Source organism: Archocentrus centrarchus, chromosome 10 (assembly GCF_007364275.1).
Source record: "Archocentrus centrarchus isolate MPI-CPG fArcCen1 chromosome 10, fArcCen1, whole genome shotgun sequence".
Classification (NCBI taxonomy): domain Eukaryota; kingdom Metazoa; phylum Chordata; class Actinopteri; order Cichliformes; family Cichlidae; genus Archocentrus; species Archocentrus centrarchus.
In genome coordinates this window covers 31,987,178-32,131,356 of record NC_044355.1, presented here as the reverse complement: position 1 = coordinate 32,131,356, position 144,179 = coordinate 31,987,178, and the positions used below count along the sequence as shown (strand labels likewise).

General features: G+C 41.3%; 1 protein-coding gene across 2 annotated transcripts; it reads left to right on the top strand.

The window, feature by feature from the left end:
• The first annotated feature begins 35,752 nt into the window (after positions 1-35,752).
• On the top strand, positions 35,753-136,090 carry LOC115786999 (GDNF family receptor alpha-4-like). Of its 2 annotated transcripts, XM_030739545.1 has the most exons (10): positions 35,753-36,183; positions 80,211-80,507; positions 88,960-89,031; positions 94,973-95,327; positions 97,679-97,788; positions 99,163-99,297; positions 102,523-102,659; positions 116,259-116,379; positions 135,186-135,271; positions 135,421-136,090. In XM_030739545.1, exons 1-9 carry the CDS (start codon positions 36,144-36,146, stop codon positions 135,260-135,262), a joined length of 1,344 nt encoding a protein of 447 aa, XP_030595405.1. In that variant the 5' UTR covers positions 35,753-36,143; the 3' UTR covers positions 135,263-135,271; positions 135,421-136,090. The 2 variants fall into 2 exon arrangements, with proteins under 2 accessions (XP_030595405.1, XP_030595403.1); XM_030739543.1 differs by lacking the exons at positions 135,186-135,271; positions 135,421-136,090 and having other exon boundaries at positions 116,259-117,124.
• The last annotated feature ends 8,089 nt before the right edge of the window (positions 136,091-144,179 follow it).

Below are 144,179 nucleotides of genomic sequence, written 5' to 3'. Positions count from 1 at the left end.
TGTGTGTAGTTGTGCATGAATGAGCTGATGCATGAAAGTGGGTGGACGGGAGCTGAGGAGGGCTTTAGCGCTAAACTCATCCGACTTATGTAATCACATTGGAAATGTATTACAAAGGGATCAGACTTTTCGTCCGAGGTAGGCGAAAATCCGACTTAGGAGATGATTTTTTTTTTCTGGAATTAATGTTAGGAAAAATCGGGACCTGCAGTAGCCATCAGACTAGCGCAAAAATATGATTTGTGTAACTTTGGCGATCATTACTGTATAAAGCACATGAAAAATCAGTCCTGTGTTTCCTGAAGTCGATGATGTTTTCTTTGGTTTTCATGGTGTTCGGTGTCAGGTTGTTTTCTAACACCAGGCTGTCAACTTCAGGACCTCCTGTCTGTAGGCTGCATCATCTCCTCTTGAGATGAGTCCGACCACTGTGGTGTCGTCAGCAAATTTGACGATGAGGTTGTTATTGTGGGCCGGACTGCAGTCATGGGTGTAGAGGCAGTACGGGAGGGGGCTCAGCACACAGCCCTGTGGGGAGCCAGTGCTCAGCGTGCGGGTGGAGGTGGGGGCCAAGTCTCACAGTCTGGGGCCAGTTGGTCAAGAAGTTGTTTATCCAGGAACATGTGAGAGGGGGGAGGCCCAGGGTGTGCAGTTTGGTGGTGAGAATATCCGGGATGATTGTGTTGAACGCTGAGCTGTAATCCACAAAGAGCATGCGAGCGTAGCTCTGCTGCTGCTCCAAGTGGCTCAACACAGAGTGGAGAGCTACAGCGATGGCGTCCTCTGTGGATCTGTTTGCACGATATGCAAACTGATGGGTGTTGAAAGGGGGGGGGGGGGCAGATGGTCTTTGATGTGCTGGAGAACCAGCCTCTCAAAGCACTTCATGATTACCGGTGTGAGGGCCACAGGGCGGTAATCATTTAGGCTGGTGATGGATGACCTTTTGGGCACAGGGATGATTGTGGCTGTGTTTAGGTGTGTGTGTGTGTGTGTGTGTGGTGGTGGTGGGGGGGGCAGGTGGGTGGTCCTGAGGTGTCACAAAGCGAGCAAAGAAACAGTTAAGTTCCTCTGCTAGTGACACACTCAGGTCTCCTGCAGTCACATCACAGCCTCCGAAGTTTGTGATGTTCTGAATGCCCTGCCACACCTCCCGTGTGTTATTGCTGGACAGATGGGACTCTATTCTCCTCCTGTAGTCCGCCTTGGCTTTTTTAATTCCTCTTTTCAGGTCAGCTCGAGCAGCACTGTACAGAGCTCTGTCGCCTGACCTGAACGGACCTGGCTGTTCATCCAGGGTTTTCTGGTTAGGGAAAACCCGAATGTTTTTGCTAACAGTCACTTTTCCAGTACAGAACTTAATGTAGTCCAGTACCGTCCCTGTGAAGGTTTCCAGGTCCTCGTATTCAAATAAGTCCCAGTCTGTGTTTGTGAAGCAGTCCTGTAGGTCGAGGAGTGCGTTTTCAGGCCAGGTTGTAATGTTTTTTACAGTAGGCCTGGCTCTCCGTCTGGGGTGAGCAGCAGGGAAAGGTGGTCGTTCTGGTCGAGGTGGGGGAGGGGTTTGGCTCTGTAAGCGTGCTTAATGTTGGAGTAAACATGGCCAAGGGTGTTCTCCCCTCTGACAGAACATTTGGCATATTGGTGGAATTTTGGAAGTACAGTCTTCAAACTGGCCTTGTTAAAGACTCCCACAATAATATGAACACCGCTGGTGTGGGCCTGTTCGTTAATGGTGTTCAGCAGGAGAGAGCACGCCATGTTAACATTAGGGGTGGAATATACGCGGCTTTGACGATCACTACTGCTAGCTCTGTATGAATGCCAGTCTAAAGTTCATTCTCTGTTTTAGCTCAGTTTTGGTCCTCCCCAAAATAACATCTGGCTGATTAACCTTTTCGTTTGATGATTGGCAGATAGTTCACAATGTTTTTCTTCTGAAAACCGCTGCTTAATAAGGCCGAAAACAAGGCAAAGAAATGCTAACTGCAAAAACTATTTAAAAAAAATGCCTTGATACATACATGATTTCCAGGTATGGAAATACCCAAAAGTTAAGTTCCACATTTTTCCAGGGCACAACTGTTTTTTCACTCCTCCAAGTGACTTCAGTTTCTTGGATGAGTGATGAAATATTTCTCCCACTGAAAACCATCGTGTCCAGATCAATTAAATCAACTTTTTGAGACTAACAAAAGAGTTATGGTAAATGGACTAGTTCTTATATAACACTTTTCTACTCCAAATAAGCACTTATTCAACACATTTACCCAAGCACTTTCATATGAAGGTAAGCACTTCACAGTCATACTCCAACGCTTGCATCGAAGAGCAACTTGGGGTTCAGTGTCTTGCCCAAGGATACTTTGGCACGCAGCAGCCAGGAATTGAACCGTCAACCGTCCGATTAGTAGGTGACCTGCTCTACCTCCTGAGCTAGAGCCAGCCAATGACAGCCACTGCTAGATACTGAAATGCTCACTAAAGTGATTTTAAAATGGTGTGCTCATATGAGAACCAGGGCTTCATTTTACAGTGTAACACAAAGTTTACACACTGAAGTTGCAGTAAAATCAAATGTAATATCTCCATATGATCACACATCGTCTCAGACAGGTCAAACATACATTCAATATTTTTTTATTTTTAGTAATACTGTATCACCCAAATAGAGCACTTCGCTCTCAGACTGCTGGCTTCCTTGTGGTTCCTAGGATACTTAAGAGTAGAATGGGAGGCAGAGCCTTCAGCTTTCAGGCGCCTCTTCTGTGGAACCAGCTTCCAGCTTGGATTCAGGAGACAGACACCCTCTCTATTTTTAAGATTAGGCTTAAAACTTTCCTTTATGATCAAGCTTATAATTAGGGCTGGATCAGGTGACCCTGATCCATCCCTTAGTTATGCTGCTATAGGCCTAGGCTGCTGAGGAGTTCCCATGATGCACTGTTTCTTTTCATTCACCTTATTTACTCTGTTTCTACTTCACTCTGTATTTAATCATTAATTATTATTAATCTCTGGCTCTCTTCCACAGCATGTCTTTTGTCCTGTGTCTCTCCCCTCACCCCCCACTGGTCACAGCAGATGACTGCCCCTCCCTGAGCCTGGTTCTGCTGGAGGTTTCTTCCTGTGAAAAGGGAGTTTTTCCTTCCCACTGTCATCAAGTGTTTGCTCATAGGGGGTCGTTTTGACTGTTGGGTTTTCTCTGTATTATTGTAGGGTCTTTACCCACAATACAAAGCGCCTTGAGGCGACTATTGTGATTTGGCGCTATATAAATAAAATTGAATTGAATTGAATTGAAATACAAACTATAAGTTGGTATTGTTTCTGGAAATTGTACAGCTGTATTTATCAGTTCTGCAGGACAGCATAGGGATGTGAACTCTGCCACAGGTCTCTATAATCTACCTGAAACTGAGGTGTTTATTAATTTGTCTGTTTCCTGTTAGCTTGCTTTGCTCAGCCACAGCTGTAGAAAGGAACAGATTCCTGGCTGATCTCACTGAGTAGTCATGACTCGCCCTCTCTGGAGTTGTTGCACAGAGGATGAAGCATCTATGTAAAGCACTGATGTTTGTCTTCTTGTCAGGATTAAGTCATCGCTCAGCTTCCAGGTAAGGGAACATGGTATAGAAGATATTCAACTACAACCTTCTCTGGCTGCTGCTGAATTCTTCAAAAACAAACAGGTTGTTAATAAAAGGACTTACAGGTGAATTTCCGCAGTCATTTATCAGTGACATTTACTGATAAATAAATAAGTTATTTTATTAATGTCTAAATAAATAAAAGAAATTTAAAAATAATTTTCTAAATGAATTTACTAGTGCATATTTTATATTTTATTTATTTTATTTAGTGCATATATTAATTATTACATTTACAAAATGCTTTATTTTGATATGCACGACTCTTCCGGTCCTTCATGCAGGCGACCGTCAGCATACAGAAAAGCATAAAACACAAGCAGTATGAAACCATGAAACAGGATGTTTTCTGGTCCAGTTTGTCTTGTTGCTGCGTTAAACGGTGAAAGAAGGTTTGCCTTTCCGCAGAAGTGAACAGCTGTGCAACATTTTGAGGACCATCCTCATAGGTACACACAAAGGTCCTTAAATGCAGCACTGCTGTTTGAAATATATACCTGAAAAAATAATCTGTCAGTACCAACTGCTGTTATCTCCATATGAATTGGTGAAACAGAAGAACACCAAAAAATAGAAATGAACAATCTTTAAAGGCAACACAAGCCAGATCCAAATATACATCACTCTGCCAGCTGCAGTATGCATATGTGAAGCTCGTATTCATCCCCGTCTCCCCCTCCCTCTCATGGCGCGCTGTGGGGTGATCAGACTGACAGACAGTGGCTAATTCACCCAGGTGATAAGGCGTGTCATTGACTCTTTGTGTTCCATGACCGTTGCTACCACCCATAATTTGACCTGCTGCATGTTGCCAAGAGTGCTGCTGGTCAATATTAGCTCTGCAGCCGCTGACTCACGAGGACTTGTTTGTTCACCTGGCACCTCCTGCCACCACAGAAAACAAATACATACACAGCACACACACACACACACACAAGATGGTGATAGCTCTGATAGAAGCATGCAACAGTTGCTCACCAACACCCATGGCCAGCGGTAAACCGCAGTAGCAGTGGATGTTTGATAAAAGAGAAGTACTGAGAGTGTTAGTGGCTCATATTTTACATACAATAAAAATCATTGTGTACATCACTTTATACAGTTATATATTTACTGAGGCTACAATCTGCATAAGCACACTAAAATCAAACCATAGATCACTGAAAACATGTTAGCTTGTCTTGATTTCTGCGGCAACATTCGGATGGTAGGGTCAGAATTTGGTCTAAATTTGGTCTAAATCAGATGAAAGTGTGGATTCAACCTGCCTTCTATCAAAGACATGAAGACATGACTTTTTAAAATTTTGCCCTCTATGGGGTCTAGGGTATAGCTGGCCTTAAAAACCGTTTACATTTCCTTGTTTGGTGTCAGGTTTTTTCAGCACAACCTCCCATGTGCGGCTGTACAGTTATTTTTTTTTCATTTTGACATACTGTATTAACACATTGGACCTAAAATCCCACAAAAAACATAAAATCCAAGTTGGAAAATGTTGATTTTTTCCTGTGAAAACCACAGACATGTTTAACAAAGTATTTTTTTTTTACAACTTATATAACAAATATGAGTTTTAATTTTCAAAATATATGTACCTATTTAGCAAATAACAAAATTATATACAAATATTTACATTAAAATACAGTCAGTTTGGACTGTGGGAGGAAACTGGAGTACCTGGAGAAAACCCATGCAGCCACAGCGAGAACATGTGAACTCCACACAGAAAGGTCCCAGACAAGGTGGATTCAATCCCAGGACGTTCTTGCTGTGAGACAACAGGGCTAACCACTACACCACCATGCCACCCGAATGCCAGAGCTTGCCATTTAATTTTTTGATTGGTCGATGTGGTGCATTTTTTCCAGCAATTGGAAAGGGGAAGTCACGATTTCTTTTCTTTTGTTGTTTTTACTAGTAAGCACTTCCTGCTAGCAAATATCCCATTTTATGCATTTCTTCCTGCACCAAACTCGCATCACACCTGACGACAATGTACAGGAAAAAGCATAATGTATATTATTGATCATAACTCTGGTAACTCTTGGTGTATAAACACCATTTAAAAACTGGTACACAGTTTGAAGTCTGCACTTTCGACTCATGTTGAAATGGAGACTCAGCGAGGCAGCATCCTGCTGCTACGTCATCTTAAATCGACAATGTCATTTGGATGTGCTAGTGCATCCGTCGACCCCAGAGGGTAAAAGTACCATATCACCCCAATCCGGTTGTTAAGTGATGACGTAGAATTCCAAAATGTCATGTGACCAATATGCTGCAATGCTGTGTCCCTGGTTGTTTTAACCGCTCCACCTCAAAAAAAAAGAAAAAAAAAAACACACTCAGCTGTGATTTCACTGATGAGACAGAGGAGAGGAATGGCTGCAGTTGATAAGGTATGTTACAATCTTCTGCAATAGTGAACAGTCATTGGTTCTGGCTTTGCTGTTTATTTAGGAGCATTTGGACCCAGAAATGACGTCGGACTTACAGACCGGATAGAGCATCTTCACTGCTGAACTTCAGACTTACATGTGGTTCCCAGGGTATTTAAAAGTAGAACTGGAGGCAGAGCTTTCAGTTTTCAGGCCCCACTTCTGTGGAACCAGCTCCCAATTTGGATTCAGGAGCCAGACACCCTTTCTATTTTTAGGATTAGGCTTAAAATGTTTCTTTTTTATAAAGCTATAGGTCACATGAACTTGAACCATGCCTTAGTTACACTGCTATAAGCCTAGGCTTGTGGGACTTTTAATGATGCACTGCACTTCTGGACTTCTACACTCACCTGTTTTCACTCACTTTGCATTATTAATCTCTGGCTCTCTTCCACAGCCCCCAACTGGCTGCAGCAGATGGCTCCCCCTCATTGAGCCTCGGTCTGCCTGATGTTTCTTCCTGTTAAAATGGAGTTTTTTCTTCCCACTGTCACCAAGCGCTTGCTCATAAGGGGTCATCTTATTGTTGTCTATCATTGTAGGGACTTTACCTTACAATATAAAGCTCCTTGAGGCAACTGTTGTTGTGATTTGGTGCTATATAAATAGAATTGAACTGAATTAAGTAATTGCCCCCTTCTTGTTAAATCATGATTCTTTTTGAAAGCTGAATTCAATTTCACTAGCCGTACCCAGGCCTGATTATTGCCCTACCTGTTGAATAGAGAAGAAAGCACATTTTGTGCAAATTTCCCTTGAAGGCATACAAACGTAGGCATTTTCTGTTCATAAGTTCAATAAGCAATATACACATAAGCATAATTATTTCAACTAAAATGATTAACATAGTAGCACAGAACTTATTTTTATAACAGGTAGCACAACCAGTTATTAGCTTTAGAGGAAATTACTATTTCACATAGGGCCGGCCTTTTTCCCTTAATAAATGAAGTCATTTAAAAACTGCATCTTGTATTTACTGAGTTTTTTTTCTAATGTCAAAATGTGATGTTGTGAAATGTGTAAATGGGAGAAATATGCAAGAAGAAATCAAGAAGGGGGAAATCACAGTACTGTATATAAAATCTCCTTCTCAGCCCCCTGGTGGGTGGTATCTGTGAGGCCTGGGAGTTTGTGCAGTATCTTAATTGTTCGTAGGACTGCACTCGTCAGGACAGAGAACTCTGATGTTGGAATCTGCTGGAGGCACTCTTCCAGTTTTGAGGATACAGCTCCTCCACAGAGCTTCACTCTGGACTTTACCTTCTACATCTGCTCCAGCTGTTCCTTCAGCTGCTGGTATTTATAGTGTATGTAACTGGAAGCTTTTTAATCAAGTAGTACATAAAGAGGGTGGTTTGTTTTAGCTACACAAAAGGTGAAACCGGTATACAACTTTGTCCAAGCAATTTGGACGTGGTGTCACTGTCAACTCATTTATCTGGGTAGAGGTAAAATGTTATGAAAGAGCATATTTAAACCCAGACTATGACATCGTTTTTTTTTCTCATGTTGTGGTTAAATCGGTTACAGCTCAAATACATTGTCCACTGAAACACTATTCTTTATTTTATCTGCATTTGGCCATATGAAGCACTGCATTGAAATGAATATGAACTACCTATTCATGAATCAAAAATGAAAACAAACAAATATTATTTATGTAATATTATCAGTAGTAATGCAATCCTGTGAAATATTAAGCTTTTTTGGTAGTTTGCTGGGGGAGTCTACACTGAATTTTCTGAGATATAAAATTTTTGATAGCAAACATTACAGAAATTGTGTTCTTGTCCAAATATATATCAGGAGTAAAGAATCAAACTTAAGCACAGAAGACAGATGCACTGCAGCAAAAGTAGCCGCTTACTGTCTCTTTAAACACTGAATTTGAAGGTAAAACATTTGCATTTGTTGTTACACAGCTTATGTGTGTATTTAAGAATACCAAGTTTATATGAGAACTTAAGGTGGGCAGGAAGGGGTGGACTGTGTGAGCATTTCAGCTCATATCCTGTTTGTGCAGTTCTACAAGGACAGCAAGGTAGCGGCTCACTGGGTTTAGATTGTTTGTCATTTGGCATTTCAAGTGGAACTAACAAGCCCATAAAATGGTAACGAGAGGAAGATGGAAGGAGGCGGGAGGTAACCTGGAAAGCAGAGAGAGACATTGGGAGAGAGGAAGGAGGGAAGAGGTGAAGACAGTAAACAATAGATGGATGGGTAGAGACAAAGGATATGAGAGAAAATGAAATGTGTAGGTGTAACATAAAAGTGGCTGAGTGGGAGAAATCACGTGAAATTTTATCATAGATATAGTAACAATATCTGCTTATTTCATGCTCACATGTATCTGTATCCCTTTCTCTTATTCCTTTCTGATCACTTTGTCTGTTTCTTTTACCAGAGCAGCAGCAATAAGGTGCATCTGGAGTGTTGAGGTCAACACTGACCACTTAGTGTTGGCTTCAGCACATCAGCTATATCCTATCACTGTAGTTTTACTGCACAGCTTCCAAAAAGCAGCCATTATATACACAGCTTTACCAGCTCCTACCAGAGTACACGGATAGAGAGACTACTAATGTACTTTTAAAACTCTGTTAAGCAGTAGATTGATATTAAGAACATTAAATCAGAGCTGTGTGGTATAAATGGTCACTAAAAGATACCAAATGCCATTTTTCCAGCTCTGTAGGCTTGTGCAGGGTTAAGCCTCTTAGCACATTTTTTGGACTACATTGCATGACTGCATACAGAGCTGCCACCTACACTTTGTGTCACGCTATATACAGGTTTTCCATTTGGAGGCAACTGAGGAAGGGGTGGGGGAATTCCACAATGTCACAATGGCTCCTATATGTACATTTTCACTATTAGACCTACAACGTCTTACTGAAAACCTGTAAAATTACTGATTACAGGAGTATTTGTGTAACACTCATCCTTTCTTTGCATATGCAGACATGGCTCATTTGATCTGTCAGCTCTGGTTAGTGAATCCAGTGTCTACATAAAAGGTGTTTTCAGCATGGGTGTGCATGATGTCATCAAAAAGTTCTGGGAACAGGTCCATAAAAATCAAACCTGTAACTTTGGCCAATCTTCCATTCGAGGTCATCTTTTCAGGAATGTTCAAATTGTTCTCTTCCTGGGAGTCCTGCTGGCCACAACGCCACCTGAGAGTGAGAGAGGCCCCCAGAGGACCCCTGCTTCAACAGATGCCACCAGGTGGTCTACCAGAGTTAAATGCAGATATCAATGATCAAGGAGGGATCAAGGATGGGATGGGATGGGGGAGTGGATCCATTACCTCTTTCCAAATCACACCAGTCCACTACATACTAGAGCTCCTATTTCCACCGTCAAACATGCAGAATCCTATAAAGTGTGTAGACAGGTTCATCATGGACCACCTGGACGAGTGGAGGGGGGTCGGAAGCAGGGCACAGAGGGCTAGCATTGACCAGTCTAATCTGAGAAATGTAGAATGTGGGAACCAACGCCCAAGCTGGAACCTCTCAAGCCGCTTTTCCATCGACGGGGTTCCAGTGCCAGTGCCAGTATTTGAACCCTTGAGTGTTTTTTTCCACCACGAACGCACTCTGTGCTCGGCCAAAAAACGGGTTCAACTCGGGCAGAAGGGAGTGACTTTCCCATCTCAACATTAAGTTTTCTACCATATTACATGTGTATTACATGAGAAAAGCGAATCGATTTTCACTGCTGTGAATGAGGTTGGGCTCTAAGGCTGAACTTGCTGCTTTGTATCAGTTCATATCACAGATAAAAGGACGCAAAGTGCGTACTTGTCGTCTTGCTCTAATCACTGTCTGTGTTTACCTCTGTGCTGCACACAGATACTGCAGTAGTTTGTTTGGACCGTAAAATGTGTTCGCAGCACAAGAAAGGGGAGTATGTTCTCCCACGTTTGTGCTCTTCGGTTTCCGTGTCCAGACAAGGACCCGCCCACACTCATACGTAAAGGAGCGGTTCGCAAGCGCAGTGGAAACGCGGGCCCATTCCTAAGCTTTTCATCGGTTCTTTTGGGAACAGCATGGGCACCGGCACTGGAACCTTGGCAGTGGAAAAGGGGCTATAGAGGGCTGATGAGAAGAGTGACGGGACAGCTTGGGCCTTAGATCCACCGACTAAGGATTTCGGGGCTCAGGCTCAGACTGTGTAGAAACCACTGAAGATGCTGGTGGTTGAGGCTGCTCACTCTGGAAGTTGGGTGCTGGGCTGCGACTGCAGCGACAAGCTGGCTGGTGGTGGGACTGGTGAGTGGCCAGTGAGAAGTTTAGCCAGCTCACCCTCGTCACCGAAGCTTCAGATGGCAGAGGGGCAGCTGTCGAGCAAGGCAGCTGCAGTGGCGAAAAAGACATTGCTGTTGTTGAGGTGAGGAGTAAACTGGATGTTGCAGTGGGAATTGTTTTGGACATAATAACATCTGTCATAAAATTACATAAGATGTCCACTAAAGTGAAAACACCATACCATTGTCCACAAAGCCCAATGACCTGGAGTAAAAACTACTCCTAAACTATGCACATTGCATCTGCTGGGTCTGTGGTCTGGTCACATTGTTCTGCCATATTTATGAATGAAAAACAGGTGAGAACCCAAATGCAGGACACTGAGAAGCACAGTTCAGGAACAAAAGGTGTTTATTATTGGCTGATACAAAGTCCATAAAAGTGAATCTGAAAGGGAAGAAAGCAAAATCCAAAAGCATGGTGGACAATACTGGGAAGAACTGAGTTGATGGCACCTAGCCACTGGCATATGTGGATGACACCTGGGTCAAAATCAAAACCCAAGAAGTAGAAGCCTTCACTCACCACATCAACTCAGTGGATAAATACATAGGTTTTACCAGGGAGGACACCAGGGATAACAAGTTACCATTCCTGGACTGTGCGGTGCTTATTGAGGAAGACGGAAGCCTCAACATTGAAGTTTACCAGAAGTCCACACACAGATCAGTATCTCCTCTTTGACTCCCACCACCCTCTGGAACACAAACTTGAGGTGATCAGGACCCTACAACATCAGGTAGAAAACATTCCCTCTGAGGCAGAAGGGAAACAAAAGGAACACACAGATATTAAGAAAGCCCTCAAAACGGGGTTATCCCCACTAGGCTTTCATCAAATCAGCCAAGATGCACAGGAAAGAAGGTCAAACACAAACTAGGGAGAATAAGAAGGACAAGAGGAACAACATTTTCATCCCTTATGTGGCAGGTTTGTCAGAGAACCTCAGAAGAATTTTCTCCAAGCATGACATCCCAGTATACTTCAAACCAAGTCACACCCTAAGGCAAAAACTGGTCCATACGAAGCACAAATCCCCCAAACACAAGATCAGTAACGTAGTGTGTCCAGTGCAGTGAGGAGTGCTTGGACCTCTACATTGGAGAAACCAAACAGCCTCTTCACAAATGAATGGCACAATACAGAAGAGCCACCTCGACAGGACAAGACTCAGCTGTAAATCTGCATCTGAAGGAGAAAGGGCACTCTTTGAGGATGCCAGTGTTTACAATTTGGACAGTGAAGACAGATGGTTTGAAAGAGGAGTAAAAGAAGCATCTTTGTCCACTGTGAACAACCATCATTGAACAGAGGAGGTGGATTATGTCACCAACTTTCCTCCACTTACACTGCTGTCCTGAGCTTCCTCCCCAGACATCTCAACCCCCATTCACACCTTTGTTCCAGTAACCTGAAAAGGTCACATGAACCAATGGAGCAAAGTCCTAAATTGTTTCATCTGAAACCACTGATTGTACTGACCCAGGCCTCCTTTCACACCTTGGCACATGTGTTTACGCACATGAACAATAGAGGGTCATAACCACCTCCAGGGGACTTTGCCCACTGGGGTTTAAACACCTGGGTCTCTCCACCATTTGGCTGAGAACTGAAGAAGCCTTTCGGATGATAATTGATACATCTTCAATAATAAAAAGAAGTCCAGTCGCCTTTTTTCAAGCTCCATCGACCCAGGCTGCCTACAGCTTAGCCATTTAGGATTTTGGAGATAGGACAGGTTCTTATGTTCAGTCTGGCCCCGTTTACACGATAGCGTTTCAGAAACGATCTGTGTTTACACGATGACACGTGAAACGATGAAAACGATGTAGTTCCCATGCCAGGCCACAAGTTGGCGTTGGTTTTCTCTTTGCAAAGTTTGCTTACGCAAGACGCGCATGTGTGGAGTGACACAGTAGGTAGCGCGGCAAATTGTTCATTACTTACAAAACGGTTGGATCGCTGGTGCACACAACGCTGAACTACAAAATGGTAAAAACACAAGAAAAGCATAAGAAGCACTGAATCCGCAAGTACTGTTTATCAATTTGCACATGCGTGAAAAACTGTGGCTGTCGCAACCATAGTGCGCATGTGCGAGTCACCCGTTTTCAAATCACCCCGGTTTCAAGTGTTTACATGAGAACACAAGCCGGTGCGTTTCTCTGGACCCCGTTTCCGAAACACTCCGTTGTCGTGTAAACGCAAGGCTGAAACGCATCAAAACGACGCCGTTTCAAAATGAAAACAGTGTTGTGTAAACGGCACCTCCAAACGATCAAAGGCTGCTTGCCTTTCTCATGTGCGAATGCCTCCACTCTTCTAATGCTAACTTAACAGCTGGCAACTCATTTTTCCAGTGTTATAATTTCTCTCAGTTGGAGTCAGACATGAAGAATAAAAGCACAGGGGTGCAGCTTATAAACTCACCAACTCCACCTGAGAGTGAGAGACAGAGAAAGAGAGAACCTACAAAAACAAAAGCGAGAGAGAGGAAAAAAAACCCCAAGCCTGCAAGGACCATAACCAAAGTAAAGTGAATGACAAGACTATTAGTCATGGATGAGCCTCCTCAGGGCCTGGACCACAACATTTTTGAAGCAGTGTGGGATCATCTTCAGAGAGCATGGAACAAAAGGCAGCCAGCAAGTTTACTGGATAATATCGCCTCATTTCCAGTGTTAGCTCTCCTTTCCTAACTAAATGAGAGTCTATCATATTTATTACTCTGAGCATATCTTAATTAATCAAAGCATCTAATGTTTCATATACAGAAATGGATTGATGTATTCAAGAAAAATATATTAAGAGAAACATCTTAGATGTTAACTGTGTGACTCAAATGCACTGGTCTACCCTACCCCGTCCTCTTCTTCATCAGGCACAACCCCTCCATGAGCATTCTCTTTGCTGCCTGTGTGAGCACGCCATCATTTAGAGCAGCGTTTCTCAACTGGAGGGAGGTTATAATAATAAACTGTTATGACATTTAACTTTAAACTGTCCAATTGAGTTTGATATCAGTGCTGATTACATGCTCCAGATTATATATTGTATATAGTGTTGCATAAAGTGCTTTGACTGCTCAGCTAGAGTAGAAAAGCACTTTGTAAGAACTAGTCTATTTACCATTTATCCTCTTAGCATCCACCAGACCATTAGCATCCAATCTAGGGTTAAGGTTAGAGTGTGGTTTTGTTTTTAGCAAATCTACATAGTCAACATTTCAGAAGCTAGAAGATGCTATATTTCAAATAGTATTCTATATTTTGGCATTGCATTTTTTTTTCTGTTAAAAGATTTTTCCATTTGAGTTTCCCATATGTGAAAATTCTGTAAAAAAAAAAAAAAGAAAAAAAAAAAGAGGTGGATTATAGTCTAATCCTAACCTTACATGGATCAACTATGACCTGGTGGATGTTGAGAGGTTCATATCACAATGATATCAAAACAAAGCTCACAAAACAAAATTTCCAGAGATTCATAATTCAGAAATGTATTTGCCACTGAACCCTTTAACCCCAAAGGCGTCGGTCATGGCACAACGTACTTCAAAAGCGCTTCAGCGGCGATCGCCCAGAGTTAAAGGGTTAAGGTGCAGTTTAACAGATATAGTTCTCTCTTTATCACTTGCTGTTTATGCTTTCCTGCCAACTTTGTAGCAAAATGTCCTGACCTGAGATATCTAAACTGCAGTATTATGCACTACAATAACAACCTGACTGAAGAATTCCTAAAAAGTTGGAATGCTGTGTAGAATGTAAATAAAACAGAATGGAAACCATATTTAATTCACAACAGAATATATATATATATATATATAAAAACAAACAAACAAATGTTTTAAAAGAGACATTTTACTATTCCATGAAATTTTTTTTAGCTCATTAGCTTTGAATTTGATGGCAGCAGCTTGTTTAAAAATGTTGTTACACGGGCAACAAAAGGTTTGAAAAGAAAAACAGCTCGAGGAACATTTTGTAACAAATTAGGTTGGTAACGCATCAGTAACATGATTAATATGAATGCTGTCAAGCTTCTCCACGATTTTTGGACTTTAACTCCTTTCCGCACCGTTTGTGCTACAGAAATCAAACTGTATCAACTGTATCAAAACACTCAGCTTTTTCTGGAGAAATGTGCTATTACTTTTTTTTGTAACTCTTGTACTTTTTAAAATATTTGTCTTTTTATCAACTTTATTTTTGCCATTTGAAATAAATGGAGAAAGCTTCAAATCCTCTTCAAACCCACCCTCTTTTGACTCCAGCATACTTTGAGCTAGATAAACTTTTTACAATTATTTTGTAATAGAAACACAGGAGACACACACACTCATCCAGTGGCACTCCCCTGTGTGTGTGTGGTCTATTTCACCTGCATTGCATTTGTTTCAGTTCTTCGTTTTGATGTGCTTTAGCTCCAAGTTTTGCTGTTTCCCTATTTTTTAAACAGCAATTTGAGCAAATCAAGATCAATTAAGGTACTTTTTGAGAATTTGAGCAGTTTTACTTTTCACTTTTTTTTTCAGTGCTGTTTACTCAGCACATTAAGTTTTAGGTATTTTAAGCATTTCTAGGTATTGCAGCTCAAATCTTCCTTCCACATAGCTTTTTCTGGAGAATTATACTATTACTTAAATTTTTTGTTGCTGTTCTAATTTTTAAAATATTTAATTTTTGTGTTTTTTTGGCCCATTGAAATAAATGGAGAAAGTCTGAAATCCTCTTCAAACCCACCCTACTTTGAGAGTTAACTACTTCAGCATAAATAGCAAGGTCCCAAGACTATTCAGCTGTTTGCTGATGTCTTTTATGGTTTTTCAGGTCTTCTTCATGTTGATGCCCCAAGTTTTTCTGTTTCCCTTTTGAGAATTTCAGCTGCTTACCTTTCAAATTTTTCTCTTTCAGCAAATTAAGTTTATATTTTAAGCATTTCAGTGTTCAGCATTCACATTGCATTTCCTGCAGGAAATGCTTTTTTAAGCTGGCTATAGAAAGAGCATCTTTGAGAGGCAGTTTCTTAGAAGTGAAGATGAGCAGAAGTTCACAATCTGCAAAAAACCTAATCTACAAACTGTGGAAAAATTTCACCAACATAAAATTGCAAACAGTTTGAGTAGCTCATCATCCTGAGAATTTGGAGAAATCACTATGGGCAAAAAATAAATAAAAAAATTAAAAAATAAAAACACAATGCCTGTAAGGGAGAGGGACCATCTGGCCTGTTATCAACACTCAGCTCAAATCTGCATCTCTGATCATATTTTTGGCACAGTTCCACCTATGGAATTGGCAGCTTGCACATGTGGAATAGCACCATCAGTGGTGAAGAGTACATACATCTTTTAGAACAACATATATTCCCATCCAGACATCTTTATATATCCATCTATTTAAGAAAGGCCTTGTACATTTCAGTAAGACAATGCCAAGTTTGGTGGGACAGTACTTAAGTAGAATAAATACTTAACGGTATGTCCATGACTAAAATAGACTAGTTGTCACAGTTAGCTAATGCTTAATTTACCCAATTCCCAAAAGTAAATAAAGAAAACAAAATGAAACAAAGTGGATGTTATTGAAACCTCCAGTTTATTATCTTATTCTTAGCCCAACTCCCAGGTCAGTTCATTCCTATTTCCTTAATCCAAACCAAATCCAGATCTCTGTCCAATCTGTCTCCCAGGTAAAAGTCTTTCATCTAGCTTGGTTTCAAAAATTCACTGGTCTCTGGTGAAATTGTGGGTGGATGTAAGGCAGACTTCTTCCTGAGTCATCCAGTCAGGTTCCAGGAGTTGATCTCAGATGAGGAAACACATGCAAGTAAAGAAGGCTGGAAATGCTACAGGTAAGAACAAGAAACACTAGTTTAAGGTGTGTTGATGAGCTGATGAGGTACAGGTGTGCTGGCCAGCAATGGACATGCTATTTTCAGGGGCGTTAAACAAAGTTAATTGCAAGCATCCACACAGACAAGTTTGATAACGAGAGGAAAAGATAAAACAGCACGGGAGAGACAGAGAAAGGGCGAGTCTGCATCTGGGCCCTGTAGTACAAGGAAGTTCAGCATACCTGGGGTATCTTTTGGTTATCTGGATTCACATAGCCTAACATTGGCTATCAGGATAAAGGGTCACATGAAGCTGGTTATCAACTCTCTGATTTAACACAGAGGTCACCTGCATGATCACATGAAAGGGGTGGGGTTGCCTGCATCTAACCAGTATAAAAGTGATGTTTCACAGGTCATATGACTTTTCTTCCACAGAAACGTCCAAAGCAGAGATGTTTCACTGAGTTACTGTTAAAGGTCAAAGGTCAGTCATAGTTTCATATTTAACTGGAAACATTCAGGGCACCTTTCCAAGTCTGTAAAGAATGTAAAGTTTCTCCAATAAAGGCAAACATGTTATAATGAATGTCTCAGCTTTATAGGTTTGAAATATTTCAGTACAGTTTTGGGAGGATGAGACATTTTAATTCAAGAATGCAGATCGTGTGGAGAAAATGAAGTAGGGCTGCAACGATTCCTCCAGTAACTCCAATAATTTGATTATTAAAAACCCTCAAAGCCAATCTGTTGCTTCGATGCTTCGTTTAAACTTTAAACTCTGCAGCGCTCAGGTGTCTCTGTGTAAGTGGAGCTTTAACTCACACTGTTCGTCGGCAAACCAGCTTAGAGCTGCATTACCACCACCTACTGGACTGGAGTGTAGATCAGGCATTAGAAAAACCCCTCAGAGCCTAAAAAGTTCTCTGTCGCTGCGACAGATTCCCTTTAACATTGAGTGGATCATCGCTGACACGTTTTTCCACGCTTGCCCTGCTCTCTGCCATGTTTGTGTGTTGCGCTCGCTGTGCTTTGCAGCCACTTCATGAATGAGGAAATGAATCAGTGTCACACAGGTGGCTCAGGTGCAGCAGGAGGGGAGGAGTCAGAGACACTCAGAGGTTGTTGGTTAAAACCTGCCAGCAGGTTAGGGTCACAGAGTCTGTTACCATTGTAACTGAGTCAGAGTTGGAGCTAACTCTCTGTCTGGAACAGTTTCCTCATTTTAGGGTTAACAAACCCTTTGTTATTTTGTTAGAGTCCATCTAAAACATTACACCTTTATTATACCATATACATTTGTACCCTTGCATTGAAATTCATTTTGCATCTCTTAGGCACTTCTGATTAAGAATGAATATTTAACATTGATTGAAGCTTTTAATCATTTTATTTCATTTCAGATTAATTAATGTCTGTCTAAAACCTGTAAATAAAGGGCGTCTTTGGGCAATTTATTTATTTTTTTAATTTTTGCATTTATTTTCTGCATTTACATTTTTTAGTACAGTTCAACTCAGTTCAATTCAGTTTTATCTACATAGCACCACATTACAGTAAAGAGTTCCCTCAAGGCGCTTTAGATTTTAGGATAAAGACCTCACAATACCTACAATAAATCACCTTGGAGGCAGCACAGTGTCGCGGTGGTTAGCACTGCTCGGTCCTGAGTTCAAACCCACCATCTGGGTGGGGCCTTTCTGTGTTGAGGGTTGCATTTTCTCCCTGTGTCTCCCACAGTCCACAGACACGCAGTTAGTGGGGTTAGGTTAATTAGTGGTTCTAAATTGGCCACAGGTGTGAATGTTAGTATGAATGGTTGTCTGTCTCTCTGTGTTAGCCCTGTGACAGGCTGGTGACCTGTACAGGGTGCACCCTACCTCTCACCCTATGGCAGCTGGGATAGGTGCAAGCCTATTTAAAGTACAAATAGAGATCACATTTTGAGTCTTTGAGAGTAATTCTTTGCAAAGTAGAGTCCAAAATACTTTCCAGATACTCGTTAAATATGCACACTCTTCTTGTTTCAATGGCATCATTCTGTAGCAAATAAAACAAATATGTACTAATTAACTAGAGATCAACCAAATGCACAACCAAACTGTTCAGGCTCCCAATTTTTGGCATGCAACTTCATTTTTGCTTGTTCATGTTTTTTTCTTGGAATGCTGGAATACACATTGTTTGGAGCACATATTCTAACACCATAAGAAGAACCTGTAAAGTGTTTCTAATTACCAGTGCTCTTTTGTTATATAGTAATTTTATATTATAAGCCAAGATGCATCAAGATACATTAATCAGTGTTTGTTGAAACCACACATAATAACAAGCTAAATAGTGTAACGTTGTAAACACACTTCCACAGTCGGCGATATTCACAACAAAGGTCGTCTTTATTAGCAGAAAAACGGCTGCTGTAGGCCACAGCCACGCCAACCACAACTACAACAGCGGAACAGCAACACACACACACACAGGCAAGCTCTCGGTCTTTTCTCTCTCTCCATGCTGCCTTCACGAACCTCCCGAACAGTCCGAAATCCCACAACATCAACACGCTCTCTAACTAAGAGAATCGCTACATTGCCCCCCCTCACTAAATCCCTCGCCCCGAGGGATCCCGTACAAAGTCTCTGAGGTGACCTGGGGGTCTTCTCTGCCTCTGCAGCCCCCTTGTAGATGACACTTGGGGCTGTGTCTGCTGTCCTGCAGCACCCTGCTTTTGATCTGGGATGGGGTGCAAAAGTGGAGGAAGCTGTGGGGCAGTAGAAGGGGGCACAGTCAGTGAGTCTGGGGCTGTGGCTGTTTCATTTCTCAGGGGGGTTGACTGGACTGGGCGCACATCACCCTTATATGGAGCCAGCCTGTCTCTATGAAGGGCCACTCGTCTCCCCCTAGTCGGCAGCTGAACCCTGTACACCACTTCCCCCAGCTTCTCTACCACTACACAAGGCCCCACCCAGTGGCAGTCCAGCTTAGGGCACCAGCCTTTCTTCCTCCTCGGGCTGTACACCCACACAAGGTCACCGGCCCTGAAGTCTTTCCCTTTTACCCTCAAGTCATAATTCCTTTTCTGTCTCATTCCCGCTTTCTCCAGCTGATCACGGGCAAAAGCATGGGCCGACTCCAGCCGGTCCTGCAGTCTCCTGGCGTATTCCGGACCCGGTACGACTACCGGAGCGTCCGGAGGCCTCCCCAGTGCCATCTCCGCTGGCGTCCGTAGCTCTCGCCCCAGCATGAGCAGGGCAGGTGTACACAAGGTGGAATCCTGCACAGCGGACCTATACGCCAACAAAACAAGGGGGAGATGCATGTCCCAATCACGCTGGTGCTCTGCAGTGAGGATGGCCAGCTGTTTCGCCAGGGTCCTGTTGAAGCGCTCGACGAGCCCATCACTCTGCGGGTGTAACGGTGTCGTCCGGGTCTTTCGCATCCCTAAGCGCTCACACATGACAGAGAAAACAGCCGACTCAAAGTTCCTTCCCTGGTCACTGTGAATGGTTTCTGCCATCCCGAACCTGGCAAACATGCCCTCCACCAGCCTGTCGACCACCGTCTCCGCCTCCTGGTCGGGTATGGCATATGCCTCCGGCCATTTTGTGAAGTAGTCCATGGCAACTAAGACATAACGGTTTCCTCTGTCTGTGCGTGGAAAAGGCCCCATCACGTCCACTGCTACTCTCTCCATCGGGGCTCCCACTGCTAACTGCTGTAGCTGGGCCCGGGACTGGTCTGAGGGACCCTTGTGCGCTGCACAGAGGTCACACCGGCGGCAAAAGTCCTCAACATCCCTCCTGAGCTGCCCCCAGTAGAAACTCTGCCGGAGCCGCCGAAGGGTTTTGGAAACTCCAAAATGCCCCACCCCGGCGGTTCCGTGGGAGGCCTTCAAAACTGCCTCCCTCAGGGCCCTGGGGACCACCACCTGCCACCTCTCCTCCCCCGTAGCTGGCTCCTTCCAGGCTCTCTGCAGCACTCCGTCCTTTACTCGGAGAGCTGAAAATTTCACAAACAGTCCTTTAGTTGCAGGTGAGTATCCAGCCACTCCGCTCCACTGCGGTCTTTGACCAGACTCCACCCATTGTAGCACTGGCCGGAGGTCAACATCCTGCTCCTGTTGCGCTCTCCACTCGAGCGGGTCAATCACCTGTGCCACTCTGCAGGCCAGCTCACCTCCGCTACACCCGGAATCATGCTCTCCCCCAGCCCGGAGCTCCTCCTCCCGGGCTTCCCGCTTTTCGCAGTACCGGCAACCAGCTGGAGCACAGGGGCGGCGGGACATGGCATCTGCGTTGGCGTGGTGAGCCCCCGCTCGGTACTTCACTTCGAAGACGTATGGCGCTAATTCCTCCAGCCAGCGTGCAATCTGCCCCTCTGGCTCCTTAAACGCCATTAGCCACTGCAAGGCTGAATGGTCTGACCGGACAGTGAAGGGCAGGCCACAAAGGTAGTACCTGAAGTGACTTATTGCCCGTACTATGGCCAGGAGCTCCCTTCGCGTCACACAGTAGCGTCGTTCAGCCTTATTAAAGGTTCTGCTGAAGTACGCCACCACTCTCTCCCCCGCTGGCCCCACCTGGCTCAACACTGCCCCCATTCCGACATCGCTGGCATCTGTGTCTAGAATAAACGGCAGACTGGGGTCCGGGGTGGCGAGGGTGGGAGATTCTGTTAGGGCGTTTTTCAGCCACTCAAAAGCCTGTTCACATCCTGCTGACCAGTCAAAGTCACTATCCTTTTTCTGCAGGCGGAACAGGGGCGCAGCAATACAGGAGAACCCCCTTACAAACCGCCTGTAGTAGGACGCCAGACCAAGGAAGCTCTTTAAGTCCTTCAAGTTTGTGGGGGTTGGCCAGTCCTTCACCGCCTGCACTTTCTCCTCCAGCGTACTGATACCCTCACCCCCGATTTTGTGTCCCAGGAACTCCAGCTCTTTCCTCATAAAGCAGCACTTATCAGGGTGGAGTTTCAGGCCCGCTGCCGCTATCCGCTGTAGAATCTGCCGCAGGGATGCCAGAGCTGCCTCGAAGGAACTTCCGTGGACCAGGATGTCGTCCAAGTAGACCAAACATTCCTGTCGGGGAATATCGGCCAGCACCTTTTCCATCAACCTTTCAAACGTGGCCGGCGCATTGCATAGGCCGAAGCAGAGAACACGGAATTGCCACAGCCCCCTGCCTGTGCTGAAAGCAGTCTTTGGTCTGGCTGCGGGGCTGAGGGGCACTTGCCAATACCCGCTACGCAGGTCCAGCGAGGAGAACCAGGAAGAGCCGGAAACCAAATCCAGGCACTCATCGATGCGGGGCAGCGGGTATGAGTCTTTCTTAGTCACACTGTTCAACGGCCTAAAATCGACACAGAATCTCATTTTGGGGCTCTTCTTCTTTTTAACCATCACAACCCCCGAGGCCCAGGGGCTGTCGGAGGGTTCAATGACGCCAGCCCTGAGCATCTCCCCGATCGCACTATCAGCCGCAGCCTGATGCGCCAGGGGGAGGCGGCGAGGGCGTGACTTCACAGGCCGTGCATCTCCCGTGTCAATGTCGTGCTGCAGGAGGTGAGTTAAGCCTACCTCGTCTTCTGACAGAGCAAAAATGTCCTTGAACTCCAGCAGCACCTGCCACAGCTCCTCCCGCTGTGGATGATCTAAATCTTGGCAGCTACGTGTCCATATGTCCCTCACTACTGCCAGTCTATCCCCCTCCCCCATTACAGTGTGCTGGTCTGAGGCAGGAGAACCCACCACGGTGGCTAAATCAGGGTCAGGGGACAGGGGTGCAGGGGGGTAGATCGGGGGCGGAAGGTGTGCCTCATGGTGCACCCCCGCTGCTCTCGACTTTGGCGGGTGTAGGTTCGGGGCCTGTGCGGGGCGCACCAGGTCAACCATGGGGCCCCCTGGAAAGGTCAGCGTGTTATTCCCCAGGTCTAAGACACTCTGTGAGGCCCGCAGAAAGTCCAGGCCTAATATGCAAACGTCCTGCACCGCCGCCACCCACACCTCCAAGTTCACTCCCAGGCCCCCCACCTGAATAGGGACCAGTCCTTTTCCCAACATCGGGGCTAACTCACCAGTCACTGTACGCAGTTTTACTGTAGTTGGTTCCAACTGGGTTCCTACCGGCACCACGTCAGGCCTCATCAAGGTCGCAGTGGAGCCAGTGTCAACCAGAGCTGTGCACGGAGCCCCTGCCAGGGTGATGGGGATGTGAAAAAAATCCCCTGCACGCGTCCAGCCCACCACCCTCGCGGACTCTGTGCTGTCGTCTGCTTCTGGGGGGAGCTGAGCCCCGCACCCCCAGCTGTACCATTGGGCTCTGTCCACCGGCGCCCCGGCGGATTGGGACACAGAAGAGGGGGCCTGCGCCGTCCCGCCTACGCAGGCCCTGAGGCGTTTCCCTGAACACCGGCACGGTCTGGGCATCGCACGCTGATGTGGCCCAGCTGTCCGCACGTCAGGAGGGTCTCGGCGAGGACGAGCACCGCGGCGTGAAGATTGTAGAGACACGCCTCGAACCAGTTCGGTCAATTCGGCCGCCCACGCTGGCACCCCCTGGCCCGGGGCCTCCGGCACCGCAGCCCTCACCACCGGGTCATACTCGCTATGGTCGCACCCCGCAGAAGCCACCACGGCCTCCCTCTCCAAGGCCATCTCCAGGGCCTCGTGCAGATTGCGGGGGTGGGAAAGTTGAGTCTGGATGCGCAGCTCACCAGGGATAATGGCGCGGATGAACTGGTCTCTGGCCAGCTCGTTCTGCACGTCGATGGGCATGTGGGCATATGCTTTCTTCGCTAGCATCTCAATGTCATTAGCCAAAGCGCGAAGCGGCTCACCCGGTTGTCTCCGTCTACTCGTCAGTTCGGACCGCAGGACAGCAGGCTGGCCACACTGCCCAAACCGCCGCTGCAGAGCACCAACCAGAGCCCTGTAGTCACCCCTCTCCGCTGGGCTAAGCAGCAGCAGGCATGCCAAAGCGTCGTCAGTGAGGCACAAGGCTAGCTGGAGTGCTTTAGTGTCTTCGGACCAGGCCGCAGCATGCGCTAACAGTTCAAATTGAGCATGGAAGGCCTCCCAGTCAGCCTTACCGGAGTACTTGGGGGTTTTCACATTTGCCTGGCAGGGCCGGGCGCCACTATCGCCAAGCACGGGCCCCGCGCTGTTCGGGGCGGGCGTCTCCGCGCCCGCGTATATTCCTGCAGTCGATGGGCCAAAGCCAGCGGCGGCCGCCAGGCCTCTGGCAGTCCGTCTGAGGCGGGCCAAACGCTCTCCGGCACTGTCCGCTCCCTCAGGACCCAGCGTGCCCCCAAAGTCACTGTCCATAGCCTCTCTCTTGATCTTCGGGCGGGCCCCGGCCACATCTCGCTGCGCTGCCATAGTTAGCGCAGGCTGTCAACTGAGGTAGCCGAAGCAGGGCTAGCCGACGGTTAGCAGTTTGACTTCTGACACCAATGTAACATTGTAAACACACTTCCACAGTCGGCGATATTCACAACAAAGGTCGTCTTTATTAGCAGAAAAACGGCTGCTGTAGGCCACAGCCACGCCAACCACAACTACAACAGCGGAACAGCAACACACACACACAGGCAAGCTCTCGGTCTTTTCTCTCTCTCCATGCTGCCTTCACGAACCTCCCGAACAGTCCGAAATCCCACAACATCAACACGCACTCTAACTAAGAGAATCGCTACAATAGTTTATTTACAGTGTTTTCATTACAGCCACATTGTGGCACAGAGCTGGTTCTCAAACTCCTTTCCTTGATTGTGATGTAACCGGGCCAGAAATCCAATTTTGAGCACAAAGTCTCCAACGATCTTTTCAGCTGCCATTCTTCCTGACTTGTTGGTGCATGCATATGTCTGTGCAAACCAGGTGAAATGATCCATCACAACTAAAATGTACTCATATCCTCCTTTACAACTCTTCAGGTGCAGGAAGTCTGCTGAGACCATCTTGAAAGGGTACGTGGTTATTATATTGACTAAAGGTGCTCTGGTTCAGTGTTAATTCTGACAGCAAATTTTGATTTAATTTTAGTCATAGTCTTTTGACGAAAATGTAATTTAGTTAGAGTCATAATTTAGTCATCTGAATAGTTTTAGTTTTAGTCTAGTTTTAGATTTGTCGTGTTTTTACCCGAGATAGTCGCCCCACATGGTTTACACATCATTCTGTTTGTCACAAAGTCAAAGGACAAATGTGTCCATACGTCGGCTCCTCTCTTTCTCCCTGCTGACATTATTTACATAACTCAGTTCTATCGGAAGTAAAGACAAATCACAGGCTAGTTTGGTCTTCCTGGGTTTAGAACAAATTTGTGCATCTGTGCATTTGATTGTATGTTTTCGTAACTTGTCCCGCCCTTTCACAAAATTAAACAAGTTCTGATATGATTTCGTCCCCGCCAAGCATTTTCGTCTCGTTTTCCTGACAAAAGTGTCAATTTTGTTATCGTTTTTATCATTTTAGGTAGTTTTTATTTAGTTATCCGCTCTTTATCATCATGAAAAAAGGGTCGTTGACGAAAACTATGACGAAAATATTTCGTCAGTGAAATTAACACTGCTCTGGTTGGTTTGCAACTAACTGCGCACCTTGGTCACATAATGTTTCATATCTCTTTGCATATGTGGCCAGTAGAATTGATCACGGATCAAGCTGAGCATCCGTTCCACTCCAAGATGTCCCATTTCCTCATGGAGCTCCTTGTGGATCAGTGGATGAAATGTTGTGGGGAGCACTAGCTGAGCTCGAGTAGCTGACTTCCTGTACAGGATACCATCTCGATCAATGTGCAACTTGTTCCTTTCCCTTCTCAGCACCAGACTGTCATCATATTTATCTCTTCTTTTCTCGCACCCTGCCAATGACAGGATCATCCTTCTGTGCTTTCTTTAGTCTCTCTGTGGAGATCTGTGTCACTGGGGCTGTTACCTGTTCCTTCTCTACGTCAGCACATGCTGTGGTTATGGTAGCACGACACACTCATGGCTCATGTTCATGGGATTCCAGTTAGAGTGCCTGTGTGACAGATGTTATTACCTCTGTTGTACATGTACTGTTCCATGTCCAGTGGCATCCGTGACAGACCACTGGAGCCTCCATTGAATTTTCCCAGCCAATACTTGATTGAGAAGTTAAAGTCCATTAACTCAGCGATCCACTGGTGTGCTGTGGCGTTTTTTTGCCCTGCTGTCTCTGGTACAGTACTGCACCAAGCCCTTCCTGAGAGGCACCACAGTGCAACACAAATGGTTTTTCAAAGTCAGCGTAGGCCAAGAGTGGTGGGCTCAGCAGATATCCTAGCATAGCATCACCTGGTGTTGTTCTGTCCATGTGATTAGCTGGCTTGAGGAGAGCTAGTCTGATTTCTTTGGTCCTCCAAATACGCTTTTACCTCCTTGTGGAGCAGCTTGGGCACTGAGATGTATGTGCGTCTTGCTGGGGTTGTGTCACTCAGTCTGATTTTCAACTTCAGAGAGGGGATACATCCCACATCATTTGTAAATGCAGCACACTCTTCCTGTAGCATCATTTTTTCACCTGTTCCTGCTGATCTGGGGTCAGATGATTAGCTGACACAGGTGGGTCCCATAAATCATGGCTGCACTTGCCGGTCTTACATCCACCGGGTAAATCGCCTTAACTTGCTGTAGCCGCCCCAGCACTGTGTTAGGGACCAGAGTATCCATCCAGCCACTGTGCTGCTCTGCTCAAAGCATATACATCACAAATGCTGCAACATAAACTGTAATAGTTTTATGGCATAGAGCTGTTAAGCTGCTAGGAGGAAGAAAGGTGACTTAAGTCACTTTGGACAAACTATGGTTAATGGTGCTAGATGAGCTGGACTCAGTAGTTCAGAAATTTCTGGGATTTTCCCAAACAACCATCTCGATGGTTTACAGAGAATGGTCTGAAAAAGAGAAACTATCCAGTGAGCCACAGTTCTCTGGGCAAAAATGCCTTGTTGATGCCACAGATCTGAGGAGAATCGCTAGACTGCTTTGAGCTGATGGGAAGGCAACAGTAACTCAAACATCAACTTGTTACCACCGAGGTATGCAGAAGAGTATCTCTGAATGCATAACACTGAGGACCACTCCTGTCAGCTACGAAAAAAAAACTGAGGCTACAATTCACACAGACTCACCTGGACTGGACAATAGAAGACTGGAAGGACCTTGCCTTGTCTGATGAGTTCAGTTTTTGCAACATTAGGATGACAGGGTCAGAATTTGGTATAAACATGAAAGCATAGATCCATCCTGCCTTGTATCGAAATTTCACACTGGTGGAGGTGGTGTAAAGGTGTGGGGATATCTTCTTGGCACACTTTGGGCTCCTTAGTTTAAACTGAGCATTGTTTAAATGCCCTAGCTTACTGAAGCATTGTTGCTGACCATCCTTGAATGTGACAATGAGTTTACTGTGCTCAGATTGCTTTCACAGCCACAAGATCTCAGTCCATCAGAACACCTTTAGGATATGGCTGAACTGGACATTTACACAATGGATATGAAGCTTATGTGTTCAATAAGTTCAATAAGGAAGATCTGTAATCACTCATCTGCTTTCCTGGGTGTTTGGCTGCAAGTTTGTTCTTCATATCACTTCCATTTTCACATGCAGTCAAACTCAAAGCTGTCATCATTGCTCTAGTCCAATCATCTTTCTGCCTGCATTTTTTTCAAGCCAATCAGACTCCACTCTGCATACTTAAATATCCATTCACTCCTTCCTGTTCATTAGGAATACTTTCTTGAGCTTTTCAGCCAATTTCTGTACAGTGAAGAAATGAAATGCCTCTCCTAGATAGGCTCTGGCAGAGCTTGGTTATATCTCAGACGTGCATACACTGGTGGGAGTATCAGCCACTGACTTTGAAACATACAGACAACAACAACAACAGCAACAAACAAAAACTATGAGCAGGGTTAGAATATTTCACAATTCTAAACAAAAATAGGTGCATGTTTGTTTCACCAAACCTACTAGAGCATTACTTAAAATGACCACAGCTTTCAAACTCACACATTCTTACATACTGCTAGTTGCATGTATAGCCAGTGTGGGAGTGGACCTCTATGGTGGAGACAGATGTGTTCACAAAGAGATTTATGATGCTTCTGTGAGGCTTCTATTATAATGTCACATTGGTTGTTATTTGTTGTGATGTCACAGTGCTGTTCACATTATGCTTGTCCCTCGAGAGAGGCTCTCTGCTGATTAGGTGAACAGCTTGTTTCCCAACAGGCCACGTGGTTGAATAACCTCTGGGGGTGAACAGAAAGGCATGTAATTTGCTTGATGGGGCAAGGTTGTAACACTTCTGTTTGTCACTGTGTGTGTGTGTGTGTGTGTGTGTGTGTGTGTGTACATATCCTTAAAATGGTCTCCCTGATTGCAGCCTGTAATTTGTAAGTGAAGCTGAAAAATCTGTTGATAACAAAAGCAGCGTGCTGTCATTGTCTTCTTGGCCTCACTGCTGTCTGTAGAGCTGATCTCAGGCTTATGAATGAGCGCAAAACAAAATCAAATTCACTTTATTGCCAAAAACTGTAGCGTGGTGAACAGCCACTACTCAGAGACAATTGAACACGTGACTGTTAAATGTAGCGGCGGTGTTTCTCATGGCTCTTTACGGGTACTAAGGCTATTGAGGCATTAAAGGAGCCAGGAACATCATCATGAACATCATCAGTTTGCTTCAGAACAAGCACCCGGAGGCATTTTATATGGTGGCGGGGGATTTTAACCCCATAAACCTGGCAGACATTCTGCCAACGTTATACCAGCATGTCACCATACCAATACGGGACCGTGTTTACACCAACAACTGCTGGCATAAAGAGCGCCAAGCCACGTCTGTTCATAAGATCCAGGAACAGGTTCTACACCCTCTTGAGGACCCCATCCCCCCCTCCACCAACAGACATCAGGGGTTCTTCTCCAGAAACCTGGAGCAGAATCCCAGCAGATTCCAGGAAAGGTGAGAAGGATCCTAATCCTCACAAAGCTGCTGGTCCAGACAACATCCCTGTGTAGGTGTTAAGGGACTGTGCAGACCAGCTCCTGCGGGTGTTGACTGACATTTTCAGCTCCTCCCTCAAACAGGTAGCTGTCCCCACCTGCCTGAAGACTGCCGGCTCCCAAGAGCTCCACAGTGACAGGTCTGAATGACTATTGGCCGGTAGCTCTCATCCTGATAATCATGAAGTTGTTTGAGAGACTGGTTATGGCCCACATTAAGGATACCATCGATTCCACTGTGGACCCACATCAATGCAGTGCAGCTACACAGCCCCATCAGATTTTAACAGTCTTATAGCTTCAGGGAGGAAGCTGTTCCTCAGCCTGGTGGTCCACAGCCTCCTGCCTGACAGGAGGGGAACAAAAAGTGTGCATGCTGGGTGTGTGGGTTCCTTCATGATGTAGGTGACCCTTTCATGCATCTGGAGGTGTAAATGTCAGTCAGCCTTAGTCAGACAAGAAAGCTCTGCAGAGGGTGGCCAAAGGCTGCACAGAGGACTGTCAGCTTCTCCACCACCACTGACATTTACACCTCCAGATGCTGGAAAAGGGCTACCTGCATCATGAAGGACTCCACACACCCAGCATGCACACTTTTTGTGCAGCGAGGTCAGTGGATGCTGAGGTGCATAGTGCACAGATCTCACTAGGTTTGTGCAGAGTCACTACAGACCCCCAAACTTCAAGTGTCCTTCAGATTACATCAAGAACAGTGTGTAGAGAGCTTCATGGAGTGGGTTTCCACGGCTGAGCAGCTGCATCAAAGCCTTAGATCACCAAGCGCGATGCAAAGTGTTGGAGGCAGTGGTGTGAAGCAAGCTGCCACTGAACGTGTTCTCTGGAGTGACAGTTCATGATTTCCATCTGCCCAGCTGATGGACAAGCCTGGATTTGGCAGTTGCCAGGAGACTGGTACTTGTCTGACTGCATTGTGCCAAATGTAAAGTCTGGTGGAGGGGGGGGATTATGGTGTGGGGGGTGTTTTTCAGGAGTTGGGCTCGGCCCCTTAGTTCCAGTGAAAAGAACACTTAATGTTTCAGCATAGAGTTTGGGGATGGCCCCTTCCTGTTCCAACATGACTGCACACCAGTGCACAAAGCAGGTCCATAAAGACATGGATGAGCGAGTTTGGTGTGGAAGAACTCGACTGGTCTGCACAGAGTCCTGATATCAACCTGATAGAGCACCTTTGGGATGAATCAGAGCAGAGACTGAGAGCCAGACCTTCTCATCCAACATCAGTATCTGACATCACAGATGTGCTTCTGGAAGAATGGACAAAAAGACCCATAAACACACCTTGTGGAAAGCCTTCCCAGAAGAGTTGAAGCTGTTGGCTAAGGGTCGGAAAGCATAATATCAAACCCTATGGAATAAGAATAGGATGCCACTTAAGTATATATGTATGTCAAGGCAGACAAGCAAATACTTTTGGCAGTATAGTGTATTTTGGTTTAAACTCTATTATCTTGCCTCTCATGTTGCCAGTGAGATTAATCTGTGACACTCACATTAACATTTTGCACTTGCCCATAAAATCTGGGTGCCACATCAGCTTCTTCCATCCTCAATTATGGTAATTGCATGTGAAGAAATTTAAGCACACATGATGGTAGACCATCTGCAAGCATGTGTTGGGGTACATGAGCATGTGTGGCTGTGTCACTGCTATTTAAGGTTGGCCAGGCATGAAAGTGTCTCCTTCAGCTTCTCTCTCCTCCATTTACACAATCATCAAGTTCAGCAGTGCACCTGACTGCCCACACCACAGCACCGTGGATGAGGAGCAGCACAGTCACAGCACTCTGCTCTGCACCAAGTCATAATCTACACCTCCAGTGCTGACACTACAACTACAATGCGTGGTTTTCTATTTTTACATGAACGAAACCACAGTTGGGAGCAATAAAATCTGTCATAATGTCTGAAAATTTGTTCAAACTCAAAAACTAAATTATTTTTTTAATTACAAAAATGTTCCCCCCAAATTAACTTTCCTTCTTTACATCTAAAATTTCTATTTTTAAAAAATTTTTGCACAGCAGCTACTGTGCTATGAAAAAGTATTTGCCCCTTCTTGATTTCTTAGGTTTTGTTTTTGCATATTTATCAAACTTACATATTTCAGATCATTAAACAAATGTTAATATTTGTCAAAGATAATGTGAGTAAATACAAAATGTAGTTTGTAAATGATGATTTCATTTATTAAGGGAAAAAAAGCTGTCCAAACCTAACTGGCCCTATGTGAGAAGGGGATTGCCCCCTAAACCTGAAAACTAGTTGTGCCACCCTCAGCAGCAAGAACCGCAATCAAGCGTTTACGATAACTAGCAATGACTGTTTCACATCGCTGCGGAGGAATTTTGGCCCACTCTTATTTCTTAATTCACCCACATTGGAGTGTTTTCAAGCATAAACTCTGTTTAAGGTCATGCCAAGGCATTTCAGTTGGATTTAAATCCAGACTTTGCTTAGCCACTTCCTGCCACTCGCTTTGAGCCATTCTGAGGTGGACTTGCTGGTGTGTTTTGGAACAATGCCCTCCTGCATAACTCAAGTGTGCTTGAGCTTCAAGGTATGACCTGATGGTCAAACATTCTCCTTCAGGATTTTCTGGCAGTGAGCAGAATTCAAATTTCCATAATTTACGGCAAGTCATCCAGTCCTGAAGCAGCAAAGCAGCCCCATCACAGCACCACCACCATATTTGACTGTTGGTATGATGCTCTTTTTAAAAAAATACTGTGTTGGTTTCACACCAGATGCAATGGGACACAAACCTTCCAAAAAGTTAGACTTTCTGTCTTGTCAGTCCACAGAATATGTTCCCCAAAGTCTTGGAGATCATCAAGATGATTTCTGGTACTGTAAATGTGAACCAAACCTTTGTTCTGTTTTTTGTCAGCAGTTGTTTTCATCTGGGAACTCTGCCATGGATGCAGTTTTTGCCCAGTCTCTTTCTTATTGGTGAATCATGAACTCTGGCCTTAGTTGATGCAAGTGAGGCCTGCAATTCTTTAGATATTGTTCTGAGTTTTTTTTGTGACATCCTGGATGAGTCGTCACACTTGGAGTAATTTTGGTAGGCCAGCCATTCCTGGGAAGTGGTGACACTGTGGTGTCCTGGGGTCCCAAAGCTTTCTCAAATGACTATTTCCAGACTGATAGATGTGACTTTGTTTTTTTAAAGAAATGTGGTTAATCACAGTTAATTCATGATTTAACAAAGGAGGCACTTACTTTCACACAGGGCCAGGTAGGTTTGGATAGCTTTTTTCCCCTAATAAATGATATCATCATTTAACAACTGCATTTTGTATGCACTTGGTTATTGTGTCTAATATCAAAATTTATTTGATGATCTTAAATATGTCACAGTGTGACGAATATGTAAAAAAAGAAATCAGCAAGGGGGCAAACACGTTCCCGGCACCCTGCTTAGCTGGTAAACACATGATGAAATTGTTTAAATTGAAATTGGTTATTTTGCAAATTATAAAAAGCCTTTTAATAAAAACAAGTGTGTCATCAGTAGTGCCCAAAGATATGTTTTTGATTATTAATATTGTGATAGAAGCGCACTATTGTAATCTCTACTTTGACCTGATGATGGAAGTATTTTCTCACTGTCAGAGTTCCTAAACTCAGATACATAATACAGAAGTGTGTCTGTTTTCTTACTGAGACAGTAACGCGATGATGCTGTATTTGGCTACAGTTTTATTTCAGAACATAATTTTCTTATATATTGGAGGAGGATGATGATAACAGCTCTGCAGATGAAAATGTAGCATATAGTAAGCACATATTTGGTTTTGAGCTATTCACAGATCACTGATAATTTAAAACAGAACACAGAATGTGCGAAGATCACAGAGCTGTGCAGACAGCATGGGGTCCGGACAACATAAACACATCCAAATGGTGTCGTACGCCACCACTTCTGTTCAGTGATGGTGGCTCAAAGTGGACATAGATGCTTCTTTTACTCCTCTTTCAAATCATCTGTCTCCTCGGTCCAAAATGTGAACACTGGCTTCCTTGAAAGAGTGAGCTTTATCCTTCAGGTGCAGGAGTAGAGTGTGGCTGGGTCTGAAACACACTGGGATGCTGGGATTCTCTTGAGTTTCTTTGACAAACCTGCCGCAGAAGGGATGACAGTGTTGTTCTGTTTGTCGTGCTATTTCTCCCTAGTTGGTGTCTGTCCTTCTATCTTGTGCGTCTTTGCTGATCCAGTTGGGATAACCAAAGGTTTTAAGAGCTGTCTCTACATTTCTGTGTTCTTTTTTTATCCCTTCTGCCTGAAAGTTACAGGGTCCTGATCACCCCAAATTTGTGCTCCAGTGGGTGGTGAGAAGCAAAGGGCAGGTACTGATCTGTGGATGTGGGCTTCCAGTAAACTTCAGCATTGAGGCTTCCATCTTCCTCGGTGAGCACTCGAAGTTCAGGAACAGTAAAAATTTAAAGAAGTCCAGTCGCCTTTTTTTTCAAGCTCCTGAGACTATCATGACCTGGATGAAGTCTTTTTTTCAAATGGCGAAGTGACCTGAGCTCAGTGCCCCCTCTCAAAGTTGGTTGCCCATCTAGTTCATGTGAACTGCTGCCGACGCTGTGGGTTAGCGTGAGAATGAAGACAATATTTATTTAATTATACTTTGGATGTTGGTGTTTAGGTGAATGATAGAATATGTAGGTCTTCACAGTCCACAGCGAACCTCATAATGCAAAATGGGAATTCTGGCACCTCGTCTGCCTAGAAATGGTCATGTGACCTCGGTGTTATGAACCAGACTTTGATTTGAAACGTCTGTGTTTTTTAAGTTCGAGAGAGTGTTGAAACCTCTGTATCAATATGCATAAAATATATTTGAATTATAATTTCAAAGAATAAATGGTATTATGTTTATCTTAATAATTTATCTTTCTTTTTAGGAATCAGAGAAATTTCAGCCTTTTAAAAATTGATCAGATTAAGAGACACACAGGTAGTGTTCTTACAATGATTAATCTAGCAACAGTGTCACAGTGCAGGCAGTGAGAGTCAGTCTTTTCTGATTCTGCTGTGGTATCATGTGCAAATGAAATGACAGTGATGCCAGAGTGGTTTAACCGGTAGAGCCCCTGCAGTTCTCTAAATGACCTCACATTGTAATCCACCGCTTTACTCAAAAAAAAAAAACAACTCTGAAAGCTCCATTTGGGGGAAAGTAGCCTATTATTGTAATATACATAATCCCCTCATATTTGTTTCCTTTTATAGTTTTCACCTCAATCTAGCCACCTGATTCACTTGAAATCACTAAAAGGTTCCACATATTGCTGTGAGCTTATGCAGAGTATATTGTTATAATAGTCTTTCATAGGTTTATAGTATGAAAAAATGAGTAAAAGCATCTGATAAATAGACTCAAGCAAATGATTTAAAGCAGGTTTACACTGCACTCAGAAAGCCAGAAGCTTAACAAAGGGAGACAAAAGCTCTTTGTGAGTTTGTGTCAGTTCAATCATATTTGTGTTCACAACATAATTTCATATTTGTGTTCACAACATAAGTCGTCTCAGGGCACTGATTTAGTGAAAAACTTACAGCAGAGAGAAACCCAACAGTTGTGCTTCTGTGATCAAAGAGTTTCCCTGAACACACCTCATATATCCTGTTATTTCAATCAGCAGTGGACTCATGAATAAAAGCTAATGCACCAGTTCCACTGCCAGCCGTATACTGTATATGCAAACCATAGCATAATGCTTCCAATGTAAGATGAGGCAATATAAGATCATACTGATAATTTGTCCCTTCTTTTTTCCATTTTTTCATTTCCATCTTTCCCTCTTGAATGGTCGCCCATTTAGGATTCTGTCATCATCTTCCAGTCTTCCTGTGCTGGCTCACTCATTCTCCCTCTCTTTCTGTCGGTGTGTGTGCTAACCTTGGCGGGCCTGCAGTCGGCACACCTGTGAGTAATGAACACACCTGTTGGTCGTCGCCTGTTGTCTGAAGTGCTATTTAAGAAGAAGGAAGACCTTCAGTGAACACTGAATTGTTGAGTTGGAACGGTTCGTTTTTGCTCCTTCATGCTGACAAAACTCCGACCTGAACTTTGTCTCCCCATCGCAGCAGTCTGTGCTCCTTCTGCACAGTTTCCTGAGAGGACTGTGGAGAGAGAGTTAATAACAAGCTTGCCTTTTCTGGTGCCACAAACCCACAAACTGGAACTCCTTCAGCTGTCACAATTCTGCTTTCTGCACTCTGCAAATAAAGAAAATTAACTTTTAGATCAAGTCTGTGTTTGGGTCCATCTGCACCCTTCACCTTGGCAGCTTCATAATGACAGACAGCTCCACCCTAATCTGTCAACTCTCAATCAGCTCGAGCGACTTTCCAGGATTCTCTAAACAGAGCGACACAGGAGGTCACAGCAGAGTTAAATCAGAAGTTCCTACCTTGCATCAGTGTTAACATTAAGCACCTTTCATTGCCTAAAACTAATCTAGACAAATGTCTCATCGTGGTTATGTTCACAACGGTTATTTTAGATGGTTCTGGTATTATAGGAAAAGTTCAGTGACAGAAAACAGAGCACCTATCAGCATGGAACCAAAAACAACACATTAACATGAAGCGCTGGGCTTTCATGGCCTAAAACTAATCACAGATTGGAATCTGGACAACATCCTGGCTCTGGTGCAAGAGTTCACTGCTTTGTATGCCCACCATCCAGCCCACCCAGTGCATTTGCCAGTGCATTTCTAAGAGCAGCTTTGTGTATATTTTCAGTGGCATTTGTTTGTCTGTGAAGCAAGACGACACAAAAAAATAACTGCGAAGCTGAATTGTTTCTACAATTTACATAGACATGGACAAAGGAAAAGGCTGGTGGATCAGGGAAGTTTCTTTCTAATTTTCATTCTTTCTTCTTTAAATTTTCTTAAAAAAAAAACAAAAACAGCATTGGCTTTGGTGAGTGATGCCCTCTCTGGATTGTTCCTAACAGGCACTGAAGCTTTAAGTGTTCATGTCCTTGTAGTCAGAACATTACAGGATGCAAAACTGCCAATTCTGATGACTGTGAGCTGCACGGTTTATCTCCTGTTGTGTCCAAATGATTAAACATTTGACATTTTCAATAATATATAGTTACCGTTACTGCATTTGTGATTTTATTAATAGAACTGAGAATAAATGCTGCTGGGCCAAATCCACTAGTGATTAGACTGTGGGCAGTGTTTGGTGGTTAGAGAAATTGGAAAAGCAGCTTACACTTTGACTGCTCCTTTACAATGACATCAATAAAGAACCGGCTGTCCCTAAAGGTGATGGTGATGATGATGATGCTGATGATCTCAGGGGGAGTAGGAGGAAGAGGAGGAGGGATATTACCAGTTAATAACCCCAGCCTCCCCTGCCTGTCAGCATTATGATCGCAGAATGCACCGGGACCCTTTCACCAACGGAGCCGCGTTGTGATGACTGTCTGCGGGCACAGCTGCAGCCCGGTCACATTTTCTCCATCCAGTAGTTGAATTCTCAGAGCAGCGCGGCGTGAAAACTGGACCTTTGGCACAGACACGCACTCGCACACGCTCTCCCTCTAAGGCTGCCTTTCCGGCGCGTACTTTGCACCGACACGCTCCTCCGAGGCTTCTTCTTCCATCTGGAATTGAAACTTCAGGGACCCTCGCAGGGCAGAGAACAGAGGGCGGACGCACGGATAGTGTCAGTGCAGTAAATGTAGCGGCGGGCTGGGTGTCTTTCTGAGGCGCGCACAGCGGTGTTGCTGGACCAGCCGAGAAAGCACCACGTCCCGTCCCGCATCCTCATTTTTAACCCCCCTACCCCCCTCCAAAGGGTTTCCCGAACACGGCCAGCATGATTCTGCACGGATTTGCGCTTGTTCTGTCCCTCTCAGGTAGGTCCAGCGGCTTTATTATTGTCACAAAAGAGAGAAGTGTTCAGGGAAACACCTGAACAGAAACACCACAGTCTTTGTCTAGATGCTCTGACTCGAAAGTGAAATGGAGAAGAGGATGGGAAGTGATAAGTCACATTTCATTATTAGCCTCACATTTTGGCTCGGAGAGAAAAGAGATATTACTGCCTCTGTTTAATCTGCACTTCTGTAACTCCGACATGCAGCGTTTGGATCTTTTGGTCAGTTTCACGGTTTGGAGCCTCAGAAAGGGAAAGTTTTCCTCTTAATTTTTCAGTAGAGTAAATTTAATGTCTCATATGGATGCTGCGCACTAGAATATTTTATTTTTATTTTTATTAATTTAATTTAATTTAATTTAATTTAATTTAATTTCTTTGGACTCCGTTTGTAGCTGTTTCTGTGCTCCCAGCCCAAACAAGACAGTGACTCTATTTTTGGGTCCAAAACGCCGCCAGGCTACGCCCTTCTAACTTGAACCCCTGAAACGAAACTTCACAGTAATGACCCACAAACACACAGACCGATGCATTAGACCCCCACGGGACTTTAAATGTGTGTGTTTTATTGTTCTGGTCTCTAGTAACACATATTACACTCTTATTATAGGAGATATTATAATCAAATACTCTTCTGATATAAAAAAATAAAAATAAAATGTTTGAAAGTTTGTCTTATAATCAGTTGTTAGCATTGGGATATTATATGTTTCTTTTTGCTTAATTTCAAGATGAAGAAAGACATAGAACGTGCAAAATGAAATAATTTAAGATGCACAATCATTTAAATAAATTTATAGCATATACGCCCGTATGAACCATAGACTGCCTTAACACTGTATGCAGTTAAAGAGTAATTTTTATGGGGGGGGAATTATAAGCCTCCTTAGACTAAAGGTCTGAATGCAACTCTTCAGTCTTGCTTTAAGGTGCATTTAAGCAGCTTTATTGACAAACTGATATAAAGATTTAAGAACAGAATATGAGGGAGTTCTGAAATACAGGAATTTACCATTTTAATTTCACTGTGTTCACTCTCTGTGCCAACTTCTCTTAACAGGGAGAAGCTCCTTCTTTACATCACTTATGCAACACACACACACACACACACACACACACACACACCCACACACACACACACACACACACACACACACACACACACACACACACACACACACACACACACACACACACACAACCTCAACTATTTTAGATGTTTGTTCCTTCAAGCAAATAGCACTGATAATTTGGGCTTGTTTTAATCCAGATTACCTTTGAACCCACAAATAGTTGTAAATAGTAAATTTGGACTCAAACAGAAACACTTCTTCAATCTATTTTTAGGCTTGGATTTTTGCTACTGCCTGATCACTTTGTAATTCATGAATTTGCAGCTGTGTGTGAGTGTGACACAGTCCCGAATGTGTTAAATTGATCCCCACATGTTACGTTTAACAGGCTTCATGTCCTGCCTGGACTTTAACACCTCGTAAATAAAAACAACGAAAACAATAGAAACAAAATGTCTAAAGGTTTCTTAACAGCACCATAATGGATAGCAGAGGAGCTTAAAACATCCATCCATCCATCCATCCATCCATCCATCGTTTCTGTGTGGCTAAAGTCTATCCTTGCTGTCATAGTATGAGACACAAAATACACCTGGGAGAGGTCGCCAGTCTGCCTGAAACACCCTTTTAATGTTAGTATTCAGTGTATTTTACGTGTTGAGAGTCAAGTAGAAATCATGTTTTGCACAAAGACTAAAAGAGGTGGCAAAAGGCAAACTCAGAATGTGCATAGTAATTATTATTATTGGTAAATGGAGTGGTTCTTTTATAGCACTTTTAGACTCTTTCTGAGCACTTGAAGTGTTTCATGCAAACAGTTTTTTTCTGTATCAAAGTGTTTACTATCTAATGTTCACACACATTCACACTCTGCATCAGAGAGGGACTTTGGGTTTAGTAAGTTGCCCAAAGATACTTTTTATTATAGGAAAATTCATATCAGACTGAATGCTTAGGTAAGAGCAGTATCTGTCTGTTCACTCAATGAGCATTTATGGAAGAGCATTAGTGACAAAAAATTATTTTAGAATTCAGGTTAAGAATTAGAATTAGGCACAAAATCTAAATTTTGTATTTTTATTTTTCGTAGAGTGATCGGCTTTTTAATTACTGGCAGTTTTGTCAGAGTGTGAATTTCTAAGAGAACGGGACACACCCATATCTGTCTGTTAGTGGGACATAAGACCAAAGCTGATGGAGTATCCTGGGAAATCACCTGACATCATCTAATTTAGAAGGTAACTGGATGACGAATCAGTTTTAGTTACACTTCAGACTTCAGCTGAACTTCACCTCACAGAGTAAAATGTCCTGAGAGAACTGCTGTTGGCTTGATTGGCTGTATAAATAAAAACAGCTCGAACTGAACTTTATTTCAAGGCTGCTTCCATGGATGAAGGTAAATATGTAGTTTGCTTCTCTTTTTAGTCAGTTGTAACTCTGGTTATACTGTATGAGTGGTTTCCAGTTATTTTTGTCTGATGAACCTCCGCAGCTCTATTACTTAAATAGTTGTTGACTTGTCTGCGTATGATTCCAGCTCGATTTGCTTTCCTTTTTTTTTTTTTTAATCAGTTCTGGTTAAGTTGGAAAGTTTCCTTTGACATCTTGGCGTGTCAGAAAATGAAAGTTCTGCCCATTTCAGCCAGATAACTCACATTTGAAACGATTTATTCCAGCAGCAGAACACAGAGTTTGCCATCCAGGCTCGGATCTAATTACGCCCTGCAAATATGATAGGCATTGGAAATTGATTAGAAATATAAATTGGAAGGTGATGAGTAGAGCCTAAAGGTGGATAATGGGGTGGTCAGAATAGCATGCAGTGATGCAGAGCAGCAGCGACATTAACAACAGGCGTTATTTTTGATATATGCAAAGCGAGTAAATCATGACCCGTGTATGAATCTGTGCAGCTCGAGTTGAACCGGCTCACCTGCTTTGCTCTGTTTTTTCATTACTACAGCCTTTTTTTTTTTAAGACTGTGTGTTTATGCATTCTCAGCGGCAGCGACTGTGACTGGCTCAGGGTTGTGGAAGTTTGAGGCTTGTGTTATGGAGTGAGACAGTGATAATAAATATGCTAAAGGTCAGCACTGCACTAATTTAATCTCCTAAACACACACAGAGCATGTGGGTATAGATTAAAGTAATAAATAAGTGAAAGTAACAGAAGGAGGAATTTCTCCCATATGTGCGGATACATTTTCATGTATGTGCTATAATGTGTTAGAGCAGATTAAACTTAACTTTACAGCTGACATACTTTTAGAGGACACTGTATTTGATCCAGTCATCATTTACCTGAGCTACTCCACAGTCTTTCCAGGTACAAGCAGGCTGACAACCAGTGAATTATATCAGTGCTGTAGTATGCCAAATGAAATTCCCCAACAGTGGCTTTGCGCATGTGAGGAAGGTCTGTTCTGCAGCAGGGCCCCGCTGTGTTCATTAGTCGTGTTAATGATTGTCCAGCTTGTAATGTTGACTGACAGCCTCATATATCTCCCTGTCTCTCCATCTCACGCTCACCCACTCACCCATCCTACCCCTCTTTCTTTCCCTCCCTCAAAGCTTTCAGGTGGCATCTAATTTTTCTTTTCCTTTCTTTTTTTTTTTTTTTTTTAAATCTCAATCTAAATTCCCCCTTGGATTCAGCTGCACGTCAGAATAAATTGTTCAAGTTGTTCAATGAGGAAGTGCAGTCAAGCAGCGCCGGGGTGCAAACACATTTGGAGCGGCGGTGGTTGATGTCTTCTCGGTGCACAGGCAGGTGTGCATGTTTGTGTGTATTTTTTTGTGGTGGGAGTGTGCATGACAGGTCCACACGCCTTCCCGCACACACCAGTGGTGGCTTTTGCAATGTTCGAATTTGTTGCTCCTTTTTAAGGTGCACAGAATTGATCAGAATACCTTTGTGGAAAAAGTAAAAATGCATTTGAGGAGATGTTTCCTTGAGATATGACAAATATCAGAAAATAAGGGGAAAATGTCCATTGGAGACCAAACAATCAGTTAATTGAAGGAATATTCTTACAATGACAGCAATAATGTCCACTGAAAAGAGTTATTTTATCAATTTAGTGCTGCACTTCCATCAAGTTGAGAGACTAACTGGCGATGCAGAGAACAAAATCTCAATAGTTTTAGGCTTAAATACACTATATATATATATATATATCTATATATATATATCTATATATATATATATATATCTCAGTATTTTTAATGTAAGAAACAGATGAAATGATGAAAACCATGTAGCCCCTGATTTTATTTTAAAAAGCAGTTTTCAGGAAGCTTTGCAAAACCATATTTCTCTTTCCTGATGTTTGAAATAATAATGCTTATCTGAGTAAACTGTTTCCAGTCGCTTGTGGTCGAGTGAGGTTCTGATCCACAGTCATTTTGTTATCTGCAGTAGATGGCAGCAGGCACATTCCCAAGCAGAGAGGAAGTGGCGACTGGCACTAAAACCATGTACTGCTGTGGTTATGATCAGAAACAACCGAAAAGAGTCATTATGGTTTGAGTGTGTGCTGTATTTAGGACACTTTCACTGCTTTACCTACTGCCAGACAGCTCTTTTTAACAAGGAAGCACCACTGGAGGCAGGCAGGCAGGCAGGCACAGAGCCTGAATAGTAGTTGATGTTCACAACACTGAACAACAATTTATGAGAAGCTTTGAGACTTCAGTAAAGCTCCCATTTCAACAACACTGAAGTATTAAGCAGTTAACCTAAATGTTAACCTGGCTGCTGAATTACAATTAACTGAACAGTTACGATTAATAACAATTTCCTGAGACTCACATCAGCAATCTGTTAAGTCATCATTAAGGTAGCAGTTAGTGGCTGTGGCCAATAAAAGGAATAGAATAATGTTAATGTGGGAAGTAGGCAGAAATTGTTCAGTCCTGCCTGCCTGTAATGTTAATAGTGTTCATTTCACAGGATAACGCAATTATTTGTCTGAAAGATGTTGTGTATTTTTTAAAGTTCCAGACTGAAGTCTGCTGGAACGAGACGGAAACAGTTGCGGCCAATCTTACCGACTCTATTTGATAAGCAACAAAAATACGGTGCCAAGTCACGAGAAGCACAGCACTATCTCAGACAACCTAAAAATATTCTTCTCTGGTTTTTTGCACTACTGAAATATTTGTCCTATGTACACCTTATACTGTCTCTATTTTTTTTTGCATCAGACATCTTAAAAATAGTGTTACAACTGCTGCTGTTGTTTGTATTGTTCTAATCTTGATTTTTTTTGTTATCCCTTGTGGTATCAGAAATAGTATTAAGTAGTTTTGTTGGAATCCGTATTGAGTTTTAGTATGAAAACCCTGTTGTGTTAATAAGCAAATTCACTTTTTTGAATAGTTGAGTGACCAGCAGCTCATGTTTTCTGTAAGGTAACAATCTGCTTTTGTCCGTGTTTGGAGTCTGGTGGCTTTGAAGAGAGCACTTTCTTTGTTAGCATGTTGTTTACACAAATCAGTGAACTTTGTTGTCTCCTGCTGTGCATGTAATTTTAACACAAAGTTAATGTTTGCCTTCAATTATTATTTATTGCTGAAGCAGTGCTGTGCTTCGCTCATGCTGCAGGAGAGCTTTGAGAACAGTCGCAGCTGCAGAGGGACTTTCAGGTTGGGGGCTGCACGAGTCAGATATTGCAAACGCTGGTGTTGCTGTGCTGGAAATTTCTATAATTCTGTATTTCCGTAGAACTGCTGGTTTGTGCATTACCCACAATACAGAAAAACGCACATATATATGTATTGATTGATTTAGCAACTCCAAGTGCTAACAACATCAAGAAGAAAGAACACGAGAAGCTCTAGAAATACCAAGGGCTGAGGAAAGACCTAGAAAAGATGTGGAAGGTGACGGCAACACTCGGGGCAGTGACCCCCCAGAATGGGAGAATGGCTCCAGCAGATTCCTGGAACAACATCCAAAGTCTAGAAGAGCGCAGATATGTGCAGGACCCTCAAGCTCCCAGGCCTGTGGTAGGGCACCCGAGGTTGAAGGACAAATAAAGAGCGCCCGCAGGGCGAGCTGGAAATTTAGATGTTTTTTTAATATGTAGCCATATTTGATGTTGAAACAGTGAACACTGGCAAACTGTAAAACATGACAAGTGATATACATCACATGACATTACATATATATAAGCTACTCTGTTACAATGTGACAAACCTAACCAACATCTCTATTTTCACTCATCACACACACACACACACACACACACACACAGACACACACACGCGCACACGCACACACACACACACACACACACACACACAGACACACACAGTGCCAGGTGTTTTTCACCTATCACTGATGATTCCACAGCACTGCAGGAGTCTGTTTTTTGAACAACAGGAGTCCTTCCGGTAGGCACAGCGCTAGAGAGTGACATGGAGAGAATTTCTTATCGGTATTGATCTCTAGTGACAGACGATGACGTCTATGAAGAGCAATGAGGCCAGTGAAATGAGCACCATAAACCTGCTTTGATGATAAGTGTGGAAAAAAAAAGCTGCTCGGAATAGGAAGGAGAGGAGATCATCCCAGGTCAGAAGAGGGAGAGAGGGGGAGAAAGATGAAGAGGATTAAAAGTGTGTGAGGTGAATGAACTTTGTGAAAGAAGTGAGGAAATCCATCTCCCTTCTTCTGTCGCATTTAATGAAAAATGAGCAACTTACTTGGCCTCCATCCACCTGGTTCCATCTGATCTGGGTGCAGAGGTGTGTGCGTGGTGTGTGCATATTTGAGTGTGTGTGTGAGTTCTTCTCAAAGGGAATGGTGTATCCAAGGGTAGTTTGGAGGTCTTCTGTGTGTTTTGTTGATAACTGGGATTTGGAACTCAAACACAGGGGCGGCAGATGGTGTGTGTTGGCTTCTGCTTCCTTGGTTGTGTGTGTGTGTGTGTGTGTGTGTGTCCTTATCCAAACTCAGTGTCGGACATGAGTCAGTGGTCCCTGAAGGTATCGCTGCTCTCTGTGGTTGGAGAGCTGGGCTGATCCCAGGTCAGCCATTGTCTGACCTCCAGCCCATCTGCTATCATGATGACAGATGTGTCAGAGACTGGCTTAAGATATGTGGATGGACCCAGTCTTAGTCTTATATACGGACATTTAGTTGGGCGGAAACATATTGCTTCAAATACCTTTTTATCATCTCTGCTGTTTGTCTATCTGTATGAAGCACAAAACCCCAAGACACAGACCTCTAAGGCAGCTCACAGAATAAACAAAGTGGACTGTAACTTACTGCTTATTGGCAGAATAAGGCCTTCCAAAGCCAGCCTACACTGTTCATGTTTTATATATGTGAACAGTTAAGGGGCATATGTGGAACTGACATTAAGTTTTATGTCAACTAAAATGTATTTATTTAAAATGTTATATATTAATATATTTAGATGTATTATTTAGATTAATAATTTATTTTAAAAATGTAAAAAAAAAGGCAATATAAAGACCCTACAACATTAGACAAAGAACATGAACATTAAGATGATCCTGTGGGAGAAGCACTTTATGACTGTGAGAAAGAAGACCCCCCCCTTTTAATAGGAGGAGACCTCCAGCTGAACCAGGCTCAGGAAGGACCAACCATCTGCTTTGACTTGTGTAGGGTGACAGGAGCACAGAAAGGCCACGAATAACAAACAGGACAAAACAGTAGATAAAATTTAATGATATGCAGTTGTTACTTAGAAACACATGAAGAGTTAAAAGAGGGAAGTGGAAACAAAAGGCTGACTGCATCATGGGAAATTACCTTCCAGCCTGAGCCTTTTAGCAGCATAACTAAGAGATGGTTCAGGCTCACCTGATCTGGTCCTAAGTATAAGCTTTTTCAAAAAGGAAAGCCTAATCGTAAAAGTAGAGGGGGTTTATGTCTGCTGAATCCAAACTGGGAGCTGCTTCCACAGGAGAGGAACCTGACAGTGGAAGGATATGACACCCATTCTACCTGGAGACTTTATAAACTACAAGTAAGCCTACACTTGAGAGTGACAATGGATTTTAGTTCAATTCTGTATTTAACAGGGAGCCAAGAAAAAACAGATAACATTAGTGAAATATTATCTCTCTCTGTAGTCCCTGTTAGTACTCTTGCTGTGGCTTTTTGGATCAACTGAAGGCCTTTATGGGAGCGTTCAGAACACCCTAATAAGCAATTGCAATAGTCTATTTCAATTCAATTCAATTCAATTCAATTTATTTATATAGGCCAAATCACAGCAAATTATATTGTAAGGTACATTAAAGACCATGCAATAATAATAATAATAACCGGTTGGGGCTGGGGGGAGGGAGACAGGACAAAAGACACACTGTGGATGAGAACCAGAGATTAAAAATAACTAATGATTAAATACAGAGTGATGTATAAAAACACACAGTAAACCCAGATTTTGATTCGACTTAAAAATATCGAGTTCATATTACTTAAAATTGCCTAGTCTGTGAACTTTACTTGTTAATCCTGAGTAAGCTGAGCTGTTTCATGTCCTTTTTAATTGTAATTGTGTTTTTAAGTCCAATCAACAGCTTCTACTGAAATAAACTGAGTTTATATTACTTAAACAGCTGTCATTTTGTTACATTACTTATCAATTCTGAGTAGACTGTACTTTTTTAACGGTCTATCTTATTGTAATTGTGTTTTTGAATTCAAACAACTTAATATCATTAAGTTTTGCACCTGTGAAAAATCTAGTTTATACCAGTTTTAACAGACTGGATTGATGGCATTGGATTGAAGATATGTTGGGCAGCACGGTGGCGTGGTGGTTAGCGCTACTGCCTCACAGGTAGAATAAAGTCTAGAAGGTCTGGGTTTGAGTCCACCTTGGTCCGGGCCTCTCTGTGTGTGGAGTTTTCATGTTCTCCCTGTGTCTGCGAGGGTTTCCTTTCACAGTCCAAAGACATGCAGTTACTGGGGTTAGGTTAATTGGTCATTCTAAATTGCCCATAGGAGTGAATGGTTGCCTGTCACTCTGTGTTAGCCCTGCAACAGGCTGGCAGTCTGTATGGGGTGCAGAAATATGCACTTTCTTTCTGGTCCCTGTCACTACGCTAGCTGCAGCATTTTGGATCAGCTGAAGACATTCAAGGAGCTATTAGGAAACCTGATACTCATGAATTACAATAGTAAAGCCTAGAAGTCATAAATAAGCTTTTCAGCATCACTCTGAGACAGGATGTTTCTAAAGAAACTTTATAGAGTACTCCTACATATTTGTTTAATATGTGCATTGAAGGACATATCCTGGTCAAAAGTCCTCACAATGTTACTGGAGGCCAAGGTAATGCCTTCCAGTTTAAGTATCTAGTTAGACACCATGTTTCTAACATTTGTAGGGCTGAGAATTTCGGTTTTAGAAGCAGGAAATTAGAGGTTATCTAGGCCTTTATGTCTTTAATTAATTAGTGTGTGTCATCTGGCTTCATGGATAGACAAAGCTGGGCATCATCTGCATAGCAATAAAAATGTATGCAATGCTTTCAAATAATACTGCCTAAGGGAGGCATGTGTAGTGTAAATAAAACTGGTCCTAGCACAGAACCCTGTGGAACTCCATAATTAACCTTAGAGTGTGAAGAAGACTCCCCATTTACATGAACAAACTGAAGTCAGTTAGACAGATATGATTCAAACCACTGCTGCACAGTACCTCTAATACCTGTGGCATGCTCTAATATCTGTAATACAATATTATGGACAACAGTATCAAATGCTGCATTGAGGTCTAACAGGAGAAGGACTCATCCTACTGTAACCAGGTTTATGTAAGGCAGAATAAATCAATATGTTGATCAATTATTAATTCAATTACTAACAGGGACTTAGAAGATAGAGACCTAATCTTTAATAATCCACATTTTGCTGATTTTTGGTTTGGTTTTTGGTGGACCAGACAGTCACAGGGATGGGGTCTTTTTTGGGGGATGACAGAATATCCTAGTCCAATGAATTGACTAGTTTTTCAGAATTATACCTTTGACATAATATTGCACTGATGATAGAGCATAGTCCTACTGTAGATATCACATTATAATACAAAAAAATCTCTGTTTGTTAAATCCTTCTGCATCACGTTGCCTTCCACCTCCCAATGGGCTAAAATGACCCATTTATGCACCTATAACGCCTTAGAAAAGCAACTTCTAACACCTCTGAATCATTTAAATTACACAGTAACGTAATTCACATACACAAAATTGAATTATGCATGACATCTTTTGACGTCATCACATTGCCTAGCAACCACCTAATGATGTACTAAAATGAGAGACCAAATAACACTGTAACATGGGCATGTTCTAGTTTGTTTAATGTACGAGTGAAGGTATATGTCCTGAATGTGAGCTAGAATGTGAGGTGGTCCCACAGAATAAATGCAAGAATTTCAACAAAGAGGCTTGGATTTATATTCCATATAGGACCTAGTTCACTTACTAGCCAGGTAATTTGGTATGTTTTGGGTTAAAGTAGACCAGAGACAAGAGATTAAGGGAGATTGAACAACTCTCATTTAGACATGTTCCCGGCAAATCACATGACTTTCGAGGCTGCATTTGTATATGTCTGTTGTGTGGCATTAGGCTCAGTGTGTTACGTGTCCGAAAGTTTCCTGAATGTTTGCAAGAATGACCATCAAAGGTGCCCAATTTTGTTTTACCTATAAACTGCAGCAATAACAGCAAGACTTCCGCTGACCCCAGGATGGGTCAGAAATACAGATTTCATCAGTTTCCAACCGACAAAGAGGAGAGCATCAAGTTATTATTGTTCACAAAAATGTGAACTAAAGAAATAATGAAAACTGAAATTGAAAAACCATTTTTGTTAACTAAAAACCAACTGAAACTGTATTGTGTGTTCACAAAACTACCAAAATGTACTGAAATGAAATAAAATGCCCTTCGTTTTCATATTTGTCAGTTTATGTAAAAGCCTTGTGGACTAATATGGAATCACTTTTTCTGCACTAGCAGAAGCTGGTGCCATATGGCACCTCACTGTGTGTGTGTCTGCTCACTGTGCCAGTCTGCAAAATAATGGCAACAACAAAAGTTGGGAGAAAGTGGTACAGTCTCATATGGGATTTCTTTGAGTATGGTAGTGAAGCGAGTATCTTGTTGGCAAAACACGATGTGCGGAACACTTCTCAAGGGGAAAAAATACTTCAGTCTCAAAGTCCGCCTGACAAGTACGCACAAGGCGCCAGCGGAAACGGCACATTACACTGCCCAGAGTGTTTGAGGGGACTCTGGGGTAAAAATGTAAAATATCGCAAAAATATTTCATTTTCATATATTCCTTTTTTATTCCTGATTTATTTATTTGTTGATATTAAAATGTTAAAATAAAGTGTATACAGAAACACTTATATAAAGAAACAGTAGGCTGCTATGCGGTACAGAGGATTATAATTATATTCTTGTACAATTATAACATTGATCCTGATAATTTGCTTAATTTTCTCAATGACTTCTTCAGTTGTTGGTTTCAAATCATTGTTAAAACTTTTTTTCCTTTTCCTCAAGACTTCTCCTGATTCTTTCCAATTTTTATACTTTATAAAAGGGAAAAATATGACCCAAATGAATTACTTTATTGAGAGTGGGAGCTCTCCTGTGTATAGGCTTGCCATAATTATGAACACCAACATTTGACAGCTCTGAACAGACAAACAAATATGACGGACGCTAGTTGGCACTGCTTTTGGTGACTTCAAAAGCCTAGTTGCTCAGTCTCCCTTAATCTCTTGTCTCTGAAGTAGACCAAATTTTACAAGGAAAACTTCTTCCGTTTACAGAAATATGTTATCTACTTTATTCTCAGCATTTTGACTCATTGTTTTAGATCTTTCTTTTTTTTTGTTTTTTTGTTAAAAAAACAAGAATTCTTTATTTCATGAACTGAAATAAAAATGCGTTCAGCGGGAGGGTAGGATTACATCAGGGTTCTTATTTGCAGTGATGGACAATTTAACAGATGAGGTCAGGCAGGAATCTCTGTGGACTTAAATGTTGACATTGTGATCTGTAGTGAAAGTAGGGAGCAGGTAGAAGAGAGGAGGTACAGTATGTACTGGTGAAAGAGGAACGAACGTTAGCAGAAACAAAACAGAATACATGTGTGTATGAGAGGGAGGTGGGGGAATGGTAAAGATAAAGTAGAGACACTAAATGTGGATGAGTTTAAATACCTGAGTTTAGCCATTCAAAGCACTGGACAGTGCACAAGAGAAGTGATGAAGAGAGTAAAGCCAGATTGGAGTGGATAGAGATGAGTGTCGAGGTTGATTTGTGACAGAAGGATAGCAACAGGAGTGAAAGGGAAGGTTTACAAGACGGTAGTGAGCCCTACTTGATGTATGGCTGGAGATGCTAATGATTTTCATTGGGAGAGACCAGGAGATACAGGATTAGAAATGAGTATAGCAGAGGGACAGCTCAGATGGAGCAGTTTGGATGGAAAGTAAAAGAGGCAAGGCTTAGATGTGTTGGATATGTACAGAGGAGGAGAAGTGGATGCATTGGTCAAAGGATCTTGAAGATGAAAATGCCAGGCAGGAGGAGGAAAATAGGAAGACCACAGATAAGACTCATGAATGCAGTGAAGGAGAGGGCTGGTGTCACACAAGGGGGATACGAGGGATAAGGAGATGGAGTAAGATGATCTGTTGTGGTGACCCCGACAAGGGAGCAGCTGAAAGAAGAAGGTTTTATTTCAAGAATTCAAACTGTTGTATTAGAAAATAGTTTAAATAATGGCTGTCAACATATTACTTTCTTTATATAAAAATAATCTCTTTATGTTTGGCAGCTGTAGTTCTTGACTGACAGATTTATTCCATGCTTCATTTCTGTAAATAATAGTGATTGTCAAAATGACAATACGAATGATGTTGGTAATAAATTAAATAAATAAATGGATATGTGCAGTGCTGACATTCTCATCAGTGCTATGGAACAATCGTACTATTCCCCTTTGTATTAATTTTTAATTGTACAAACAGACGTCACACATCCCTTGGGGGTTGTGTCAGGAAAGGCATCCGGCGTAAAAATCTGCCAAATCAAACATGCTGAACTACCCGCTGTGGCAACCTCTTGTGAATAGAGGGGCAGATGAAAGTAGCTACTGACAGACATCAGTAGGAGCTTAAAAGAGAGGGAAACCTGCCATGATGCTGGATGTTATCTGATGTTAGCTGTGAGAATGAAATTGGCTGACGTTTTAGGTAAAGCGTATATAAAAACCCAATGTCTAGGATAAAATTCATCCTCACAGTGGCAATACAAGACATCTCATATACCCTTCAAACACAATGGGTTTGTAATGGTAAATGGACTGGTTCTCACATAGAGCTTTTCTACTCTTCTTGAGCACTCAAAGCGCTTGTCTTCCAAGTGTTCCAACAGCATTAAAACAGAACTGGTGACAACATAATTAAGGTATACAATATGCTTCAAATGTAAGACAAGCAGTTCTCCAGTGCATAGATGTAGAAAGTCCAAAAAAGTTGGAAGTCTGTGTAAAATGTAAATAAACACAGACTGGGCTGATTGCAATCTTATAAACCCATATTTTATTCACAGTAGAACATAGAAAAAGTATCAAATGTTTAAACTGAGAAAATGTATCATTTTATGAAAAATATTAGCTTCTTTTATGTTTAATGGCTGCACCATGTCTCAAAACGTTGTGACAGGGCCACATACGCAGGACCACTGCGTAGCACTCCCTTTTCTTCTAACAGTCCATAAACATCTGGGAACTGGGACTAGTTGCTTGACCTTTGGGACAGGAATGTGTCCCTTTCTTGTCTGATATAGATTTCTACTTTCTTCCACTATGAAGAATCCGAGTTATGATGTTGTAAAAGAGGCAGTGTGAGGCATTGCATTGTCTTCCTGAAATATGAAAGACCTTCTATGAAACAGATCTCATTTGGATGGGAGCAGATGTTCTAAAAACCTTTAGCATTGACGGTGCGTTTCCAGATGTGCAAGCTTCCAATTCCATAGGCGTTAATACATCTCCATAAATCAGAGATGCAGGCTTTTGATCTGAGTACTGATAAAAAACAGACAATCTCTCTTCTCTACAGTCAAAAGGATGCAGTGAGTACGTTTTTCAAAAAGAATTTCAAATTTTTCAAATTTTTCTGACCACAGAACAGTTTTACACTTCGTCTCTGTCCATTAAATGACATTAACCAGAGAAAATGACAGTGTTTTCACTGATTTCCATGATAGAATCTTGTCTGTTTTTAATGCAGTGCTGCCTGAGGGTCAGAAGATCATGGGTATCTGATATTGATGTTTGCAGAGATTTCTCCAGAGATTTGAAATCTTTTGATGATATTATGCACTGTAGATGATGAGATCTTCAAAGTCTTCACAATTTTACAATGATGAACATTATTCTGAAATTGTTCCATCATTTGTAGACTCAGTTTTTTAAGATTGGTGAACCTCTGCCCATCTTTACTGCTGAGAAACCTTTTAAAAACAGTAATGTTGCTGATCGGTTGCCAGTTAACCTCATTAGCTGCAAAATGTTCCTCCAGAGTTTCTAGTAACACTTACTTTTCTTGCTCTTTGGTCCCCTTGTCCCAAATTTTTTGAGATGTTTTGCTGCCATCAAATTCAAAGTGAGCTAATGTTTTTCATGAAGTAGTAAAATGTCTCCGTTTACAGAGTTGAAAATATTGCTTTATGAGATTTGCAAAACATTGCATTCTGTTTTTTATTTACAATCTACATACTGTCCCAACTCATTTTGGAATTGGGGTCATTCGTAGGTTGAGTCAAACTACAGTAGCTTATAACTGATCAGCTAGAGCAATGCATAATCACATTCTACATAGCCATGCAAATATTACACAAGAACATTTTCAGATGAATGAAATACATGTCTAGTACAGAGTTTAATTTCATCCATGTGCTATTTTAGCTTCTTTATAGAAGCCAAAATAGAGCATGGATGAAAGTTTGTTGCTAGGAACATCCCTATTAATTAGTGAACTCCCATTAGGTAATGATCAGTCACTGCTGTCCTAATTGTGAATGGATCTTTGTTTGATGTCAGATTTGATTTGATAGCTCATTCATATTCCAGTAGGTTGATAAAGTCTTATTGTACAAAATTAACAGCAACAAAAACAAGGTTATATTGAGCGCTCAACCTAAGTAAAAAAGCACTATATAAGAATCAGTCCATTTGCCACTTCATTTTAAAGTGCATTTACAAAGTTGAAAGTTGTAAGGAACAACTTCTTTTTCACAAAAAGTCAAAAGTATTTTTCCCAGATATTCATCTAATAACATTTGACTCCTTCAGCTTTTCCTGTGTTTTGCTCCTTGCTGCCTCTTGAGTCTTTGAGGAATGGTGTGCTTCGTCAGCATGCTTTTTCAGTTTCAGTTCAGTGTGATTGGCACCCTGTTGTGTATCCACTATATGGGTTTGAATGTGTGAGTGGAGCATTACCATCTCACTTAAAGCATGACATCACAGCAGTTATTTTATTGGCCACAAGTGACTCACCCTTCCCATCCCCTTTCTTGTGAAAACCACAGGCTGTCAACAGTCACACTTTGCTGAAACACATAGACTCCAGGCAGCAGCGACACGGCAGGATTTCCTTTGCAGAATTCAAAGAAAAATGGGAGGCATTCATCACTGTCTGGGAAATTTGCAACCATTCAGACATTATCCATTATTTTGCTCTTTGATCATAATTACAATAATTACAGCTCCTCCATTGCCTCAATTATTCATAAACAAGGAAGTGAGAGAAATGACAATGCATAGGCTTGGTGATTCAGTCTCTCCAAGTATCTGAGAAATGTGAGTAGAATTTTCAGGTGACACAGTGACTTCTGTAAGAATTATTCTGGTTAATTTAGTACAGGGAGAGCACTGGGATGGTGAGGGGAACCAAAGGGGAGCTAGAGCTTAGCTAATTTTGTTGATTTTCTGCTTCTGCTTACTGCTCCTTGTGCACTTGCTGTCACATTTTTTTTATTTTTTTTAAATTTGATTGGTTGACCGGCCCTGGTGCTGCAGAACTAATTTTACCAATATGATGACGTTTTTGCTGTGTTACAAGGTCACTCAGGATCAAATTACTGGCTCTCAAGTTATGCTGTTACTAAGGAAGCACAGAATATAGAGCAGAAGTCAATGCAATGATCCTATGATGTTCTCTGATCACCGGCTGCAAACACACAGTCGATCTCTGGCTCTGTTGGAAAGTCACTGCTTTCCAGTTTGTCTCTCCATCGTAAGCCACTGAATCTTCAGCCATGAGCTATCAATGGACCCTTCTTTATGCATGAGTAAGAGCTGCTTCACTGGTAGCATTGGCATTGCAATGATGTTGGAAAGTCTGAGATAGATTCTTGATTGGTGTGTTTTATGAAATGCATTGGAATAAGGCTATTTTCTGGACGGTCTTTATTGGGTGCAGTTTCCTGTTCAAGTAGGCCATAATATAATATCATGCCAAACTATTTTCATTCCATTTTTCAACAGTCGTGGTTTAAATGAGACAAAACTAATATAACCGATTGATGGGAAAAACATATTCCCAACTTTGGGGATAGTGCTTCACTTTCTTTTTGGGCGTGCTGGAAAAGTTTGGACCTAGAATGAACATTTTCAGCATGAGCATAGAAGAACTGTGATATATCACAAGGCTGGAGTGTCAATTGAAAAACTATATACTACCTATACTACTGTGCAAAAGTTGTGAACCACCCCTCATTTCTTTATACTTTGCATGGGAAATAGGTGCAGCATCTTACTGAAATGTGCAAACATATACGGAAAAACAGGATATAGGCAACAACGTAGTTTGTACAATTCTAACAAGCTTGAAAGTCAATATTTGGTATGACCAAGTTTATTGTTCAACACAGCCTAAATTTACTTCAGGAATAGTTCTCCAGGCTTCTTGAAGAAGAATCCAAAGCTCTTCTTTGGCTATTGGCTGCCTTTTGTTCTGTCTCTTCTGTCAAGATGTTCCCCACACTGCTTAAAAAATGTTGAGGTCAGGCTCTGGGGAGGGCAAGCTATTGTGTGTTTTTCTGTCCAGGTATGCATTTATTACATTGGCAGTGTGACATTGGCAGTTCATTGTCATGATGAAAAATGAAGCCAGCTGGATGTTTTCCAGATGGTGTTCCTCTTTCCTGATGTCCTCTATACATACTGATGATGATTTGAACCAAAAAATTCAAAACTGGATTTGTCACTCCATAAAACAACTGATTTTCAGGCCAGTTCTGGTGTAATTTGCCATACGTCAGGCTTTTCTCTCTGTTTCCCTTCCTTAAAAATGACTTCTTGATAGCTTAACTTCCACTGAGAGGCTTATATTTATAACAAGCCAATAAACGAAAATTTCAAAAGTAGAGAAGAGACAGGAGAAACACTCTTGAGTGTTGACATTGCATAGAGGGCATTCTGCAACTTCCCTGTTGGCAACAAGGAGCTTTAGGTAATTTCTTCTAGCTTTAGTCTTTATTTATTTTTTAGGTAAAATATTTGTTTTTAGCTACTCTTCAGTGAGGCTAATCCCTTTATTTTTGCTGTGGGCTGAAAACATTTGGATTTGACATTAAAAGATGAATAGACAAAGATCAGCAGCTTTTATGTCCAGATATTTACATCTGGATCTTAAATACAGTTCAGAAGATAACACCTTTTGTCAAGTATTGGAACATGTGACTGACAGGTGTGTTTTGTTGCTCAGGTGTGTCCTGTTACCTTGATTATTCAAACAATAAATAGCCCTGAATGTCTACGCACAGTTTCAGATTTGAGTTTTGCCTGTGTAAACTGATCATGAGAAAGGTGGTGGATTAGTCTACACAGGTGGAGCTTTTTAATGATCTGAAGGCAGTTGGGACCATAGCCACCAAGAAACACTTACACACTTACATTTACAAACAATGGATTAAAATCCTACAGCATCTACAAGATCCCCCCTGCTCAAGAAGGCACATGTACAGGCCAATCTTAAGTTTGCCAGTGAACATTAAATGATTTAGAGAAGGCTTGGGAGAAAGTGCTGTGGGGCAATGGATGGGGCCACAAACAAACTTTCTGAATTGTTGGGTCTGGCGTATCCCATCTTCCTCTTCACAATAGCCCATAGATTTTCTATGGGGTCAAGGTCAGGTGAGTTTGCTGGCCAATTAAGCACAGGGATACCACGGTCCTTAAAGCAGGTGCTGGTAGCTTTGGCACTGTGTGCAGGTGCCAAGTCCTGTTGGAAAATGAAATCTGCATCTCCATAAAGTGTTCAGCAGCAGGAAGCATGAAGTGCTCTAAAACTTCCTGGTAGATGGCTGCGTTGACCTTGGACCTCAGAAAACACAGTGGACCAACACCAGCAGATGACATGGCACCCCAAACCACCACTGACTGTGGAAACTTTACACTGGACCTCAAGCAACGTGGATTCTGTGCCTCTCCTCTCTTCCTCCAGACTCTGGGACCTTGATTTCCAAAGGAAATGCAAAATTGACTTTGATCAGAGAACATAACTTTGGAGCACTCAGCAGCAGTAGTTACTTACAAAGGACAAACAGAAATAACAAACAAAAGTGGGAGAAGATTAACTAACCGCACAATGGGCCGTCAGATTTCGGCTCCTTAGCCTAATATCAGTGAGCTAAACTAATAGAACCAAAACCAAAACTGCTGGTAACACCTAATTCAAATCATAATTAATAAGCAAAACTGCAAAAGCAACAGTAACTTAACCGGTGTTGATGGAGATGAGGGAGGAAGAGAGAGGGACCAAGATACCAACCACCCACCTCCATGCTCCACCTTCTCTGGCTTTATATGCATGCACGAGCTTCTGCAACCAATCAGCATTAAGAATAAATCAGACAGGAGAGAATAGGTTAATGAGAATGACAAGAAGACAATAACTGGATGATGGCTGTGCTGTGCCAGCACACTCAGGGTGCATGCAACAGCTCCACCCCTAAGTATTGAATAATGGGGAGACACAACCATTAATCAACACTGCACAAAGTGAGATTGTATCTGCCATAACATGGTCTTTTTCATTGATATTCTTGACTGTGATGTTAAAGGATTGTAAAAATAGCTCCCAACAAATCAGTTGCTGGTTTGTATTATGCATTAGGTTGACAAAGAAGAGAGGGTTATGGTTGGTGTACAAAGTAACTGGACAGTGGGAGGAGCCAAAATAAACTTCTGGCAAGTGCAAACTTGGCCATAAATTTGTCAAAGTGCAAGTTGTGCCAACCACAGTACTGTAGCATCCAGTGTGTTATTTTTCCAAAAAGTTAAATCATCATCAAAAAAGAGGAAATGGCATCTCACTGATTAAGATCTTCATTTAGCCTGGAAAAAGAGGTTATTGCTCTACTAAAAACCCCTCGTAATTATTTTTATTATGGCGTAATTAAAAATAATTACGGCGGAATTCCACATAACTAAAATTTACTTACAGGATAGTTACAGCCTAAGGGGGGCCTTAAAAGAAAGCGTTACCCAATGTTTTAATCATATCTATCTAATAGACTCCAGCTTGTTCATGTAAATGGGGAGTCTTCTTCACACAACAGTTAGTCATGGAGTTCTATGTGATTTTGTGCTGGGACCAATTCTTAACTTGGCATAAAAAATAAGGAAATTTGTCTTTAGTTGATTATTTCTTTGTTGTAACAATACTTATTGGCAATAAATCTTATACCACTGTAAAGCAGTTTGTGAATGTAATCCCATGATTCTGGGGTGAGGAAGGGCAGGCAGGTGGTGACCTAAGCTGGCGCTATAGTCCGATCCTGAGGGAGAGGAGGAAGCACAGAGATTGGTTGCAATTAGGGGTGGGACTTGATTAAAAAAATTAATCGAATTAATTACAAGCTTTGTAATTAATTAATCGAAATTAATCGCATTTTAATCGCATTTCAATATTTGACATGAGAAATATTAATTTAAGTTTAGTTGATGAATGAATCAATATACATAAGCTTAAACTTCAAAATTTTGTTCATTTTCCCACCAGTCTACTACACAGACCAATGAAGGGTGGAAGTGCTCCTGTGATAAGCAAAGTCCTGAAATTAAAGTTAAGCATCATAACTGGATAGTTTTATTCAACATTAATGTCTCACTTGTTATAGTTGGAAATTAATCATTCTCTCAGCTGTATTCCTTGATGTTGAAATGTGTTATGCTTGTTTTAACAGCTTATTTTGAATTAAAGACTTAAAATTAAACCACAAAAAGGAGAAAAAGTTCGTTCTCCGTTTAACCCCTTAACTGGCAGCAAAAAAATCACCTGACAAAAACTACATAACGCCTTCTGGTTATTATTGGCTCTGAAAAACCCATTTCATAGCCTATTAATCGGCTGCGTCTGGTCCGCGGGCTGAATGAAGTGCATTTATATGGCAGGCTAGACCCGCCCATTTTGACTGACACCTCATTCGGCCAATAATGTTAAGAAATGGGTTTCCCAGAGCCAATAATACTCAGAGGGCGTCACGTAGCTTTGTCAGGTGATTTGGTGCAGCCAGTTACATGATTGGCCGAATGACGTGTCAATAAAAATGGGAGGGTCTAGCCTGCCATATAAAAGGGACTACAAACGGCCCGTCACCGGGCCCTTGCCAGTTAAGGGGCTACCAGCTGCTTTACACAGCTGTGCTTCGCACTCACGGTTGCTAGGCGACATGAGCTACGCAGAGGTGACGGCAGCTGATATGAAGGCTAGCCGCTCACTTCCGGCCTTTGTGGTGTTCGTGGGCTGCGAAAGACGTGGGCCGGGTCCTTCGCAGGATGCGGCCCCTAATTTGGACATTGTGCGTCGATATAATCTGTATGCCGGGAACTCGTGCACTGAGAAACGTTCCACGGTGCAAAGTGCGATTAAAATGCGTTAAAATTTTTAACGCGTTAATTTCCCCGTAATTAATTAATCGAAATTAACGCGTTAAAGTCCCAGCCCTAGTTGCAATACCAGAACAAAAGCTGACACCAAGACGCAGGAAATCCGAAATTATGAAAGGCATGAAACATTAACACCGCAGACTGGTTACTACGAGTGGGTAGCAGATTCCTAGGTGAAGAGTGGAGGGTCCCACTGGCCCTTAAATACTGGATTCTTGATGAGCCGATAAACTTCAGGTGTGCCAGCCGACTGCAATGGACGAAACTCCACCTAAGGGGAGGAGAGCCATCCCGGTCCTAACCACCCCACAGCGGCCTGGAAACCAGCGGTCGCAGGCAATATCAGTGTGACAGCTGTAGGACTCAAAACAGTCACTATGCTATGAGATCCAATGTAACGGGGAGCCAGTTTCTTGGACATGGACCGCAGAGGTATGTTAGCAGTGTTTAACCAAACCTGTTGACGTGGCTCGTAGTGAGGGGCCAATGTACAACAGCGGTTAGCCAAGTGTTGGTTCCAGATCGAGGTCCGCAGGAGAGCTGACCTGGTTTGGTCCCCAGCCCACTTGCTTCTCTGCAGATGATGGAGAACTGAGGGAACAGCCAGGTCAGTCTTCAATTCTGGGAACAGAGGTGGTTGATATCCCAATGACGCTTCAAATGGAGAGCAACCTGCTTGGAGTTCTTGATTGAGCCTCTCAGTTTGACCGTTGGTTTGTGGGTGAAAACTAGAACTGAGGCAGACCTTGGCTCCCAGAGTTTCAAAAGGCCTTCCATACCTGTGAAAGGTTTAAGGTTTGCTGTTTCAGTGGCTGAAGGCAACTTCACTAGAGTGATAAAATGAGCAGATTTGGAAAACTGATCAATGACCAAGAGTATTAGAGTCTTGCCATTTAATGGGGGTAGTCCTGAAACGAAGTCCAAAGCAATATGAGACCACGTCCTATGTGGAATGGACAGTGGCTGAAGAAACGCAGAAGGTGGTTGGGGTGAGGTCTTGTTATGTGCACACACAGGACAGACAGCTCTGTATTGTCTAGTGTCTATCTCTAGGGACGGCCACCAGAAATAACATCGCAAGAAGGAGATGGTCCTACTCACCCTGGGATGACAGGTAAATCTGGTTGCGTGCGCCCAGTGAAGAACAGAGGAGCTTGCCACCATGGGAACATAACAGCGATTTGGCAGACCCGTACCTGGATTGGGTTCCACCACGAGGGCCTGTTGGAGAGTGTTCGCTATTAGGGCTCCCACTAGGCACGTGTCTGGCAGGACCTTGGCTGGTTTGGGGTCCTCGTGATCTGCTGAAAACTGATGAGACAAGGTATCAGGTTTGGTGTTCTTAGATCCTGTGCGAAAAGAATGGTGAAAGATAAATCGAGCTAAAAAAACAGGGACCACCGGGCCTGGCGGCTGTTTAATCTTTTAACATTTTACAAGTAGGTAAGGTTCTTATGATCTGTCCATATAACAAATGGTTGCTTGGTTCCCTCGAGCCAGTGCCACCACTCATCTGAAGCCAGTTTTATTGCTAACAGTTCATGATCGCCAACATCATAGTTTCTCTTAGTGGGAGTGAGGCGGTGCGAAAAGAAGGCACAGGGAAGAAGTTAACCATTAGAACCAGACCTCTGGGGCAGGATGGTTCCCACCCCGACATCTGAGCATCTACCTCCACAAAAAACTAAGATTACAGCCACAGTAGCCTGATCACCAGCTTGGTCAGACACTTTTGTGTGATGGCATCCCATTCTTCAGCCAATGTGGTTGTGTTGATCACTCTGGTATGAACAGTATGCCCAAGCTGCACACCCATTGATGTTCAGTAGGGTTGAAGTCAGGGAGGCCATTCCATTCTCTCCATTCCCAAATTCTGGAGGTAGTCGCTGATAAACCCTCTGTGAGGGCAAGCATTGTCGTCTTGCAGGATAGAGTTTGGTCTCAGACTATGGAGATATGGGATTGCCACTGGTTACATAATCTCATCACAATATCTCTCTGAGATTGCTCTTGAGATCTCTTGAGATTGCCTCCAAAGATGATTGCTGCACCTGGAGTACCACAAGCTCAAACCAAGAGTGAGTAACAGAATAAGCTGTCTGGCATTGGCACAGAAGATTTGGCAAGTTTTTCATGGGCGCAACTCACATAATCAAGTCTGCTGCTCAACTCAAAAATGCATTTTCGTTACAAACCTGGCACCATTTAAAGGGAACTAAAGAGGCTTTCCAACAGTATAACATTTAAGGAATTTATTGCCAAGAAGCATTGTTACAATAAAGAAATAATTGACTAACCACAACTGGTCTCAATAGATGGCTGCCCCTCCCCGAGCCTCGTTCTGCCACAGTTTACTTCCTGTTGAAAGGGAATTTTTCCTTCCCTCTGTCACCAATTGCTTGCTAATAGGGAGTTGTTTGATTGTTGGGTTTTCTCTGTATTATTGTAGAAACTTTACCTTACAATATAAAGTGCCTTCAGTTGACTGTTTGTTGTGATTTGGGGCTATATGAACCAATCACACTCATTAATAAACAAACACTCTCATCTCAGTCTTTATCAAACACAAAGCAGTACACTCAGCGCATGTTTATGAGAGCCTGGTGAAACCTTTCGACCTTGGCTTTCTTGATGGTACACAGTGGAATACCAGTGAGAGATCTTTAGCTGCTTAATCACCTGGAAGGTAGTTCCTTGAGCTGTCTGGATCATTTTTGACATGCCAAACACTGAAAAAAAATTTCACCAAAGCCTTTACCACTGCGGCAGCAGTAATCCTTCACATGGGAATTGCCTCATGAAACCTATTTTATGCACAAATCACTGTCAGCAAGAGCTTGTGACCAGCTTTAGTACATGGAAATGGAGCAAGACAATCTGCTGTGTCCCTCACAATTGTCACAGGCACTTTCTCATTGCAGTCAGTCAAGGAAAAAGTTCCCTTTATTAAGAAGAGGGAATAAACATCCAAATCTACATTTTCCTGCTCAGATGCACAAGAAACATGTGGAGTTTTAACCAACACAACCACTTTTGGAAATATGCTTTTTTAAATCATCAAGAAACAGTGACAATAAGTAATATGCACAGAAAGATCATAATGGTTTTAATATTTAAAATTCTTTAAAATGAAGCCACAAGTCATTAGTACCTGGACAGCAACTATAATTCTAGAAACTGACTTAAGCAGTAGAGTCAAAGTGCTAACGAATAGAAGAATTAGCATCCTTTTCACTTGCTGATTATCAAGAATCAAGAATCAAGAATCAAGAATGCCTTTATTAGTCCCACAAATGGGGAAATTGCAGTTAACAGAACATCCATCCAAAACAAAAAAAAAACATAACACAGACAGGGGGGGACAGATGTCTGAGGTCATGCAACCGTTTCTCAACGGCGCTACCTTTAGCAGAGAGACAGAAAGAGATACATTGGGATAGTTAGGTTCAAAAAAATCATCTCATACTGTGTTCATAAAGAACACCTTACGAGGTTCCAAAAAACACCTCAGCAAAAAGCATATTGCACATATAAAGCCGGGATAGCAGTATGGTGGGTAGGGTCAGGGTCAGGAGGGGACGCAGACGGAGACGAGAGGGTGGGGGCATTGTGGAGCCCAGATGCCAGCTCCCAGGCAAACAGTTTGCTGATAGTGATGGAAGTTCATCAGCAGCCTTGGTACACCAGATCCAGCTTCACAAATCACAGAGAGGGCTGAGGGGGATAGCGGCCTTCACACATAGTTCTGGAGAGATATGATTGCCAGCCAAGGCCGGCTAGGGAGCCGAATTCTGATAATGCAGGTGTTGTTTTGGAACAGGCTGCTTGTTTTTTCAACAGCCTTCAGTCTCACTGGGAAACCATTCAATAAATCCAATAATCCAAATTCATTAGTTACCGTCCTCACTGAGCAGAACCGTACCTTATCTCCAGATCGAACCCCTCTCACCTGCTACTCCCCAAGTCTACGGCTCAGGTTCATCAGGCTTTGAGTCTGAGTCTGTACCATTCTGGTCAGCCCATCCACCTGGGTCGGCAGCCTCTGCAGATGTCGAACTGCCGTCCAGGTTTTCTTGATTTCACGGTAAATCAGGTATCCTCCAAGCCCAAACAGAAAAGATACCGCTACCAGATAGCCAAATATGTAAGCGTCTTCCACGTCTTCCACCTCTAGGGCCGAGAAGCACACAGGTCTCCACGAGCTCCAAGAGTCGATGACGTATCCAACCGGGTCTGTTCCACTCGGACACGCAGGCTCCCCTTTCCCAGATCTCATAGTGGAAAAAATTCGATCCATGGTCTTGAAGGCCCAGTTTGCCAAATCCATATTGCTCTCAATCTTATTCTTATTCGAACAGTGTGCAAGAGACGCTCTCACAGCAAGCAGCAAGCAGGAAAGATAGGGAGGGCAGGGAGAGAGATAGAATGCGACCGTCCCCGTCAGAGGCTGGAGCAAGAAAAATCTTAAAATTTTGACTGCACCTGAACCTGAGACTGCATTTAAGTAAGACTGTGGAAAATAAAGAGAAAGGATATATAAGAATGTAACATTCCCTCTAATAGTAAATGTTTATTTTTCATATATTTGTCTTATAAGACCACATCTTCTAATGTTATGAATGAAGATAGCCCTATTTGCTTTTTCTAAAATAAATCTTTAATATATTGCACCCACCACCCCCACCCCCACCCCCAGCCACCAACACCCAATCCACATCTGTACACACACACTCATTGCAAAACATTATTTATTTGGGACTATTTTTCTTTAAAATTGACAAAACTGGCAAACTGAGTGGCCTAAATAAATTGATCAGTGATCAGATTTAGGATACTGTGCAGCCTCTAAACAGCTGGTATAGGATATGCTAACAAACGATCTGGGAGCACAAACTGTAAGGTGTCATGTGTTGAAACTAGCACAACCCTAATAGAATACATACAGTATATAGTACAAACATTTACTTTTCTTTTTTCTTTTCTATGCAGAGAAAGGTGATGGGATTAGGCTTTTATTTCTGATGCCATACATTGTTTATTGTGGGGTTTTCTCACTACAAACAGCTCTATTTTCAGGCTAACATTAGAGGCACTGCTGAGACTTCTTTCACGCTCCTGTTTTTTTCCTGGATGTTCAATTTAGGTTTACTTTTTATAGATGGCTGTCTTTTCTTTGTCTGTTCATTCAGTTGTGGTTGCCATCACTTTTCATTCCTCTGAAGCGCTCACTCCTCTCTTTGTTCCAAACAAACCCCAAATGTGAAATGCATCACTTCCACTTCTCATCACAGTGGTGGGAATACTTTCACCCGAAAAACACTTTTCCCCCTACTGTGTCTCCACCACAGTCTTTGTGTGGCAATATGAGGAAGATATCTGCACAGTGAGAAGGATCTGAGCAAATGATAACAACCAGTATACTGTATAATCTCACCGGGTAAGTCAGAACTTACCCGTTTTTGTTTTTATATATATATGAAACTGTGCAGCTAAAATAATAAAAGCATGTTGTGGATTAGCTGAACCTTGTGCTTTGTGCTTTTAACTAATCTAATCTATTATACCCAAATTGTGGCAAACAATATAAAATAGAGCGTAAGGATGAGGAGCAGCTCTTGCTGCTTTTCATGGTAAATATATTACCGTTTCAAAATTAAGCCATTAATGATTTATTGATGCTGAAGTGCATCATTATTAAAGGATGAGTTGTTGAAGTGAAGTAGCCTTTGGTAATTGATCACACTGACAGATCTGTTCACATATGTCTCTTCATTGGTCCTTCAAATAGTGTATCAAAATAAAAAAAGAAGCACAATGAAGGCGAGGAAAAGATTTTAGGATGTCGAACAGACTAAGGGAAACTTCTAGACAAATAACCTTGTATTGTTTATGAGTAAATGAATACTTAAAAATGAAATGCAAATAATGCAATTCAGATGTCATTTTTCTGCACAATTTTAAAAAAATCAGGGAAAAAAACTCATATACTGTGCCAGAAAATTACTGTAAATTGACAGAAAATTGTGATCATGTAAAAATACAGAAAATTTCTGTAATGTAATTAAAATACAGTTTGAACCTTTAATTTACACCAGATCCTATATTTGTGAATGTTATGTTAAATAAAAGGTATTTAGATGTGTAAAAACAATTAGATTACGTAATACTACGTTCAAACACTGCTTTAATACAAAAAATTACGGAAAAGTGCTCTTAGTACTTGGGTTTTATTATGTAATTTTATGTGAATTAATCAGTAGTGTGCATGTCCAGAGAGGTTTGATTAAGTGGTTGCTCTAAATGAATAAATTAATAATTAAAAATAGTATGTATTGAAAATAATAGTAAATATAAAGGGTCCTTGCAAAGTCTTAATTCAGATTAATTCAATTTTATTTGTATAGCACTAATTCACAACAACAGTCAGGTCAGGGCCCAGCACAGGTCATGTGCTTTATATTTTACGGTAAGGATCTCCAGCAATCACACCAATGAGCAAGCGTTTGGCAACAGTAGTAGTGAAAAACTGCCTTTTAACAGAAAGAAACCTCCATCAGAACCAGGCTCAGCCATCTGTCTGAGACTGGTTGGGGATGAGGGGAAAGAGAAGAGAGCAGAGCGAAGAGGGACGGGACAAAAGTGGTGCAGAAACTGGCAGCACAGTGGTACAGTGCTTCACAGCAAGAAGGTCCTGGGTTTGATTCCACCTTGACCGAGACCTTTCTGTGTGGTGTTTACATGGGTTTTCTTTGGGTACTTTGGTTTCCACAGTCCAAAGACTGGTTAATTGGAGATTCTGAATTTCCCATAGGTGTGAATGTGAGCATGTTAGCCCTGTGACAGGCTGGGATAGGCATTTCAGGGAGCTTTTAGAGCAGCATGATAATACTGAATTACAATATTTGGGCCTAGAAGTAATAAATGCATGAACCAGGGTTTCAGTGTCACTCTGAGACAGCATGTTTCTAATTTTAGTGAAATTTCACAAATTGATTAAAGGCAGTCCTACATATTTGTTTGATGTGTATGCTGAGGGCTGAGTACAATAACCCTAGTTTTGCTTGAATGTAGATGTAGGAAATTAGAGGTCATTAAGACATGCCTCTAGTTTAAGTTGTTGCTTTGTCTCAACTGGCTTCATGGATAAATAAAGCTGGGTGTCATCTGCATGGTGGTGCATGCACCGTTTTTTTTAGTAATATTGCCTAAGTGAAGCATGAATAATATAAAAAGCATAGGTCCCAGCTGTGGAATTCTGTGACTAACTTTTGCATTTGAAGAAGCCTCTATCCAATATTCACTCATCAGGATTCTTACAAAAAGTTCCCTTCAATGTGGCTGATAGTCACTTTACCTATCTAGGCCTGACTATACCCAAAGACCGAAAATTAATATTCAAACTAAACTTCTCAGAGTTTATATGAGAACTGAAACAAAACACTGAGTACTGGAAAACTTCGCCCCTCTCAATGATTGGACGCATAAATTCAATTAAAATGATCTCCCTCCCTAGATTTCTGTATTTATGTCAAAATCTTCCTATTTATCTCACAGCAGCCGTTTTTAAAGACTTGGACTCAATTATTCAGTCTTATATATGGAATGGGAAAAAAGCCAGGATTTCTAGTGTGCACTTGCAAAAGGGAAGAGGGAGGGCTGGGACTGCCAGTATTTAAACACTACTACTGGGCTCCCAACATTAGTGTTAACGTTCTGGCAACAGGGGTCTTTGGACAGTTTGGGGGTTGAAACTCCTTTGTGGCTCAGGATGGAATCTAAATTAGCGAATAATTCTTCCTTATCAGCTATGTTGTTTGCCAACTTTGAAAAACCAGATGCCTATAGAAATTTGAGCTTTGTGTTAAAACATGAAGTAAGAATCCTAAATCAGATCAGGAGTTTCCTGGCATTACCAAATACGTCAGTACACATGCCGATTTGCTTTAATCACAGTTTTTCGCCCCCTTGGCAGGACGTAGTTTATTATGATTGGAGGGAAAAGGGTTTGGTATCAATTAAGGATATGTCTATTAGCAACAAGTTTGCATCATTCAGCCTATTGAAAGGTAAATACAATCTGCCCCATACACCTTTTTTTTCCCGATATCTTCAGGTCAGGCACTATATTCAGTTGAAAATTGAGAATTTTGACACTGCCACTGGAGCATGGCATTTATGACATCCTAAGGAGCCCCCCTGATTCTAAGCATCTTATTACAAAAATTGTACGTCTATTTGGTGATAACAGCGTGGAAAATACTACAAGAATCAGGAAAGCTTGGGGGAATGAGTTAGGGATGACAGTCTCTGAGTCTATGTGGAACAGGTGTTTATCCAGAATCTGCTCCTGTTCAATAAACAGCAGGCATCAATTAATTCAATTTAAAATCATTCATCGGTTCGCTATTCTAAGGGCAGACTGCATAAGATCTACCCCCTTGTTTCCCCAGTGTGTGACAGGTGTAATATATCGGAAGGTACGCTGTCTCATGCTTTCTGGTCATGCCCTTTACTAACTGGCTTTTGGTTGAAAATATGTGACTGGTACTCCAAGGCATATAAGACCCTTTTACAACTCAAACTTGAACGGTCTTGTGATTCTTGGATGCTCCCAAACTCCTGGTGCTATACCTGCTGCAATGATGCAGCCACTGGAACTTGGACTGATTGTTGCCAAAAGACTAATCTTGAGAGACTGGAAGTCCTCTGGCCCTCCTTCCTTCCAATTGTTGGTGACTGATATGATATCCATAATACAAATGGAAAAACTCCATAAAGACTCTAAAGATACCTTTTCGTGCTACTGGAAGTCCTTCCTAGAACACTTTGCTAAGGCCAGATTAAGCTAAACAGATTCTAACTCCAAGATACTTCCCTTTGTTACCTTTAATGTGTGCTTTATGTATACATCTGTACATGTGTAAGAGTATGTTTATGTATACATATACCTTGTGTGCACACTATTTGCTAACTGCAATGTTTCAGGCTTTGACCTGTGGATCTGGGCCCTGTTTGTTTGTTTATTCATTTGTCTATGGGTTTATTTGTTTTGTTTTTTGTAAGTATTAAATAAACATTGCAGATTTGTGAAATTTTATTAAATTTAGGACCTTTTTTTCAGTCTTTTATATGGAAAACTGTCAATTTTCTTTAAAGAATATTACAATAAAAAAATAGTGTGGTGATAATGACACAGTTCAGGCTTATTGATTTGATGCAGAACAGGCTCAAACCATCATACCACCACACCTGTGATTCACACATGGATAAGGTTCTCATGCTCAATTGCAGTGTCTTCCTTTTGCCACATATGAAGCTTCTATATCATCCCAAAGGTTTTATCATGGTTTTATTTGTCCACAAAACATTTGTAAACAGCCACAGCGTTTAAGCAAACAGCAGTCAGGGAGGACTGAGCAGTGGTTTCTCCTAACCATTGTGGTCCAGTCTTCTGATGGTGGCCTCAGAAACATATACAAGCCAGTGTGAGAGTACCTCAGTTACCCTGTTAGACTGTTAGTGTTGAAGTGATTTCTGTGTATGCTTCAAGGAATTCAATAAATTCAAGCATCCCCTTCCGGGAGTGGATGACCTACAATTTGTGAGTTTGTCAATTGATGTAGGCCAATCCTTTATAGCTCTTCTTCTTTTCTTCTTCTTTTGGCTGCTGTCTTTTGGGGTCACCACAGCGGATCATCTGCCTCATCTCACCCGACCCCTAGCATCCTCTTCTGTCATGCCAACCTTCAGCATGTCCTCCTTCACTACGTTCATGAATCATCTCTGTGGTGTTCCTCTTTTCTTCCTGCGTGGCAGCTCCATATTCAACATCCGTTGTACAATGTATCCACTATCCCTGCTCTGCACATATCCAAACCATCTCAGCCTTGCCTCTCTAACATTGTCTCCAAACTGCTCAACCTGAGCCGTCCATCTAATATACTCAGGTCTTATCTTGTCCTTCCTGGTCGCTTCCACTGAAAATCTCAACATCTTCATTTCTGCCATCTGTAGCTTGGCCTGCCACCATCTCCAAACCATAAATTATAGCAGGTCTCACCAACATCAACTAAACTTTTTTTTGGGTTAAATGTGATCTTTCTGTCACATATCACCCCCAACATTTGTCTCCACCCACCCCACCCTACCTGCACTTTCTTCTTCACTTCTCTTGTCTGTTGCTTTGGATGATTGACCTTAGGTATTTAAACTCATTGGCTTTGACATTGTAGTCCATGAAGAGTCTTCCCTGACCTCATCTATCAACCTGTCCATCACCATTGGAAACAAGAAGGGACTCAGAGCAGATCCCTGATGTAATTCCACTCCCACACTGAACCCTTCTTTCAGTCCTACTGCACACCTGACCACTGTCGTGCTGTCCTCATTCAAGTACTGCACTACCTGCACATTGCATTTGTAGTGCTCTTTCTCAGAATGAATCCAAACTGCAGCTTGCTGATTGTCACCTCTCTCCTCAGCCTTCTTAAGCTTCAGCCACTCTTTCCCACTGCTTCATGGTAGTGGGTGACTGATATTTGACCCTTGTTCAAGAAAATTGGTACCAGTACACTTCTCCATTCCTCAGGTATCCTCTCACTCTCTAAAATTTTGTTAAACAGTGTGGTCAAACAGTACACTGCCCTCTCTCCTAGACATCTCCATCCACCACATGTGAACACTCAGTGTGTCCAAACTTTTGACTGGTACTGTATGTCATCTGAATCAACTGTCTTTCCATCCTTCATCCATTTCATAGTGGCCCTCACTTCCTCCTTACTAATCCTCTGCAGTTCCTGATTCACTAACTATCCTCCATCCTTCCTCCTCTCTCTTTCATTTTCTGCATTCAGCTCCTCAAAGTACTTCTTCCATCTTCTAAACACACTCTCTTAGTTAGACTGAGCTCCTTCTGTGACCTCCCAGACTATTATATGCAAATACAAATTAAGTCATACTACTTATGATGAAAGAGAGAATATTTTTTAATGCAAACAGCTGGAAAGGTGTTTGCATTAACCCCCCCCCCCCCCCCCCTCCCCACACACACACACACACTGATCTTGCTTATCGAGATGTTTCTCAGGTTTTCTTCTCTAGCAGTGTAGACTCTGTGCGTGCATTAGTACTGCACAGTGGAACAACACACATTCACTCCTGGTTCAGCTACGCTTTCCTGCAGCCCCACTGCAGTCATGTGGGAGTTTGTTTCTTCCTCTGCCCAACAGACATGCCATCTGGTCTGAACACTTTGTTTTAACTTCTGTACCTCTACTGGCATTTTTGAAACAGGAAGCTTCTTGATTTTATATATATATATATATATATATATATATATATATATATATATATGCCCACAAATTGATAAAGGCTGTAATAAAGGCCTTTATCAAGTTTCAATTTGTAGGCATCAATTAACTTCTTTTCCCCTCACTCATTTGTGTGTGTAACACTCATGTGTTACCACACACACATGTGTTCCCAATTCATTTGTGTACTAAATCCCATGTGTTACCACAACTTACAGTATTTATTAGCTCTGGAAGATCTGACAGGTTCCAACAACTCTTGACTTATCCAATAAAGGCCCACTAAAAAAAACATTTTAGTTGACTTTATGAATATTTTGCTTTTGGCTTTATATAACATTATGTGTTTTTAAGTGTGAGATTTTCAAGCACTAAGCCAAGAGCTGAGTGATATGCAACTCTGTAATGTGACATAACAAGCTATTTGTAGATGAATCAAGCAAATGGTGGCTTATTGCAGATCATTCTTAGCAGTGTCCCTGAGTTGCATTCATGGGGAGAGAAGAAGGAGAGAAAATCATCCAATGCTATCTGCTACTGTATATTTTATCATACCGCTACCAGACTGTAATGAAGTAACCAGTTTTGTTAAACCTATGCCCACTGCTTTTCACATAATTCTAGCTCAGTCCCTAACAAATCTAGGGAATAATAGGGGCCATTTGATTTATTTCCCATGTGGATCTATTCCAATGTAGAAAAGTCTTTCCGTATTTAATATTTCTGTGTTCAGTATTCTGTGGTCCTCAACACATAACCAGCTGACTCAGTCTGTTTAATGTTATTATGTAGTTCTCTTGGGTGTGAGTCAGATAATAATCCTGGACCATTTGGGAAATGTCGCAATTGCCTAATCAAGTGAATGTTAAACACTTGTACTGAGCCTGAATGAGGTCTTTCTAGAAGCAGCTCTCCAGCCTGAATTCACACAGTGATGCTGTGCAGCAGATGGCATCCTGGATTCTCATTGTTTTCAGTGGGAAAATCATGATGGAGAGTGCTGCTGGCCACCTGCGGACACTGTGTAGCAACAAAAGTTTAATCTTCCCTTCTGAACATGCGCTTCAAATGGTAGCAGCAAAGTCTGGTAGCTCTGATCTCTACTCAAACTTCTTTTTGGATTTTTTTTGATTTTGTTTGTTTTTATTAAGGACTGATGGATACTTGTGTGGGGAGAACAGTTTTCTAAAGAGAAGAGCTTTTTTCATTGAAATGGAGCAAATCTGGAAGACACCTCCCTATTGCTCTGTTGTTGCAAAGGTGAAGGCTTGAAAGTGGAGATATAAGTCCTTTCTGCCAACAGTCATCATGGGAAATGTCAATTCTCTGCCTAACAAAAGTGATGAGCTGGGGCGCCGGGTGGCTAAGTGGTGGAGCAGGCGACCACATGCATATGTTGCAGTACGGGCTGTGTGGGTTCGAGTCCTGGCCTGTTGCCAATTTGCCTACGTGTCTTTCCCCCATTTCCTGTCTCCCTCCACTGTCAATAAAAGCTGCTGTGGCCAAAAAAAAAAAAAGTGATATTGGTGTTTAGTCAGAAAGTATACCATGAGTCTTGTGTGTGTTACTGCTACATGGCTGAATCAAAACATCTCAGAGTCTAATGTGGATCTACCTGGTTTCACCCTCATACGGTCAGACAGAGATGCTAAAACTAGTGGCAAAAATAAAGGTGGGGGTCTGCCTTTGTTTCTGGACCAGAGATGGTGTGATCCAATGTGTGTTGCTGTCAAGGAGAAGATGTCTTGTACTGATACTGAATTATTGGTAGATGGTATGCAACCATATTATGTACCAAAAGAATTCAGTCATATCATATCAATACTTGTGTACATTCCACCCAAGGCAACAGCTGAAGTTCCATGCAAAGTTCTCCTTGTAACGGTTGCTATAATGAAGACTAAAAATCCAGAGGCACTCTTCATAATTTTAGGAGACTTCAATCATGTTTCTCTCTCCTCCCACCTGACTGGAAGCCATCCTGAGCAGCTCCGATCGCCCACTTTATAACATGTTTATAGAACAAAACAATATCAGTACTAGAAGACTCTCTCTCTCTCTCTCTCTTGTAAAACGGAGAGATACAGAAAATCATTCATACCCACAGCCATCAAGCTTTTCAATTTTCATATAAATAGCAGATGGGCCCATTTTGTTGTTAGGCTGCCCCCTCTGCCATGGCAAATGTGCACATTGCAGTTTAGACTACCTGTGCAAATTCATGTTTTCTTAACCCTTTGGAAAGAAAGTAGGTTTTAAAAAATGCAAACTGCTGCCATGATTTGAAGGTTTTAGAGCATGACAGTTGATGTTAGCTCCATCTAAATCCCATGTTGCTTTTGGTTGTCCAACTGTCTCCTTCACATTCTCATGCCTCATGACTGCCTTGAGGGAATTTCTCCAAATTTGGAACAGCATGTAATCATTAGGTCGTGATGCAAAAAGGTCAAAGTTGCAAGGTCACTAGTCCAGTCTCATGGAAAAATGTGTATTAAATAGATTAGATTGCTCAGCAGTGACAACATTTGACTGCCCAGCTTATTTTTCTTTTGAGATAGAAATACACTGCTCAAAAAAATTAAATGAACACTCAAATAGCACATCCTACATCTGAATGAATGAAATATTCTCATTGAATACTTTGTTCTGTACAAAGTTGAATGTGCTGACAACAAAATCACACAAAAATCATCAATGGAAATAAAATTTATTAACCAATGGAGGCCTGGATTTGGAGTCACACACAAAATTAAAGTGGAAAAAACACACTACAGGCTGATCCAACTTTGATGTAATCCTTAAAACAAGTCAAAATGAGGCTCAGTATTGTGTGTGGCCTCCACATGCCAGTATGACCTCCCTACAACGCCTGGGCATGCTCCTGATGAGGTGGCAGTTGGTCTCCTGAGGGATCTCCTCCCAGAACAGGACTAAAGGATCCGCCAACTCCTGGACAGTCTGTGGTGCAACATGACGTTGGTGGATGGAGTGAGACATGATGTCCCAGATGTGCACAATCGGATTCAGGTCTGGGGAACGGGCGAGCCAGTCCATAGCTTCAATGCCTTCATCTTGCAGGAACTGCTGACACACTCCAGCCACATGAGGTCTAGCATTGTCCTGCATTAGGAGGAACCCAGGGCCTACCGCACCAGCATATGGTCTCACAAGGGGTCTGAGGATCTCATCTCGGTACCTAATGGCAGTCATGCTACCTCTGGCGAGCACATGGAGGGCTGTGCGGCCCTCCAAAGAAATGCCACCCCACACCATTACTGACCCACTGCCAAACCGGTCATGCTGAAGGATGTTGCAGGCAGCAGATCGCTCTCCACGGCGTCTCCAGACTCTGTCACGTCTGTCACATGTGCTCAGTGTGAACCTGCTTTCATTTGTGAAGAGCACAGGGCGCCAGTGGTGAATTTGCCAATCCTGGTGTTCTCTGGCAAATGCCAAGCGTCCTGCACGGTGTTGGGCTGTGAGCACAACCCCAATCTGCGGACGTTGGGCCCTCATACATGTACCATACTCATGGAGTCAGTTTCTAATCGTTTGTGCAGACACATGCACATTTGTGGCCTGCTGGAGGTCATTTTGCAGGGCTCTGGCAGTGCTCCTCCTGTTCCTCCTTGCACAAAGGTGGAGGTAGCGGTCCTGCTACTGGGTTGTTGCCCTCCTACAGCCTCCTCCACATCTCCTGGTGTACTGGCCTGTCTCCTGGTAGCGCCTCCAGCCTCTGGATACTAGACAGACACAGCAAACCTTCTTGCCACAGATCGCATTGATGTGCCATCCTGGATGAGCTGCACTACCTGAGCCATTTGTGTGGGTTGTAGAGTCCGTCTCATGCTACCACGAGTGTGAAAGCACCAACATTCAAAAGTGACCAAAACATCAGCCAGAAAGCATAGGTACTGAGAAGTGGTCTGTGGTCCCCACCTGCAGAACCACTCCTTTATTGAGTGTGTCTTGCTAATTACCAATAATTTCCACCTGTTGTCTATTCCATTTGCACAACAGCATGTGAAATTGATTAAATTAAATATTAAATATGCTCTATATGAATTAATGAAATGTATGTATATGTGAACTGATATAGTGCTGAGTTGATGGCTCAGCTGATACCTTATTTCACTTAAATCTTTAAACCTAATGCAACAGTCTATTCAGACTGAAATAAATACAGGAGTAACAATTTGTTTATATGGCTCTTTAAGGCTGGTGCAGCCTGAGTGCTCCTGGCAGATATTGTGTGTCACCTAAACATGAGTGGAGCAGTTTTACAGAGAACGTCCTGCACAGTGGAGATGGAAATGAATGACTGTTTGTAGAAATGTGATGATGTGACACTGGCAGGCGTCTGGGCAGAGAGCTGCTCAGGATCAAGCCGGCCAGGCTGAGTGGTTAGTCTGATGTGTGGACAAAGAGAGTTGTGGCAAAGTGTTGGGATGCAGCACTTTACAAAGGCTGTTTGTTGAACCTAGAATGTTTTATGTATATGGTTAGTCTTTCATCAGCACACTCAATATTCAATTTACACACTGTCTACTGATCTGGCACTGAGTGTTAAGCTGTTTATGCTGTCTCAACCACTTTATTCTGACAGCGGCGTGTGTGTTTGGAAATGTGTGTGTGAGGTTGTGTGCTACAGACCCTCCCCTGTGGTTGTGCAGTATTGTGTTCTGGTAATTATGATGGGTTCTGTGCCTCCCAGTCTCCCTCCCAGCAGGACACGCACATAAAAGGGTCCTTCTCAGGGTAGCCATGCATGTGTGTGTGTCTGTGGATTTTTTTTTTTTTTTACATCAGTGTGTGTGTTTTCTGTGTGCATTTGTGTGCATCTTTGTGATTCTAAGAACATCATTTTCGGTAGTGCATGCTGATTGTGCTTCATGCTGTGCGCATGTCCAACCCATCAAGGTTCACATTGGTACGCTCACTCACAATCTCTGCTTCTATGTCTTGCTCTCTCCTGCACTCCGACCTCTCCCTTTTTCTGTCTTTCCATTCCCTTATTTCTCCTCCCTGTATGATATTTCTGCTGTCCTCACATTGCTTCTCTGTACTTTCACTATGTGTATCAGCTATTGAATTTTACCAGGGGAGCCTCAGATTTCTTTTTCTTTACTTTTCTTTTCTTTTTTTTTTTTTTTTTTGTTTGCTATTGCAAATCAAAACAATGTCACTACACTTTTCGAGAAAGTTTGGGTTCCACAGAATCCACAAGCCATATGTTAATAATACAGATGGCTCTGGTTCAGGAGGTAAAGCGGGTCATTACTAATCGGAAGGTTGGTGGTTCAAGCTCTGGCTACTCCAGTCTGCATGCTAAAGTATCCTTCAGCAAGGTACTGAACCCCGGGTTGCTCCAGATGCATACACTGAAGTGTGATTGTGTATAAATGTTAGATACAGTGCCTTGCGAAAGTATTCGGCCCCCTTGAACTTTTCAACCTTTTGCCACATTTCAGGCTTCAAACATAAAGATATAAATTTTAATTTTTTGTGAAGAATCAACAACAAGTAGGACACAATCGTGAAGTGGAATGAAATTTATTGGATGTGTCAAACTTTTTTAACAAATAAAAAACTGAAAAGTGGGGCGTGCAATATTATTCGCCCCCCTTGCGTTAATACTTTGTAGCGCCACCTTTTGCTGCAGTTACAGCTGCAAGTTGCTTGGGGTATGTCTCTATCAGTTTTGCACATCGAGAGACTGAAATTCTTGCCCGTTCTTCCTTGCAAAACAGCTCGAGCTCAGTGAGGTTGGATGGAGAGCGTTTGTGAACAGCAGTCTTCAGCTCTTTCCACAGATTCTCAATTGGATTCAGGTCTGGATTTTGACTTGGCCGTTCCAACACCTGGATACGTTTATTTGTGATCCATTCCATTGTAGATTTGGATTTATGTTTTGGATCATTGTCTTGTTGGAAGATAAATCTCCGTCCCAGTCTCAGGTCTCTTGCAGACTCCAACAGGTTTTCTTCCAGAATGGTCCTGTATATGGCCCCATCCATCTTCCCATCAATTTTGACCATCTTCCCTGTCCCTGCTGACGAAAAGCAGGCCCAAACCATGATGCTGCCACCACCGTGTTTGACAGTGGGGATGGTGTGCATTGTGGCCAAACAGTTCGATTTTGGTTTCATCTGACCAGAGCACCTTCTTCCACATGTTTGGTGTGTCTCCCAGGTGGCTTGTGGCAAACTTTAAATGAGACTTTTTATGGATATCTTTGAGAAATGGCTTTCTTCTTGCCACTCTTCCATAAAGGCCAGATTTGTGCAGTGTACGACTGATTGTTGTCCTATGGACAGACTCTCCCACCTCAGCTGTAGATCTCTGCAGTTCATCCAGAGTGATCATGGGCCTCTTGGGTGCATCTCTGATCAGTCTTCTCCTTGTTTGAGATGAAAGTTTAGAGGGACGGCCGGGTCTTGGTAGATTTGCAGTGGTCTGATACTCCTTCCATTTCAATATGATTGCTTGCACAGTGCTCCGTTAGATGTTTAAAGCTTGGGAAATCTTTTTGTATCCAAATCCAGCTTTGAACTTCTTCACAACAGCATCTCGGACCTGCCTGGTGTGTTCCTTGGTCTTCATGATGTTCTCTGCGCTTTGAATAGAACCCTGAGACTATCACAGAGCAGGTGCATTTATACGGACACTTGATTACACACAGGTGGATTCTATTTACCATCATCACTCATTTGGGACAACATTGGATCATTCAGAGATCCTCACTGAGCTTCTGGAGTGAGTTTGCTGCACTGAAAGTAAAGGGGCCGAATAATATTGCACGCCCCACTTTTCAGTTTTTTATTTGTTAAAAAAGTTTGACACATCCAATAAATTTCATTCCACTTCACGATTGTGTCCTACTTGTTGTTGATTCTTCAGAAAAAATTAAAATTTTATATCTTTATGTTTGAAGCCTGAAATGTGGCAAAAGGTTGAGAAGTTCAAGGGGCCAAATACTTTCGCAAGGCACTGTAGAAAGCACTTAAATGTGGAAAAAAAAAAGCGGTTGTGTGAATGGTGAATGATACATGGTATAAAAAGTGCTTTGAGTGTTCAGATACAGTGAAAAAAAAAAGGGGGGGGGGGGTTAATCAGAACGAGTCAATTTGCCATAAATGAAAAGCTGGCTTTGAAGATCATCCATGCCTGCCAGCTGTGAATCTCCTGGCTGGAGAGCATTTATTGTAGACTGCTTCAAGCAGGAAAGAAAACAAAGAGGAGGTGGACTGTTGGAATGACAGAAAATGGGATGCTTTACTCATTGAAAGTTAGATGAGTGGAATTATCATTGTGTTCCTGGTCCATGACAACTGGCATGGTGCCTGGTTCACTGATGCAGACCAAACAACCACACAGAGAATTCTTCAAACAAAGCATCTCAGCCAGCTTTCAGTTTGACTCTGGTGTGGTTTGTTTAAGGGGTCAAAGCAAAGTGGAGAGAATTTTGTGATAGTATAATTTTAGAATGAATTCTGAAGCCAAACTACTATTAAATTATGCAGTCCATTTGTTAGGTACAGTAACAAAGCCTCAAACTTTGCAACAACATCTTAAACAAACATCCTTGTAGTTCATTTCTTTCAAATGTTTGTCTTTATTTAAACAAGTAAAGCAGACAGCTAGCAGTCACACTGGACTGCGACGGGACACCTTCCAAAGTCCTAACTCTAAGCCTCACCAGGATCCTGATGGATACGTTATAAAACATAAATAAATAAATCACCTAATGTCCAGTTGTGATGAAGGGGGAAAACTTACCAAAACCATTTTTTTTACACATCTATAAACAGGTTTCTGTTAATTTGAACATTTTAACATGGGGACTGCAGTTTGGCGCCGGCTTCATTTTTCATCCCCAGAGGGTGCCCCGAGGTTAAAACAGATTCTACATTAAACATATTAGGAAGATTAATGTTCTAGGATATTAGCGTTCTACCCCATCCACAGTGACAACATCAATGGATAGTTTACATACAAGCAATAAGTAATGCTACAAATAAGAAACATTGCTCTTCCACAAAGAATGAGCCTACAGTAGATACATATAAAGCAGCTCATTACAACCTCCAGTACCAATCACGTTTGGACACAGTTGACTGGTACTGTATTGCAATATTAAATGACTTTTAGTGGCTGTGTGACTAATTGTATGTAAAGTATCCATTGATGTTTTCATCCACAAACCCCGCCCCTAAAACACAAGGGCAAGGTTAACTCACTCACACAAAACACAAAGATGGAGAGAGAGAGAAAGAGAAAAAGGAATGAAAGAGAGCTAGAAAGTGGTGAACCAACAGACTGGACAAAGTGAGTTTTAGGTGGGAGACATGGAACACAATGTGAATTCTCATATTGCAGGGTAGTTTGAGATGAGCAGAGTCAGGTTTAACCAGAAACTGGATTTCAAAGGGACCAATATAGTGGATTGGGACCATAAAGGAACATGTTTAGTTGATAACCAGACTTTCTGACCTAGATGGTAGCTTTGTGCAGGGATCAGATGGCGGTTGGCCAGATGTTTGTTCTGCTCCTTGGTTCTAAGAAGAGCTGCTTGAGTGGACCTCCGTAACCATCGACACCACTGTAAGTGATACTGTACAGCAGGAACAAATATCTCACCTTCCACAGCTGGAAAAAGTGGAGGCTGGTAAAATAAGGAGAGACCAGTGGCAGTGGAGGTCATGGAGTTATGTGCTTACTTGCTCCAGCACAGTTGGAAGCTCCAGGTGGACTTGTAGTATTTATGACACTTATCGGGGATATAGCTAATTCTTTGCCCAACATGTGGTCTATAAAACTTTGTTCTGCTCTGGAATCCACCAGCACCTGGAGAGAGTGTGTGAGGGAGTTTAGAGAGTTTAGCTGGGACCATTAGCCTGGTTAGGAAAGATACATGATTTATTTTGCCCGCCAGTGTTCTTACTATTACTGTCTTCTGGCTGGAGTGGGCATGAATCAACAAAGTGTCCTTTCTTTCTACAATATAAGCACTCACCTGTGGCCAAGCTTTTCCATCTCTTGGCAAGAGAGAGACAAGCTTGGCCGAGCTGCATACATTGCTGTCCCCAGACTCACTTCCTCTTCTGCAGCGCCTCCGATACAGGACACCACTTGGCAGGATGAACCATGGGAGTTAAAGTTTCTCATTCTCCTGTGTTCCCCCATGTTGCCATCAATGCTAATGCACATGGAAATTAAAGGATCTAATAAGGCTGGGAGATCTTTTGCAGCAAGTTCATTTTTCAATTCATCACACAAGCCATGTAGAAAAGCTCCACGGAGGGCTTTCTCCTCCCACCCAGCTTCATTATCCAAAAATCAACAGAAACTCTTCTGACCTTGCAGGAGATTGAAGAGTTTATGAGTGGCTGCATCAGGGTTGGAAAACTTTCATCTTCAGTGCCATGCAGTCATGCCACCAAAACTAAGCTTACTCAAAATTAGTCAAAGCTTCCTTTATGGAAAAAAAAAAAGGTTAGAGAAGGAGGGCGGCATGATGGTAGATTGTTAGCACTTTCATCTGACAGTAAGAAGGTCTTGGGTTTGAATCCAGCCTGGGGACTTTCTGTGTGGAATTTACAAGTTCTCCCTGTGTCTGCATGGGAACTCTGATCACTTCCCACATTCCAGGCCAAAGTCTGACAGTCAGGCTTTTTCTGTAATTCAGTACTGATCCATGAACATTACAGAAAGCCCAGTTTACAAACTAAGTTTGGCTCACTTTAACCCACTGAGATTAAATTTGTTTAATGGCACAGGCTAAATAATCTTTTTTTTCTTATTATTATTATTGTTATTATTTTTTTAACAGTTTTTAATCATTTGCTCCAAATAGGAAAAAAAAAATTTAGCCTCAGCCCAGATGGGCTGCCAGCGCCCTGGTGGATGTTAAGAATATAAAGAAGTTAAAGTGTCAAAAAAATATTATGAAAAGAGCAACTGTCAGGCCTGCTCACACAAGTGCTTTAAACCAGTGAAATTTCACGGCTAATTCAGTTCATTCCAGTGGAAATGAGGCAGCTGACATCTCTTGTAGAGACAAAGTAAATTTGTGCCATTTACTAATGGCGAGCCATCTTGACAGTGCTGACCTTTGAGGGTGCAAAAAGCCAGTAACCGTGTCCAGAGGAAGCTGCTGTTGCTTATTAACTGTGGTGCACCAACTTTTTGTTCTACATCAGAAAAATTGTTCTCCACAAAAGAGTAAACATGCAACAGTAATACAAACAGTAATGTTAATGTTCAGCTCACTAACTGCAACAGTTCATCAGCTGGCTATGCAAGTCACTATAGTATACTGCTCAAAAGATTAAAGGGACACTTTAAAAACACATATGTGTGGGAAAGAAATCATGCTGGATATCTATACTGATACAGATCAGGTAATGTGTTGGGAATGAGAAGGAGCCACATTGTTTGATGGAAATGAAAATGATCAACTTACAGGGGGCTTACACAGGGCCCACAAGAGGATGTCAGAGGATGCACCCTCCTCATGAAGTCTGTTTCTGATAGTTTGGGCAGTGCCCATTCTTTTCCTCAATGCACAAAGAATAGATGCGATAAGGACCTTCCACAGTCCAGCTCAGCTCTCCTAGAATAACTGCCTATCTCCTGAGACTGTGCTGGGGTAAACGGCAAACCTTTCAATGCCATGTTTTGATGTGCTGTCCTGTAGGAGTGGAACTGTGCGACATTTGTAGGTCCAGATATAGCCTCATGAAAGTGACACTGAAACTAGTCAAAGATAAAACTAGTGAAAAAAGGTAATAAAAGATGAGAGAAAACTGTGTAAGACCATCCCTGTTTTATGGGTTGTCTCATTGTTGCTCCTTCAGTGCACCGGTTGTTAATTTCATTAACACCAAAGCAGCTGAAACTGATTAACAACCCCCTCTGCTGCTTAACTGACCAGATCATTTTAACTGACCTGATGCTATAATCTGATTTAAAAGTGTTCCTTTATTTTTTTATTTTTTTATATAGTGTAGCATATACAGTACAGTGTATAATACTGTATATGCTGTAGATCTGTTTTCTGAGTGGCATAATGATGCAATGTATCAGAGCTTACACGTTCTTTCCATTTTTGTAATATTATTTTCCGTTTACTCACTGAACCTTTAAATATCCTCCATGTCTCCAGTGAACCATTTAGCAGTAGGGTTACGGTTAGGTTGCCACGATTCACCTGGGGTGGCTGTGGCTCAGGAGCTAGAGTAGGCCATCTACTAATTGAAGGTTGGTGGTTTGATCCCGGGCAGCTCCAGTCTGCATGCCAAAGTATCCTTAGGAAAGATGTTGATGCCCAATTTTCTCCCGATGCATCCATCTTTAGTGTTTGATAGAAAACACGTAGACATAGAAAGTGCTTGGATGAGGCATGTTGTATATGGTGCTCAGGTCGAGTAGAAAAACACTATATAAGAACCAGTCTGTTTACATGCTCAAAATGTGCAGTTTCAGAAACTAGATGTTACCTTTCAGATCAAGTGCTTTACTTGCATTTTGGCCCCACAGTTCTTCTGTTATAAGATTTTCCTTTGGGTGGCAAATTAGGAGAAAATTGCAGATAAAGTTATAGATGTTAACAGACCTTCCTTCTTGTCTTTTGTCCTTCCAGGTGTGTTCCCATCCTCAGCACCCAACTTTAACTTTGCTGCCTCCACCACTGACTGCGTTGAAGCTTATCGTGTGTGCTCCGCTGAGCCTCGGTGCGAGGCACTGTATCGGGGCTTAGACCTGTGCGCAACAGATACAGCGATGTCCCCACTGGCAGATCAGGTGGCATCTGAGTGCCTGGAGAGACAGGAAGCCCTGCTAGCGAATTACCCCCCTCTACAGAACTGCAAATGCCAGCGTGGTTTCCGCAAGGAGGAGCTGTGCCTGCGCATATACTGGAGGCTTCGCCTGATGCCAGGTCAGTGTGGTTGGATTGTGTTGGGGTGTATTAAGCTAATGCACAACTCAGGCCTTTGGATAGTGGACGGTTTAAAGCTAGGGGGTGCGGTCACTTCATTTTAAAAGTGTGCTGACTAAGGGCAACAACTGATGTGACGTCACTTTTACATCATCCGTGTGTGCTGGGTCGCTGCCATCGCAGCTGGGTTAAAGACATGAGTGGACAATCATGTCGTTTTTATAATACCAACATGGTTAATATCAGTGCAGAAGCTCATGGATTATACAGAAGGAGATGTACGAACAGTTGAGACTTTATGGAAAAAACTTATAGAGGATAATTAAAACCTGAATATTAAGATTTGTGTAACCGCAGGACTCTTCTGAGGTGAAAAAAAAAAGACTTAGCAAGATTTTTACTTACAGTTTTGACCTCTCCTCCTATATCAGCGCTGATGTGGAGGTATTGTCTGATTGGTGACACCTCATTCAGGGGAATACTGCAGTGGCTACCTGCACCATAATGGCGAGCATAAATGGGTGTGACTGTGTAATAACGATACCGGCGGCACCTGAAGTGATCAATGTATCAGGAGTACTCGCAGCTTAATGGAGCTGTAGCTGAAAGCTGTGTGGTGCAGACCATCCTAGTTTGTTTGTGCTTAGGTTTTGATGACTTAAATTCCAGTGCTTTATTAGTCTGTTACTTAGCATTAATTAGCAGATTTTTGTGTTTCTGTGCATTTCACTTGTACCGTTTATGGATGCAGCTTGCTAACCAAGCTTGCTGGCATTAGTGTTCCACCTTCATTTCCCAATGATAACTCCTGGCTCCAAAAAGCTAAGAGTGCAGCAGCGAAATGCGACTGTTGCAACTTAAAAATGCAGAATGCACAGCCAGCTGGTGATTGGTTTATTGATTAACTCTAGAGGCAGGCAGTGTGTGTAGAACTCTCAAAATAAACTAAAGCATACGTGTTCATGGCAGTGAAGTAACGTGCCGTATATGGCACAGTGGTAGGACTCATTTATTGTTAGTCTGGGTGTTTTTATGGTAACTTTATCCTTTAAATCTCTGGAGGATATTTAAAGTTTATGTTGCATTGCTTTGAATGACTCATTTGACACTAACAGTACATATCAGGTGTAGCTGAGGAGTGCCAGTCTGAAAGCAAATATGATTTAATAGCTGCTGTAAAATGGAATGTGTCTCACTGCCTAATACATTTTGCATGTGATGTTTGAATCTACACTGTAGGTATTAATTATAACTGTCAGATAAATGTAGCACAGTAAAAATGACACCATTTTCAATGTGTCTGATGTGTGATGGAGTACAAGTACCCCAACATTTGTTCACTAACCACTAACGAATAAGAGCAGCTGTTATGTCCTTGTTCACTACTGATCACAGAAACGAATTAACACAAGTGTATTGACACACTGCCAATTTAGTCTTTATACACATGCAGGCAGGCAACAATCTACATCTATACACATTCTTACGTTATAAGAAGACTTTCTAACAACTTTCCATTCATTCATTCCTAATTTTAGCCCTTTTTTCTGAAGTGTCCTTTTTTAACAAACAAACGTGTCATAATCCCAAACCAGCCTTGTGTACCACTCAAGTCTGGCCAAAGACACTTCAGTCTGAACACACGAACAGAATCACAGAAACATATCAGAGTGCTGGTGGGATTTGTGCATCAGTAACTGAGCTAACACAAGCCAGTGGACTCCACCTCCCCTGTGGCCTATTAGTCAGTGGAGCATTAGTGTAATTACACACTCTTCAGTTCCCTATGCTGCTAGGCTGCTCTAGCGTGTCATTACCATAAATATATAGCCTGGAACAGGATTTACATACATAAATACTTTACATGCCATTACATTCTTGATTGAGTTTGCACTTTGGAATGTGCTTAAATAATTTGCAGGGACAAGCGCCTTGTCCACTAGTCAATCAGCGCTCTGCTAATGGGTTTCACAATTTGACAAAAGCAGCTTTTAATAACATGGACTCATGATGACTTTGGATTTGGTCTCCTGTCAGTCTTATCTTGTCCTTTGTTTTGCCCATATTGATGAGATTTAAATGGCAAAAGGATGTGTTATTGACTGATAGCTGTCGTTTTTCATAATGTTACTTACCCAAAGCCCAAATATAGTGTTCACTGTAGGTATGAAAGGTTCAGTATACAGTATGATTAGCAGTTTAATATGAAAACATCAAAAAGACCAATAGAACAGTAATGTGAGGAAGGGGAATTACCATCATTGAAGCTGTGCTTCTGGAGTTGTCAAAATAAAGGTTGCATACACTGCACACTTTGGGCAACACACATTTTGCAGAGTGAGATGAGAAGAAAAGGTATGTGTCAACCCAAAAATGGATATCTGGAGACTGCAATACCAATCTGTTCTCACTCCCAACTCTTTGCACACTGATTCTTGGTCACAATCTGTCATGTTCACATTTTAAACTCTTTAATGTCAAATTTTTCACTTGTAGGTTAGTCCCATAGAGTTCAATAAAAAATCCTCAATCTCTAAAATAGAGGCATTGGTGCTCTGTTGGTGTTGCCACTATTACCAGATGAGTAAATGTTGTATCCAAAGAACAGTTTGTTACAAATGGGTAAAGGTTAACTTTTACCATGTGCTTAATATCATGAAAGGGTGCATTTTAACCAAAATCACTGAGTTTTCCCCCTCTAAAAATAATCACATTCACTTTCAGTATATAATGAACAGGAAATGAGAACGTGTGGACACATTGTGTATTGTTTTTTAAAGCTCATATTCCTAGGACTATTATTGGCCTTTGATTGGTTTCTTGTGGACGTACCCACCCTTCCCCTGTTTTCTGTACTATGAAGAAGAATTTGATGAATTTCAGTCACGTGTCCGAATTTATCAGATTCATCATGAAAGAAACAGCATTAGTGGAGGTAACAAATTATGTTCTTATGGCCTCTGAAAGTGGACTCATCTCTGTGCTTGTCCTGCTAGACGTCAGTATAGCGTTTGATACTGTTGGCCATACTGCTGACTTTAGAACGTGTCGTAGGTATTAAAGGTACTGCACTGCAGTGGTGTGAATCATATCTGTCTAATAGACTCCAATTTGTTCATGTAAACTAAGGTTAATTATGGAATTCCAAATGGTTCCTGTGCTAGGACCAGTTCTATTTCCTATTCCCTTAGGCGGTATTATCAGAAAGCGTTGCATACATTTTCATTGTTATGCAGATGATACTCAGCTTTATCTATCCATGAAGCCAGATGACACACATAAATTAGTTAAACTACAGGAATGTCTTAAAGACATAAAGGCCTGGATGACCTCTAATTTCCTGCTTTTATATTCATATAAAACTGAAGATTTATAAATCTTAGAAACAACCAGATACCAGGATATGTCCTTCAATGCACATATTGAACAAATATGTAGGACCGCTTTTTTGCATTTGCACAATATTTCTAAAATTTAAAACATCCTGTCTCAAAGTGATGCTGAAAGCTAGTTCATGTATTTATTATCTCTAGGCTTGACTATTATAATTCATTACTATAAGGCTGCCTAAAAACTCGCTGAAAAGCCATCAGCTGATTCAAAATGCTGCAGTGAGAGTACTGACAGGGACTAGAAAGAGAATTTTTCTCCCACATCAGCTTCTCTTCCCAAAGCATAAACAAAATAGACTAAAGACAGACAAAAAGCACCCCCATGGGATTAAGCCATGAAACAAGCGAGCTCAAACACAATTGAAGAGGGACACACATATGCTGGTCCTCTGTGGCTTTCTTATTTATTCAGAGGGGTCTACCAAGGTCATCCATTCTCTAAATTTCCACTCCTTCTACCCTAACAGGTGTTCTCCTATTTTCTAGTTTTATCCTTGTTTACTACCCTCAGATCAGATCACTCTGATCTGCAGACTCATGCATCAAGTTTACAGCTGGCCTGAATGCCATGTGCCACCCATGCATCAGCTTATATTAGCCCAGATACCACCCAGTTAGTTACTCATCCCTCATGCATCAGGACCAGTTGCCATCCATCTTCTACTGTGCTCAAAGACTTCTGGAGATGGAACAAACCTTCTTTGATAACCTAGTGCACCTCATACACACATAATATTCAGCTTCAGTGGATACTCAAACCTTAATATATTGCTTACTCAAGCTCAAATCACCATAAAGATAAAATTCAGTACTTCTAGGCATTATATAAGGATTAAAATGAAGTCTCTTCTAACAGTGATCTATGTAATGTTCCAGTGCCTCCTAAAATCTATTGTGAACTTGGAAATTTGAACTTTAAACACTCCAGTGTTAATTCCTATAGATGTGTTTGGGATAACTGAAATGTTAACTTAGTTTAACAAACACACTGATTAAGTTAATAATGATGATATTTTTCACACAATGTTTCATACTGAACTGGGTCAAAGGTCAGAGTGGGTATATTCATAAAATTCTCAACATAGTGCAGAAGGGGTGGGATTAAATAAACATGTTAAGTTATTTATTAGGATCGTGGTTTTCCTTATGTTTTGTTTTTTGTTCTTTTTGTACTATTATAACATATTCGAAGTACAGCGTACTGTGGACGTGCACAGAGCCAGAGGCAGAAAGCCTGGGTTAACACTGTTGTGATAACCATTATCTTCAACTTTTTATCAAGCCAACACTCATGAGGAAACCTTAGCTTTATTGAACTTGCTTCTTAGTGTACCCCTGAGGTGTTAGTAGTCAGCAATTAATCTGCTTCAGAAAGCCACTTTTTACACCAGTATTAAGCATCCTAATTTAGGCCCGTTTCTGGCTTTAGGTACGTGACACCTACAGGCAAATAAACACATACATAGGAACTTCCTCAACATCCAATCAGAGGACTATTGAGATTAGTTTAACTAATGAACATGGAACCAGCCAATAGCATATGCAGGACAGTTAATAACAGAATATTCAGTTCTGTGTAGCCTCAGGACTCTCCTGAGCCAAAAGTCATTAGGTTTTGATTTTATAATTGTGGCATCGCATTAAATTAAATTGGAACGAAACAAATCAGGAATAGACGTGCGCTGTAACAGATGGCTGTTACCGTAGTGTGATGAGTATAGTGTGATACTGTAAGAGGTGTATGCAGTAATTTACTGTGGGAAAAGGACTGTGGGATAATATGTCTCATTACTATAATTCTTCACTAGTATAATTCCATTTTACAGGAGTAAACCTGCCCGGGAACAACTGAGGGGGAAAACAATGGCAGAGGAGATTTCTTTTGAAATTCAGATTTTGATCATTGAAGTGGAGGTAAAAGGATAACAGAGAAATAAATGTCACTTTAACAGTTACCAGCAACTTAGGAAAAAGGTTAGTACATACTATTATTTTTGAATATCTAAGACATTTTAAGTGTATTTGCATGTGAGTTCTTTTTTAACTACTACCGTACAGTAGTTGTAAACCAAACAACTTAAGAAGAACTTAAACATTAACCTGTGTTCATTGAGATATCTTACATAATGGTTATTAGCAGGGTGTTTGGTGTTGGTGACGGATATTCACAAATACTAAAACATATATATTTTATCTACCTTTGTCTTATTATTAAATGCACTCATTTGCTTGTGCATAGCTCATGGAAAGTAGGTTCAATCTTTTTTTAAATGTTACTGTATGGTAAATGGACTGGTTCTTATACAGTATAGTACTTTTCTAGTCTACCTGAGCACTCAAAGCACTTTAAACATGTCCTCATTCACCCCCATTCATTGAAACACGTGCAAGCACACATGGCAATACAGTATAATTCAGAAACAGAGTTTGTACAAATCTAACAAGCGTGAAAGTCAATATTTGGTATGACCACCTGTATTCTTCAACACAGCCTGAGCTCTGTAGGCAAGCCGTCTCTTGATTTCTTTAAGTGGTCTTCAGGAATAGCTCTCCAGGCTTCTTGAAGGACATTCAAAGCCCTTTTTTGGCTGTTGGTTGCCTTTTGTTCTGTTCTCTGTCAAGATGATCCCACATTGCTTCAGTAATGTTGGGCAGCTGTTGCTCGGGTGGTAGAGCGGGGTATCTACCAATTGGATAGTTGATAGATTGATCCCTGGCTCCTTTTCTGCATGCGTCGAGGTATCCTTGGGCAAGATGCTGAACCCTCAATTGTCCCTGATGCATCCATTGGAGTATTTCTGTGTGTGTGCGTGTGTGTGTGTGTATGTGTGTGTGTGTGTGTGTTCAATGTTAGATAAAAGTGCTTAGGTATAGTTAAAGCACTGTATGAATGTGCGTATGATTGGGTGAATGAGACTTACAATAGAAAGTGCTTTGAGTGCTCAAATTGAGAAGAAAAGTGCTATAAAAGTACCAGTCCATTTACCAATAATGTTGAGGTCTGGGCTCTGGGGAAGTCAGTCCATAACTGATTGTGTGTGTGTGTGTGTGTGTGTGTGTGTGTGTGTGTGTGTGTGTGTGTGTGTGTGTGTGTGTGTGTGTGTGTGTGTGTGTGTTTAAAACCACAAAAGAAAAGAAAAAGAAAAATTGAGCCGACAGCATACAGGGAAAAATTCACAGATGCTAAGTCTAAGGACACAGTAAAATACACTGAGACCTGATTGGGGGTGACCGGTGAAAGTAATTATTAATAGGCGAACGCAATCATGGGATCAGAGGAAGAAAGACAGAAACACCAGCACTGATCACAGAAGGAATAATCTTCAAAGCAAAGACCTCAGTAAAAACACATCCAAAGTCAGGGACCAAGGACGCACAAACAGGAACAGTAGGAAGATTACTGTTAATAATAATAATACACCTGAACCAAAACACAAGATAAAATCAAAACCTATTCCAAAACTCAACATACCAAAAATAAGAAATCTAAACCTCAAACACTTCAATAATTTAAACAGACATCCAAACTGATATAGATAACTAAGAATTTAAAAACTCCCCAAATACTACAAAACCCAAAAGACCACGATCAAGCGGACTGGTCACCATTTGAGCTAACACACAGAGAGAGAGACAACCACACACTCACACATTAGCACCTACAGTCAGTTTAGAATTATCACTTAACCCCAAAATCATGTCTTTGTACTGTGGGAGGTGTGTGAGTCTGTCATTCAGCCCGCTCGGTGACAAAGTCTGTAAAGAACAGTTAGTATCCAGAAAGTCTCCACCATGGCATTGAAATTAGTTCCTTACCTCAAAAGCTAGTTACAGAACACCTCCTTTTCCCCCACGTTGTTACTGATATTTACAAAATATGAAATATGAAGCACAGAAGAAATATAAATTGATGTGTGTCTTTGCATTACACATGTACACCCTCTTGTCTAAATACGGTCACTTCATGTCAAAACATGGTTGCAGCGTGGCAGTGGCTAAATCCCACCTAACCTTCATAATTTGGCATCCACAAACCAGTGGGTCACTGTGTCTTTGTCTATCATCATCAAAACTGAAAATATTGGATTTCTGTTACTTTTATATATTATTCAAATAGGTTTCAGTTTCCTTATCCCCCACAAAAATCAGTTTTACTTGATGTAGTGCTCAAAAGTTGCATACAGGCACAAACCAAGCAGCACTTCTCTGGCACAGTTCCCAACTGTTTTAAAGTGTTTGCCAGATACCCTGAAAACTAAACCATAAGCTCATATTCCCAGTACCCCTGTGAAGAAAATGTCAAAGGACCATTTTATCTTGGCCAGGACAGGATTACCAGGGCCCCACCCTGGAGCCAGCCCTGGGGAAGGAGTACGGGGAAAGGGCCTGGTGGATGGGCCTTAGCCCATGGGTCCCAGATGGCCCTGGTGATCTTGAAGAGCCAACATGGGGCTGCCCTCCTGTGGGCTCACCACCTGCAGGAGATGCCATAGGGTTGGGGGGAGGTTGTGCGATCTCCGGCTCTTGAGGCTTTCATAGGAGAAGGTCCAGGGGTAGACTCAGGACATGCTCAAGATATTGCATCTCTCAGGTGCCCTGGGAAAGCCTCAGCATTTCTGGAACAAGCTGGGGGAGGTGGCTGGGGAAATGGAGGTGTGGGTTTTTCTGCTTAGGCTGCTCCTCCTGCAACATGGCCCCGAATAAGCAGCAGAAAATGGATAGTTGGATAGGTATTGTTGTTCCCAAAGACAAGTGCAGCTGTACATTTATTTTGACTTATGACTTTCTAAGTGAATGTGAAGTGATGGTGTATGAGTATAGCTTGTGAACTGCATTAAGTTTAGCAAACTTAGAGAGAACATAACCTTAATCCACAGCAATGAACTAAATGCTTTATTTTTATTCTCCATTTCTGATCAGATTACACAGACGTGTGATTTCGGTGGGGAATTTCCATTTCAGTTCCACTCACTACCTCAATTTTTCTTTTAAACATGTTTTTCTTATTGTAAACAATCACATATTGATTTGCCAGTGTTTGTGTGCTCCTTTTTCTCCAGGGCAGGAGGATCTGGAACTGTCTCCATATTACGACACACTCGTGGATACTCGCATGGCTTCCTTAGTAGCAGGTAAAACAAAGTGACATGCACACAGTCAGTCATGCAGTCTTTGTTATGGTTAAGTAGATGGAGTTTGTGGACTCCACTGTTGCACACTGAGTATATGACAGATAGCTCTACAGCTCTGTTGTACTAATACACACCAGTGAAGCAGATCAATGGATCACTAAGCCTCAGAGATGATGTTCAGTATATATCAATCAATATACAGTAACGAGTGGCTGCCGTTACACCGATCTTTTATTGGTCTTGTCTGCTCTCTGCTTCTCTAAGTCTGCTTACATCAACTGTATTTTCACCCTCAGGGGTTTTCATTGTGCACTCAGATTAGTGTTAGCTAACTCTCTTATGACCAGCTGCATGTTTTCATTTATCCAGAAAAGTGTCTCAGCATCTGCTTATTGGACAGACACCACACATTAACATTTCATAATGACTTGTTCTTCTGTCTTCATTTTCATGACTTCACTGATACTGGTACTTCACAGTACCAGTAAAAAGTTTGGATACACCCACAATGGATGAGTGTATATTCAGAGCACCAGTATGCAGCCAGTATACACTTGATGGGAAGAATTATTGTGGCTGATTTTCTAACTTATGTTAGACCTGTTTTTTAATTCACTGAATTACTGTATAGCATAATATATATATCACAGGACAATGTTCTATACATGAGAAATAAGTTATACTTATTTGGGAAATTCTTTTGTTACAGTGGTTAAAATGATAATGACTTACTACTGCTATTAATACTATTTAAAATAGTAATGATAATACTGATAATAATATCTGGCAATGAGGCATCAGATATATTATATTATAGAGAGTGATGCATGTGGTGTCAAAGAATTCCTACATCTTTCCTTGTGGCAGCGGAACTGAATCATTCTGTCCAGTAAGTGGTGCAGATGGTGGTCAGAATTATCCATGATGGGTAACAAGTTGTTTAGTGACTTCATCTCCACCACAGCTTCACATGTGTCCAGTTTGCAGCCTATCACACAGCCAACCTGTGATTCAGTCCTTTGTTGTCACTGCTCTGCCAGCAGTCCACAGCAGAGTACACTGTGCTCGCCACATCATTTTGCTGCACACATTGAAGGGCCTGCTCATCCTCTATTTGAATACAGTCTCTGTGCTGGTCTTCCCATTCATCCTGGTCTACCAGTTCAGTTGTTTAAGTGGATGCTCAGGTACCTGTACTCCTCCACCACCTTTAACTTTCCCAGGATAGACATGGGTCGTGTAGCCGTCCTGTTCCTTCTGAAGTCAGTCACCATCTCTTTGGCCTCATTCACATTCAGAAGCAGATATTTCCTCCCAGACCGCTCCACAAAATCATCCACTACTGTTCTGTACTTCTTATCCTGCTCATACACCCAACCACTGCAGAATCCTCAGAGTATTTCTGCAGGTGGCATGACTCAGAGTTGTACTGAAAGTCTAAGGTGTAAAGGCAGGTAGGAGACCGCGTAGTGGACCTCCTGTCAGACAGAGCACAGCCCAGTCTCACACACTGTGGCCTGTCTGTCAGAGAGTCAGTAATCCCTGAGATATTTCCTGTAGCTTCTCTCTCAGTAGCAGCAGCTGAATTGGTAACTTCACCTGAGAACTCAAAGAAGGTGAACCTTACCATGCACCTGTTCTATTCAGCCATTCTATCTGGCGGTCTAGATGGGAATAAGCTCTCTGTGGCATGTAGCTGACTGCATCAATCGGTCCCAGATTTGGTCCGTATGCAAACTGCAGAGACTCAAGAGCTGTTTGGTTTTATGTGGGCCAAAGCTAGTTTCTCCAGTACCTTCATGACGTGATGTGAGGGCACCTGGTTGATGGTCATTAAGAGTGTCTTGTTAAGTCGTTAAAATGGTGTCGACTTCTTCAGTCCAGGAAGCAGACAGTATGTTTTCCATAACACTGGTATGAATGACTTCAGAGTATTATCAGATTCTCACAATATTCTGGTGTGATCCCATTCCCACTTGAAGTCTCCTCCGTACTTTGGTAACTGTCATGGGTTTCTTAGGCATAACCTTTTCCCAGCAATCTTTCAGAGATTCTCGATCAGGACTCTGGACAAATCAAAAAATTATTTTAGCGTTCTTAGCTTATAGGAAGACTTTTACCTGTTTTCCAGTTGGATGAGATGCATCGTCTTGCATAAAAGTTGCTGGTTGATTGGAAGCTCAGTGCAGGGATGGAACAGTTTCTGTGTGGTGGACCTTAAGATAAACATTATGGTTCACGTTGCCATGTAGCTTTATAAGAGGCCCAACTCCCGCTGCCTTCACACACTCACGTTACAAAGTCTTTCCCCAGATTTCCCACCAATACTATGTTTCTCATCTGAACCCACTGAATTAAACTTCTCTCATCTCTAAAATGAACTGTGGACAGTTTTCCTCCATCAACACAGCATGCTACTCAGCACATTTCAGTCTAACCTTCTGTGTCGTGAGGCTTGGTCACTGCAGAGCTGTCTAAATGCTCTCAAGCAGCAATAAACTGTATGCTGAGATCTACCCATTCAGCAGTGAATTGGTGGGAAATTCCCGCTGCAGTGTTAAACTGATAATCCATAGTTTGTGTAACATGCGGTTTTTTCATGCATTTGTCTTACTTTGACTTTCTAAACATCAGTCTCATGGAACCACCAACTTCTTTTGCAATGGTTGACTTTTTGCCTTCATTTGAGCAACCTGTGCTCATTTGGTTGCAGTCAATTTGGAGGGGCTCTCTTTCTTGCAAAACAATTACAAATGTTGCCAGAAAATTGAGGATCTTTGGGCTAGATGCAAAAATTAATGCCAATAACAAAAAAAGCCCACTGTGTTCAGTAGCTTTGATTGCAATCATCAAAATGTCCACTGAAGTGATTATTAAAATTATTTTATTTTTAACAATACCATTCCATCCCCTTAATTCATATTACAAAATGTTAAAATGAGAAAGTAATGACTTTGAAATTCAGAAAAATGTCTTATCTTGCTCTCCACTGCAGTGTTACCAAGTCTTGTGTGTATATCTAGGCGTTAAAGTGGGCCAGAATGATCCAGAATGGCATTCTGGCACCTTCAATTAATGAGTAATTAAATCTGATTGGCAGTTTAATGCAAAATATTATAAAGCAATTTCAGGTTTTATTCTCATGGTCCTTTTCACCACAGAGACAGTTAAGTCACCACATGATCTCGCTTGCACACATCCTTTTTTTGTCTCATTCCTTTGATGTGTTCATTCAGATGTAAAGTTGTGTTCAAAGTATTTCAGCACCTAGCTAGTGCTACAGAAGTGGAGTGAGCATTACCAGAGTATATAGCGCCAAATCACAAGAGTCACCTCAAGGCGGTTTAAATTGTAAGGTAAATACAGAGAAAATCCAACAATCAAAACCTCCTCCTATGAGGAAGCACTTGGCGTCAGTGGGAAGGAAAAACTCCCTTTTAACAGGAGGGGCAGCCATCTGCCATGGGGGTGAGGGGAGGGAGACAGGACAAAAGACACACACACACACACACACACGCACACAAACAGTTTTTGTGCCATTTCGCACATACTTTGCCTGTTAGCTAAGGGTACAGTTGTATTTTCCATGGAAGAAAAAAATGTTAATGTGTGAATTTTACTCTCTGAAATGGACGCAAGAAAGAGGACACGAGAAGAAGATGAGATTTTTTTCAAAGAGTCTTTTCTAAGGTAAAGACTGCTCAGCAAGCTTGATAAACTACAATTTTAAAGCTTTCATAAAATATTCTAATTCATTTTAGAGTTTTTAAATCAGCTATTGGAGCTATACATGATGTGTTGCTGAAGTTATCTGGATGTTTCATATTCTGAAATGTTTTTGAAAGCAAATTAAATGACAATAATTCAAAGTTATTCAAAATTGATAGGAGACAGCAAGCAGGATGAAATGGGTAGTTTGCAGTGTTGTGGTTCAGTGTACAGTGATAAACTATGTTGGACTGGTGCAGGGCAGGCTGTGGTATCCTGGTCACTGCTAGGTTAGGTCCCGGTAGCACCAGAGACATTATAAGAGAAAGATATGGCACTCAATTCTGAATTGAGATTTTTTAAAGAGAATTCTGGATAGTACAATTGTGTTGGAGATAGAATTACTGGGGGAGAAGAGTTTTAAATCTTATTTGTGTGCAAAGTCAGCAAACTTGTTTTAGACGCTTTCCTCTGTGTGCGTCCTCCGTGGTATTAAGTCTGCGTGTACCATGTTGGGTTACTTCCTGTTTTATTTTGACAGTCTTGTGTTCCCTGTACTTTGTGTTTAGTTTTGCTTCCCCTGTGTTATTAGTTTCATTTGTTTCACCTGTTGTTTCCACTTGCCCTGATTACCTAGTGTGTGTATTTACGCCCTCAGTTTTTCCTCTGCTCTTTGTTGCGTTGTCGTCTATGATCCCTGCTGTGTGTCTCCCTGTTTCAGGTTTCCCTCAGTTTTAGTTCTGGCACTTGTCCAGCCCAGTTTGTTTGCATTATTTGTCATCCTTTTTTAATAAATCACGTTAAAGTCTAGTTTGCCTTTTGAGTCCTACATTTGGGGTCCAACCTTTGCCTGCCCGCCACAGCTAACCATTGTCATGGTTAGCTGTGGTTGGTGAAAAACAGCGATTACTTCCAGACGCCTACAATGTGTCAGGTACCAGATAAGCTTCAAAAACATGTAGCGGTTGAATTTAGTTAGTGTAGTTAATTAGTCGACTTAAAAAATATCTTTAGAGAAATCAAAATGATTATGCAGTAGTCTACTTTTACACCTAAATTATGAGTTGAATATTCTATTATAATATAATTGATGATCATCAATTTAATGAGCCTGTTTGCTGCTTGTTGATTGACAATTTTAAAATGATTCTGCTATGGAGCTACTTTTGTCTTTTTATGCAATCAAACAGAAAAGGTTTGGAATCAGAAATATACTTTAGAGCAAAAATATAGACACTGGTCCAAAAAAGGTTTTCTGCAAGTAAAATTTTATAATAATAATGTGAAAGAAAAAGACCTCATAGTACCATATCAGCCCAATAGAGTGCTTCACTCTCGGACTGCAGGCTTGCCTGTGGTTTGTAGGGTATTTAAAAGTAGAATGGGAGGCAGAGCCTTCAGCTTTGAGGACCCAGCTCCCAGTTTGGATTCAGGAGACAGACACCCTCTCTATTTTTAAGATTAAGTTTAAAACGTTTCTCTTTGATCGTGCTTATAGTTAGAGCTGGATCAGGTGACCTGAACCCTGCCTTAGTTAAATTGCAACAGACCAAGGAGGCTTCCAGGGCCTTCACATGATGCCCTGAGCATTTCTTCTACACTCACCTCTTTTCATTGTCTGTGTTTATACACCATTTAATCATTAATTATTATTCAACTCTGGCTCTCTTCCACAATGTGTCTTTTGTCTCACCCCCAACTGCTTGTGACAGATAGCTGTTCCTGCCTGATCCTTATTCTGCTGGAGGTTTCTTCCTGTTAAAAGGGAGTTTTTTCTTCCCACTGTTCCCACTCATTGGAGGTCATCTGATTGCTGTTTTTTTCCTCTATTATTGTAGGATCTTTATCTCACAATCTAAAGTGCCTTAACCTGACTGTTGTTGTGATTTTGTGCTGTATAAATAAAATTGAACAGAATTTTATGCAATAGACTAGTTTTTGCATTGATTTAGCATAAAGCTGTTTGCCAAATATGCAAGGAAAATAAAACCCTTTAAAGTGAGTAACTATGTGGCTTAAATGTGTGATTAGGTGGAAGGGCTTTGATTATAACTACAGATAATGGGTTGGCTCCAGTATTGAACCATGCAGATGCAGCTTGGTAAAGCTGTGCAGGACTCTGTTGGGTCTCAAAGAGAAATGATATAGGCATATTGAGGACTGTCCACTTGTAGTCAAAGAGTATGGAATATCTTCTCTGAGTTCATTATTTTGACACTCATCCTCCCCCCAGCCTCCTCTTTTATGCAACTGGATGGTGAGAACCAGTGCTTGAAGGCAGCACAAGACTGTGGCCTGTACGAAAAGTGCGGTAACCTACGATCAGAGTATGTCCTGGCCTGCACCAAGCCGATACCTGGTACCAACCGATGTTACCAACACAAATGCCACCGATCATTACGTCGCTTCCTGGAACGGGTGCCTGAGGAGTACAGCCTGGGGGTCCTGTTCTGCCCCTGCACCAATACCCTGTGTGGAGAGAGGAGGAGAAAAACCATTGTACCTTCCTGCTCTTACCAGGATATGGATGGTCTGCCACCGAACTGTCTCCACCAACAGAGCTTCTGCCGCCGAGAGGACCTCTGCAGGTAAGACGTGAAGCCCAGAGGCAGATGTACAGGACTGTGAGAACGTCATGACCCACACTGCATTTCTTTATATTTTGCTTTCTTTGAACTTTTTTTTTTTCTTAAGCCACTTAACACTGACCTATGAATCATTCATGCAAAAAAAGTCAAAAAAGGGATGAACCAGAACCAATTATCAGACAACTTGATAAAGAACCATTTTGAAGTGTGTTTTTAGGCACTTTGTTACTAGAATCCTGTCATAAAAATAGATCATTTGTTCCTGTTTCTTTAGTCGAATCTACTAAAAATTCCAAAGATAACAGTTTGACATATTTAAAATAGTATTTTTGCAGAGCTATTAGCCAAAAACATGATATATGTCAGCACAGTGTGCAGTGTATCCTTAATAAAACTTGAGGAAACTGGACAAGTGGAGGACAAAAGTAGTGGCAAATCATTGGCAACTGGTATTATGTAGTGATGAATCCTACTCTGAAATTTTTGGTTTAAAGTAGTCAGCATCCAAAGAAGAACCTTGAGAACTATTCCTGAAGATTAGAAATTAAAAGAAAGCTTGACTAAGAATACAGGCTGTGCTGAAGAACATAGGGGGTCATACCAAATATTGACTTCCAGCCTTGTTAGAGTTGTACAAACTTTGTTTTGCCTTATAAACTTAATTTCCTAGTACATCATTCACATTTTCCAACAAATTGCTGCACTTAGTTCCCATTTTCTTAACAAATATGAAAAAAAAATGAAGAGTTATTCAAAACTTATGCACAGTACTGTACCAGTCATAGTTTCATACCTGATATGAGGTTTTCAAAGGGAAAAGAGTTTCACTAAAATAACTTGTCTTAAGAGACGATTTCATTTCATTTCTCTGAGCTAAAACTGAAGTTCTTGTCAATGTAACTGAATAGTAGATTATTGTTTTAGATTTGTTGTATTTGTCTTATTTTGTATTATAATATCATTTTTTAATTGTACTATATACTCCTGGTAGATGAATGGAGCACTGTAAACCCATATCAATTGAAAACTAATATTAATCAAAATAATTCCTGGTTGAACTGTGAGAAAATACTGTGATGAATTTTTTATTTGCACTGCCCTTCATTGCATATGATGCTTGTGTCTCTTTTAACATGACTGACTGTCATATTTGTGTTTGTATCTTCAGTTAGGGTGCTGAAGGCAGTGGTTGTTTTCAGAGCTGGAAGAAAAGTCACAATAGATGCAAATAACTGCAAAGCAGACAATTAGTATCTGATGACAAATGCATAATAAAAGTCGTGGCCCTTACAAAAATCTGCAATAGAGAATTCCATAACAACAAAGGTAATGATGTCAAAGGGCCAATCAACAGCTGAACCTGAAAACATATGAGGCAGTTGTGTTATTAAACTGACACATGCACAATAGATGTTAACAGTTTGAACTCTGTGGTGGCAGACTCTGTCATCATTATCTTAGCAAAGAAATAGACAGTTACAGTCTAAATAATTTTTGCTGTAGACTGAAAGCTTTTGGTTTGAAAAAATAAATAAATAAATAAAAATAAAATGTGAAACAAAAGATCAACATCCCAGCTTTTATTTCCAGGTATTTCCATCTGGGTGTGATACAAAATTCAGAAGACAGCAGCTTTCGTCTGATCCTGCCCATTCTTCATGTGAGCAGGAATAGTGGAACAAATAAAATAGATTCAAGTGAATAAGACTTCATATTTAGTTGCAAATTCTTTGCTTGCAATAACTGAATCAACCCTCTGACCCACTGACATCACTAAACTTTCCATTCTTCTTTTGTGGTGCTTTGTGGTACTTTCTTCTTCGGGACGTTCCAAACGGTTGTACTGGCTATGGCCAATGTTTGTGCAATGGCTCAAACATTGGCCATACATGTTGATTAAATAGTAATTAAAATGTTGGTATTTTTGCTATTTTATAAAGTTTATAAAGAAATAAAATTAATATTGAGCAGAACTAAGTTCAGCTTATAGGTGCGGCGTCCCACAACAGTCCAAGTTTCTCATGTGGCCCCTTTGGAAAAGTAGTTGCCCACCGTTGCTCTAATATTTACTATAAATGCACACTGCTGTTGGGACTTGAAAATCCATATACTCCCCACCTCTATTCCTAACCACAAAGAAACTATCACGATGAAAACAACGATAAAAGCATAGATAAAAGGCAGAGTACACAAGAAGAAAATGTGGCAGTGTTTTGGTTTAAAATAAATAATTTTTTAAAAATTGATCTCAATTTTTCGTGCACACAAACACACTCCAACACACACAGCCACACAAACTTCCCGCCTGCTTTTCATGTTTGATGTTGAGTTGTTGTTTGTGTTGTTGCCAGGTCCAGACTGGCTGATTTCCTTAATAACTGCCAACCATCTCATCTGACGGCCAGCGGCTGTCTGAAAGACTCAGCAGGCCTCTGCCTCCGAGCCTACGCTGGACTCATAGGTACTGAACATGTGAGGAAGGAGGGAGGAAGGGGGGGGGTAGATCTGGGAAGAGAGGAATGAGTTGTTGACTTACAAAAAAAACCAGAATGCTGCAGTTTACCTTCACCAAGACAGAACTTAACAGAGAGAGGGGGTTTGGCATTTTAAATCACTTATTATAAATTTCAGAGAAATTTAGGAAACACAGAGGCTTTAAAGCTTTAAATTACTGACCAAAAGAAACATTGAAATATCACACACACAATAAAACACACCTAATAAAAAAATCTCTATATTAAAGTGGGGCAATTGGAACATGAGATTAATATGTAGGAAGGAGGGAGAGAGTGTAAAAGCTGAGGAGAGCTGCAGAGAGTGGAGAGGCATAACAGCTGACAACAGATTTGGATAGAGAAGTGTTGAGAGGCTTTCTGCTCACTCTGACAGTGATGGATGATTTTTCTGCAAAACTCGTAGCATTTTAAAGGTGCAACCTTTTACACCAGGGTAGCCTTCCAGAGATACAAACCCCTGTTTATGGAGAACATTGTTCTCTTAGAAAAGCATATGAGTAAGCAGTATCAGTTACTTTTTTATTAAAACTACAATACTTTGGGAATTGGTTACCTATACGAATCCTACTGAGCTTTAAAAAAAATGTTTTCACTTTTTATCAGACAAGAGGATTAGAATACTAACATCAGTCTAGTGTCTGTATCAGGTATGGTACAGTATGTACAGGATTACCATAAAGACTGAAAGACTGGAACAGATTCAAATATTTAATTTACTACGTTGAATTTGAATAAGAAAAAAGAAAGAATAGAGTTCATGATTATTAGCTGTGGCTAAATGGAGGCACATTGCTACGTAACCTCAAGAGCCAAGACCAGATTGTTACAATGCAATCACTGCAATGCAGTGTTCGAAAATATATTTTTATACATAAAGAAAATTTTCATTTTCTGTACTGATTATTAATCTCAGTGCTCAGTTTTTCTTGGAACGTGCAAAATAAGCCATTAGAACAAATATAACACATTTTTACATCAGGGAATAACAGTGAGACAAAGATTTGGTTAAAAATATACAACATTAAAATCCTGCACCATGGCTGTTTCTTTGTTTTGTTGAGCTGTGTTTGAGTATGACAAGTTTCCCCCACATGCTAAGCTAGTAAAACATTTACCGAGCTTATTCTCAAAATGTGGCCTTTGTGGCTCTGAAATCGACAAGGTCACACCAGAGAACTTTAGCGTCTCCAGACTCTGAACAAGTAAATGCTCCCAGTCGCTTCGGTCATGATCTAAGTCATTAGAATGGAACGTGCAGAATCTGTGACCTGTCCAGAGCCGAGATTCTCTCACAAACCTTTGACCCTTCAACACCGCAGGCACCATCATGACGCCCAACTACATCAGTAACAGCTCTGCAGATGTGTCGCTGTGGTGCAACTGTGACGGCAGCGGCAACCAGTGGCAGGAATGCCTGAAACTGCAACGCCTCTTCACCCACAACCCCTGCCTGCGTGAGTCTGCACTACATACACGTTTCATATACAGCAGCAACTGATCAGAGTTGGAAAACCAGAAGTTTGATTTACTTCTTTGTTTGAACTGATTGGAATATGATATTATTTTTTAGTAGTTTTAAAGTTCAGCAGGTGTGTGATGATGACCATGAATTGTTGAGGTTGACTAACTGAATTTCAGCCTGTATATGGTATACGTGCTGCTACAGCTGCGTCAGCTTTTATTAACTTTGCTGGCTGCAATCAGCCTGTCGGTTAATAAGATAACATTTCCTGATGGCAGTTGCTGGTGTGTTTCTGTTGTGTCATGTGTCTTTGGGCCGACAGACCTGAAAATAAATAAATAAATAATTTTCCTAGCATAAGAGCAAAGATTAAAAACAAACAAACAAACAAAAACACCCCATTGGTCAAATTGTTACTTTAAGCATTGGTATGGTATATCCACTTTGGATTTATACATTAAGCTTAAAGATTTGATTTAAAGTTTGTTAACTGCAACAAATGATGTAAAGATCACAAGAGTTAAAATCTATAGACAATGACACACAACACGTTGCTAAATACCACTTACGACAAGTTCATACTGCATGCTTGCTGGTTTGTCCTAGTTTGTGAAGACATTGTGTGCTTTTGAGACAGCAGTGCACTTGATGGCACCACAGCTCAGTGTGTACTCTGGTTTTAAACCTTTACATAACAATGAAAATGGCATACAGCACACCTAATTACCCCTGTTCTTTTTTAGAAAATTATAAATTAATAAAAAAATGTATATTTTCATTCAAAATGACCACCAATTTCAAAATGTGGCCTTTGTGGCTTATGACTTTGTAGTCAATCACAGGCCATTAGCTCATTAGCGAACAACTTGCCAGTCACAAGTAGTTAGCTAATGAGTGTACCCTGGCTAATCCTCCTTTCTGAAACTTGAATGACCAAAATTTACATAATGGACTTTATACATTATTCAGTATGACCCATAAACTAATCAGAAAAGTGTTTACAGAGGTCAGGTCTGACGGCCATTTTCCTGTAGACTTCTGGTGGCCTTAACAAATGTAAAATGTAAAACTTTTATACTATTGGTATAATCTGTACTGTGCAAACACGTCTCTGTCCCACACTTTATTTATGAAAACAATTCAGGAACTATAGTGAATTTACAGACTATGAAGCCTGATAGTGCATTTATTATTTATTACGGCTGTCAGTGTAACATTTATACAATATTGATTAATTATTAAACATAATCACTGCAATTTCAAAATTATTTCCTTCTCTTTTTAAAATTGAAATAATGAATTTATGCAGTAATTCTTATGTTTTTTTTCATTTCTTCCTGAGATGCAAGCAAACATAAATATGCAAACATTTAAATGATGTTTTAACACGGCAGAATTAAATCTCCCTTTCAGAGAGCCGTGTTTGTCAGTCACGACACTTAAATTCAACCTGCTTTGATGGCAGACGCCTGCCTTCCTTTTACTGCTTTCTCAGTGTTTCTCTGTGTGGATTCTGTAAATTATGACAATCCTCTGAATCATTTTCATTTGCTTTTATTTAACTGGTTTTGGGTTAGAAACAGCCTGTCGGTGCTTGGTATCACACTGAAAAGCCATGCATGAATCCAGGTGTGTTTGGAATGATCACCGCTCACCCATCCAGAGCCATCTCTGCTGTCACAGGAGCGCTGACGATGAAAGTCGATCCTAATTTTAGTTTTGTTTCTACTATAAACTCTTTAAAATTGCATAAATAAAAAGACTAAAAAATTTATGGTAGGTATATATTTTGTTAAAGTACCAGTAATCACGCAGTGGAGGGCACAAATTTTATACCCACTTGAGATGAAGATTATTTGTAGAGGCAATGATGAGGCGAACAGAGGAGGTTGAATTCCCTTCCACACAGGGTTAACTCTAATTCACAAACTCGCTGCTTTAGTTTGGGATAGAGCAATACGTTCACTTCTGTCTTCAAACATTATGAGACATCCTAATTTTAGTAAACCTAACTTTGACCCATGTGACCCAGTTACACACGGTCTGGACCACAGTTCTAACCTAACCCTAACCCTTTCAAAAAGACTAAGGCGCCAATCGTGGTACCTTGCCTGGTATACTGGGCTCAAACACTTAAATATGCTAGAGAGTGCCAAATAGGGAGAAACCCTCAGTCCTTAAAAGGCAGACACCAGTCTAGTATCAGCTTTCTTTTTTTTTCTTCTTCTTTCTTTCTCAGAAAGACAGCAAATAATAATATTACCCAAAATGTCAGACTATTCTTTTCAAGTGTATTTCTTCTTTTTGCTGCTAAGGCCATTTATGCAGCGCAAAATGGGGTTTAAACAGTTCCTCGGAGCCTTATGTGAGAATCCTATTTTCTTCGACACATTTCCTCAGGACATAGCTTAAGCTACTCTGTGCAACCAATTTTTCTAAGATATCCTAAAAGTATATATATAGGAAAGTAATTGCTTATGGTTTAATACCATCCCTTGATGCTCTGCATGCAGCTGCAGATACATTTTTCCCCAAAGCATATCAGTATTTAGATTTGTGGGATTGTTTGAATATAGACACCCACATTTAAAAGTGTTATCACATATATGTTGTTTTTATAAAGCCTGTTTTTAAATAATGCATCTGAGGACAGCATTAATGTGTAACCATCAAAGATACCATGAGGCACAGCTTAGAGGGAATAAATGAAAAAAATGATTTTGACACAATGTCTGCTGGATCTGTCTGGATGGCTGTCTCCAGCAGCGGTGCACTCAGCATGAACTGAGGTCTACCTTTTATTTTTTTTTTCACATTTTTAAAGGCAGCTACATGCTGCAACCTCACCATTCAGGAGAGTCTTACAGCTTGGATCTGCAGGTTTGTAGGAGTGTGAAGAGAGCAGCTGGAGGATAAAGCCCCTTCAGCTACCATTCATAGAAGAACTATCAATAATGCTGTCCATACACACTGAGCATGTACATCCAAACACTAAAGCCCGGATCGATGTATCTATGTGCTTTTCATAAATGTCTGTAATTTATCCAGCTGTCGACAACTCTAACAATAAAGCTGCCAGATAGACATGTTGTTTCACACCCATGCAGATGCAGCCTTGCACACCAGACCAGGTGCATGTGTGCATGCACACACACACACACACACACACACACACACACACACGCACGCGTAGTGATATGGCTTTTTCTCCAAGCAGGTAATGCCATCAGCTGGATGGGGAGCCCTGGCTCACTGCCAGCAGACATCACCCAACCTCCCGCTCCTAGACCCTCCCCGCTAGTTCAGAAGGATGAGCTGCTGAGCAGCAACCACCTGCCTGAGCACAACAACATTGTGAGTACACTCATCACTGCTCATCACCACTGCCACATTTTAAATTACCTTTCAGACTTTTATCCTAAAGCCTTCTCTGTTATCTTTGGTCTGAGCACATCACATCACTGTCACGCTGTGTTTTGCTTATTTATTATGCGTTTATCTCCGTTGCTGGGCTTTTTATCTTTTATACCTCATTTATTGTGTTGGTGCTTGATTTTTGATGGTTTTAAACTATGGGTCTGTAAAAATCAAGCACATATTCTTTCAGTAGTTACTAAATCTTTTAATTTACCACAAGGAATGTGATCTATTTTGTGTCCTCTGTATCACATTTTACATCAAATTATTGCTCTGTCCTGTATTATGATGTTAAATGAATGAATGTTGCATTCTCTGCGAGGTAAATTGGCCAATAATCATATTGTCACCCATCTCTTTGGTAATCTAAAGATTAATGGCTTGCAACAGATGGAAAATTGAAAGGCCTGTATGTGGTGTGTCCAGCATACAGAGGTGGCAAAAGTACCGACATTCTGTACTTAAGTAGAAGTACAAGTAGTTGTGTTAAAAAATAAATACTCTGGTAAAAGGTGAAGTACTGGTTGAACTTCTTTGTAAAAGTGAAAAAGTACAGGCTCTGAAATGTAAGTAAAAGTAACTCTTTGAAGGGCATTTCTATCAGCTATTTTTGTGGAAAGCTAATTGAACCTACTATACTGATATAAAATAATATTACATGAGAATATAAACGCTATTCCAATCCTAATTTTAATCCTAATGAATGCACTCAGCTTGAATCTGTTATGTAGGACACAAGCTGGGAAGGGGAATTTAAAAACAGCTCTATTTTCAGTTGCATACATTGTAGAGGGTGACTGTGCCTCCACACCTAAACACAGGATCAGTGGTAGTGGCTCCGCATGGGGAAAAGAATCACAACTTTCTGTTTCTTGGTGCGCAGGTTGTGATCAGCTGACCTGCTGCTGCTGCTCTGAGGTTTACTGCTCTGTGTGGATGAACTGAGTTCACAAAGATGTAACCCAGTATTTCACAGCTATCTGAGCTGATCTCCATCCCCTACACTGACAGCATACAGGCTGTAGAAATGTTGGATTCAGTGAATGAATCTCAGCATCTGCAGCTTTGATTCAAATTCATCTCTGCTGCACTGATGTAACCTGTAACTCTGACCATGAACACAGCCTCTGTGCACCAGTCCAACACAGAGATTTACTGTAAATACAGTACAGCAAACTAACCTGTTTATCCTGCACTAAACTGCAGTATTTTCATACAATCTTTGAATTACAAAAAGTTAGCATACTTCTCCTCTCCTGTCCTCTTTATTTTATCTTCCTTCATCTCTGAGGGAAGTTATCGCTCATTCTTTTCTCTCCCTGGAAATACAGCAGCTGGATCTTTAGCTAGCAGACACACTGTGACAAACTGCAGATACTTTTTGTGTTTTTGCTGTTATTTGTTGAGCATTTAGAAACATTGCATTTAAAATTACCTGCAACAAAATGTTACTCCCTTTATGCTCCCTCCTCTGTTCTGTACTACTAGCTAGATGCTGAAGTACCACGACAACAACTTATAGCCATTTGCACTCGGTCCGGCCCCCTTTTAGCCCTGATTATAGCGCTATAAATGGTACATAAATTATATAGTTTTGCCTCTTTAATCTCTTTGTATGCAATAAGCCCTGGTGATGGAGGATACGCCAGTAGGATTGTCCCTTAATGTGTCATTGTTCCTCCATTTAGGCTCAGATTGGTTTGATGTTTGAAGGTGCACTGAAAGGAAATAAAAACTTCTCTCAGATGTTAAACCTAAAGTAACGAGTCTGTTTGGAAAATATAAGAAGTAGAAAGTACAGATACTTGTGTAAAAATGTAGGGAGTAAAAGTAAAAAGTTGTCAGAAAAATAAATACTCAAGTAGAGTACATACTTGAAAATTGTACTTAAGTACAGTAACAAAGTATTTGCACTTTGTTACTTCCCACTTCTCCTAATATGCCAGCATGTCGGAACAGCGTTTTTGTCATCAAACCAGTCAAGAAATTGTAATGTTTGATTAGACATTAATATTCAAAGCAATTTATTACATTTGTGATATAAAGTTTTGCTATAGCTCTTAACATCCACCAGGTCAACAGTGACACGTCTAGTGTTAGAGTTGGAGTTGTTTTTTTGTTGTTTCACATGACAAATATAAATATAGTTTTACACACCTCATCTATGGCTACCCTTAAGATAAAGAAACACAGTATGCCCCCCCCCCCCCCCCCCCCCCCCCCCCAATTTGTCATGTATTGCTGTGTGGCTGGCAGGACACAATATGCAGGATACATGAGACAGAGTGTGAACTCAAAAAGGATGTTTAATGCTGAAGACTCTCCAAAACATTACAATATAAAAAAAAACTCAGGCAAGGAAGGAACCAGGAAATTTCAAACTAGGAATCACAGAACACATGGGGCACACAGCACTGAGGGATGAGGGGACAACCCAACAAAGGGAAAATACAGACAACATTGTACACACCAGGATAACAAGAGGATGGGTAAAAGGTGGGAAGTCAGCTGGGAATAAGTTGTGACTATATGAGGGGAGTAGAACTGAATAGAAAACATAAGAGACAAGAGACCAACAAATTAAAACTGGAAATAACTTAATGGAACAGAACAAAAGAAAAACAGGGCGCACAAGAGTATCATAAGGAGACAACTCTGGGACCATATCTGGCCATGGGGCTAGACTGGGGAGAGTGCAGTGATGGAGGCTAAGCAACTCAGGGGGCCAGCCGGATGGCCAGCAGCAGAAACGCTGGAACCTGGCTGGAAGGCCAGCAATAGAGAAACTCTGGGGGCCAGCCACATGGCCAGTGGCAGTGGGGGCAATGGGACATGTTTGGCTGTAGACCAAAGACAGTGATGAAGACCCTCAGGTGATCTGGCTGGAGACCCGTGTCAGCGAAGTAGGTGGAACCGCTCGGGGGGCCAAACAGGATGCCAGCAGCAGTAAAGACAACATTCCTCAGGAGGCTGGCGACAAAGGAAGCCCTCTGACAGCCAGTGTTGGTGGAAGCGGCGGAAGCGGGTGGCACGGGACTGGAATCCTTGGGCTCAGGTTCATGCAGCTTGGAACCTTCAGTCATGGGCTCGAGATTTTCAGGCTCAGGCGCAGCATGACAAGACAATGGCACAATCAGTGACAAGGCTCAGGGCGTAGCCAGACCATGTCTTTACAGTCATACATGCTGTGGTACCAGGAAGGTACCACATAGTAACTCCATAAGGTAGCTAAAAAAGTGCACTAACCCACAAAGAAATTGAAGACCATTTTCTGTAGCTACATATTATGCTAAATACAGAAATGCCATAGCTGTACATGCTAATGCACATGATAAAGCGCATGGAGTACGTTTTGCTGTTAGCGCTTTCTATGGGATTTTTGCAAAGGATTCAGTGGAAGAGGAAGGATACAGTGCTCTGGGACACGTTGACTGTATGATACATAAGTGTAAATCCTCTGGTTTCATGCTCTATCGTATGTGGTTGCAGTTATACCGGCATTTAAAAGCGGTTAGCAGTTGGGAACGCCAGCGCCCCGGCTGATCACAAGGGGACAAAAAGACAAAAAAAGTCCTTTACAGTTTGTAGTAATCAAGTTAAATAATCTTGATCTCAATATGGACATAAATAATGGTCACCATAATTCTTGTTATCATTGAGAAACTCTAGTTTTTCCTTGAAAAATTGCTTAACTTATAAACAGTTATCAGAAGGAAAAATATGAAATCCAGGCACACAAAAGCAGCTTGTCTTTTTAACACTTAATCACAAGTAAGAACTAAAATTTAAGGCAAATTCATGTAAACCATGAAAAGTGAAAATGCTGAATTAAATATGATTAGAGTACCTTTATTATTATTTCAGATTCAAGGAAATGCTTTTACTCTGGTTTATAGCAGATTATGAAGGTGATGTGGAAACAATAGTTGGGTTTAGTTTGTTAATCCTTATTGTTGATTCTGTGGCTGTGATGAGATCCATTATGGGCAGCTGTTGTGAGGATATGGCAAAATCAAGCCCTTTGGCTAGCACATCCTCTCCTGGTTTATTGAGGACCTTGTCTGATAGGTTCTTTACCCACTTCTTTTGGTTGTCTTTCCTCCAGTAGGGTTTAAATACCTGGGCTTTTCCACCATTTGACTTTTGAACTGAAGAAGATGAGAGGTAAAATGTCTTCAAGAAACTTAAAGAAGTCAAACTCCAGAGACTACCATGATCTGGATGACTGAGAACCTACACATGTACCAGCAAACATGTCCATGTGATCCCACAGTGGGCAGGTTAAGGTGAACTGTGGGGCTGTGTGTATAGGGCAAACCCACACTTAGACCATGTGTGCCCCAAGTGAGTGTGCCCACACAGGGCAGACAGCCCTTTGGGGTCCTAATATTGGTTTCCTATGGACAAACCCACTATGGGTCACCCAGAAAAAACCCTCATGGGGACCCAAAAGGACAAAATTGCTATGGGCTCCACAATGGATAGCCTACATAGGCCCCATCTTAGTTTCCTATGGGGTCCAATAGTGGGTTACCCACATGATTAGTTAGTTTCCCTTAGCAAATTGAACTTCAACCAGACGCTTTTGGTAGCCATCAATAACCTTCTGGCATAATTCTGGCTCGATATCTGACCACCCTGCTTGGCAAAATTGGTAAAGTTCATTTAAATTGGTTAGGCATAGTCCATAAAATTTCAATAAAAACTGGAGCTGGAAATAAGCAGAATAGTTCCCCTTTAAGCATTAATATGGAAATAAAATTGTTGCAACATTTTGAAGAGGAGCTAGTTTTGGCTATTAATACAAATTCAGTGAGCACTTTATTAGCAAATCCTGTACATTGTCCCTGTTATTCATATAATTATCATCTAATCAGCAGTGCAGTGTATAAAATCATTCAGATACAAGTCAGCAACTTTGGTTTATGAATATGTAGAATAAATAATGAATAATAATAATAACTACAGAATGCATTTCCTGAAGAAAATGCTGTGTGAATGCTAAAAGCTGAATGAGTTAATCTGAATGGTTTAAATTGGTGAAATATTTGGGAAACCTGTTGAAACTGCTAAAATATACTGAATCATTCTAGTGGAAGCCAAAGTGCAGAACTACTGAAAACTGAAGTTTGCATACAAAAATTCAGAAGTATGCTAATATTTAATCTGCACTTGATGGAAAATCTCAAACAGGTCATTGATAAATGGGAAAAATTACATGATTCCACACACACAGCCTATGAAAACTCAGACAATTTAGAGTTACTGATACTGAATGAAAGCTCACATGCTTTAAGTCACTTGAAGACTGGACTTGTGTTTTTTAATTGTGTTGTTTAATAATTGTGTTTTTTAATTGTCTACACTCAAAAATCTCAAATCAAAAGCCAGTGTATTTGGAGGCCCAGTCTACTGCTCAGTGTTTGTGTCTGTCTGTGTTTATGTAGCTATGAGAGGAGATAGATAGAATTGATACGTAGTTGAACTACCTTAAAATGAGAAGTTTAAATAGTTTTTAATCCTTAACTGTGTTGAGTTTCTCTTAGAAATTCCTGTGTTTTAGTGGCAAGATAACATATACAGACTAAAACACAGAGAGGCTAGGTTAGATGAGTTGAAATGGTTGCTCATCCACTACAGACAAGTTTGTGTATCTAACCCTGACCTTCATCAACTGAGACCAACAGCCCAGACATGAACCACCTGCCAGCTGAAGAGAAATCCACCAATGAAAATCAGTCTGAAATTTGTCTGCCAATCAGAATGAGCTATCAGTCACATACTTTTAAATCCACCAACTGAAAATAATTGCCCAAAGCTGTCAGTTGGACTGCATTAACTTCTGACCGTCACTCAATGGTAAATCCCTGTTAAATTTGCCTGCGTCTAAATCTGAAACTGTAGCTCCTATCAAAATACTTTTTGAACTGTGAGGGTCACAAGGACTTGTTCTATACAACAGTGTGTTTTTTATATTCCTGATGTCAAAAATGTGGTCACAGGTGTGATTTGAGACAAACTCCTCCTTAAAAATACAATGTCTTGGCAGTGTCTTTTTTTTTTAAATGTAATTAGAAGTTACACATGTTCTTTCAGCTGTGATGAACAGTGGTTTCCAAATGCTCCCAAGCTTTTAGTCTTTTAAAAAAGAACAGGTGTGTTTTAATAAAGAAGAATTCTGGTTTTAGTAGTTAAGAATGAAATCTTGCATTTCTTTTATGTCTTTTTATGTAAACACATGAGTCTAGTTTCCTCAAAAATGGTAAATGAATGAGTTTGACTGTCACAGTACAACTCAGGATCGCACATACTGTATATACAAACCTGTGTGCGTGACAATGACAGCTGGAAAGTTACCACAGCTGATGGCTTTTCATTTCCCTAAACCTCTATAGAGTGATAGATTCAACATTTTGATAACAGACTCATGCTGTTTCAAAATTGTATATTTGTATACTTGCTATTTTGAGCACATAGATGCATCCACACTATGATGGACTTTTAACAGTCTGAAACTTGGAACAGTGTACACATCTTGCCATTAATGGTCACCATCTCATAATGAAAAAAGATGGATCAACAAACCATTTACAGCCAGTAGTATGTTTTCAGTACTGCGAATGACGCCAATTCTAGCTAGTCATGTCACAGATTTTTTTTTCAGGTATGGCAGTAATAAACACACATTTCTGTGGAGTTAGATTGTCATCTTAACTTTAGAAGAAGTGAGGTCAGAGGCACGGAAAGTTGCAAATGTTACGACAGTTGGAGTCAAGGTGCAGCAGGGGGCACTCACAAGATATCCATCCAATCATCCATCCATCCATTTCTTATCTCGTGCAGCGTTGTGGGAAGACTGGAGGATATATAGCTGTCATAAGGAGAGAGGTGGGGTACACCCTGGAAAGGTCACTAATCTGTCGCAGGGCCAACACATACAGACAGACAAGTGTGGACGCTCACATTCACACCTACAGTCAATTTAGGATCACCAATTAACCTAACCTCATGTATGTTTTTGGGCTGTGGGAGTAAGCAGGCATACCTGGAGATAACCCAAGCAGACACAATGAGAACATGCAAACAATTCACAGAAGGGCCCCAAACTGGATTCAAATCTAGGACCTTCTTGCTGTCAGGCAATAGTGCTAAATGGTAAATGCATTAGTTCTTATATAGCTCGTGTCTATCCTACTTGAGCACTCAAAGCGCTTTATACAACACATTTGCATCCATCCAGGCACTTTTTCTACATCTAAGTGCATTCACACATACATCAGGAGCAACTCAGGGTTCAACATCTTGCCCAAGGATACTTTGGCACACAGACTGGAGCAGCCAGGAATTGAACCACCAATCTTCTGATTAGTAGATGACCTGCTCCACCTTCTGAGCTGCTAAGAGTTTCCTCCTCCCAGGTCGTTAAAACAACAAACCCAACTACGGAGTAAGCAGGGTGAGAGAACGTCCAAAACTGCCTCTCACTGCGACATTTAAACTCTTTTTGACAAAACTGTGGTGGAATTCAGACAGAGGCTCTATAAGAGTAGTAAAAATTAGGATTGTGCCGGGACCACATTTCACAACAAGGTCACATGCAACTTCTCCTGCCTTGTATTTTGTGAGGATTATAAGCAAGTCATAATTTTAAGTTATCCAGAAGATGTTGCAGAAGTGATAGCAGCACCAGAAATCCCATCAGAGTTCAGACTCTGAGGTGAGCAAATTCAGCTAAAAGAAAATGGGTGAAACAAGGGGAAGAAGGCAGCAGGGGAGAAAGGAAAAGGAGGGAATGGAGCAGGCTGTACAAATTGCCCCCAACAAGATAAGGGCATGGAAAACATGAGAGCTGGTTGTCTAACCATAGCTGGACCCCAGTGGAAGAAGTTCAAAACAAGCTCTTGTGAATTCAGTGCTAATTCGCCAGTGTCAATACAGTATAATTTATAAGTATCAGATGGAAACAGCCATCTTCCTTCTCACCAGACTAGCAGATTACCAAGAGCAAGCCTTCAGACACACCCCAACACTGGCAGCCATGAAGCTCATGACAGTCCTGGTGAATGTTGCTCTAAACTTGACCATCAACATGGACAACACCCAGAACCAGTATGAGGCAAAGGGGAATAAAATGGTCATTAAAAAGGCTAATGACAGGCTGGAGCTTCCTGGAGCTCTTTGCATTTTTGCAAAGAAAATGTGAAAACGTGAAGAATACAAAATTCAAAGGAGTGTTTGTTCGTAGATCAGGATTCAATAGCAGAAATCATGACAATCTGTATATAAGAGACTGCAGTGTGGATGAAACTCTATAGTGATGCCTCCCTCAGTGACAGCTGAAGTATGTGGGATGGACGACACACACTGCATGTACATAATAATGCTACCAAAAGTCAGGCACTCCTTCAGTTCTCAGTCAGCACATTTTTCTGTAGTTTGTTGTTGATCGCGTGGGCAGTAAGGGGACCAGGATCAGTCTGTACAAACGCTCAAACTGTCCAGTTGTCTCATCTCTCCGCCAATCAAGCTTATTTGTGGCACTCAGGCATTGTCCAGCAGGACTGAAATCAAAACACTTCAGGGCCAAGACTCGTCTAAGTGCTCCAGCATAGCAATGTCCAAACACACACACACACACACACACACACACACACTTGCTGAAATGTGGCGAGAACAGACGTTTTGAGGACCGCAGCTCCTGGCTGCCCCTGTCTTGCACTGACCAATGAACACGGTCCAATCCAATCGTGGTCCTGGCTACTGTAACCTTGGAAAGGCCACAATCTGCCATGGCTGTGGCTCCCTGGCTCCCAGCATACCTCACTGCCGGCAGACGAGAGGGGATTCCAACTCTCTGTTTTGGTTGCCCTCCTCCGCTTGCTCGCTCTCTCTTCCTCTCATGTTTGTCTATGTCTCTCTCCCAGTGAGTGGATTAGCTGAGGTGTTGGTTGGAAGCAGTGCATCAGTCAAGCTTCATTAGTATGAATTTATTCATGCCCATATGTTTTCCCCTTTCTCCTTCTTCCCCAAATCCTCGTCTTCCCTCCTTCCTCTTTTCTTTATGTCCTTTGATCAATTCCTCTGTTTGCCCACATATTCCTTTACTTATTCCATCTCGTCTTTCCATTCTCAGCTCATTCCACCCTTCATCCTCAAGCCCTTACAGCACCCACCCCTACCTCACTTCAACCCCTCAGTCCATACCTGCTGCACATTTCATCTGCCTGCCGCTCAGCTGCTGTTGTCTCTCTGAGGAGCTTTTGCTTGTTTTCCTAAAGTGATTTTTTTGTTCTTGAATTTGAAAGGTTTCACTGCAAAAAGCCAAGTATCTGTTCTGGCAGTTAGGAAAACATCAAGTTCAGAAGAACAGATGACTGCTTTTAGTTTTAAATGTTATATTGCCACAAAGGATGCACTCAAATGTGCAGTGTGGTGAGATTTTAATGTATTTTTGAATTCTATCCTATTAATTTTCTCATTTTCAGAAGGATCCATTTTGGTTTTGACAGTTATCTGGACAGTCAGAAGTTATAGAACTTTTTATTACTGAAACAGTTATAGCACTTTTTCATTTACAAATCTAATTCCACCTGGTAATTATACATACAAAACCATCTATCTTTGCATTTATGCCTTTGATAACACTTTGATAACACAACATGATTGAGTGCGCTGTGACCGTCCAGAGCGCCGGTGCTCCCAACTGCTAAATGCTTTTAAATGCCAGTTGAATTGGAACCACACTGTAAACCCAGATTTTGATTCCACTTAAAAATATTGAGTTCATATTACTTAAAATTGCCTAGAATGTGAACATTACGTGTTAATGCTGAGTAGACTGTACTTTTTGATGGTCTATCTTATTGTAATCATGTGTTTGAGTTCAAACAACTTAATATCATCAAGTTTTGCACCTGCTAAAAATCTAGTTTACACCAGTTTTAACAGACTGGATTAATGCGCATCTGCATGGTGGCATGATGGTTAGCAGTGCTACCGCACAGGTAGAATACCATCTAGAAGGTCTGGGTTCAATTCCGGCTTGGTCCAGGCCTCTTGCTGTTTGGAATAGTTGACATTTGGTGTTTTTGTTCACAACCTTCTCTCGTATAGTTTTTTATTGTTCCACGGACAAATGTTATTTGTAAATGTTAATGTACCAGCATTCAGCAGGGCTGAGTTTTATCATGTTTATTTACCAAATTTAAACAGACACAGTTCAACACTGTAAAAAATATTTGTGTTACTGGGCAGTGTGGTGGTTAGCACTGCTGCCTCACAGCTGGAATAGCTGTCTGATAGTCTGGGTTCAATTCCACCTTAGCCCAGGACTCTTGCTGTGTGGAGTTTGTATGTTCTCCCTGTGTCTGTATGGGGTTCTTTCCACAATCTGAAGATATGCAGTTACTGGGGTTCGGTTAATTGGTCTCTGTAAATTGCCCACAGGTGTGAATGATTGTCTGTGTCAGCCCTGCAAAAGGCTGGTGACCTGTATGGGGTGTACCCTGCATCTTACTGCCTTGTCAGCTGGGATAGGCTCCAGCCCCCACCACCCCCACACAACCATGAAAAGGATAGGGGGATTGATTGATCAAAAGACATTTTATTTTTTCATGAACTATAAAAGATCAATTTGGTCAATTAGAACATACAATTTAGTTCAATTGGAAATGGAGTAGTGCTTACTTAACAGGCTGAGTTAAATGAACTGTTTCATTACTTAAAAAATTTAAGGCAACGAGTTACCTTGGTTTTTTTAAGTAGATTCAACTTATCTGGGTTTACAGTGCACATACGATAGAGCAGTAAGTCTTTTTGCATATAAAACCAGAGGATTTACACTTACATATGATGCATTCAGTGTGTCCCAGAGCGCTGTATCCTTCCTCTAATGGGTTTGCAAAAATCACATAGAAAGCACTAACAGCAAAACGTACTCCATGCGCTTCATCATGTGCATTAGCATGTACAGCAATGGCATCTCTGTATCTAGCATAACATGTAGATACAGAAAATGGTTTTCAGTTTCTTTGTGGGTTAGTGCACTTTTTTAGCTTTTTAGATTTCCTTCATACATATTATTATAATGAGGGTTCTGAAGACTCTATTGATGTATAGTGAGTTGAAATATTCCACAAGCTGGTACCACAGCATGCATAACTGTAACGATATGGTCTGGCAGACTTGTTCTATTATAGGTTTTAAATGGCTGTGCTGCTTTTGCCTGCCCACAGTTGTTGTGCATTACAAGCCACTTTGAAATCCACCCTCAAGCTCCCCCTTTCATGCTTATTTGATCACCTGATTTAATTAATGTCATCTATTGTAACTGATGCCTTCTCTGTTCTCTTTTGTGGTCTTGCTCCTGCTCTCGATGCCCTTGGTTTTCCATGTTTGGACATGGAGCCGGTTCTTCTAAGCTCCTAGAACAGCGCTATACTGCTAATTCACTGCAATATGGATTTTGTCTTGATTTTAGGGATTCTGTCTGAAATACAGTTTAGTCATCATTGTGTTTCTGTTTATAGTTACAGTCAAAAATTAATGGAAGAATTCTTCATACAAAACTAATGTCCATATGTTAGAGGCACAGTAATATTCTGAAAGCGTGAATCAATAAAATGTTATGCGACAGATATCCTTAGACAGATATCCTTAGTCTAGGTTTTTAATGTAAGCATCACTTATTTAAATGAGGAAGCTAGAGACGGCAGACAGTGAACGAGCTGCATTTCTTGCTGGAATTCTTTGCCTTCAAAGATGTACTGATGTACTGTCCCGCCAAAGCTGCACCCACAGTGTGGCATGTTGTCCTGTGCATCAACCAAAACTTTGGTAGTTTCACCTTTCTATCACGAAAGCAGGTTGGAAAGAGAATTAAAAACAGAAGAATTATTTACACGAGCATATAACAACCAACATAAAATAAATCTGACCATGTGCTGTTCCAGCTTTTCTGCTGCATGACGAGAGGCTCGCGTAAGAGACTATTGTAGCTGACGGCTGTAAGAAAAAAAGTGTCAGTATACTTCCAGTGTTTTCCCACAGAATAGTTATTGCAATGGTAGCTGAGACAGAAGGTGCATGCGTGCGTGTGTGTGTGTGTGTCTGTGTGTGTGTAGATACAAAGGAGGTCCATTCACACTTTCTTCAATATATTTTAATAGTACTATATCAGCTGACTCTCCAATGAGTCTCACCCTGCAAACTGAGTCTTAGTCCATGGACTTGGACTACAGCTGGTAGTCGTTCACCTGTTTGCAGGTCGTAGTCTACAAAGCATCACAAAGGCTGCTGCCAGTGCCACCATCCTGCAGTCCAGGATGGTGGCACTGGCTAAGTAATAAACAGTGCTGAAACTTATAAAAAAGCAACAGGACTGACCATCTCTGAGTTTGACACACACACACAAATATATTTTGTAAAATATACTCAGGCTTTAATGTACCTGAAACTGATGAGGGACGCTGTGAAAGTAGGTCATTTTAAAATTCTACACAGGGCCATATTTTCCCTTCATATGTCTACATACTATCAGTGCTTTCAAGAAGGATGCAATGATTGCATCAATATACTTCTGAAACCGCGGGTTCATCTCACCTTTGGGATGGATCTGAACTCTGGGACAGAAGGCAGAATTATATATCTTAATAAGAAATCCTATATTTTTAGTCTTTTTTATGTGTCAAATGGCGCTTTTGTCGTCATCAGACAACCACTGTAAGCAGAAGAACAAAGCCTGGACATGTGCTGGTCCTAAAAAGAAGCCGAACCCTTACTTCAGTTAGGTTCAGAGAAATATTAGCAATGTTCTTGAGGCTTTTTCTGTCCTTCACCGATTCATCCTAAAAGAAGCAGATCAAAAGGAAAGGTCATAAAACTTTCAAAAGATAGTGACTAAGAAAAACTGTTGACTGGAGCTTAGCAGGAAGAAACCTTCTCAGCTGGTCCAGTTGGATGTTTTAAATCCGCAGCCTTTTCTGACTGTCAAACATCACGCGTGGATCTGCTTCAAGATTAATAAACACAGTTCTTTCCATTTTTAGTTCCAAAAGCTGGATGAATATAAACACCCTCAAACTAACAGCCCATTTTACACCTTCTGTGATTGTCACACTAGATGATGAAAAGTTAAAAATGACTCAAACAAAATCAGTCAGAAATAAATGAATACACAGAATGAGCCAAGATCAGAGGCACCGTTTCAAACACATGATAATAGCATATTATTATGAGCAGAACAACAATCCACATAATAAACTACTGTGGGCCTTGGGTTCAACCAGTGTAATTAAATATGGGCTAAATAGATTTAACTTAAATAATTATCTGGGCCGCAGCGCTGAAGTACAAATTCACTTCTCCAGTTTCAAATGATATTTTCTCAGTTCACCAGACAGAACACATATGATTTGACATTTTCCACTCCTTACCACGACCCACAACATGCCACAATTTTTCCACACTGTAAAATGTGAAACAGTGTAAGCTGAGAAATGCAACAGCAGTTTTCACTCACACTTTGCTCCCTGGCAGGTGGTGGACAGTGAGGAAGAGGAGGAACTGACACAAACAGAGGATGAGCAGGAGGGTGATAATGGTGGCCAGTTTGACGTCATCCCCCTCTACTCAGAGAGGGCCACCATCTCCAACCTGGGTTCGTCTGGGACCGGGGGGTCCACATCGCTCATTGCTGGCCCTGCCAAATCCATGCTACTGCTCCTCGTTTTCCTGTCAGCTTCCCTCAGCTGGGGATAAAACAGAGGACGGAGAGAAGATGCACACACACATGCACATGCACGCACTCTCTCATGTAAAGGACTCGACAACTATTCTGGATTAATTGCTGTAAAATTATAATTACAACAGTGAAAAAAATTGACTTTACCTTTTGTCTGTAGCATCCCCTCGACCCCTGTATTCTGCCCTCTAACTCTTTATTTGAAAAATGGCACTTTGTTCAGTCTGACTGGAGGTGAAATGGGATGTTGCTGTCTTAAGAGTGCAGGAGACCTAGGTGTGGTAGGGTTCACATACTGCCATCACTCAGTAACCATAATATAGCTGTTCATATCACAGGTCTAGAAGAATATTTTAAAAGTATTTAGTTTAAGCAAACACATAGTAGCAGCAGTTCTGTGTCCTGTTATTATTTTAGACAGACTTCCCTGCAGATACAAACCACATTAAGAAGGTTTAGCAGGCTGTTACATATGTGGGCATACCATACCACAAGCTAAAATATGCTACGCAAATAATACAAAAATATTTTCTTCTAATTATAACAGGTCATTTTCCCACCTTTATTCTGAAGCCATTCACAAATCCATGTATTATATTTTATCACAATAATGTACGAACATTTTAGGAAATAAATGTTAGCATTTTTGCTGATGGCGACATACAGTCTAATTTACTGTTTTGTTCTTGACTTTTTCACCCCCCCCTGCACACACACACACACACACAACCACCACCCCCCAGTTGAGGAGGCTTTGTTTTTGTTGCAACTTAGTTTATTTGTTTACCTGTCGGCAGGACTGGATAAAATCTGCCGAACCAGATTGAATAAAATGCCCCAGACATGCTTAATTGTTCTTACTATAACCAAACAAGTTAGAAAAACAAAAGTTGAAATTTACGCTGTGTTATTATTGTATAAACAAATGTATTACAGAAGATAAGCGCTGTTTTAGCCTGCTAACAAACTTAGCTAATGCGGCTAAAAAGAGCATCACTGTACAGACAAGCAGAGTGTCAGGTTTGACTCCTTCAAAATTAGCTAATGGGTACAAAATGAATAGATATCCACAGACTGCTAATTCATCTAGCTGCTACAGATATAATAGTGGAGTCAGAATATTCATTGCACCGATACATTTCATATTAAAAGCTGCTGGGCTCGGACTCAGAAACGTCCCACAGTCAGAACTTGCTTTTTTGTTGTTGTCGCTTGTTTTGTTTTTTAACTTGATGGATGATGATCGGTGTCGCTGGTTGTGACTTAACTGTCTAAGGGTCATCCTAACAGTGACTGAGGGGAAAGGGGCCTTGATGTACGATACGCAAGTCAAACTTTATCACAGTGATGAATGGAGCCTTCCTAGTCTCCCTGTCACTGTCCCTACCTTCCAGCCACAGTGAATGATAAATTACACACTTGTCTCTCATTAATAATGAACATCAAGTATGTGATGTGTGTGTTTGTGCACGTGTGTGCAGGGATCAAGCAGAGAGATCTTATTGTTGCAAAGAAAACTACAAAGAAAATTTGGCAATCCGTGTTGTTACAATTTGAGTCTTGCACTTTACCGTTGCCACCCACATCGGCGCAGCCTTGCATGCTTGCACAGATGTCCACGCACCCACATTTGCACACATGCTGCCAGCGCGTATCGAGCCGATGCAGCTCTTTCTCGCTTTATTGCTCCATCCCCCGTCCCTATCTCTCTCCCTGGTGACACAGGACCAGGACCCGAGCCGCTACAGGCGGCGATATGAATAAAAACATAATAAAAACAGCACACCAGAAACAATATGATCTCTAAAACAGCTGAACAAATCAAATAGCTCCCCAGCAGGCGAAAGAACACACACTGTCAGACAGTGACACAGACAAAATGAGGAAAGTGGGAAAGAGAGAGATGTATGGCAGAGAAATTAAGAAAAAAAATAAGGCCAAGTCCCTGTGTGGTCTTTGTGCGTTTGATGTTTTACTTGTTTTTAGTTGGAAGGCTGATAATCAGTCCCTGACAACATCTCTTTATCATCTGATAGGCTCCTGGGGGGTGCACTGTGTGTGTGAGAGAGAGTGGGGAGTGAGCTATCAGTCAGTGATAGAAATAGTGTGCTATAGCGAGAACAGAAAGGACCCCGGAGCACAAACATAGCAGAGAGAATCGCCAGCTCTTGATTTTCTATGTCTTATAAATCTTTTGCTGACACTCTTCTTTTTTTTTTTCCCCCCTCACTCCTTTCCTATTTTGGGGGAACATGTAAAATTAACTTCAATCTGCAGGGGGGGCATTGATAGTGGAGGGCAAGGAAAGGAGAGAAAGGAAGGAGAGAGGGAAAGAATGGAGAAAGAAGGAATGGAAAAGTGGAGAGAAGATGAAAAGTGAGGAGAGGAGTAAATATAGGAATGAAGGAAGAGGAAAAGGGCAAGGAAATGATTGAGAGGATGGAGCAAAAACAAAAGAGGAGGGAAAGAAAAGAGGAGAAAGAGGGAAGGAAAGAGGAAGTTTGAATAAGAAAAGGAAGGAGACCAGGGATCAGTAAAGGAGATAAAGACAAAAAAGCAAGAAAAGAGAAGTGGAAAGAAAGAGGAAGCAGAAGAAACAAAGTAAAGGACAAAAAGAGGAGGAACAAGGAGTTGAGAGAAGGAAATGAAGGAGGAAAGGGAGAGGGAAAGATTAAAAGCAGAAAAAGACAATAGAAAGGTACAAGGAGGAGGAAACAAGATGAAGTGAAGGAGAGGTGGAATGAGGAGGAGAAGAGAAAAAAATCAAGTAGAAAAACAAAACCAAAAATAGGAAATCAGAAGAAGATAAAAAGAACAAGGGCACACAAAAGGAGGATAAAGGAAAAAATGAGGATCAAATGAAAAAGAAGTAAAAGGGTAAATAAAGTAAGAGAAGAAAAGAGGGGAAAAAGATGGTCCTTAAATAAAAAGAGCGACAGGAAGAAAACAGGAAAGGAAAGCGAGGAGTCAAGGAGAGAATAATGATGTAAAAAGGAGGTAAACGTTAGAAGGGGAATGCAAGAGCAGAAGGAAATGGAGGAGCCAAAACGTCAAAGGAAGGACAGAGAAGACGAGGAGGAGGAAGAGGAAGTTTGTTTTGTGAAGCCGCCAAGGAAAGAAACTACAAAGAGAATGAAAGGTTGAGGGCAGAGAGAGAGAGGTGACAGGTCTGTGGGTACTTTAACCTCGCTTTTTCCAGAGGCACTGCTGTGGGAGCAGCTACTGCAAAACACACACACACACACACACACAATCTCAAAGGCCTTTCTGGCTAAACACACCCCTCGGACAAAGCATCTGTCAGTCACTGAACTGCGATAAGAGCCTGAGTAAAGCTCTGATCTTTAAACACTGAGGAGGTCTGCACAGTAAATATTGATGTTCAGGGAGGAAGACTTTGCTCAGCAAGAGTCATAAACAGAGCAATACAGGAGAGGATACCATAGAGGCTGTAAACAAAGGATGGACACTGACAACATGTCACCCATCAGTTTTGGACACAACATTTTGAAACCTCAGGGTCAGATATCGTCACCTTCCTAAAATAATGGCCTAAGTCATTTTCCGATGATTTTTTTAAATCATATTTTCAATATGATTTCAGTTTTTTTGTGTTTTCTGAAAAACCTGAAAAACTCAGGCCATGATTTTACGATGGTGTCAAGGGGTATGAATACTTTTGCAAGCCACTGTATATATATACGAGCTGCTATTACCATATCACAGATACATAAATATGGGTGGTAATACTGTCTGATACTTGCACTTCACAGAACATAGTGCATATAAAAGATGCTTGGGGTAATTTAGAAATGGTGTCATCAGAGTTTGTCTGACCCATTCAAAGGTGGCTTCACCTTTTCAGGCCGGGAGGATGGAGATTGGTGGATACTGATAAACATTCATCACCCACAGTCACTGTCTCAGCCATGAAGGTTCTCAGTGTCTCTGTAGAGCGTAGAGACAACTTGAGTACCATCGAAATGTTTAAAAGGGACATAATGTGTCTGTCCTGTCAAAGTCCTTGAAGACCAAAACCTGCTCACAAGTATTCACAGTACTTGCGAGCTTCTCGGTCTCTCTCTAACCCTCTCTGCCCCCAGGGCCCTGTATCAGGCCAAATTAGGATACAACTCTGTGCCATCTGTCTAAGGTAGCCAACTGTGAAGCAGCTGTCAGTTTGCTACACTTGCAATTAAGATTTTTTTTTTAAATGGGTTCAACAGTATTTTGACTCATGGTTATGAGGCTGTTATGGAACATCTCAATCGAATCTGGTCATTAAGGGCATCGAGCGGTTCAATAAATGTAAATTTTAAAAAGCATTGCCTGGAGCTTAGGGCAGAGGTGATGAACACAAAACAATAAATATTCAGTGTTAAACATAAAAAAAAAATTTTAATTTCTGGTACAGGAGAAATGGGCTACATTTCTAGAACTCCCAGGATTTTCAGAACTACATAGGCAGCGGTCATTCTGACCACCTGTGGGAGTTCTAGTGTTTTAAAGACATAAAGTCTCAAATCAGAGAGCTCAAACTGTTTCCTCAAATACACACAGGATGGTATAATTTCCCAAATGCCAAAAATCACTCCAAGAGCACCAGTAACAGTTTTTTGGGGGGCCATTACTGGTACTGGATTTTACATTTCAGCGCCAATAAAACAAACTGTATTCTTTTTATACGTGCATATTAACACAGTATGTTAGAGTTTAATTAATGAGGAAGAGTGACAGGGCTACTGTCAATTAGCATTTCAAACATTCACAATCTAGTTTGCATTTATTATGTGTGTTGCAGCGCTAACAGCAATGTAATCAATGAGGTCAGAGCTGCTTTCGACAAACTCTGATGACACCATTTCTAAATTACCCCAAGCATCTTTTATATGCACTATGTTCTGTGAAGTGCAAGTATCAGACAGTATTACCACCCATATTTATGTATCTGTGATATGGTAATAGCAGCTCGTATATATACAGTGGCTTGCAAAAGTATTCATACCCCTTGAACTTTTCTATATTTTGTCACATTACAACCACAAACATAAATATATTTCACTGGAATTTAATGTGAAAGACCAACACAAAGTGGTATACAATTGTGAAGTGGAACGAAAATTATACATGATTCAAAACATTTTTTACAAATAAAAAACTGAAAAGTGCGGTGTGCAAAAGTATTCAGCCCCTATGAGTCAATACTTTGTGGAACCACCTTTTGCTGCAATTACAGCTGCAAGTCTTTTAGGGTATGTCTCCACCAGCTTTGCACATCTAGTGACTGAAATTTTTGCCCATTCTTCTTTGCAAAACAGCTCAAGCTCAGTCAGATTAGATGGAGAGCGTTTGTGAACAGCAGTTTTCAGATCTTGCCACAAATTCTCGATTGTTTTTAGGTCTGGACTTTGACTGGGCCGTTCTAACATATGAATATGTTTGGTTTTAAACCGTTCCACTGTAGCCCTGGCTTCATGTTTAGGGTCGTTGTCCTGCTGGAAGGTGAACCTCCGCCCCAGTCTCAAGTCTTTTGCAGACTCCAACAGGTTTTCTTCCAAGAGTGCCCTGTATTTGGCTCCATCCATCTTCCCATCAACTCTGACCAACTTCCCTGTCCCTGCTGAAGAGATGCAGCCCCACAGCATGATGCCGCCACCACCATATTTGACAGTGGGGATGGTGTGTTCAGAGTGATGTGCAGTGTTAATTCTCCGTCACACATAGCGTTTTGCATTTTGGCCAGAAAGTTAAATTTTGGTCTCATCTGACCAAAGCACCTTGTTCCACATGTTTGCTGTGTCCCCAACATGGCTTCTGGCAAACTGCAAACGGGACTTTTTATGGTTTTCTTTTAACAATGGCTTTCTTCTTGCCACTCTTCCATAAAGACCACATTTGTGCAGTGCACGACTAATTGTTGTCCTGTGGACAGATTCCCCCACCTGAGCTGTGGATCTCTGCATTTAGTCCACAGTCACCATGGGCCTCTTGGCTGCATCTCTGATCAGTGCTCTCCTTGTTCAGCCTGTAAGTTTAGGTGGACGGCCTTGTCTTGGTAGGTTTACAGTTGTGCCGTACTCTTTCCATTTCCGGATGATGGATTGAACAGTGCTCCGTGAGATGTTCAAAGCTTGGGAAATCTTTTTATAGCCTAAGCCTGCTTTAAACTCTTTTTAGTCATTAGCAGTCATCAGGCAACTTCTGAATGTAATTGGCTGCACTCAGAGAAAAGGGGGCTGAATGCTTTTGCACACCGCACTTTTCAGTTTTTTAATTTGTAAAAAATGTTTTGAATCATTTATAATTTTTGTTCCACTTCACAATTGTATACCACTTTGTGTTGGTCTTTCACATTAAATTCCAGTGAAATATATTTATGTCTGTGGTTGTAATGTGACAAAATATGGAAAAGTTCAAGGGGTATGAATACTTTTGTAAGCCACTGTACATATATATATATAAATATGGATCAATCGACAAAATGAAACAATCCCTAACAAATGCTAAAATCCCCATGTATGATTAAACAACATTTAATACAATTTTAGCTTTAAATTTAAAGAAAAATGACAGTGTAAATAAGTAAAAGTACAAATTTGTATTGGTTGTGTTTATGTATTTATGTGCTCAGTAAGAACCAGAGAATCTAAGATGCTGAGAGCAAAATATTTTTGAGATTTGTTGACAGCAAGACAAGGAAGACCAAAGTCAGCTTTCTTCTTAAACTACAAGGGATTTAACATCTTCTTTGAGACAAATCAACAATTCACAGCATATTTTCCCTTTTTTCATGTGTGGTCCTAATTTCAACAAAGAGCCAGGGCTAACTGATGCTTGATTTTAGGATGGTTGTATTTTCTTTCCCTTCTGCTTAGGTTTCATGTACATTATCCATAAAAATAAATAAATAAAATAGGAAAACCAGCTTGTGTTGGGTTTGCTAGTTGCGAGGCAGAAGAGGTTACACACAGAACCAGTTAACTGGTACTGTGTGTGCTGCTGAACCTCCTGATTTACATTTTAAACACTAGAATATAAATCTGCAACTTTTTAAAGTTTTAGCTTTTTGTATAACAAAGCCACTGACAAATTATGAATGATTTGTTAGTTAACTCTGGGGGTTCCTTCCTCGTCTCAAGTCACTTTTGTCTTCAGCCTCTCAGACTGTTTGACACTTTAATAGTTTCCATTAAACAACTGGCTCATTTGAAGCAACTGCTGGAAACAGATGTATTTTTGCAGCTTGATGTAGGTCAACAACAGCCCAAGAGTGAGCTGTATCCATTCATTTTATTTAATGTGGGCTCATATCTGTGAGTCAAACGGAGACTTTGACGGCTACATTTGAAAACTCTTTGTGTGAAACATCAGATTTAACATATAATGTGGGAGCTGGATAAATTAAAATCAGTGCCTTGAATTATGAAAAACAAACAGTGGGAATGGACTTCTAAAGCAAATGATTTATTGCAAAGCCCGATCACATTAAAAATACCAAGAAGCCAAATTATTTTTCAATAAAACCTCGAAGCATAACCAGAGCTGATCATAGGAACTGATAAGCTGAAATCTGCAAAAAATAACAAAGAAGAGCTACCTGCTGCATAGCTGACAAATTGGAAGTTAGCTTAAACAGTCATTATGGCTGCTATGAGCCAGGAACACACCACTTAAGCTGTGTCCACACTGGCAGCGATGTGGTGACCAGACCACAGAAAGTGATCTACCTTCAGTGACTTCACCGAACTATTGGCAAAATAACTGCTGACAACGCAAAGTGGACGAGTCCAGAGATCAACTTTTCTCAACTTTGAGGTGAGCCATTGGCAACGAGAGCGCAGGATAACACTGACGTATGACCTGACAGGTAAACAGAGCCTGGAAAGACCAGCTATCAGCTTCAAAGTGCTGAGCACAAATTGATTTATATCTCACCAAAAGTTCGCATTACGATTACATTCCTCATGTCTGCTTTCCGTTAGAATCCTAGAACAACTCCACCAACAAATGCTCTGTTCTTAGCTAACTTGCTAACATCAGCTGCTGGTGCATGTAGCTAGTTTTCTTTGGAGTTAAAGGGACGAGAACCTTTTGCAGATGCAGCCTCTGGGGGAACTGTGTAAATAAGTGAGTGATAAATGTTATAAATCATTTCCACCAGGGCAGAGTTGTAAAAAGGATGCAAAATAAATAAACCACCACTCTCACAGCAAAATTACAAAAGGCAGTATATTTTCTCATGTTCATGGACATAACAAATTCATTGCTTTTTGGACCGATTTTTAACTGCAAGTCGGCACAACATTGACCTCACCTTTATAAAGGTAACAATCCTACAATATTAGACAGAAACACCAACAATCACATGACACCCTGTGAGCAAGTACAAGAAAATTAGCTTTGAAAAATGTGGCAGTCATTGTGTTTCAGTCTAAACAAAGATGGTAGTGTAAGCCTTTTTGTTGCCTAAACCTAACAGAGTAGTTTATCTTATCGTAATCCTAACCGAGTCATTTTTATTGTCCAGAAGCAATAAGTAGATTAAATGTTGTGACAGTTTCACAAACTGCTGTGAGACGGTGTTGTTTGGCCAATTTAGTTCCACTACCTTTAAAGATATTAAGACCAGAAAGTTTGTCACTACTCTCCTGTCCTGAAAGCTTGCTAACCAGATCTACAACTGGAGTCTGCTGATATGCTCTCATGCTTCAGTAGAAATGTATTATATCCTTCTGAATATGGCAGCGCACTCGAGCTGTCAGTGTTCTGCTCACTGTTTTGCTCCATGCCTACTACCACCTGAAAGCACTGCTGCTGTCTGTTTCCATGGGTGAATTCCTGCGGTGCTGAGCTTGGTGGTTCCTTATTGGGACTGGATAGCAAATATAATTTCTCCAAATACCGTGCATTTGCATTGTAATCTCTTGCATGTGGTAAAGCACTAAAAGAGGATATTGTTGCCTTGGTCAAAGGCAGAATCGGTCTTTGATTACACTGGAGTTTTCTTTGACACTGACAAAACTGAGGATAAGGTTTTAAACAAATTACTTCAAAAAGTGATGAACTGTTTCCGTTGATCTCACTCCTCACCGTCCTCCTCTGCATTACATAGAATAAGATAGCAAGACCCTTCAATAGCCCCTCCTCCTAGCACACAATAGTAGGGGTTAATTGAGGTCAGCTGGGGGGTGGGTGTCTGATTGACATAGCAGGCATAGGCTAGAGCAATGGCCTTTTATGGGGCTCCGCTGTTCTTTTTAATTGTTGTTTTGGCCATTTGTCATGAGGGTCGATACCTGGTGGCAGGACAACAAGAGGGAGAAAGAGAGACCGTGGATGGAGTGGACACCGGTGATTTACATTAATATGTACTGAAATAAACAAGCAGAGAAGTCATGCGTTAAATCAACTTTAAGAGAGAGAGCGATAGAAAGAAAGCCTCCAGGGTGAGAGAGGAATAGGGAAGGAAAATGTGTGCTTGGAAAGAAGCACTTTGTTTTTTTTATTATTCTTCTATTACCGAGCAATAGATTTACATGCGCAAATGTGCACACACAGGCACACACATCATGTCAGATTTGTGTGTGTCTGCTTTCTCTCTCCAGTATTTTAGTATTCTAATCCATCATTGGCCTGACATGTGGATGCTGTCTCTCTTTCCCCTCTCTCTCTCTCTCTCTCTCTCTCTCTCTCTCCATCTATGTCTCTCTCTCTCTCTGTGCTGCTGCAAATACACGGCATCCAAACGAAAGATAAAGGCAGAGCAGGGAGCAAAACAAACTCCAGAGCAGGGAGAGCTTTATCCAGTGAGATAAAGTGGCGGAATAAAGCAGTGACAGAGAGATACAGAGGAAGTGCAAAAGACGAAAGCAGTGAAGAAAAGGGGAGGAAGGAGCAGAAGAATAAGGAAAAAGAGGAGGAAGGGGTGCAAAATGGAAGTGAGGAAAAACAGGGAAGGAGAGGAATGTGATGAAGACAGACAGAGAAGAAGAGTGAAGGGAGGAGGTGGGATTGGTGGAGGTAGAGTGAGAGATGTGTGCGTTTTGCAGTCTGTTGTGGCTGAAGTCTGACCCCCCCCTGCTCCATTTAACACTCTGTAGGTCCTGATGCATCAGCGCTCCAAGACACACACACACACATTGCAGCATACAGGCTTCTTCCTTGATTTCTAATTCACAAACACCCACACACTTACCATTCATTGTCATTTCTCAGTCATCCACGCAGATAAACACAGATGCATCAACATGGTCACAGCTGATAAACTGAGATTCCTGGAGCTTTTTGCCCACAGCTCTCAACTGCTTTTAATATCTAATACACCGACTTCAGGAGTGCCCTTAAAAACACTGAAGTTGCTTTGCAGATGTCGGTGAGCCGGGGTCAATTTATAACAAAATGAATGAAGCATCACACTATGACAGAGGAAATAAATACGAATGTTATGTGTCCAGGTTTTATGATTTGCTTTTCTTGTGAAAATCCCATATTAACATTAACTATGTGGCAATGAAATTAGAATGTTGATTTTGATAGTGGAAACCCCCCCACAAAAATATTATTATTAAGACATTTATTTGATTTAGCCATCCTCAGTGAAAAGTGAGGGAGGGGAACAAGCTTCCCTGTAACTAACTTAAAAGATCATCAGCAAAAAGCAGCATTGTTAAATCTATGAATATACTGTCAGTACATTTAAAACTCTCGAATTGTGCTCTTAGGAGCAGTCAGCAACAATATGTGACAATAGTAAGTGAGGTTTTCAGCTTTTCACCTGTGTGGTCTCCATGATCCAGATCGCTGGAACCAACTCAATTGCTCAGACACGTAATGTTTATTAAATTTCATTAAATCCAGTTCTCTGGTCTGCAAAGTACTCTGGCATGTTCAGACCCAATGCAGATTTTTTAGTGTGGCGCATTTACATACAAAGTCCACCCACAGGAGCAAATTGACACAAATTTCATGCAACCACGGGCAAAATTTGGATTGGTGCAAGTTTAAAATATTTCAGCTAGAGCAAAACCTTTTCTTCATTCTGCATTTTCAAAGCCTCTTTACTTTAAGCAGTTGTTGTAGTAAGTTTAGAAAGTGGAAACACGAAATTCTTGGAGGGCTTATTATTTACATTCTGATGTTTGCAGCTTGGCTTATTTAATAATTCCAGGGGAGGGACAAAAAAGTAAACAAAACAAAAAACTGTTAAGTGAGTAGATTTTCTCTCTCATGATTTATTTTATTTATTTATATTTATTTATTTATTATAAAGGTGTCATAGTGCAGCCTACTGTTAATTCACTCATGAATATATTACATTATTGCTTAGTGAATTGGTATCGGTAGCATTTCTTCCACCACCTAGCCAGCGACAAGCTTGTTAATTTCCATCATATTCAATTCAGTTCAGTCTTACAGATGCAGCCACCTAATGTTGCCGCATCCAGCCAGACGTCGGCCAGCTGAAGTCCAGCTCCCAGCTGGCCGACGTCCGGCTGTCGTCGGGCTGGAAGTCCCCCTCCTTCTCCTGGGCGTATCTACTTTCCAGCATGAACACACCCCTTTCCCTCAATTGTAGACTGTCACCAAAAGGTGGCGCCTTCTTAACAAAAACGTTGAGTTCTGTGATTCAAAAAAGTTTTGGTGAAGTATCAAGTTTTGAAAACCTAAAATAGATGCCTAAAATTTTTGTCAGTATGACCTTTCACACATTTCCATTGCGAATCACCAAAAGATTCCTTTGTTTCACTTCATCTTTTAACTAAATTGCATTAGTTCACCCGCTTCGGATGTTATCAGGTAATTACTGACTTTATTAGCGGTTTTCAGGCCCGTAGATATGGGCCAGCAAGGGCCGTCTGCACCTCGTAGTCAGTCGAGAAGGTAGTTATCGTTCTAACGGAGGATCACTGACAGAGGGATGAAGGACTACAGAAGAAGGACTACAGAAGCCATGCTCGCTGACTTCCGGCGGATGCTGCAGTGTTCAGGTAAGAGGATTTCAATGGACAGCGTTTATATAGTGATATTATTAAGGCAGTGAGTTCAATAAGCACTTGAAATTAGATTAATGTGGTGTAAGAGAGCGCTGATATCCCAACTCTGAGATGCATTTGTAGAGATTATTGCGGGTTTTGCCGTCTTTGAGACGCTAGCTTAAATTTTCTGTGCAAATGTTAGCGGATATCGTAGGAAAGCGTTCACTATTTAAACAATGTTATGACAGAAATATGAGCTTCTGGACTTACTAGTTAAGTAAAATGATTATTTTCAGCCACAGATTCCAAATAAATATCCTGATGAGCTTCAGTGCATCCATATTCAATATCTGCGAGTACAGTGCTTCGTTTAATCTGCATTGAACTGACCCAGGCTTATCACAATGTAAAATAAAATGATACTGGTCTGAACACAGTTGCTGGATCAGGTGACCCTGAAGCCTCTCTTAGTTATGTTGCTATAGGCCTAGACTGCTGGGGAGGTTCCCGTGATTTCTTTATATTCACTGTAAACAAACCTTATATTAGCAAGTTTCTTATATTCACTATTTAAACAAAGAGCAGTCTGTTTATACTTCAGACTGCTGGCTTACTTGTGGTTCCTATGATACTTAAGAGTAGAATGGGATGCAGAGCCTTCAGCTCTTCTGTGGAAAGAGCCTTGAGGTGACTGTTGTGATTTGGCGCTATACACATAAAACTGAAAGTCTGGCTGCCTTTAATCCTCTGTGACAAACCTGAGGATCCATGAAACCTGCCAGCACCTGACAATGAGCTGAAACTTACAGTGTATTACAGTGTATTACTTACAGTGTATTAGCTTCCAGACTCTGGGAATCCTGTCAGTGAGCAGGGACTGATTCACTGTCCTCAGCTTTAAACAAACCCAGTCTCCATCTCAGGTTTTGACTCAGCCTGCTTTGGAATCACTAACCTAGAAGCATCAGGCTACTTACTTTCAGCACCATAATTTTGTTACTGATTCATTAATATGTTTTACATATTACATACAATATACTACTACATACAATATACATACATACATATTTTACATATTACATACAATATGTTTACATATTTACATACAATATGTTTTACATATTAATGAATCAGTAATTTTTGGCATTTTTGTGGAAGAGGAGGTTCATCTTTAATATTCAGGCTATATCAGCTACCAGTTTATAAACCTGTTTAGTGCTGCAGCAACAATCAAACATTTCCACTTCATACATCATTGTAGTTTGTGTCTTTGCTCTTTCAGAACTGAATTGGAAATCCAAAGGTGCTGGAAAGCTTCTTCTCCAACCCTCAAAGCCAAACTTCACCCATGAGAGCTGACAGCATGCAATCATTTTTGAAGTGACATTCTCATAAATAAAGGTGAGCAATGATACTTAATGTGTACTTTTTGGTTATCATGTTTAAAGGTTTGTCATTGCTCACAGTGGCCTTGTATTCATTAGGCATTTCCAGAATAGTATCCAGCAGTTTCTTGTGAGCTGAGCTGAATCATTTTTCTTTTAATACATGTTTAACATTCACTTGAGTATTACTTGTTGTACATAACTGTGGCTCTGAAACAAAGGCTCTCCTGAAGGAGAAGAAGAGAGCCTTTAGATCAGGAAATAAGGAGGAGCTGAGAGCTGTGCAGAAGGATCACAGAAGGAAAATCAGGGATGGAAAACACACCTACAGAAAGAAGATGGAGGACCAGCTACTGCAGAGCAACACCAGTGGAGTTTGGAGAAGCTTGAACTCAAGTTCAGGCCACAAACCAAGCCCACTCTGAGACTTAGAGTAGAGTGGGTGAACAACTTGGACCACTAGAACTACCAGCATTTTCACACTACTCCTTTTTCTACCAAGCGCCTCCAAATGGCAGTTTACATCTCATTAGGCCACCTTTTGTTATGTACACGGGGCCAGTAGATCGGAATGTGTGTGGGATGGGTGTGGGGGTGGGGATGGGTTACCACTGATGACCCAGGGTCGCCAGGTGTATAAAAAGCCAGGTCACAACACATATTTCACCTTTAATAAGAACAAATTTGTAATTGAGATCCCAGATTTTGAAGAGATGTTTTGTGTTCTCCGTGCTTCAGGTTCACAGCAGATGGAAGGAAACTCAAACAGCCACTAATGTAGCCGTTGTGCTGACTGTAGACTGAGGGATCTCTTCAAATTGTTGTATTCCTCCTCTTCCTCGTCACCCACTGCTTCAGATCTTGCTGTCACCATCAGACTGCAGCAGTTATGTTATTTAGCCATGAAACATGTCGTCACCCTCCCTTGATTTTTTTCAGGCTTTTCAGAAAACACAAAATACTGAACTGAATGTTGAAAATTTAATTTGGACAAAAATAAAATTTAAAAAATGTCTTTGACCATTTTTTTAGGAGGGTGACGATATATAACCTTGTTCAGCCTGTTTAGGAATGCACTGAGATCAATAACCTAATTTCCAACGCAGATCTGGAGAAACAGCAAAAACCAACGGGACCCTACACAGCCACAGATGCTGCTCCAGAGCTAGAAGTTCTAAACCATAAACACCAACCTGGGAAACTTGCTAAGTGTGACAGGTCCAACGTAACCCCAGATACAGCCCAGCCACAGGGTGAACCAAATCTTTCAGATAATGACAACAGAGAACCAAACGCACCTCCCTCCTAAACTCACCAGCCTGCACCAACCTGACATTTCTCCTCCCTGAGTTAAATAGATGAATGGAAGTTAAATGGTTACAAACATAAAAACCACGGGTCCACAGACAGGAGCAGTGAGCTGAAATCAACACAAAGCTACCTGAGAGGCTGTATTGAACTACTATATATAATTTAATCATTTGTCCTGACTGGTTTCACCTCAGATGTTCTTTCTCCTTTTGGTAGATTTCTCCCACCTCTGTTTTGATGCCAAGAAGAAGAAGAAGCTGCTTCAGAGAAGTGGGCTTCATGGTCTCAGTGCACAGCAACATGTGTTTTCACTGCCACAATCAAAACATTGAATAAAATCTATGTATTGTTGTTTGGAAATGTGTCACATTACTACATGCTAAGGTGTGTTATTAAAGAAAAAAATGAGTTCTATTTTTCTGGTTTGATGATATCCGAAGCTTTTGATTCAAAACGTTTATTTTCCACTGGACAAAATATTTACTGTTGCACATTTATTTCTCATAGGGATTTTTTCTTTCCATATTTCAGTCTCTGGTTCTTGAGAGTCATGGCTCTGTCTGGTCTCTGACAGAGATCCTTAAAAATATTATTGGAAAGTACCTATTAATTTTACTTTCAAACAGCTTTATGTGAATGTTATCTTTTCATTTATAATTTTTAATATATTGATCACAGTGTAGTGTACCGTAGAGGCATCCAAAAATGATGAGACTGGGCTGCTTGTGTGTGATTTGGAAGGTTTGTGTCTGTCTGTGACTCTGCAGAGGTTAAAGCTGTGATCCAGTCTCAGTCTCTGACTGAAGGTTGCTGAGACTCTGATTAGATACACAATGTGAAGTTCACAATTCTCTAAACAAATAAAATGGTAATGACAAACATGAACATCTGTACTTATTTCAGAGACATGAATGTTTACAAACATAATATTTATTTTAAGGATTGGACTTCATAAAGCGCACTGATGTTAGAGTGTGTGTTCATATTTAAATCATTTTGTAGGCTGAAATTGTAACGGTGGACCTGAGATGGTCCAGAGAAAGTAAACACATGTTAATTGGAGTAATATCAACAACAGACTGAGACAGACAGCTGTGAAATGCGCACACAATGACGTCACCTCATTCACTGCTAGCTACACTGCTAGCTACATCGTATCATTCATGATCATCTATGTAAACAACGTTTAAAGAAGCCGCCACAGCTCTGCAGCTGTAACTGTTTCAAATCATATATTTTTGCTCGTTTGAACTCTGAGGATGTTTTTAAAACGGTCTTAAAAGGCTGTTTCTATGGTGGTTGTCACGGACGCCTCAGCAGCTTCTTAGGCTAACCTGGCGCGTCCGGTTCCTGCTGCTAGCTGTCTGCCGCAGGAAGGCTGCGTCCCATTTCAAAGAGCCGCCGCTCCGTCGTAACTGTGGCTCAAACACCACTTTATCCTTTAAGAAAAGGCCTTTTATAGCCACTGATGACACACACACACTAATGCACGTCACTGTCACAGTGTGACTTCACTAAAACCTCTAAAGTATTGTTTATAAAATGGAAAATGAACCGGGCAGGGCTCTGATGATGGAGACTCTGCAGCTGACGTTTCACAATCCTGATTGACTCGCTGTACATTCATATAATTAATCAGAGCAGAGTTTAGACTGCACAGTGTGCTGCGCTCACTGTTACTGTGTCAGCTGCTGCCTTCATATATGTTTGCTGCTGAGGTTTGATGAAGCAGGTGGAGGAGAGTCAAAGAAGTAAATATTAATCCACTTATTATGCAATTACTAACCCTAACCCTAGCTCAGCATACAATAACGACTGCCGGTATTATTAGTTTGAGAAGGAGTCATTTTGGTCGCAGTTTTGATTATAAAATAAAAGGGAAAATATAAACAAACAAAAAGCTTAACATTGTGAAGACTTGGAAGAACAATGTGACACTGATGAGAGGATTAGGCTTCCCAGGTCATTCCCAGGCCAAACCGGCTGGTGATCAGAATTATTTTAATTATTTTTTTACCCAGTTTCGCTGGCGGTGCAGCGCTCAGAGCCTGTACGAGGTCCCGGGCTGAACTTCAAGCCCAGCCCGTCCCTCCAGACAATACTCACTGCTCCACTATAATGACCGCTTTACTCTCATCTTTCTATTGTTTTTAATGGACAGTTCCGCTTACAATTACAGTTCAATGATGTGAGGATCCTTGGTACAGTATACAGCGGGCTGTAAATGAATGCGCTTCCACTATTACTGCTCCTCCTGGTGGATCAACAAGACATTACCACCATTTTCCCCAAATGCTGCTTAGGGGCGTTCCCACCAGTGGCCGGAATTCCTACGTCATTAGCGGGGGATCGCGTTTAGGCCAAGGTTCGGCCACGAATCGGCCAAGGACCGGCCAAGGTCGCGTCACGGATCGGCCGGCCATTTTCGGTGGCTGCATCTGTATTTATATAGCACCAAATCACAATAACAGTCACCTCAAGGTGCTTTATATTGTAAGGTAAAGATCCTACAATAATGCAGGGAAAACCCCAACAATCAGGAGACTCCCTATGAGCAAGCACGTGACGACAGAGGGAAGGAAAAACTCCCTTTTAACAGGAAGAAACTTCCAGCAGAACCAGGCTCAGGGAGGGGCAGTCATCTGCCGCAAACAGTTGGGGACGAGGGCATAACCTAATGAAAACCTTATAAGACTGTAACTGTAAGGTCAAAATTCTTGTAAATGTTCTAATTCTTGAACATCTTCTAGTTTCCTAAACCATGCTTGTTTAGTATGTGGTAACCTAACCCTAACCCTACTCAGAAGTGGTTTGCTGGTGATCCTGTAGCTAGAGCTTGGCCAGTATAGGACTTTTAATACCAATACCAATCTTTAGTGATTTAAAAATATGATACTGGCCAATAATTTTTTTTTTATTTCAGACACACAAAACATGAACAGATTTGTTATTTAGTTATTTACTCATTCACACTCTGACCGACTCTGTTCAGATCAACTGAAATTGTGTGGTATTCAAAATGTGTGTTGCCAACAGAAAAGTTGTAGAGTGCCGTCTGGTGGACACTTGTAACTTGGTTGAAGGATGTTTTTTTCCCCTGTCTCTTCATTGCTTTCCTAATTTTTATTTATTGGCCATTATAAATACTGTGACCATAGATTGGCAAATAGCTAATATCAGCTGAAAATAGCAGTCCTGGCGATAGATCGGTTGGGGGTATACTAGTGGATGTGCAGAGGGTTAGGGTCCCCAACATCACATTCACTATTCTGAAAAGGTTGGAGGTTTACATGTCCTTATTCGCATCACCTCAAACGTAATCACTTCCCCAACCAGATCAAGTCGTTTTAATGTCTTAACCTGATCAACCTTTGAATGCAAATGAAAGTACTTGTCTAAACCTAAACAAATCAGGACCCAAAAGTACAAACTTGCAACCTCTACCACACCTTTCACCTCTCTACATGGACATTGTCAGTCTTTGTGCAATGTGACTGACTTTCCACTGGCCACATAATTTATATTGCAACACTATGTTGGAATACAGATTATGACAGCGTTCTTCTTCAGTCATGATTACTTCTGTTAGTTCAGCAGGTATCACTCTCTTCTAAGGTAATCTGAACCATCAGTGGTCATAAATCTGTGAAAGGCCCTCAGCATATAGAAATCCTCTGCTCTCTGTGCTATAGAGTTCCATTTGAGACACTAGTGTCTGTCAATCAAATTTACACTTTTTTCCTGTCAGGCTGTCAAACTCCATGTACTAAGGCGACTGTATAATGTCACTGAGTTCCCACACTGAGATTTAGTATGCTGCTGAGTATTCATTCACTGTTTCATTCTTGTATTATAATTTTTGTACAGTTAAATATTTGATGAATGAAATGTTTGGGATCTCCCGGACCTTCCTCGAGGACCTCCCTCATGGACTCCTGGACTCTTACAGATTAGCTTCCGTGCACCACAGGCAACCTGATGTTTTTGATGTGTTTTCTGCAAAGTGGTTTTGTGTCTTTAGAATGATGTTTATTTTCCCCATCCGACACAGATGCACAGTCTCATCACTGTCGGCAATGCGTTGCCATGGTTACTCCAGTCTTACCCAGGTTGCTGCACCCTGGGTGATTCCAAAAGGTAAATGTAGCTGAATGATTTTCGGAAGTTTGATTCTTTTCAATACACCAACACCTGGCGAGGGTGCGGCAGCCATTCTGATGCCTTTTTTTCCCCTGATTGACTGACTGAACCCCTCCACACTCCTCCTGCACCTCTTATCTTGGCAGGTGCCTGGCTGAATAGGACATCATTGCCATGGAGATTGAGGCGATGACACTCACGCGCACAAACACACAGTCACAGACTCGGAAATGAGAGTGGCTGGCTGAGCAGCCTGACTCGAAGAAAAGTTGTCGCGCCAAAGGAGAGACAGCAGCGTGGATTGAGCTGTCACTTGAATGAGAGACTGTGTGAAAATGGATGGCGCTTTCTCTCTCATTTTGTCAAATGTAAACCTTTCTTGTGGATAATTCCAAACTAAAGCCTGGGCCCCGGAGATGAGCAGGTAGAGATAAATTAGCTCTATTTAAAGAACATCGACGAAGGCTGGGAGCACGCCACCCCACTCCACCCAACACTTCCTTCAAGTTCAGTGCCAGAGTAAAGACGGTACATTACGCAGGGCTTTCCATATTCTCTCGCCCTTTAGTGTGTGATCCATCCTGACGCTTCTTTGGTCCTCTGTTTTTCACCTGTTCGGACTGTCGGTGACTGTTTCGTAGGCATGTGAATTCCAAGCAGGGTTTCCTGCAGACAAATAAGAAAAAAAAGTAAATAAATAGGAGTAAACATCAGTTGACAGACATCAATGGTTGATTGGTTTGAAACTGTGTTGGTGAAAAACTGTTAATGTCCCGGGGCATATATGTGGCCCCACATGAAATATTTCTATTTCTGATCATCCAGTGACATTTTCCCCTTCTCAGTGTGCCCCAAGAGGGTATGAACTCCTCCATGCCTCTGCTGTGTTCACCTGTGAATAATAAATATACAAGCTGACAATTCCTTACTTTGACTTCCAGTGTGTGGTGTTTTCTAATGATTTCTTATATATTTTGCAGATTTATATGTCTTTTGTTCTGACTCTGCACTCCACCATTGTTGAATTTAAACAGTGATTTTTAAAGTGTTCTTGCAGGTCACTGATACAATACATTAGCTTTAGTTTGAATGGCTTTACAAATAGCCTTTTAAGGGCTAGTCCTAAAATTTTAGGTTGGGCAAGTACAAAATAAGCCAACGTGGCCCTAACCTCCGGTTTTAAGGAGAGAGATTTCCTCTTAGTCACAATTAGCGTTTGATCTAACACACTACTTACTGTAATGTGGCACAGATCATTATTTGGTGTAATGTAACCAGTGCTGGGGTCAATGTTTAAAAAAATTAATTGTATGTGTTGTGCATTATTCATTAGTTGTTAAAATAAGTAACGCACTGTTACTTTTTTACTCACTGCAGAAAGTCATTCCAGTTGTAACAGTACAGTACTTTTGTGTTACTGCATCAGAGGATCTCTGTTTATCCAGTGCTTGCTGCAATTCACACACTATTGTAAGGTTTTATATTTCATACAATAAAAATTAGAGTTAATGTTAATCTCCACTCCTAAAAAATAGAAAATTGCGCCACCATTGTGGCTGATTGTAGCGTACAGGAAAGAGGTATATTTTTGTGTTATCCCTTTTTGTGTGCATATAATTGAAGAACTTACACAGTCACATAATTGTTTAGAAACTTTATTGTGATTACTGACTTTAGTAAAGTGATGTCTGTGTTACTGTGTTACAGGAATGTGTACCATCATTATACCGATTTGTTAGTTGTGAATTCACCCAACCAATAATATTATAGTTTTCAGCTCTACCAATCACTTATTTGATTACACAACTACATACTAGTGCAGTGTTTCCAATCCATTACTATTTTTTCCAGGATAAGGACGATGTTAACCCTCTGGGGTCCCGGGTATATTTGGCCGTTTTTGATTACTTTTGTTTTTACCGTTATAGTTGACCTTAGAAACTGTTTACCTTGCCTTGGATGGTATCATTTTTTTCAGTACCAACTCATGCATGTGACTGTGTATTTCATTTTAACATACTGTATTAACACATTAGGCTTAAAAATCACATAAAAACATAAAATCAGAGTAGAAAAAATATTTTTTCTTACTGTAAAAACCACAAACATGCTTAAGGAATTATTTTTACAACTTAAAATGCAAATATAAGTTGTAAATTTTCAAAACTTATGTAAAAAAATAGTAAATAATAAAGTTTTATACATCTATTCACATTAAAATGCAGGAAAGGCCTCAGACGTTTTTCAGTACAACTATTTGCAGAGCAATCAGGACTGACATTAAGATAAAACACAAATTATTTATGCCACCTCAAAAAACAGTTTCTGTCCTCCACAAGACTGAGGGGCCCACCACAGACAAAACTTGTTATCAATATTTTCTCTTTTACTACCTTTTCACGTGTTCCTGAGCAGCCAAATGCAACCTAATGCATCATGTTACCATATAATTTTCTGATTGATTGATATGGTGCATTTTTCCACCATTAGGAAGGGGTTGTCGGGATTTAGTTTGTTTTGTTTTATTAGGAAGCACTTCCTGTTAATTAAACTCCCGTTTCTGCCGTTTCTTCCTGCAAAAAACACGCATCGAAGGGGAGGACAATATACAGGGAAAAGTGTGGTGTAAATTATTAGGCATAACTCTAGTTTTACTTGACCTATCAACACAATTTAAAAACTGGTACGTAGTTTGAAGTCTGCATTTTCGATTCATGTTGAAATGGAGACTCAGTTCAGCAGAGTCCCGATGCTACATCCTCTTGATATCATTTTGACGCACCGGTGCGTCCGTGGACCCCAGAGGGTTAATAAGTGTCTGTCATCCACTCTGAGGAGGAGAATGATGACACTGCTGCGGCTTAGAAACTGCGACAGCTAGCCTTCAGTTCAGGAATGACTTTTGCTTTCAGGGACTAGAAAGAGAGCATATTTCTACTATATTGACTTCTCTTCAATGGCTCCCTGTTAAATCCAGAATCAAATTTAAAATCCTTCTTCTCAGTCCTCATCTTATCTTAAAGACCTCATAGTCCCGTATCACCCCAACAGAGCACCTCGCTCTCAGACTGCAGGATTTCTTGTGGTTCCTATATGGTATTTAAAAGTAGAATGGGAGGCAGAGGCTTCAGCTTTCAGGCACCTCTTCAGGGCTCCCAGTTCAGATTCAGGAGACAGGCAGCCTCTCCACTTTTAAGATTAGGCTTTCCTTTTTGATCAAGCCTTTAGTTCAGACTGGATCAGGTGACCCTCAACCCCATCATGCTTATGCTGCAATGGGCCTAGGCTGCTTCAGGGTTCCCATGATGCAATGAGTGTTTCTTCTTTAGTCACTTCTATCGGTCAAAAAACCTTGGCTAACAATTACAATTACTTCATATTACAAAGAAAAAAATAATCCAACTATTAGAGGCAAGCTATCAAGGGCTTTACATGTTAGCTGCTATTGATCTTTCTGAACTTCAACAATTACTTAAAGACAACCATCAACCTGCCTTTAACATCCATATTAGAGTGTGCAGTGCTCAAAGTTTGATCCTTAACACTAAAATATTAAAACTTATCAACCTCTATGATCAGGTCACGTAACAAATTTTGCGAGATGTGTAAGGTTAAGTCTTTCCTTACACATTTTGGCCACTAGAGGACCTGAATTTTTTGCTTTTCTTGTGTTGGTTTCATTTTTAAGTTCTGGATTTTACCCTTCATGTAAACACACAAATGTTAGTGGTAAAGATTGACAGGGCTCTGTGCTGGGGCCAGTAGTTTCCAAGTTGCTTCCCTGGGCAGTTTTATTTAGAGCACTTAACACATTTCCATTTCTATGCAGATGATACCCAGTTATATTTATTTATTATATTAAACCAGTTAAACTACAGGATGACCTGTAATCTACTACTTTTAAATTCCGATAAAATTTAGGTCATTGTATTTTGGCCAAAAATACATAAATGTGAGAAACCTGGAGCCATTTTTGACCCGGATATGTATTTTTGCAACTTTCCTGTACCAGAGTGATGCTGAACAACTAGTCCATACATTTATTACTTCTAAGCTGGAATATTGAAATTCCTTATTATCAAGTTGCTTTAAAGGCTTGGGCCACAAGGGCCATAGTGAGAGAATTAGTGTATTAGCGTCTCTTCATCAGCACCCTGTTAGTTCCTCGTTCTCACATACAATTCTTAATGAACCGGCCCCATCACTTTGCCCTCAGAGAGCAGGAATATTTGTGGTTCCTGCGGTTTTAACAAGAACAATGAGAGGTGAAGCCTTTTGATATCAGGCTGGATCAAGCCTTTTCTCATTTCAAGGGATACACAGAAGGAACACCTTGGTGTCCCATTAATGTAATTTACAAGCAGAACTTTTTAACATGTAGGGTTAGTACTGTGAAGGGGCATATTATAACTCAGAGGACAATCTGGTGCCTGAGCTAGTGCTTGAGGTTAGTTGGGCTCGGCTCAAAGCAGAACTTGGGCTCTGGACTACTACTCTAGAAGTTCCCAGTGACCAAGAGTTTTGCTCCCCTGAGTCCGAGGTTGGGGAATGGGTTCCAACTGTTGTTTGTGCTTATGTGGGGTGCTTGAAAGTGCCCCTGCTGGGGGTCTTCAATGCCCATGTGTACAATGACTGTGTGACCTGGAGGAGCGGGATTGGAAGGAACGACCTGCCCAATCTGAACCCAAGTGGTGTTTTGTTATTAAACTTATGTGCTCACCACAGTTCCATAACAAATATCATGTTCAAGCATAGGAGTGTCCACAAGTGCACTCACTTAGCACCAGGACACCCTAGGTCACAGCTGGAGGATTGATTTTGGAGTTGTATCATCAGACCAATGGCCGTATATCTTGGACATTCAGATAAAGGGAGGAGCAGAACGGTCAACTGATCACCTCCTGGTTGTCCATGTTTCACATCTCCATAGCCCAAGCTGCTGTACGGCGCTGTGGCCGTAAGGTGGTTGGTGCCTGTCATGATGTTAATTCCTGAACCAGAAGGTGGATAACAGAGGTCAAGAGAGCCATCAAGGTGAAGGAGCTCAAGCATTGAGGCAATCCTGGCAAACCATCAGACGACTGAAACGGGCTTCCTGCTCACACTATATACAGTGGGGACAGAGTGCTGCTGACCTAAACTGAGGATATAGCCAATCAGTGGAAGGAATACTCTTAAAGGGTCTGTTTTAATCAAAACCACATTTGTTTCTAAGACACAAAGGGAAAACAAAGTGAATAAATATGAAACTTAAAGGTCAAGAAATTACAAACAAGAAGTTTAAGAATCCTCCACTGAACAAGAGTCCTGTGACTCATTCTTCCAGCATCGCAGCCATTTCTTTGTAAGGTCATTTGTTTAGCTGCTTGGGAACATAGTTTTTTTTTTTTTAAAAAAGGGTTGCTAAAAATTCAGAAAGATTTTCATGAAAATATTCAAATCTGTTTTGCCAAACAAAGCAGACTGTAAGAAAACATAAATGGGGCAGCTCTACAGAGACTTAGCACCTATTTTGCACTTTAGCTCTACACAACAATTTTAGATTCATTGCCCCCCCCCCCCCCCCCCCCCACACACACACACACACACACACATACAATTTTACTGTTTTTGCTTCAATCTCAGCTATTCCAACAAGCTCATTTCCAGCATCAGCAGGCAGCTGTTTTAGTGAAAAGCTCTAAAAGGCGCTGCACTCCACCCGCTCAGCAGCCAGCAGCCAACAGACGCAGTCAGACTGGCCGATGAACATAATGGAGCATTTAACAGCTATGAGATATTTTTCTCAGGAGTTGGTGTAGACTAACAGAGCTTAAAAGGAAGGCCTGAGGCCCGGAGTAATGGGCTATGATTGGAAACAAATGAATCAAATATTGCTGTTGCCAGCCAATGACTCCTCACTTTTAGGTGACATGTCAGATTTGTTACCAGCCTGTTATTGTATAGCCATAAATGGATGACTGCATTTAAAAAACTAATAAAAAAATGTAAATACATAATAAATATACCCTGTTTATTTTCTTTTATCATTACAAAATTAAATCTCCACTAAAATTTGCCATAGCTGCTAACTAGATTTAAGACCTTTTTGACACCTTCAGCTGGCGGTGTTGTGTATATTTAGTCATCAAATGGATGACAATAGTTATGTTGCCTCCTCCCACCGCTCTGAGATCTTTACTGCAGCAGAGACATGAACTAAATAGCAGACAACTGGATCCTGGATGATAAGACAACCAAACGTAAGTCTGAGATTTTTTTTCAATAAGGTGGCACAGACGGATCCAAGGGTCCCTGTGGTAAATCAGAATGTACTGATCTAAAAAAATATGCTTCAGAAAGTTTAGTAAAAGTTTAGTAAAATTTTAATAATTTAGGGTCACTGGAATTGGAAATTATGCTTAAAATCATTAGTTGGCTCTAGTTTTTATGATATGTTACTAGTTCAATTCCAAGACCAAAAGGTCTTAATTTAAACCAGAAATTTCTAAAATACATTTTTTTAACCTCTGAATTTTAGAATTGTTTATGAAATGCAGCTGTCAAATCCTGTGATATTATCTCTATTTGACCTTTTGATTTCTACTCAGAGCTTGAATTTGAGATAGCAGGAAATCTGTAATTCCACAAGTAATAATTTTTATTTTCGTTCACAAGACTGTGAAAGTACTGTGAGCCATAGGACAGGCACCAGTGAAATGCATATAACCTTTGCATTTCCACTATTGCTGCACTAATTGTTAAATAATTAAATGTTTGATTTGAGGAAATATCCATATACAGACTTGTTGCCAAGTGATGAAACCGAGATATTTATGTCATAATATTCTGATTAAATAATTCTCCATGCCCCACTTAGACACATCAGTGTACATGGCTATGTGTACATACCTTGGGTGGAATGTACACAAGTACTGTTATGAAATGGCTGAATCCTCTTGGTGCATAATATGGTCGCATACTAACTGTCAGCAATTCAATAATCAGGACAACACATCTTGTCATTGACGGTGCAGGACTGCACCATCTCGGGGTTCACAAATAAAGCCAGACCACCACCTTTGTTTTGCCACTAGCTTTAGCATCTCTGTCTGACCATACGAGGGTGAAACCAGGTAGATTTTGGTTTTTGGTTCTGTTTATCGTTGTTGTTTTCTCATAAAGGAAGGACTCTGGGTATCTCTTATTTGATGTGAGCTTAGTTTAGGCAGTGTAGAACAAAGGTGAATGTATGTGTCACACATCATCATCATCTCTTTAGAATCACCTAAAATAAGCTGACAATAGTGTTAATTGTCCTTTGCCATAATTTGCAGCTAACTTATATTTTTGTCAAAGAAAATGAACATCACAGCACTATTTGAATTTTTAAAGGTCATAGTGCTGTTGTCAAACTGCAGTGATTGCAGTGTTTCCAGTTTCAGAAATCATACACTGTTTGTGTCTGTTTTCCAAACAAAGCTTAATGGTGTGCAGATACTGTATGAGGATTTCAGTGAACTTGGGCAATATATAACCCCTGGGGGATAAAGAGATTGACAACCGCACTAACTGTTGCTTGCAAGATGTGAGGCTCCATGCAGAGCAAACAGATGGATGATGAGGAAATTACATTTTTATGCATCTGCAAAAAGGTGGATTGATCAAAACTCCAAATGCAGAGTGATGCAAAGTTGCTAGTTAGGGCATTTGTTCAGCCATATGGCCACAGTAATAAGAATGCACATACATTACGATGCACATGCACAACATGCCGGGAATGCTGTTATTTCAATCGACTTTAAAGGCAGATAGACTTCCCTTCAGGCTGTGGGTTTAAGTACAGGACAGATTGCAGCCAACACAAAAATTCCCTGATACAGCAAGCTCCAAGCCTCAGTTACAATACTTTTGTTTTGGTATTCAACTCACTAAAATGCTTCCTTCTGAAAAATTAAGAAACACTGCTGATCTCAACCCAAAGCTACGCACTATTTGTCCTGAAGCTGCTATGTGTGAGCTAAGAGCTTACATGTTTATATGGCCCTGATGCAGTAAATAAACCAAGTTTAAAAAAAGGGAAAATTGGTTATGTGTTAACTCCTGTCTGCATTCCATCTCATCATCCTGCCTACCATGAGAATAACTCTTGTCAAACTGTGATGAGAATGAGTCCAAGGGTGTTTTTCATAGAGCCTGTCAGTGTGGGACTGATGAAAACACACTTATGTCTGAAAACTCATTTGATCTGGGCACAAAGGGAAAATGAGCGCACACATACACATATAAACACTGGAAGAAATATGGTAGTGTTGATATACTTGCAAGGACTTTCAAAACGTATTCAAAAGGGAGACTGTGTAGAAACCTGAGTGTAGCCACCGTGATATCATTTTGAAGCCTCAGTTTTAGCATTTTTGCTGCTATCGGGAAATTTTATGGGGGCCTGAAGTGACCATTGATTCAAAATTCAATTCAGTTCAGTTCAGTTTTATTTACATAGTGCCAAATCACAATAAAAGTGGCCACAAGGTGTTTTATATTGTAATAATAAGACTAGCAGGAATGCTAAAGTTGCCTGATCTGATCTGATTGGCGTTCTTTGCTGACTTAGCCTCTGACAGCAAACACAAAGACTTTGTGACAATCACTGTAATGAAAACCTGAATTGTGGTCAGCAGATAGCTGAGAGTTTGAGGATACATTTTGGAATGCACTCTAGTTGCTCTTCATGCCACAAGTGTGTTTATAGAGATTAGACCCAATGTGGCCACCTGCTCTGCCTATAATGCAGTCCTAGACTAAAGACAGACATTGTGACAGATCTGGTTTGTAAACCACAGAGTCGTGTTGTAGTACTTGAGACCGGCCTTGATCTCGAGACTACTTTTTGATGGTCTCGGTCTTGTCTCGGTCTCAGACATTG

What these genes read in the sequence shown, in the direction of transcription:
- LOC115786999 (XM_030739543.1), top strand. Translation starts at nt 36,144, where the DNA reads ATGATTCTGCACGGATTTGCGCTTGTTCTGTCCCTCTCAG. An exon ending in CATGGCTTCCTTAGTAGCAG is followed by an intron (nt 89,032 to 94,972) that starts GTAAAACAAAGT and finishes TCCTCCCCCCAG; the next exon opens with CCTCCTCTTTTATGCAACTG. An exon ending in TGCCTGAGCACAACAACATT is followed by an intron (nt 102,660 to 116,258) that starts GTGAGTACACTC and finishes GCTCCCTGGCAG; the next exon opens with GTGGTGGACAGTGAGGAAGA.